We start from the raw sequence: 144,179 nt of genomic DNA on the forward strand, positions 1-144,179 counted from the left end.
GAGCTCTGATCATAGTGTAATGAGACAGGCAGGGAGAGTCGCTCTGGATAAGAGCGTCTGCTAAATGACTAAAATGTAAATGTAAATGTAAAATGAGAGTGAGCTCATCCATGGTGGTGGTCGGCGAACCCTCAACCTTCTGGCCCGTTAGTCCTGCGTGGCATCATCATCTTCATCATTGAGGTTTAACGGCGGTTGTCATCTAATAAATGTTGCATTACCGCCACCTACTAGAATGGAGTACAACTCCCTTATACTTTGCTTGAATTATTATTATTTAATCAAAAAATACCCTACATTCACTAAAAACACACCATCCTACTCTGCTATTTAAATCTATCTAGTCCTACCTCAGGTCAACAGCCTAAAAGGACGGGACACCACCAGTCAATACACACCATAACTCTGACATCAAGTCTCGTACACCCAAATACCTCTCTGCAGCTGCCACCACAACCTCAATTTTCTGCGATTTACGTTCCATCCCTGCAATACAGTTGATAACCATAGCTATAAATACAAAAAAATCTAATTTTACTGAAGCATATATAACTTGTTGGCCTACCCTCTGTACTGTGTGGGGGAATTCTACCTTTAACTAAGAATGAGGAGAGGCAAAGTCAATAATCAATCAAGGTATTACTTTTATTAAAAACATAATAAGGAGGCTGGTCGCACCATCCACGCAGGTGAAATGGAGTGAGAGCCTGCTGTACAAAGAGTACAGGAGCATTTATATAGTCAAGCTACCCCATGCAAGAATCTGCAAAACACGTGACCCTATGCATGTGTATGTGTGTGTGAGGGAGACAGACACCTGGGTGAAAAGGTTGCCTCAATCTGTCGCAAATGAGTGAGGACAATAGGGGCCAGAATGACAGGAAGTCACTCCAGACATACTTCCTCCAACAGTAGCTCAACAATTCCCCCAAATTGGACAAGCAAGCACCTTTGATTGTCAGCCCAGATGATGTATGGTCGTACTGGTCACACACACAAACACACAAAACATGAAACTTTCGCCCAGAAATAGGCTCCAAACAGAACAATAGTTGTATCACTGGTGTGCAGAATATAACACCTTGCCCTGTCTCCAGTTAAGCTAAGAGGAACCAGTTAGTTTCTGTCAGCTCTTGGCTGAGTGGCCAGACATCACGGGGTCATGCTACACACAGAACAGTTGGAAAAGGCCTCTGATTAATGCACGCACACTTTTCTATCTTATACGAGTTCATTTCTTTATCAATCTCAATGCCTAGGCTTAAAGAAGGATATTTTAGTACACAAGCATTAGTAAGGTTTAACAGAAAATGCCCTCACAACTGGTACAGATCTACTACTCACACCACTGCTCTCAGGATCCCTCGCCCTTGACCCATCTTCCTCTACTTTCATCACTGCCTCAGCATACAACAACTTCTGCACTACTCTAACTCTGGAAACAACCTGCCTCTCTCACATCTGACATGACATTTCTGATCTCCAGCCACATGGACACCCCTACAATGAACACATACCACTACTTTCCCCAATGCTACACATTCCTTTGTCTCATGCCCTTTTGCACACTTCTCACACGTAGGACCCTCCCTCCTACACACTGATGTCACATGCCCATAAACTTGACACCTGTATCAATGTAATGCATTCAGCACATAAGTTTGTACGGGATAACGTATATCCTACAATCACCTTGTTCGGTAAAGACTCAACATCAAAACTCAAAAGAACAGACAACGACTCTTCTGTTTTACCACTCACGCCACCCGGTCTGCGTCACACCAAACGACGAGCATCAACAAACACTTTGAATCTTCCCCTTCAGTTGGTCAACTTTCACATTTACCGCTACCCCGGTAATCACTCCTTTCAATGGCGCCCTTTTCTTGAAAGCAAAACAATTCACATATCTTGTCCCCACTCGTTTAAAAAGAAGGTGGGACCAGATCAGGTGGGACCATTCTTGCCAATGATGGCAGATACTCGTGTGAACAACCGATATAAAGTGTCTTTCTCAAAAGTTGCTGGGACGTGTCCTACTTATATCGCTACACCTAAGCATTACGAAACATCTAGTCGATCAAATAAACCACACGTAGCAAATTACATTTGCTGTTAACCAAAGTCGACACTCTCTCATTGACATCCATAAAAAAAAATGCTTGGTGAGCGAAAAAATACCCCCTGCTGAAGAAAACAGATTTTGGGCCCAGTAATCCCTTTGCCTTTTCCTCTGGTAATACTGGGCTTGTTCGACATTGCAGCCGACGGTGCAGGCAACTGCCGATTGACTGATCTATAAATAACCACTCATTATTATTTGTAGTCAGTATTATTTGTAGTCAGTCAGTTACAATGTACCCATTATACATTACGGTTTTTAATTTTTTATCCTCTCGAACACGGGAACTGCTTTGGATTAGTTTTTACATTGATCCGTGCTGTGCGGTATCTTGCGACATCCCTACTCTATTGAGGTTTAAATAAAACATGTATGGATAATATAGGGGAGATCCAAGATAGCATGACCTTTTTACAATGGGGTTTTTACTGACAACAAATCTACAAGTTTGTTCTTCAGTAGCATGGTGATTGCACCCTACACATACAGTATCTGCCTCTTATTCCAGTACCTGGTTCGAATCCAGGCCGTATCACAACCGGCCGTGATTGAGGGTCCCATAGGGCGGCGCACAATTGGCCTAGCGTCGTCCAGGTTTGGCCGGTGTAGGCCGTCTCATTGTAAACAAGAATTTGTTCTTAACCGACTTGCTTAGTTAAATAAAGGTTCAATAAAAAATACCCCTGCACATTGTAAATATGGTTCTTCTTCCTCTGTGGGTTTTATGGCAGACTACAACCCCAAAAGGTGTATTACCGCCACCAACTGGACTCAGTTGAAAAAAACAAGGTAAAAATTTTAAAAACACATACCTGATAGGTAAAAACTAACTTAATCCAGCCCCCCCCCCCCCAAAAAAAAAACTTTACAAAAATAAAACACATTGACAAAACCAAAAACTCCCACTTCTTCCTTCCTTCAAATCTCCATATCTCCCTTCTCAGGCTCTATGACCTGAGAGGGTGGTATGACTTGTGACAATACTCCATGCAACTCCTCCGTGAAGTCTTTCAGTCCCAGGAACCGTTTTGCCGCATCCACAATGATATCTATTTTCCTGGACTTCCTCTCCACCTTGGCAGGGCCATTAATCACCATAGCTATAAAGGCCACAAAGTCCACCTTCTTAACAACCTGTTGGGGCTAGGGGGCAGTATTTGCACGGCCGGATAAAAAATGTACCCGATTTAAACTGGTTACTACTCTTGCCCAGAAACGAGAATATGCATAGAATTAGTAGATTTGGATAGAAAACACTCTAAAGTTTCTAAAACTTTTTGAATGGTGTCTGTGAGTATAACAGAACTCATATGGCAGGCCAAAACCTGAGAAGATTCCATACAGGAAGTGCCCTGTCTGACAATTTGTTGTCCTTCTGTTGCATCTCTATCGAAAATACAGCATCTGTGCTGTAACGTGACACTTTCTAAGGCTCCCATTGGCTCTCTAAAGCCGCCAGAAAGTGGAATGGGGTGTCTGCTGTCTCTGGGCGAAGAACAGCAGGAGAGTTTGTGAGTGGTCAGCCTGGGGACAGTGACACTGGAGATGCGCGTTCACGAGAATTCCAGTTTTTTTTTCTTTCAGCGTTTGAATGAATACAACGTTGCCCGGTTGGAATATTATCGCTATTTTACGAGAAAAATAGCATAAAAATTTATTTTAAACAGTGTTTGACATGCTTCTAAGTATGGTAATGGAATATTTTGAATTTTTTTGTCACGAAATGCACTCGTACGTCACCCTTTTGGATAGTGACCTGAACGCACGAACAAAACGGAGCTATTTGAATATAACTATGGATTATTTGGAACCAAAACGTCCTGGGAATGCATTCTGATGAAGAACAGCAAAGGTAATCCAATTTTTCTAATAGTAATTCTGAGTTTAGTGAGTCCCAAACTTGGTGGGTGTCAAAATAGCTAGCCGTGATGGCCGAGCTATGTAGTCAGAATATTGCAAAATGTGCTTTCGCCGAAAAGCTATTTTAAAATCTGACACCGCGATTGCATAAAGGAGTTCTGTATCTATAATTCTTAAACTAATTGTTATGTTTTTTGTGAACGTTTATCATGAGTAATTTAGTAAATTCACCGGAAGTTTTTGGTGGGTATGCTAGTTCTGAACATCACATGCTAATGTAAAAAGCTGTTTTTTGATATAAATATGAAGTTGATTGAACAAAACATGCATGTATTGTATAACATAATGTCCTAGGAGTGTCATCTGATGAAGATCATCAAAGGTTAGTGCTGCATTTAGCTGTGGTTTTGGTTTTTGTGACATATATGCTTGCTTTGAAAATGGCTGTGTGATTATTTTTGGCAGGGTACTCTCCTGACATAATATAATGTTTTGCTTTCGCTGTAAAGCCTTTTTGAAATCGGACAATGTGGTTAGATTAACGAGAGTCTTGTCTTTAAAATGGTGTAAAATAGTCATATGTTTGAGAAATTGAAGTTATAGCATTTTTTAGGTATTTGTATTTCACGCCATGCGATTCCACTGGCTGGTGACTAGGGTGGGATGCAAGCGTCCCACCTAGCCCAGGGAAGTTAACCTTTAACATATCTGGGTCCTGCTGTTGAACGGCAACCCCTGCAGCCTTCAGTGAAGGCCTATCCACCACCATGGACTCTTCAGGAGCACCATTTGAACCCTGAACCCTTTTAACAGCTGCTGCATATGAAATGCTCTGGACAGCCCTGACTGACCACATTCTGAAGAAATGGCTTCATGGTTCCCACCACAGTTGCGACGTCACATTTTCATCACGTTTAAAACACATATGATCTTTTCCACAAATTGAACATCTCGGCTTCTCCCTTATGCAAACACTTGAAACATGTTCAAAAGCTTTACAATGAACACACTGCATTGTTCTTGGAACAAATGCTCGGACTCTGTAGTTTATAGATCCCAACTGCACTTGAGTAGGGAGAGATAAAGAACAGAGCATAAAAAACACTTTTTCTTCCTTGACAACACAATTCATCCAACGAGCATCAATCACTCCAGGAATATTTTAAATCTCTGCAACATCAACTGGCCACGAACCGCCAGATATTATCCCCTTGAGGGGTGCCCTGTTCCGAAGAGACACGCAGGACACATCAAACTTCTCAAATTGCGTGAGACGCAACACACGCTCCTTCTGATCCTCAGAAGATCAAAAAAATCCTCACTGCCTTCACTTCACCCAGCACTCTCTCCACCAACTTTGAATATATCAAATTCATTTTTCAAAATTGGTAATTCAATCAGCTGCTCCTCATTAAGAAAATGTACTCCTACAAGATAAGAAGGGACATTCTCATTACTGTATGCTACTTTGCTCCATTTTCTATTCTTTTGAACAATATTTCAAATTCTTCTTGATTCCCCTGCCATTTTATTCACACTCCACATCAGCTTCTGCTTCCGCCATCTTTTCACACTGACCCTGTAAATTGCTTCTTACTTTCTCTTATATTCTTGTTATTTCTTATTTTTATTTCTTGTGTGTTTTTGTTCCAACTTAGGTTATTTTTGCTACATTCAGTGGCAACCCGTCATTTGAGCCCCACATGTTTAGCTAAAAATAATACAAATAATACATACATTTTTTTATTATGTTTTGCATGTTATTTTGGCATTAATACGTGTCACATATTGGTTTGCAAACAATCAAAAAAAATGTTATTGAGTTAATAAAGCCACATACAAACATGGTCTCTTTTGTCTTTCTTGAGTAAGGCAGTGTTTCAGCCTTGCTCAGTGCTTTCTGTTGTGGTGGGGCAGCCAGCGGAAAATACGGAGCGTAGAGGTTGGTAATGTTCTCTAGTTGCACCGTGATTGGCTCAGTGTTCTGTCACTCATGGGGACACTACATTACCGCAAAATCGACAAGGACAGCACAAAAAATTCAAGCCCCTTGGCTGCTGCCATAAAGTTACATTAGAAGTGTCCATCCAAGAAGCCTCAAGGTCATTGGCCACAGATGAAAGGACATCAAATCATGTTAAATCTACCGTAGCTTTGACTGAACTGATCATGTCAACGGCATACTTTCAAAATCTTAGCTAGCAAGCTAGACAAGCAGTCATCATCATGAATCACGTCGACAATCTACTGGAAAATCCTTTTCCATCCTTGACATATGAAGAGCAATTATAGATAAAACGTATCGATGCTCATCTGCCATTGGACATAAACATTACACAACAAGTTGTAAATCGTAAATTCAACAATGACTGGTTTGGAAGGAATCAATGGCTAACTGCAAGGATTTCAAATAAATCACTAGGCTGCTATTCAGTGAAGTGAGTGTGTGGTCCAAGTCTGGGTTTAAGGATCTCTTTTTCAAGTTTAAACGGATAAACATTCACATGCCATGAGCCAGAGAAGGTTGAATACATTGGCCACGCTGTCAATCCAGCATGACTTCTGCCGAGTTCAAAACAACTGGAAACTCGTAACTGGGAAACCTCAGACTTCAGTGAGTTCAAGACAATTGGGAACTCTGACTAAAACAGGCTCCGACTGGGAAAATACGTTTTGAACAGTTATCCAACTCGGAATTCCAAGTTGGGAACTTTGACCTCTTTCTAGATTGCCGACCTGAAGATCACTGACGTCATGATTCAACCTTGTTTTTTTTCAGTTCCTAGTGGTCTTGAAAGCACCATTAATCCAGAGAATGCCAGACTTTGATGACAAACTTTGCCCACAAGGCCCGCTGCCCCACCTTCCTGTTCAAGTGAGCACAGCACATCAACGTGAGTCCAAAAATATATTATATGCTGCTGCATAAATGATGTAGTATGTCAGGGAGGTATGTATAATGTAGCTAAGAAAGTAATATTAAGTGTATGTTGTGTAGCAAGCTGTAAGTATCCCATGTAGCCTAAAGCCTGTTTTAGAGAAATGTAATCACTGAATATTATAAGAGCTTTCATTTTCTGCTTGTATGCCCCCTTTATTTATCCTACGGTTCTGACTTGGTGTACAGGGAGAATACTGTAAGAATGGCCCATGTTCTGAATTCTGTCGCTGTACATTTCAAAAGTGCTGAAGAAATAGTTATATTGACTTTGTCTGTCCTAGCTTGCTTATTAATGTCTTAATCGAAATTACAGATTGCCTCTTATTCAGGAAAAAAAATGGCACCACCAACTGACCCTACACCAATATACCACAATTTCATAAAAATAAAAAACACCACCCCTTTCCTCTACTTTGACCCTAACTGATCCTACACCAGCCTGACGGCCTTGGAGGACGGGACTATTTCGTTCAACAAACACACCTTGAAACTCTTCTGCAATAAAACCTCATACACCCAAGTACATCTCGGCAGGTGTCACCACAACATCTGTTTTCTGTGATTTACGATCCATTTCTGAGGTACAGTTGATGACCGTGGCATTGAACGCTAAGAAGCCAACCTTACTGAAGCACAAACTCAAATCTCTGTATTGGCCTAAGGCTCCTAATCACCCTTGACCCAAGCCCAATATTGGACCAAAGGTGCCTAATGTTACTCCTTATTCCAAGGACCTTACATGTTCTGTTTACAGAGCGAATTTGCGCTGGAAGCCAAAACAGCCAACTAACAGTTTTGCTTCCGTCCCTCTCCTCGCCCCTACCTGGGCTCGAACCAGGGACATTCTGCACACATTGACAACAGCCACCCTCTAGGCATCGTTACCCATCGCTCCACAAAAGCCGTGGCCCTTGCAGAGCAAGGGGAACAACTACTTCAAGGTCTCAGAGTGACGTCACCAATTGAAACGCTATTAGCGCGCACACCGCTAACTAGCTAGCCATTTCATATTGGTAACATATACATGCACAAAATCCACGTTTTTCACAAGAAGTGTATCCAAGTCACTTGATTAACGTATAACATTTGCAACTGGTTGTGGTGCATCCACCCCCGTATCTTCTTCAGAATTGTGGCCTCTTCCCCCTTCAACGCTCTTCACCGCCTCCACATATTGTAGGAGATTTGCTGTACAGCCCTGATTCTTGACACCTCAACCTCTTTCATCAAACTTTTTACACTTCTTACATTGCATCAGGTTTTGCACGAACGCTCTTCCGGCGTATCTTGTATATCCCAACTTTCCATAGGGTGGTAAATACTCGTCAAACATCAATAATACAGATACACTTTGCTCCTTTTCCCATTCTCCATACGGGTCAAGTGACGTGCATGAACTACTCCTGTAATTTTTTGCCTAAGATATTGACTATCAATGTCCAGTGGGACACCAGAGATAATACATTTTACCAGTGCCCTGCTCCAAAAATCAAAGCTGTTTACTTCATGCGTCAATCATTTCGTGAGCCACAATGCATGCTCCTTTTGCTCTTTAGATACACACGATGTCAACACCATACCACTCCTTTGTTACTTTGACTGTATCCACTTTTCCTAATGCCTTCTTCACCATCCTCGTGACTTCAGAAGGGTTTCCCAAATAAACATCTTTATCCAAAAAACATACTCCAACAAGCAACGATTCATCAGACTCCTTTTCCACAACAATTTTAGCCCTTTTTGTTCCATTGTTGGACTTCACTGTTGTCCATTCATCTTTCTGGACTTCTGTTGTCCACTCATCCTTCTGGACTTCTGTTGTCCACTCATGTTTCTTGGGCACAGGGTTTTTTCTATAGAGCCAAATACTTGCCAAAAAGTTGAACGTACGTATCATTAGGATCGAAAGAAAATCCATACGTAAATTGTTAGGATCGTAAGAAAAGCCATGCGTGAAACATGAAATGTAAACGTTAGAATAGATGTTATGACTATGAATGAACATTTACATGTTCAATTCTTACTTTACATCACCCTTTACTCGGTAACAGATCTTTTTTATGCGTACAAACATTTGTCAGTAATGTGGCATCTGAAAAGGACATGAACCAAGCATAGCTAGTTGAAGTTAGCTAGTCAATTAAGCAACACTAGCCCAGATGTTAGTGTCACGTCCTGACCAGTATAAGAGTTATTTGTTATTGTAGTTTGGTCAGGATGTGGCAGAGGGTATTTGTTTTATGTTGTTCGGGGTGGTGTTTTTTGTAGAAGGGTATTTGATTTAGGTATTCCGGGGTTTTTGGGCACTGTTCCTTGTTAATGTATTTCTATGTTTAGTCTAGTTAGTTGTATTTCTATGTTTAGGTTAATGGGGGGTTGGACTCTCAATTGGAGGCAGGTGCTTTCTCGTTGCCTCTGATTGAGAGTCCTATATATGGGTATGTGTTTGGTTTAGTGTTTGTGGGAGATTGTTTCTTGTTTTGCATGTGTGAGCATGACAAGACTGTTTTGTTGATCGTTCGTTCTTCTTTTGTTATTTTGGTGTTCACTTTAAGTTCAAATAAATACAAGATGAGCATCCACATTCCTGCTGCGTTTTGGTCCTCCATTCCCGACGACAACCGTGACAGTTAGAGTATACAGCTTCTGGTTTCCTTTCCAAAATGAAAGTCTAGAGCTTGTTTTAGAACTGCATTCAATAACGACGTTATACCAGTAGATGATGTAGTACAGCCTTCAGCCTTCAGCAAATTACTTGTGTGAGAATGAAAAAGACACAGAAAAGCCTTGTCTAGAATAATCGCCTGAGCTGTCAAGAGTTTTAAGTTCTATGGTGTCCACATCATCAACAAATGATCATGGTCCAAACACACCAAGACAGTCGTGAAGAGGGCACGACAACACCTTTCCCCCTCAGGAGACTGAAAAGATTTGTCATGGGTCCCCAGATCCTTAAGTTCTATAGCCGCACCATCGAGGGCATCCTGACCGGTTGAATCACTGCCTGGTGAGGGTAGTGCTTACGGCCTAGTACATCACTGGGGCCAAGCTTCCTGCCATCCAGGACCTATATACTAAGTGATGTCAGAGGAAGACACAAAAAATTGTCAAAGACTCCAGCCACCCAAGTCATAGACTGTTCTCTCTGCTACCGCACGGCAAGCGGTACCGGAGCGCCAAGTCTAGGTCCAAAAGGCTCCTTAACAGCTTCTACCCCCAAGCCATAAGACTGCTAAACAATTAATCAAATGGTCACCCAGACTATTTACATTGACCCCCCCCCCTTTTGCTGCCATTGCTGCCACTCACTGTTTATTATCTATGCATAGGCACTTTACCCCTACCTACATGTATAAATTACCTTGACTGACCTGTACCCCCGCACATTGACTCGGTACCGGTACCCCCTGTATATAGCCTCGTTATTGTTATATTATTTTATATTTTTTAGTTTATTTTTACTTTAGTTTATTTAGTAAATATTTTAACTCTTTCACGGAAAAGTCTACACCTGTTTATGCTAAGCCTATGCAATGCTGTTGTGTGTTATTTAATGGTCATATAATTTCATAATTAATTTTTATATCTGCGTGGGCTATTGTGGTGATCATGTAACCGAATGAATCACACTTTTTCCAGTATTTGGGAGCATGGACTGTAGACCTTGTATTAGGCATTTTGACTAGTGAATTGTATTAGTGAATTCCACTCTGTATGTAGGCTTGTTATAGCCATTTGCGTTGCACAACGTTATCGGCAGAGGCTATATCCATTTCAATAAATGAGACAATATTTTTTTTTATTAAGTCTTGGCTATAACCTGTCCTGAGCGAAATAGAGTCCCATATGCACATGCTTCTTCAACTATTTTGTTGAACACTTATTTAGAGGCTATGTTTAGAGGCTTGTGAGATAGAGTCTCTGTTTAAGGGGAGCCCTATAATAAAAACAGTTATAAAACACAAATAGAATTCTAAAATGATTCTGCAAGACACCAGTACCCAAAATTATAACCTAAATTGCAATGCCTACAAGTTGAAGGCCTATTTTTTTTATTTGGATAGGCCTAAATTTAACATTGAATTATTAAAGTGATAAGCTAAAGAACTTTGGGGAATTTAGATAATTTTGAATACACATGAATTTCAATCAACAAATGGATAAGACTGTTCTATTCTCATTGATTTAGTTCCTATTACCACTGACTGAACTGAATGAAGGATGAATTAAATGTTCTATTATGTTGGAATGACGAGTTGCACGCATCATGCATGCTCTGCACTTTATTTGGCTAGTAGGCAAATAGGCCTATATTATGGTATAATGACTCTATGACTGCATGCCTCCAGAAGGGGTGCTTTTCCGAAGGCGCATGGTGCTGTGGTGCTGCATGGAGGTCACAAACTCTTCAACTGGGCAGCAGTGTCGCGATGGAGGGAATTGCCTATAAAGAGACTACCTAAGACCACTGCAACAGAATTACTGTAAAGTGTGGGAATAAGCTCATGCCAGACTTAGCTGGTGTTTAACCTCTCCCATGTTCATTTCAAAGTCCAAATGTTCATGACCCGATTCATATAAATCATGTCAAATTATTTGAAATTCATATTAACCCCTCCTACAGAATATGATTTGGCAAGAGTGATGAAAGAAATATCAAAATATTTTGAGTGGCAAACATCATTCATAGATTCACCAAACATCTATTATTCTATGTTTCATTATTCCTGGTATATAATACTGGTTATGATTGCAGACAGAGCCCAGAGAATGGGATGGTGCAATATTGAATTAGTCGTGCATGCATGGGGATATCCACGTCACCCAGAGATATGTCCATGCTGTAGAGATACACCTAGCGGACTGAAATTTCACTGTTGTAGGCATAATACAGCTAGTGCTATCTAGACTTGCGCTGGCAAACAAATCCATTATATTAGCTACCTAAATGTGAGGTAAACTCAACAGGAGTAATAGAGAATGGAAACTTTTAACTTGAAAATGTGAAGTAGCACTCCTCACAAACCGTTTGGTACATGTTTTTTTTGTTGGTGAGATGAAACTGCCAAAACTCTGAAAGGTATTATTGTGTATCAGAATTGCAACACAAGATTTGCTCAAGTCTAAAATGTTGTCTGTAATCGTAACATGGTGTTTGTATGTTCACAGATGAAATTTAACGTTTACATTCATGTTTCACGAATGGCTTTTCTTACAATCCTAACAATTTAGGTATGGATGTTCTTATGATCCGTACTGTTTGTATGTTAAATGACGAGACAGAGGCATTGATGCGAGTAACCAGTCTTGTTCAGTATATTGCAATACATCCGGGTATTTCAAGCACACCGGTAAAAACACTGGAGTTGCAGTAATTAACATTTTCCAACAGATGGCATCGCTGTACCATTTTACACCCATAACATCTTCCCTTTTATAAAATAGGACAGGATCTGTCAATTCACTTACAAAACAAACCTAGTAATAATTTCCAACATGAACAGTTTTTTTTTTTTCAGGTAACAACTTAACACATTTTTATACTCTCTTCACTTTTATCTCTGTCTGTCAACAGTCCCTAATGGGAAACCTACAGATTAAGTCTTTTTGGTGGCTGGGACAGACGCCCACAGCGTGAAAAGACAGGGGGCTTGTCTGCGAGGTCTGCGGGTTCCCGCACAGGCGTGTCACCTGACTGTCTAAGGGGAGTATTGATGGGCGAGGGAGCGGCCGACCTGTGATCCCCTGGCTCTTCGCCCAGTGCCTCAGGCCCCATGTGACTTTCTGGGGTTCTGTCTTTTGTCATGCGACCCCTTTGACCATCAGGGTTCTGAGTAGGTGCTGGCTCAGCAATCTGAAGGTCAACCCTGTTACGACGGTACAGCGATCCATTCACTTCGACCAAGTAGGAGCATGGTGCCACTTTCTGTACACAGGATCCGAGTCTCCAGAGGCCCGTCCGGTCCCCTGGTAGTGGCTTCATCCGCACCGTTTCACCCACCCTGAGCTCAGGTAAGTCTTTTTCTGATTTGTCATAGATGAACTTGGAGACCTGTCTTCTGTGACGTAGCTTCACCAGCACGTCTGTCACCACACATGGCTCCAGGAGAGTGCTGGCTACTGGCAGAGCTGCTTTTTAGCGCCGTGCCATGAGGCGCTGGGCCGAGCTGCTATCCATGCCTTCTGTCAGGGTATTGCGCCACTGCACGATTGCTTTCCAGGCATCTTTTCCCTCTCGCCGAGCTTTTTTGCAGAGGTTCTTTGCGATTTTGACTGCGGACTCCGCCTTCCCATTAGCTTTTGGGTGTCGTGGTGATGAAGTGACGTGCTCGAATTCCCATTCTGCAGCAAATTTTCGGAACTCAACTCCGGAGAATTGGGGTCCATTGTCTGAAATTACCCTATCTGGCTGGCCATAGCGGGCAAACTGAGCCTTGCAGCGTTTGATCGTTGTCTCTGCTGAGAGGTCGGGGAGGAGGTCAATCTCCCAGAAGTCTGAGTAATGATCGACTACCAGCAGAAAGTCTTTGCCACTGTGCTGGAAGAGATCTAGACTTACTATCTGCCATGGGCACATCGGTAGCTCGTGGGACATCATCGTCTCTCTCTGTTGCTCAATGGCATATTGCAGATTGTGCATTTACTGACATAGTCTTTGATTTCACTCTGCATTCCTGGCCAATACAGTGTGTCACGTGCTTGTCTGTAACAGGCCTCACCTCCTATGTGACTTGAGTGCACGCGCGCCAACAACTCAAGGCGCAGAGACCGGGGAATAACGACTCTCTGACCCTTGAATATTACTCCATTTTGAACACTGAGCTCCTCTTTGACTGGCCAATAATCTCTGACGGCTAAAGCAGTTTCTTCCTTGCAGTCGGGCCAGCCCATCAGAATCATAGACCTCAATGCCTGGAGTTGCTTGTCCCTGTCTGTGTGCTGTCTGATTTGTATAAGGCGCTGGTCCGTGACATTGAGGTAGTCAGCCTGGTTGATGTGTTCAACATCCACTTGCTCTGTTTGTAAGCTGCACACTGCGTGTCGTTCATGCATGGAGCGTGTGTGAGTGTCTGATGCAGTAGCCCTGCTGAGCGTGTCACTCACATACATCTCTGGCCCTGGCTTATACACCACCTTGAGGTTGTAGTTTTGTAGGGTCAGTAGCATGCTCTGCAGTCGTTTCAGGGCATTCAGGAGAGGCTTGCTGAATATAGCAATAAGGGGCTTGTGATCTGTCTCTGCGGTAATATTGTTGCGCCCGTACAGGTAGTGGTGGAAGCGTTGGCATGCAAACACAATGCTGAGGCACTCCCTCTCTATCTGGGCATAGTTCTGCTCTGTTGGGGTGAGTGCCCTAGAGGCGAATGCCACAGGCTGGTCCTCCTGCATGAGGCAACAGCCAAGTCCATACTGGCTTGAGTCACTCTGAATCGTGACAGATTTTGACACATCGTAGTATCGCAGTACAGGTGTCTGGGTGACCAGTTGTTTTATTTCCCTCACCGCTGTGTCATGTTTTGGGAGCCAATGCCAGATGGTGTCCTTGTCCATGAGCCTCCTTAGTGGCTCACACACTTCAGAAAGCCGCGGTAGGAACTTGGCCAGGTAGGTGACGAATCCGATGAAGCGCTGCACTCCCTTCACGTCAGATGGGTGGGGCATTTCCAAGACAGCCTTCACTTTTTCAGGATCCGCCTTCAATCCGGTGGAGGACAAGATGTGCTCATGAAAGCGGACCTCTGGCACTTTAAACTGAAGCTTTTTTATGCTTAGCCTTAACTTGACCTGTCTACATCTGACCATCAGGGCCAGCAGCTTGGCGTCATGGTCACATTCTGCCTCCTCATCACTGTCCCCACAGCCCACTACGAGGATGTCATCTGCTATGGGTTCCACGCCACTGAGTCCCATCAACAGCTCGTGCTGTTTCCGCTGATACACCTCTGGAGCCACGGAGACACCAAACGGGAGCTTCAACCACCTCTTCCTGCCCCAGGGTGTCCAAAGGGTGGTCATGTAGCTGCTGGGCTCGTCGAGCTTGCACTGCAGGAAGGCATCTCTGGCGTCCACGAGCGTGAAGACTCTGGCCTTTGGGAGCTTGTAAAGAACATCCTCCAACGTGAGCATAATGTAATGTGAACGTCTCAGAGCCCGGTTGAGGTGTTTAGGATCAATGCATATCCGTAGCTTGTCTGGTTTCTTGATGATGACCATATTACTTATCCAGTCTGTAGGCTCGGTGACGGATATGATGTGGCCATCTGCTTCGTATTTGTCAAGCTGAGCCTTTGTAGCTGCTTTCATGGCCACTGGTGCATTGCGGGGTGCACACTGGACAGGCTGGATTGCTGCGTCCAACTCAAAGTGGACTTCGCCGGGAACTGACTCGACTGGTGCGTTGAAGACATCATGGTACTTGCTTAGGAGTGTCTCCTTGCTCAGGGGCCCAGCCTGGACTTTGTCTATAATGTTAAGGTCAGCTGGGATGGTGAAGTTAATAAACCCAAGGCGCTCGCATGTAGATGGCACAGTGATGCCATCTTACACCCATAACACATACGTTCAACCTTTTGGCAGGTATCTGGCTCCATACTTTTCCAGTACGCATCCCTTTTACTAGTTTGGCAAACTGACTTGGAACTAGTTCAGTCAGCTCTGCCAATCAATGAACAAAGGGGCGGAGAATGGACGTTTACGCACACCACGTAAAATACGTCAAATTTTATTGGAAACATGTCGGCATCTGAGAAAACGTCCAAGGTAAAGAAATATTAGCTTTATTTAGCTAACTAGCTAGTTTACAATGGCTATGGACATTGCATATTTGCCAGTTATTCAATACCTTGAAGATGCATACCTGAAATGCAATCTTTACAAGCAATTTGTTTGTTGTTTTGCTTGCAAAGTCTTGTTTCTTGCATTCTGCTAGCATAAAGGCAGCCCTCCTTGAACAATTAGCTAGCTAGCCACATAGCTAGAAAAGGGCTCTGAAAGATTAGGTAAAGGGTTACAATAAAACACTCATAGCAAATATTCCTACATTTTGCAATGCGTTTTGTGGAGATTGAGTGTCCAACGTTTTCAGTGGTCCTAAAATGTTTCACATTCAACTTCAGTAGCCAGCTATTAGGCTCGTACATACAATAGGAATAATTTAAATTCTACGCGTGCCTGCATTTTCCAGTGTCACTCACTACAATGTCAGCACAACCTCTGGAGGATATCGACAACACTTCTAACTATTATTGTTACGGTTGCATTTATTCATTCATTCAGTATATGATTTGGAATGTGATCTGCAACTTTTGCACATCAAATAAATTCAAAATGCTCCTTCATCTGCTTGATATATGTGGCTCTGCTCTGGTATTTGGTTTTCCAAATGTTAGGAGTTGTCTGAAAGTGATGCATTGGAAACTGATCCTGAAGTGAGACTCTCAAGCCAGTTGGATGAAGGTATGGATGTACATTGAGAATGTATAGATTTAGACATATCTGTCTATATTCATACATACAGACAAACAGGGTTTCCATAAAAGCTGTGTATATGCTGTGCATATTGATGCAGAGGCTTTGAATGTTTCCTAGGTGATGCAAGTACCAACACAGCAGTGGTTACCAAGGAGACTGAGCCCATGGGTGGGAGGCTGTCACAGTTGCTATTTCAGGAGATTCAGGGAAATGGTTTGAAAAACGGGGAGGAGAGCGAACAACTATCAACAACATCCTCTTCTGTGTCAGTCAGAACCCTCGCAGGTAAAGATTGATCTGTCTATTATCCGTGGTTACAAAGACATTGATTTCATGTTTCTCTTTGTCAGTTCTCTATTTTTCTCTCTTCCTTAGTTTTCATCAATTGGTTTAATCTATGATTCCTTTGTTTATCCACCCCCACAGGACATGCGGCGAAGAGCCTTCCATCCACATCTTCCTCTTCAATCTCCTCCTCCACTTCCTCTCCTTCTGGCAGAGCAAAGATGAGTGTTTTTGGTCCTGGAAGTAAAGTTCTCCTGCCACCTCCCTCATCGTCCTCTCCGCCTCCTGTCCCCGGCCAGACAGTAAAGATACACCGTGCTCGCAAGACTATGAACAGACCTCCCCCAACACAGGTGAGTCTTCTAAGACGATGGCTGGTAGTAGCACTATATTTTTTAGAATAGCCACTTATGCCCGTTTTTGATTGATATCACTGTATATCTTATGTTTGAGTTAGTTTGTTGAAAATCTGAGTATTTTACCATTCGGAAGTAATTTTATTCCTGTCACATTATCCCCTTCATGACCATCTGATCCGTTGATTCTTTGCCTTTCAGATGAGGTGCATCGAGTCACCAATCGTGCCAGTCAACCCCACAGACCCCACGACCAGCTTCGTGACAGACAGTGATACTGGTCAATGTTGAAATATTGCATGCATTTAGATTGATTTGAATGAAAGATTTACCCATTTTGAATGTTACATCGGATTTGAGCGATGTTCTATTGATTCCCGGGGTCATTTCATATGTATCTGAGCTATTCACCGTTTAAGCAGGCAGAAATATAGCCGGTACGATGTGTTTTTCCCCGAGAATCAGAGATGCACAAATATAATATTACATTTTAAAATGGGTGAATCTTTTTTTTTTGCGTTTGTATGTAAGATTACTTACTGTTGAGTTTGAATCCTGTCCCGTTATTTTTGTCTCTTACTCGGCAGCAGCAAAAAGGAGAAGGTTGGTCCAGGCAGAGAGCGCAATAGGCACAGAGCAGAAGGTAAAGACAGGGCAGGGGTGTGTCAGAGCTTTATTAGAGAATGAAGAGAATAGTTGCTTATAATAGGTCTCATGCTGAGATATTAAGTAGTGACCCTGACCTAACGTTTTGTTTTTGTTACTTGAATTTCAGGCAGATCATGAACTCCGAGAGGCGGCGAGACGCCGTGACAGTTGGCTGGAGGATGCAGATGAGAACGAGTTTCTTCTCTATAACCCCTATGCAAGAGATGACACGGACCCAGCCTACTCCGACTGCAAGGTCAGAGGCTAATTAACCCTTTAACAGGCAGCTCAACCAGGCGAGGTCTTTTTGACAACCAATTTTAAACTAAGTGAAACATATTTATTTTGTTAGGCATATTTTATCATCTCAACCAATGCCATTTAGTAAAATCGTGTGGTTTTCATTATCGGACTGCCATGTTTTTTGAAACCTGCATTCAAAGATGGTTGAAAACCAGGATGTGAACGTGAGCAAAACTGAACCTCATACCATACTTCTTTGTTGTTGTACTAATTGTGTATAAAATGGGAAATTACAACATAAAATGTTATTGACCTCTAAAACATAAGTTAAGGATGATTAAATTACTATGTATTTTTTTACAATTTTAGGAACTCTTGAAAAATATGCTCTATTAGGCAGTTGAGTTGTCTATTTTAAAGGAATGATATTATGTCAAAGCTTGTGACAATGGAAAGTGGAGAAATATTGTTATGGGATTTTTAGGCTGTGCAAATACAAAAACCATTTCAAATCCATATCAGTATTCACTGTCTGCCTGTTATCTTCAATATCTTTCAGAATATCATTCAGTACATGTAATTTTAATGGTATTCTAAGCATATAAACTGTAAATACATACATTTACATGCATTCTAATATTCATATTTTGACACACAAATGTATTATTTTAATATTTGATATCAAGTCCTCATTTAACTAGGCCAATCTTCCATTTATAAGTAAATGAAGCAGATTATTTAAAATTCTCTGCAAATTCCAATACAAAATTAGTATTGGGCAACCGGCTGGTTGAGATGTTTGCGATGCGTTAATTATCGAAGTTTAAGTCATTCAAACACATTTTTCATATATCGTCTATACTGAGGCTAAATACAGATACAGAAGAAAAAAAAATCTGATATTTTTCTCTTGGTGTACCAGTTAAAGGGTTAATGCTGAATAGCCACGGTTTTGAATAGAGACAAGGAAACTAACTGTATGTTGCTCTTTTTCCATATGTGTACCTTCCATTTTTCCTTTTGCAGTCTGAAGATGGTGGACTAGAGGAAAGGCTACATGAAAGAGATGCAGATGCATCTGGTAACATGTCAGATCATGTGAGTAGTTTTACTGGTCCTGTGTCAGAGTTGGAAGCTACAATCATTTACCAGGCCGTCGGGGGCAACATGTGTTTCATAAGATTCACTTGCTGGAACATAATTTTTATTTGGTCAAAGCATTGTTCCTCTGCCGGTCAACCAAACCCTCTTTGTCCTCAGAGCTCAGAGTCGGACCCACAGAGGCAGGGCCAGAGGAACGAAGGGAGCAGTGATTCGCCATGGACTCGCCCAGGGCGAGGCAAAGGGAGAGAGCGAGCCGAAGGAGTAGAGGCAGGAAGAGGTGAGTGACAGGGAGATCTATTCGTTTGTATAAATAGTCTTATCATCGCCACTATCACCACAGTGGCTATTATTTGATTGTAAATTATTAATGTCTGTTGTAACTTCCAGCAGTGTCAGCAGCAGCTACTTTTGGTGGGTCCTGCGAGTACACAGAGGTTGCCTTGGGCTCCCTGGACATCGTGGCAACAGACAACCTAACACTCTCACCACACCACGGTGGGTAGACTGTATTCACACACAATACACAATCTGCATGTCTTTATCCGTGGTCTCTCAGGGTCAAATCCTAGCTTGACGTATGCGTCCTGTAACTTTGACGCAAATCTCCTATTAATGTCTTGTGAACACGTGATTTGCGTACATAACTAAAGCCACAATTTGGTTCTCAGTGAATAGCACTGATTATCTGCTACACTGAATAGTACCATATGACACCGATGAGGGAATGTCATATCTGCGTGTCTGTGTAGAAGGCAGTGACGCTGGGGAGACGGAGCGTCTGGAGGAGCTGCCTCTGTGTAGCTGCAGGATGGAGGCACCACGCGTAGACAGCGCCAGCAGACGGCCCAACAGACTCTGCATGGCCACAGAGAGCGTGAACGGAGAGGTTTGTGTGTGGCTGTGCACGTATAGTCTCTGTGACGCTATGTTTTCCCTAGTTTTCCATATTTTTATCAGCAGTGGTGGCAAAGTTAGTGTGGAGGGGGGCTCCGGCTGCACATACAAAATGTTGCTGTTTTAAAGTTCATTTCCTACAATTCTGAACATTTTACCATGGCTTATGCCATGTTCTTATGCTATCTAAGTGACTCAAACGTTATAACAAAATCAATGTCATGACATTTTTTGGAATTTTAGATTCTCCATGACTGTCTAGTTTTTATTCTGGTGATTGTTAGTTCTCAAAGATGATATTATAAAAAAAATATATAGCTCCATTATCTATTGTACTTATTTTTAAGAATTTTTTTGCATCATATCTTTGGGTGTGGCGGCCATTTTTTGAGAGTCGCTGCTAAATGAATATAGGGGCAACACCGTAAGCTTTTCCATCTCACATATCTCATTTGGAATCAAGATATGACTCACTATTTACTTCCCCTTTCAATTGTTCACTTTCTTCTTGTCTTTCGCAGCTGGTGGGCTGTACTAATATCATTCAGAAGGGGGAGACCATGCGGCCGTCCAGTCGGGTTTCCCTCATTGTGCTGTGCGAAAGCCACCGGTCACATATGGTCAAACATCACTGCTGCCCTGGATGTGGATACTTCTGTATCGCAGTAAGGTTTTGTGCCAACAGACAAGCAGACAAGATTAGTTTATAGTTCCCTGGAATTATATTATTTTATAGTATGAAGAATACAATTGAATAAAGCTGAATTTAAAAAATATATTTTCTCAACGATTTGAGGGAGTGCGCACATGCTGCTATTCTGTGTTGAGCGGCTAACAAAGAAATAGGTACTCCTTTATGCTTAATTTAGAGTTATTCAAATTGTTGTTCTACAAACGTTGGGCTATATGTTTTGATTTTTAATACATTGTAAGGCTGCATGATGAGACGCTAATGATGATTTGAAAAAAGTTGCTTGAAAGGCATGAGCTCTGCTTAGTTTTTTTGCGCAGGCTGTACACACTCCAATAATCTCTCATTCACAATTTGACAAGCAATTGATAATGCCTCGAATTTCACGGCGGCATCCCCTTTTGGGCCTTAATGCACCCTAAAAAAAAATCCATGCCATTTGTGCTGCGTTGTGCCCTTCTCCCTGAGTGTGCTGTGCAATCCGAAGCGCCTCTCACTCTCATGGCTCTCAGTCACTGATCGGGTCTTTCTCACAGGCTACAAGTAAAGACTGACACATCGAGGACGCAACAGCGTGCGTCCTTATCCAATTCCAAAGTGCAAATTGAAGATATTGGAAGAACTGTCCACATTTACTTTTCGTCAGCCAACAAGATGAGTAGGCCTAACGAACAGCAAAAGCACTAGCCTATGTCAATCTACTGTCCCCATAGTACAAAAGTCGACCTATTCTGTGCGAGAAATAAATAGTCCAAACATAGTCTGGGACAGTGGTGGGATGCGATAGATCCCAAATTAATACAACCACTAGCATCAAAAAACCTTTATGCAATGTGGCTTATGCAACAGATCAGAATGTTTAGCTTAAAATGTTGATAAACTATTAGGCTATTTCTTCACATTACAAGCGCAGCGATGCGCACATGGTAGTAGGCTATAAGCGAGAATGTCCCATTAGCGGAAAACGGCATAATCAAAAGTGACTGCAAATGCAATTATGCATGTAATGCTTTCATTATTAGGGTGCATTTTTATGGTGAAAATGATCTTCCCAAACTAGAAACTCACGTGCTACTTATGCATGCCATTTAGGCTCTACACCCTTGGAAAGCGATTAATGTGCTTAATATTAAGAAGTTATTTGGCCACTTTAGTTGTGATACAAATCTTATTAAAAGGTTTAGGCTTATTGGGCTAGGCTAAAATAAATGTAGTAGACCTAGCCTTTAGAAAACTGATGGGATACTCCTCTTTTTAATAGAGGCCATCACTCTGTTTTCTCCTGCAATTGCATAGCCTATAGAAATGTTGCGCAACATGAGCTCATGATTAGATTTTCGATTACATTTGCATTGATGTCAGAGTGATTAGAGGGACAATAGTGCGGAGTACCAGGCAGTAGGCAAGTTTGGTAGGCTACTAATGACCAGCAGCAGCATTAGAGCTTGGAGAAGCCTAATTACTGTGACTAAACGGTCATGTGGAATTTGACTGCCTTCATGACTCGTGACCTTACACCCCTCCCTCTCTCTGATTTCCCAGGGCACCTTCCTAGAGTGCTGTCCGGACCAGCGCATCGCCCACCGCTTCCACCGGGGCTGTGTGACAGTGCTGGGGGCTGGAAGGGGCAGGGGCATGGGCACAGGCATGCTCTTCTGCCCCCACTGTGGCGAGGATGCCTCGGAGGCCCAAGAGGTCACCATCCCCCCCTCAGCATCCGCGGCCACTGTGGTCACCACCTCCGCCTCGTCCACCACCACACCGTCCCTCCCACCCCCCATCCCCTCTGACCTCTCCCTGGCGGCCTCCACGTGGCCGCTGAAGAACGGGAAGAGGCCGGAGGGTCCTATCAGGTGAGGAGAAAGAGGGAGATAAAGATATGTGATATCACTAAGTGTAGGCTGGAGTGCAATAATTGGGTGATTTTGCTCTGCTTGTTGTGTATTTGTGGATAATTGATTGATTTGAGCTTGTGTCTGAGTCTATTGTTTGATAACTATTCGTATGGAAATAATAGCTATTCACACCACCCTAATCATCGCAACCTTTCTTTACTCCCTCTCTCTTTGTCTTCTTGATCTGTCAGTGCGAGGATGCGTGGGGTAGTAAAGAGAGACCAGGATCAGCGGCCCCCCCAAGCCGCTCTGGCAGCAGGGCCTGTCAATGCAGCCCCCCCAGGCGAGGGGGGAGTGGACAGTGTGGGACCCTCCCTCTGTCTGCCCAATGGGAAGCCAGTCTGTCCCAGTGCACTTCCCCCTGGGCCCAGTAGGGCGGCACTGCAGAAGGCCATTCTCACCCAGGACACTGAGAAGTGAGACAAAATAATAAAATAGATGAATAATAGTCTAAGTCTTATAGAATAGAATTATCTGTTGCAAATCAATGATTGATGGGAATTGTTTACAGCTAGACTTGGGTCTAGTTTGAATGCTTTGAAAATACATCCATCTTTCCTCCTTTTGTTGAAATTCTAAATTTGCTGAACTGACTGAATTGTAGAAAGCTATGTAGGGGAAATGTATTTAATGATGTTGGATCCAGTGATTAGTCCAAGGAATAGGAATGTGGGAGAGATGCATTTTACATAGTTCTGATAGGAGCTGTTCTCGCGTGGTGATTCTTGGTTGTGATTGGTCAGGAGGAAGAAGCTGAGATTCCACCCCCGCCAGCTCTATCCAGCTGCCAAGCAGGGCGAGGTGCAGAGAGTTCTGCTCATGCTCAGTAAGTGTCATAAGGAGTCCTTTGTTAGTATTTTACTGTGAGATTAAATAGACATTCCTGATCTGATTGCATATTTTGTCTAAAGTGGCTTGCTCTCATCTCTCCATCTGCTCTGGAAACTCTTGTTGTCCACTGTTCTTTCACATAAGGGCAAGTGAAGGAATGAGATGATATTGACCCCTACTGCTGCTGATAACCCTTCCACTCCACTTACTTTCTCTGTTTGGTTCAGTGGAGGGCATAGACCCAGCCTACCAGGCTGACTCCCAGAACAGACGCTGTGCTCTCCACGTTGCCGCCCAGAGAGGCCTGCTGGAGGTCTGCTACATGCTGGTGCAGGTGAACAACCTTTGCACTTCAATCATTACAACTGGGTAATATTCAGTAGGCTCCAAACTGAAGAAAACCGACTGAATCGGGGAGGGACTACCTGAACTTGTCCAATAAGAAATGCTTGTTTATATTTCTGTTGCGAATGTTTTGCTACGGTGTGCCCAAATGACTACAACCCTGCTCTTTATCTTTATGTTCAATGATAGAAGTGACTCCTTTTACTCTTATTCCCCCCCAAAATGGATCAGAGTGTCACTCAGAGTTATTATTCACCAGAGTGCTCAAATACATTTGTCTATTTACAGGCAGGTGCTAAACTGGACATCCAAGATAAATCCATGAGGACCCCTCTCCTGGAGGCCATCGTCAACAACCATGTGGAGGTGACCAGGTACCTGGTCCAGAGTGGAGCCTGCGTCTATCACACTGTGAGTGCCTGGTAAACAGCCCCTATACCAAAGCTGGCTGGCTAACACTAGTAGCGGCTCTAATAACATGAGCCGTAAAGGATTTAAACCTGAAAGAATTTGATCATCACCTTGAGTCACCTCAGAACCACAGTCAACAGTAGGATCTATTATAGAGTAACTGGAGCTAGGACCTGTAGGTGGCATGTTAATACAATCTTGATTGCAATCAAATTCTCACCTTCTGACAATATTATAATCTTTTTCTTCACCTCTCCTATTGGCTTTTCCTCTCTTCGCTTCCCCCCCAACTATTCTGTTTTTTCCATTTTCTTTCTCTCTTCCTTTCTTCACTCTCTTTTCCCTCTCCTCCCTCTCTTCTCCCCCGCTGCTCTCCAGGAAGAAGATGGCTACACTGGTCTCCACCACGCGGCCAAACTGGGCAGTCTGGACATTGTCACCCTTTTGTTGGAGACGGGACAGGTGGACATCAACGCACAGGTGGGAAAGAGCGAGAGAGGAACACTCTTGGGCTCTAGACAGGGTGGCATCAACCAACAATTCAGTGTGTTTATCAGTCTGTGACACTTTGTCGACTGCATACTTCACACTACATCATGTCCAATGACCACTTTGTTTGTTTTCTGAGAATTGCTTTAATGACATTTTTTTTGCTGCTAACTAAACATCTTTATTTTGATTCAGACTATGCATGCACAGTTGAAGATAATGATTCTCTTTATTTGATATTAAGTTGTAACCTTCTTTTTTTTTTTTACAAATCTATCCCTCTGAATATTACGTGTGTCTCTGCGGTGTAGTACCCCTTCACTCTGCGTAGCACTAACACTCTCCTTTGTAGGTATAGTAATCATTCAATGTACTCAATAACAGACACGGTATCATGTGTCACTTGGCAATGCTAGTTACCTGTAGTTCTTTATTTGTCAATAGAAGGAGTTAACTATTACCACCAGAATAAACAATCATGTTTAATCTATCTTCCAGTCCCATGTACTGTGTTGAACCATAGTACTTGTGTTAGGCTGTATTGGCTTGAGTACCACTGTATAGTCCAGTCCCTTAACCCTCTGAGTCAATGTGTTGTATTCTCCTCTCAGGATAGTGGAGGCTGGACTCCTATCATCTGGGCTGCAGAGCACAAGCACATCAAGGTCATCAGAGCACTGCTTAACAGGGGGGCTGACGTCACCCTCAAAGACAAGGTTAGTCTTTCTGTCCTGGTTATAACAACGTATGGGCATATAATGGCCAAACTGATTTTGAAGGAGGATGTGGCGGCTTTATAGGCACGGCAAGTCACAAATCCTTGAAACAACAGCATTTGCTTCTTGATACTTGATTTATTGAAGGTATAGGTCAATTTGGTTGTAGTACTCCAATCTGTACCTTTTCTTTCTATCCATTAATTTATTGTGATGCAAGTCCCTCTGGGATGATAAAAATAATCTTCTCGCTCTCTCTATTAGGAGATGAACGCGTGTCTCCACTGGGCGTCCTTCGCAGGCTGTGTGACGATAGCAGAGATGGTGCTGAACGCCGGCTGCCCGCTGACTTCTGTCAACATGCACGGGGACACTCCCCTACACATCGCTTCCAGGGAGGGCTTCCTCGATTGTGTAACGTGAGTAGACCAATACCCTGTCAATCGCATCCATCGGTCACTCCTATGGCTGTTACGGTGACTATTACTGCCACGCTGGCGGTCACGAGTCATGATGCCAGTCAAATTCCATGTGACCGTTTAGTGACGGTAACTAGGCTTCTCCAAGCTCTGATGCTACTGATGGTTATTAGTAGCCTACCAAACTTGCTAACTGCCTGGTACTCAGCACTCTATTGTCCCTCTAATCACTCTGACATCAATGCAAATGTGATCTAAAATCTAATCGAACACTTCATGAGAGCCCATGAGTTCATGTTACGCAACATATCAAATCACATTTATTTGTCACATACACATGGTTAGCAGGTGTTAATGCAGGTGTAGCGAAATGCTTGTGCTTCTAGTTCCGACCATGCAGTAATATCTAACAAGTAATCTACCAATTCCACAACAACTACCTTGTACACACAAGTGTAAAGGAATTAATACGAATATGTACATAAAAATATATAAATGGGTGATGGCCGAACGTCATAGGCAAGATGTAGTAGATGGTATTGAGTACAGTATATACATATGAGATGAGTATTGTAGGGTATGAAAACGTATAAAGCAGCGTTGTTTAAGGTGGCTAGTGATACATTACATCAGGATGGCAAGATGCAGTAGATGGTCTAGAGTACAGTATATACATATGAGATGAGTAATGTAGGTTATGAAAACATTATATAAAGTGGCATTGTTTAAAGTGGCTAGTGATGCAGTAGATGGTATGGCGTACAGTATATACATATGAAATGAATAATGTAGGTTATGTAAACATTATCTAATATAAATAATATGAAGTGGCAAGTGATAAATTGACTACATCAATTTTCCCATTATTAAAGTGGCTTGAGTTGAGTCAGTATGTTGGCAGCAGCCACTCAATATTAGTGATGGCTGTTTAACAGTCTGATGGCCTTGAGATAGAAGCTGTTTTTCAGTCTCTCGGTTCCAGCTTTGATGCACCTGTACTGACCTCACCTTCTGGATGTTAGCGGCGTGAACAGGCAGTGGCTCGGGTGGTTGCTGTCCTTGATGATCTTTTTGGCCTTCCTGTGACATCGGGTGGTGTAGGTGTCCTGGAGGGCAGGTAGTTTGCACCAGGTGATGCGTTGTGCAGACCTCACTACCCTCTGGAGAGCCTTCCGGTTGTGGGCGGAGCAGCTGCCGTACCAGGCGGTGATACTCCCGACAGGATGCTCTCGATTGTGCATCTGTAAAAGTTTGAGTGTTTCTGGTGACAAGCCAAATTTCTTCAGCCTCCTGAGGTCTGCTGCGCCTTCTTCACCATGCTGTCTGTGTGGGTGGACCATTTCAGTTTGTCCGTGATGTGTACGCTGAGGAACTTAAAACTCTCCACCCTCTCCACTACCGTCCCGTCAATGTAGATAGGGGGCTGCTCCCTCTGCTGTTTCCTGAAGTCCACGATCATCTCCTTTGTTTTGTTGACATTGTGTGTGAGGTTATTTTCATGACACCACACTCCGAGGGCCCTCACCACCTCCCTGTAGTCCGTCTCGTCGTTGTTGGTAATCAAGCCTACCACTGTAGTGTCGTCTGCAAACTTGATGATTGAGTTGGAGGCGTGCATGGCCACGCAGTCGTGGATGAACAGGGAGTACAGAAGAGGGCTGAGAACGCACCCTTGTGGGGACCCAGTGTTGAGGATCAGCGGGGTGGAGATGTTACCTACCCTCACCACCTGGGGGCGGCCCGTCAGGAAGTCCAGGACCCAGTTGCACAGGGCGGGGTCGAGACCCAGGGTCTCGAGCTTAATGACGAGTTTGGAGGGTACTATGGTGTTAAATGCTGAGCTGTAATCGATGAACAGCATTCTTACATAGGTATTCCTCTTGTCCAGATGGGTTAGGGCAGTGTGATGGCGATTGCGTTGTCTGTGGACCTATTGGGGCGGTAAGCAAATTGGAGTGGGTCTAGGGTGTCAGGTAGGGTGGAGGTGATATGGTCCTTGACTAGTCTCTCAAAGCACTTCATGATGACGGAAGTGAGTGCTACAGGGCGGTAGTCATTTAGCTCAGTTACCTTAGCTTTCTTGGGACAGGAACAATGGTGGCCCTCTTGAAGCATGTGGGGACAGCAGACTGGGATAAGGATTGATTGAATATGTCTGTAAACACTCCAGCCAGCTGGTCTGCGCATGCTCTGAGTACGCGGCCGGGGATGCCGTCTGGGCCTGCTGCCTTGCGAGGGTTAACACGTTTAAATGTTTTACTCACGTTGGCTGCAGTGAAGGAGAGCCCACAGGTTTTGGTAGCGGGCCGTGTTAGTGGCACTGTATTGTCCTCAAAGCGAGCAAAAAACTTGTTTAGTCTATAGGCTATGCAATTGCTTAAGAAAACAGTGATGGCCTCTACTAAAAAGAGGATCCCATCAGCTTTCTATAGGCTAGACCTACTATATTTATTTATTTATTTATTTATTTATTTATTTATCAACCTTCCTAATATTAAGCACATTGCTTGACTTTAAAACACAAGTATAGCCTACCTGGCTGGCATGAAAATGAACCACAGGAAAAGTGTCCTCCATTTGCTATTTAAGTGCATAGATGTATTTTTTTCCCGCTGTCCCTGTTTTGAGACAGGTGCATGATAATGGTCCATTCTAAATAAAATAACATGTCACATTATTTAGTATATGTAAAGACAAAATTAAATCAAGAATAGTGTGATGGGTGACAATATTAGTCTATCAGTTGTGAATGATATAGTGCATTCGGAAATTATTCAGACCCCTTGACTTTTTCCATATTTTGTTACGTTACAGCCTGATTCTAAAATGGATTAAAGTTTTTTCCCTCATCAATCTACACACAATAACCAATGATGACAAAGTATTAAAGATAAACACTGAAATATTACATTTACATAAGTATTCAGACACTTTACTCAGTACTTTGTTGAAGCACCTTTGGCAGCAATTACAGCTTTGAGTCTTCTTGGCACACCTGTATTTGGGGAGATTCTACCATTCTTCTCTGCAGATCCTCTCAAACTCATTCAGGTTGGATGGGGAGCGTTACTGCACAGCTATTTTCAATTCTCTCCAGAGTTGTTCGATCGAGTTCAAGTCCGTGCTCTGGCTGGGCCACTCAAGGACTTTCAGAGACTTGTACTGAAGCCACTCCTGCGTTGTCTTGGCTGTGTGCTTAGGGTCATTGTCCTGTTGGAAGGTGAACCTTCGCCCCAAGTCCTGAGCACTCTGGAGCAGGTTTTCATCAAGGATCTCTCTGTACTTTGCTCTGTTCATCTTTCCCTCGATCCTGACTAGTCTCCCAGTCCCTGCTGCTGAAAACATCCCAACAGCATGATGCTGCCAACCCCATGCTTCACCGTAGGGATGGTTCCAGGTTTCTCCAGATGGGACACTTGGCATTCAGGCCAAAGAGTTCAATCTTGGTTTCATCAGACCAGAGAATCTTGTTTCACATAGTTTGAGAGTCCTTTAGTTGCCTTTTGGCGAACTCCAAGCGGGCTGTCATGTGCCTTTTACTGAGGAGTGGCTTCTGTCTGGCCACTCTACCATAAAGGCCTTATTGGTGGAGTGCTGCAGAGATGGTTGTCCTCCTGGAAGGTTCTCCCATCTCCACAGAGGAACTCTGGGGCTCTGTCAGAGTGACCATCAGGTTCTTGGTCATCTCCTTGACCAAGGCCCTTCTCCCCCGATTGCACAGTTTGGCCGGGCGGCCTGCTCTATGATGGGTCTTGGTGGTTCCAAACTTCTTTTATTTAAGAATGATGGAGGCCACTGTGGAGGCCACCCGGGAGGCTGCTATCAACATTTTAAGATAAACGTTCTCATCTGTTGAGTCAGGCTCAATGCTTAAAACAGTTTTATTGATGCTAGTGGTTGTATTCATTTGGGATCTATCGCATCCCACAACTGACCCGGACTATGTTTCGAATATTTATTTATTGCACTGTATAGAATAGGTCAACTTTTGTACTATGGGTGATATTAGGTTGACAGGCTAGTGCTTTTGCTGTTTGTTAGGCCTACTCATCTTGTTGACTGACAAAAAGTACATGTGGACAGTTGTTCCGATATCTTCAATATGCGCCTCGGAATTGGATAAGGACTTGCGCAGTTACGTCCCCAAAAAGCAAGGCAGAGCTCATGCCTTTCATGCAACTTTTTTCAAATCATCATTAGTTACATCATGCAGCCTTGGAATGTATTAAACATCAAAACCTATAGGCCAACATTTGTATCACAACTAAAGTTACATATTTAACTCGAAATGAAGCATATAGGAGTACCTACCTGTTTCTTTGTTAACCGCTCAACACAGAATAGCTGCATGTGTGCACTCCCTCAAAATGTTTGGAGAAAATATCCTTTCTATTTTATTCAGCTATATTCAAATGAATTCTTCATACTATTAAATAATATAAACTATTGCCATGGAATTCTAAGCAAATCTTGTCTGCTCAATGAACTAGTGTAGCCCACAGCCATATGGCATAGCCAGATCAGGGCCTAACATAAGGACAACACAGTGTATGCTATTCTGTTCTTCTGAAATAACTACATTTTCTTCATATCATGTTTCTTTAGACCTGCCTAAAATAATGTATTTTTTTTATTTGACCTTTTAGGAAAGTTAGAATATGGGCTAGGTGGGACGTTAGCGTCCCACTCTATTCAACAGCCAGTGGAATCGCATGGCGCGAAATGCAAATACCTCAAATGCAATAATTTCAATATTTCAAACATACGACTATTTTACACCATTTGAAAGATAACTCTCGTTAATCTAACCACATTGTCCGATTTCAAAAAAGCTTTACAGCGAAAGCAAAACATTAGATTATGTTAGGAGAGTACATGGACACAAATAACCACACAGCCATTTTTCAAGCAAGCATATGTCACAAAAACCCAAAACACAGCTAAATGCAGCACTAACCTTTTGATCTTCATCAGATTACACTCCTAGGACATTATGTTATACAATACGTGCATGTTTTGTTCAATCAAGTTCATATTTATATCATAAAACAGCTTTTTACATTGGCGTGTGATGTTCAGAAATTGTATTCCCACCGAAAACTTCCGGTGAACTTACTAAATTACTCACGATAAACGTTGACAAAATGCATAACAATTATTTTAAGAATTATAGATACAGAACTCCTTTATGCAATCGCTATGTCAGATTTTAAAATAGCTTTTCGGCGAAAGCACATTTTGCAATATTCTGAGTACATAGCTCAGCCATCACGGCTAGCTAATTTGACACCTGCCAAGTTCGGGGCAACCTAAACTCAGAATTACTATTAGAAAAATTGGATTACCTTTGCTGTCCTTCGTCAGAATGCACTCCCAGGACTGCTACTTCCACAACAAATGTTGTTTTTGTTCCAAATAATCCATAGTTATGTGCAAATATCCCCGTTTTGTTCGTGCGTTCAGGTCACATTCCAAAGGGTAACGCGCGAGCGCATTGAGACAAAAAATTCAAAATGTTCCTTTACCGTACTTAGAAGCATGTCAAACGCTGTTTAAAATAAATGTTTATGCTATTTTTCTTGTAAAATAGCGATAATATTCCAACCGGACAATGCTGTATTCATTCAAAAAGGAAGAGAAAAAATGGCGAGGTCTTGTGAATGCGCATCTCCAGTCTCTCTGTCACCAGGCAGTCCACTGACAAACTGTGCTGCTGTTATCTGCCCAGAGACAGGAGACGTGTCAATCCGGTTTCTGAACGCTTTAGAGAGCCAATGGAAGCCTTAGAAAGTGCTACATAACCCCACGGGCACTGTAGTTTCGATAGAGAAGCAAAGGGAGAACTACAAAATCGCAGACAGGCCACTTCCAGCTTGGAATCTTCTCAGGTTTTTGCTTGCCATACGAGTTCTGTTGTACTCACAGACACCATTCAAACAGTTTTAGAAACTTTAGAGTGCTTTCTATCCAAATCTACTAATAATATGCATATTCTCGTTTCTGGGAAAGAATAGTAACCAGTTTAAATCGGGTACGTTTTTTATCCGGCCGTGAAAATACTGCCCCCTAGCCCAGACAAGTTAAGAATAAATTCTTATTTACAATGACGACCTAGGAACAGTGTGTTACCTGCCTTGTTCAGGGGCAGAACGACAGATTTTTACCATGTCAGCTCGGGGATTCGAACTAGAAACGTTTTGGTTACTGGCCCAACGCTCTAACCACTAGGCTACCTGCCGATTTAATTGTGATGGTGTGGGCTATATTACATGGATTTATTAGACTTTTTAAAATGTAGATGTTCCAAAGGTCTGCATCAGTGGCTTGTAGGCTGTGTGTAGAAGCCAGGAGATGCTAAATGTGTTTTATTAATTAACGGTCAATTACTGTGAGACCAGCAGTTATTTGCTTGACAATCACCGGCTGACAATTTCATGACCACTACAGCCCTAGTCACTCCTATAGTCTGGTAATTTCGAATAGAAGGAATTTGTCCATAGATATTGATCTGAAGGGGTTTGAGCATTTTGTGCCCATAATGGTTGTAAGGATATGGGAAGGGTAATCTGTGCCTAGATCTGTGCCTAACGGCAACTTTAACACCTTTGTTTGCTTAATCCCTCTCTACAGGCTCTTCCTCTCTAGGGGGGCAGACATCGACATCATGAACAGGGAAGGGGACACCCCTCTTTCTCTGGCGCGTTCCGATTCGCCCGTCTGGGTGTCACTCCAGATAAACAGGAAGCTGCGGAGGGGGATAGCCAATCGTATGCTTCGTACAGAGAAGATCATCAGCAGTGATGTAGCCCAGGGGTATGAGAACGTGCCTATCCCCTGTGTGAACGCAGTGGATGATGAGGGATGTCCCTCAGACTACAAGTACGTTTCCGAGAACTGTGAGACTTCAGCCATGAACATCGACCGCAACATCACGCACTTACAGGTACATGCAGTAACACCACACACCTTTTAGATGATACATATGATAATTATCATTGATCATACATACATCTTGCCTTTCTATAAATCTGTCTCTGTCCCTCAGCACTGCAGCTGTACAGAGGACTGCTCCTCCAGCAACTGTCTGTGTGGACAGCTCAGTATCCGCTGCTGGTACGACAAGGTTAGTGACAAATTATTTATTTTATATCCCACTTTATTTGGATGTAAAAGTATTCAGCCATTCTAGCTGTGAACTTTGGTGTTGAAGGTTATATTTGATTAAGGAAACTGACAAGAACTAGAACCTTGTAAATATCCTGGGTTTTCAGAGAGAGTTTGCTCTCATTCTTCAAATTTGACATATTATTGAACTGTGGATAGTTTGTTAAACTGTGGATCTGTCTCCGTCTGTACGCTCGTACGTTAGTCACGCGATATCTCAGACAGCACTGGCCTGATTTTGACACAACTTTGAATGATGCGTCTTGACATAGAGATCTGGCATTTACTAAATTAATCTGATTGGCCAGATGGTGGCGCTATAACAAGAGATTGAAAATGCTAACTTTTAAAGGTCATACCCTTATTCTGTTTGAACTAAAGTCATGAAATTCAGTATATAGGTCCCTCTCCTCACAAGGAGCAAATTTGCCTCAGAGACCCATAAGTTCCGCCATGATAGATCTTCAGCCATTTTGAATTTTGTGAAAATTCTTAAAACGCTTCTCTTCTGGCACTGAATGACCGATCTGCACGAAACTTGATACACTACACGACCAAAAGTATGTGGACACATGCTCGTCGAAAATCTCATTCCAAAATCATGGGCGTTCATATAGAGTTGGTCCCCCTTTGCTGCTGTAACAGCCTCCACTCTTCTGGGAAGGCTTTCCACTAGATGTTGCAACATTGCTACGGGGACTTATTCAGCCACGAGCATTAGTGAGGTCGGGCATTAGTGAGGTCGGGCACTGATGTTGGGCAATTAGGCCTGGCTTGCAGTCGGCGTTCCAATTCATCCTAAAAGTGTTCGATGGGGTTGAGGTCAGGGCTCTGTGCAAGCCAGTCAAGTTCTTCCACATCGATCTCGACAAACCATTTCAGTATGGACCTCGCTTCGTGCACTGGGGCATTGTCATGCTGAAACAGGAAAGGGCCTTCCCCAAACGTTTGCCACAAAGTTGGAAGCACAGATTCATCTGGAATGTCATTGTAGGCTGTAGCGTTAAGATTTCCCTTCAATGGAACCAAGGGCCCTAGCCCGAACCATGAAAAACAGCCTCAGACCATTATTCCTCCTCCACCAAACTTTACAGTTGGCACTATGTATTGGAGCAGGTAACGTTCTTCTGGCATCCGCCAAACCCAGATTCGTCCGTCAGACTTCCAAATGGTGAAGCGTGATTCATCCACGTTTCCACTGCTTCAGCTTCAGAGTCCAATGGTGGCGAGCTTTACACCACTCTAGCCGACGATTGGCATTGTGCATGATCTTAGGCTCGTGTGCGGTTGCTCGGCCATGGAAACCCATTTCATGAAGCTCCCGACTAATAGTTATTGTGCAGACGTTACTTCCGAGGCAGCTTGGAACTTTCTAGTGAGTGTAGTAACCGAGGACAGATTACTTTTACACCCTACGCACTTCAGAACTCGGCGGTCCCGTTCTGGCTTGTGTGGCCTAGCACTTTGCGGCTGAGCCATTGTTGGTCCTAGGCGTTTCCACTTCACAATAACAGCACTTACAGTTGACCGGGACAGCTCTAGCAGGGCAGAAATTTGACAAACTCACTTGTTGGAAAGGTGGCATCCTATGACAGTGCCATGTTGAAAGTCACTGAGCTCTTCAGTAAGGCCGTTCTACTGCCAACGGTTGTCTATGGAGATTGCATGGCTGTGTGCTCGATTTTATACACCTGTCAACAACAGATGTGGCTGAAATAGCTGAATCCACTAATTGGAAGGGGTGTCCACATACACTATATATACAAAAGTATGTGGCCTCCATTGACAAAGGTCTCTCAATGCAATGTTTTTTAGAGTACCTAAAACAACATGGCTGCTATGGACCAATAAACATTCACATGAGTGTGGCCTGGCACATAAATGCATATAAATCACTCAGGATATTCGTATTGTAACACAATTTAGAACAAGTTGCGAACACTGTCAAGACTCAACATGTGCATGAGCATTCATATTGACCACACGGTGGCGCTTTAAGGACACATGTTTATCTCTTGATCTGTTTGACTCAGAGTGCTGAAATTTGTCACACATGCTCAGGGTTATGAGTCTAGCTAACCCCCGTGATGTCTCAGACACCACTTTATTTTTTCACTTGGGTGAATGATGTGTCTTGCCATAGACATCTGGCATTTACAAAACTACACGGATTGACCCAAGGGTTTGCCCAGTGCATCATTTGTGGGGGACTACATGCTTACTGTTTACTGTTGCCTTTTTTGATCATGGTTAGGGATACACCCAGCAGTCATACGAGACAGAATTTACTTTCCAAGCTGTCACCAAGCCATCTCTCTCGAAAGACTGGCGAGGTCATTTGGAGGGCTCTGTCCTTTTTAGTTTATTTCTAATTTCACGGTGGAAGGCTAAAACATCATTATTGTCCCCTACAATGAAATCGTTGGGGGGACTATGGATCTGTCTCCGTACGTACGTTAGTCACACACCAATATCTGACACCACTGGCCTGATTTTGACAAACATGGGTGAATGATGTGTCTCGCCATAGAGATCTGGCATTTGTAAAATTGCACTGAGATGCCCAAGTGGGGCTCTATAGTGAGCTTCGTTTGTTTTCACTAATTGTCCCGAGGGGCGACACTGCATAATTTGTGGGGGACATGTTTATAGTTGTTTTTAATTATCGAGTTAGTCAGTATCTTATGTTTATCTTTCACCCATGTGTTTTATGTGTTTACCAGGACCACCGGTTGCTCCAGGAGTTCAATAAGATCGAACCGCCTCTCATATTTGAATGTAACCTGGCTTGCTCCTGCTACCGCACCTGCAAGAACAGAGTGGTGCAGGCCGGCATCAAGTAAGAGCTGTTACTACATCACTGTACGCTTTGAAATCAAATTAGAACTATTTTAGATACAGTGCCTTCAGAAATTATTCATACCTCATGACTTATTCCAAATTTTGTTGTTACAGCCGGGATTCAAAATGGTTGAAATACTTCTTTTTTTTTTCTCACCCATGTACACACAATACCCCATCATTGAAAATGAAATACAGATATCTAATTTACATAAGTATTCACACCCCTGAGTGATTACAGCTGTGAGTATTTCTTCGTAAGTAAGAGCTTTCCACACCTGGATTGTACATTTGCCCATTTATTATTTTCAAAATTCTTCAAGCTCAGGTGATTACAGCTTTGAATCGTCTTGGGTATGTCTGTATCAGCTTGGCACGTCTGGATTTTGAGATTTTCTTCCATTCTTCCTTGCAGAATTTCTCAAGCTCTGTTAAATTAGATGGGGAGTGGCCTCCCGAGTGGCGCAGCGGTCTAAGGCACTGCAATGCAGTGAATGGTGTTTCCTCTGACACATTGGTGCGGCTGGCTTCCGGGTTAAGGTGGCGGGTGTTAAGGAGCGTGGTTAGGCGGGTCATATTTCGGAGAACACATGACTCCACCTTCACCTCTGCCGAGCCTGTTGGGGAGTTGCAGAGGTCAGACGAAATATAATAAATAAAATAAAAATATTTTTAAAAAAAACATTTGACGGGGAGTGGCGGTGAACAGCAATCTTCAAGTCTTTCCACAGATTTTCAAAGGGATTAAAGTCTGGGCTTTGGCAGGGCAACTCAAGGACTTTCTTGTTCTGATGCAATTGCAGTGTTTCTTTGGCTTTATGGCTGGGGTCATTGTCCTGTTGGAATGTAGATCTTTGCTCAAGTCGAATGTCATTTGCACTCTGAAGCAGGTTCTCGTCAAGGATTTGGCACCATGCATTGTTCTCTGTATCCTTACCAGTCTCCCAGTCCCTTCTGCTGAAAAGCATCCCCATAGCATGATAATGCCACCACCATGCTTCACAGTAGGGATGGTGTTAGATGGGTGATGAGCTGTGCCTGGTTTTCTACAGACATAGCGCTTTGCGACAAAAGTTACATTTGTCTCATCAGATCACAGAATCTTTTGCCTTATGATCTGAATCTTTCATGTGCCTTTTTGCAAACTCCAGGTGTGCTGTCATGTGCCTTTTTCTCAGGAGTGACTTCCGTTTGGTCACTATCCCATAAAGCCCAGATTGGTGAAGTGCTGTTGAGACGGTTGTCCTTCTGGCAGGTTCTCCCATCTCAGCCAAGGAACTCTGTAGTTCTGTCAGTGGTCATTGGGTTCTTGGTCACCTCTCTGACCAAGGTACTTCTTGCCCGGTTGCTCAGTTTGATCGGACGGCCAGCTCTAGGCAGATCCTGGGTAGTACCATATTTTTTTTATATTTCCCAATGATGGAGACCTCTGTGCTCTTGGAAACTTTCAACTCTCTAGAAAGGGTTATATGTCTCATCACAATTCTATCTTGGAGATCTACGGACAGTCCCTTGGATTTCATGGTATAGTTTTTTGTATAGACAGGTATGTTTCTAAATCAGGTCCAAAAAATTCAATTGGCCACAGATGGACTCCAATCAAGTTGTAGTGACATCTCAAGGATGATATAAGAAAATTGGATGCACCGGAGCTCAGTTTGTAGTTTCATGGCAAAGGGGTGTGTGAATACTTTTGTAAATGAGATATTTCTGTAATTTCATTTTCAAAAAAACTCTAAAAACATGTTTTCACTTTGTCATTATAGGGTATTGTGTTCAGATGGGCGAGGGGGAATAAAACATTTTATCCATTTTGAATTCAGGCTGTAACAACATGTGGAATAAGTCAAGGAGTCTGAATAATTTCTTGAAGGCACTATCTATGACTGTACCCTCATCTCTTACTCAAACACACTTTCTTTGGTTTATCTCTGCAGACCTTATGAAAGGGTTTCCCAAACGCTGCCCTGGGGACCCCAAGGGGGCAAGTTTCGTTTTTTGCCCTAGCACTATACAGCTGATTTTGAAATAACCAACTAATCATCAAGCTTTGATTTATTTGAATCAGCGGTGTAATGCTAGGGCAAAAAGCTAAACGTGCACCCCTTCGGGTCCCCAGGACTGAGTTTGGGTAATGCTGCTTCATGACATTGTCTGCTGTTGTGTTCGACATTTACGTTGTCCCGTGTGGCTCAATTTGTAGGGCATGGCGCTTTCAATGCCTGGGTTGTGAGTTCGATTCCCACAGGGGTCCAGTGTGAAAATGTATGCACTCTCTCCTGTAAGTCACTCTGGTATGAAAAATGTAAGCACTCTCTACTGTAAGTCACTCTGGATAAGAGCGTCTGCTAAAGGACTAAAATGTTAATCTTACTGTCTGGGTCCTGGTACAATCTCACTTGTATACTTTATCTTGGTTTTAGGGTGCGTCTCCAGTTGTACCGAACAGAGAAGATGGGATGGGGAGTTCGGGCTCTACAGGACATTCCCCAAGGCAGCTTCATCTGCGAGTAAGTGTGTGAATGGTTATTTAAAGGAAATTAGTATGATTAGCCAATCTAATGTGTCTTGCCAGTTCTATCAATTAGTTAATTGTCTTGTTGGAAGTAACATTTCTTTCCGCACAGATACGTAGGAGAACTAATCTCTGATGCAGAGGCAGATGTAAGGGAAGATGACTCCTACCTCTTTGACCTGGACAACAAGGTACCTCATCTGTTTTTCCTCTCATAGGGATTACACGTGAAAAAAATAGAATACATGAAATTGTATTTGTCACATGCACTGAATACAACAGGTTTTGATTTACTGTCATTTAGACACAGAGGTTTAAACAGACCACTGATCTACCAATGCAAGTAAGTACATCACCATCCCTCTCTCCTTCCCTCTAAAGGACGGAGAGGTGTACTGCATCGATGCCCGTTACTACGGTAACATCAGCCGCTTCATCAACCACCTGTGCGACCCCAACATCATCCCGGTGCGGGTGTTCATGCTGCACCAGGACCTGCGCTTCCCCCGCATCGCCTTCTTCAGCTCCCGAGACATACTGACAGGACAGGAGCTTGGGTGAGAGGCTGCACCCCCCACACACTTTGGATCTGAGCCACAGACACAAAATGGACGCCCAGTGGAGTGGTTTTGATGCTGCCTTAGGAAAGCAGAGTGGAACATGATTTGGCACCACTTTTTCTGTAACAGTAGCATCTATTCCATGTATCACTTCTCTTGCACCAGAAATAAAATGGCCTGAGTATATTGTTTATTCCACTGATTTATGATATTGACATGCATTGTAATTCTAGGCTGAGAATTTGATCAATGTTCTGTTTGCACAGGTTTGATTATGGAGACCGCTTCTGGGACATCAAGAGTAAATACTTCACCTGCCAGTGTGGATCAGAGAAATGCAAACATTCAGCGGAGGCCATCGCTTTGGAGCAGAGCAGGCTCGCTCGACTGGAGACCTGCCCAGAATTGGATACTGACCCTGGGCTTGCCATGCTAGGAAACTTCTAGGCTTCCCCTGCAGCCTGGTGCATGTATTTCTCAGTTTCTACACTCACTCTTACATTTCGTATGAATTTGTGCAGTTATTGTTTGTGTGGTAGACGAGCCTTAACTTTTTCCACGTATCTGATATAAATGACTGAAAAAGGTGTCTTCTGTGTAAGACCCATACATACAGTACAGTATTTCTTTTTTACTATAATATTGCTATGCCTCTTTGCCATGAGACATCAGTGGCACTACAGCATGCTATGAAATGCCAGTTATGCTCACCACATGCTGTGCCAAATACATACTGAACAATTCATTTTACAGTACTCTACCATGATACTGTCTACTTGTTAAGTAATTGAAAAAGTTACCGACAGCTGACTTCCGAGTAGTATTGAAGTCATATTGAAGTCTGTTTTTATACAAAATGTACTTTGTTTTGTCATTTAATACATTTTGATTAAAATTTTACAAATGGATCCACTGTCATTTGTTTCAGCAGTGTTGCTTTCCCTACAACTCAATGAATATCAAGCAGCCCAGACACACCAGAGAATTTGTGGTTCTAATTTTGGCATAGATTCCTAAAAAGTTTTAGCGATTAATGTAACATTCCATCTGTGTCTTTATTTGAGTTTCAACCTTAATCTGGTCTTTGATAAGAGTTCTTACCTATTCAACACGCTTTCCTTCCCCAGGCCCGATTCATGGTTATTGCTGTCTTCTACAACTCATGATGGGAAAGGGAGCATGAACTCTGCTTTTATAACATTCAGTAATACTGACGGAAAAAGAAGACTGTCACATTGACTTATGTTAATCACTATCTGGTTGGGTTGTGCCAGGTTTCATGTTGTGGTGAACTGAAGAACATGGGTGAGACATTTAACATTTCCAAAGCAATAAGGAAGGGCTCTTAGTGTGATGGTAGGAAAAGTCACTCCCTCAAAAATCAAAATAAAATGTTTGTATTTGTCTATGTACAGTGGCAAGAAATGTGAACCCTTTGGAATTGGTTGGACTTTCTCAAATTGTCTGTTGTGACTTAGATTAAGATCAGATCAAATTTTATGACCAAACACAGTCTGCTTCAGCTAATAACAACCAATATGTTTTCATGTCTTTATTGAACACACCTTGTAAACATTCACAGTGCAGGGTGGGAAAAGTATGTGAACCATGGGTTTTAATAACTGGTTGACCCTACTTTGGCAGCAATAACCTCAACCAAACGTTTTCTGTAGTTGTGGATCAGACCTGCACAACGGTCAGGAGGAATTTTGGACCATTCCTCTTTGCAAAACTGTTTCAGTTCAAAAATATTCTTGGGCTGTCTGGTGTGAATCGCTCTCTTGAGGTCATGCCACAGCATCTCAATCGGGTTGAAGTCAGTACTCTGACTGGGCCACTCCAGAAGAACGTATTTTCCATTCTGTTGATTTACTTCTGTGTTGTGAGTTGTTGTCCTGTTGCGTCACCCAACTTCTGTTGAGCTTCAATTGGTGGACAGATAGCCTTACATTCTCCTGCAAAATGTCTTGATAAACTTGGGAATTCATTTTTCCGTCCGAGAGCAAGCTGTCCTGTTCCTGAGGCAGCAAAGAAGCTCCAAACCATGATGTTCCCTTCACCATACTTTACAGTTGGGATGAGGTTTTGATGTTGGTGTGCTGTGCCTTTTTATTCTCCACACATGGTGTATTGTGTTCCTTCCAAACAACTTAACATAGTTTAATCTTTCCACAGAATATTTTGCCAGTAGCGCTGTGGAACATCCAGATGCTCTTTTGCGAACTTCAGACGTGCAGCAATGGTTTTTTTGGACAGCAGTGGCTTCTTCCATGGTGTCCTCCCATGAACACCATTCTCGTTAAGTGTTTTACATATCGCAGACTCATCAACAGAGATGTTGGCATGTTCCAGAAATTTCTTCAAGTCTTTAGCTGACACTAAGATTCTTCTTAACCTCACTGAGCATTCTGCGCTGTGCTTTTGCAGTCATCTTTGCAGATGACTGCAAAGATGAGTAGCAACAGTACTCTACTTTCTCCATTTATAGACAATTTGTCTTACCGTGGACTGATGAACATCAAGGCTTTTAGAGATACCTTTGTAACCCTTTCCAGCTTTATGCATGTCAACAATTCTTAATCTTGGGTCTTCTGAGACCCAGGCAATGCTTCTTGTGAATAGCAAACTCAAACTTTGTGTGTTTTTTATAGGGCAGGGCAGTTCTAACCAACATCTCTAATCTTGTCTCATTGATTGTACTCCAGGTTAGCTGACTCCTGACTCCAAATAGCTTTTAGAGAAGTCATTAGCCATGGGGTTTCACATACTTTTTCCAACCTACACTGTGTATGTTTAAATGATGTATTCAATATAGACAAGAAACATACAATTTGTGTGTTATTAGTTGAGGCAGACTGTGTTTGTTGTTGTGACATAGATGAAGATCAGATCTAATTTTACGACCAATTTATACAGAAATCCAATTAAAGAACAGCTACTACTTGGCTGTTAAAGGGCTCACATACTTTTTCTTGCCACTGTATGTCTCAAACATTATCATACACAATTTGATCATTTTCAACTGAAATGTCATCAGAGTGTTTGTTCAGGTATTTTAAATATAAATATATTATTTAGGCATACAGCCAAATAATCAGAAAAAAAAGTAATTTAATTTACTACATGCAGGCCCATCAAATAGCCGAGGGCATTTAGTAAAGGGAGGTCAAAGAGGCGGAAATGCTACACCGCGCGTGCCTACAGGTGCGCGTCACACAACAGGTGCGTTCGTGATGTCACAACCCTAGTGACTGGAGCTCGAGGGAGAAAGATTTTTCAACGCAAGTTTGCTTTTTATGTGCATTAAGTGTAGGTAACACCTCTTTAAAACGTTGTTTTATACTTTTGTTTTTATTATTTAACTTCGACTTGATTTACCTGGCCTTTTAGACGATTATAAACTAGTAGAGGTGGAGGAAAGGATAGAAAATGGGTAAAAACCAGAAGGAAGAGAACTCGGAGTCGTCGGAATATGGTGAGTTCATTTCACATCGCCCGTTACATTAGCTGGATTAGTATTTTTCTAACCTCACAGAATAGTGTCATATTCTGTGTCATATTTTTGTTCAATTATTTTTTGTTTGTTTATTTGTCACTAGCCTAGCCTATTTGCGTTTTTCCAGTTCCTTATGAGTGGTGACCCCTATTAGGCTTACCTCTCCAGAGGTGTGACATTTGGGTCTTTAGCCGATGTCCGCATATCTGAGTAACGTTAGCCTAATAACAATTTGTGACATTGTCGATTGCTTAATATTCAAGATGTACATATATACAGTATGTAGTTAGAGGCAAAGTTAATAATTGTTTTAGTGACATTCAAAATGCAAATATATTGATTTATTTTACAAAAATACTACATCAATCATATGTATTTGGTTATTTAATATTTTAAACGAAATATATTATTTATAAATAAATGCAGCAAAAAAATCACTTCGAATTTTACATTTCAATCTGTGATATAAAATCAATTTTCAGTAAACATTACAGGCTACATCACGTCAACTTTCAAACTCAGCTGAATACAACGGAAGGGCACTGATATTCTATGGCATGCCAATGCTTTCATGTAGGTTTTTGCATTAAATGGGGAAATATAGAGGAAGTTTGAATATTTATTGTATGAAAAATCTGTTTTGTTGTGAGGCATTCATTCTCTGTCAGTCTTCTGTGAGTTGTGTTCCTACAGAACCATGTTTTACATATGTCCATCTCTGGGTGTGCCTGTGTATAAAGGCTCACTGCCTTCTTGTGTCTTATTACCTGTCCACCTTACTCAAGGGGTTGTATCCCAAATTGCACCCTTTTCCCTTTATAGTGTACTGCTTTTGACCAGGACCCATAGGGCCATTTGGGACATAATCCAGTTGTTTGTACGAGATGAATGGACTCTATTGACAGTCTGGGAGTTTTGATACAGTACAGGGATGCTTGTGTAAACAAATTAAGTTTGTGTAGAGAGCAAGAGCAGAAGAGGAGACAGGAAAATACAAGTCATGGGTAAATGAACAGCAGGTAAACCAAAGTAAAGGCCAGGGCCCATATCCACAAAATGTCTCAGAGGCAAAATGTATCTTAGACCCTGGTATTCAAAAAGCCACTCCATGTAAATTCAGCTGCCTCTTGGATAAGTAAAGGTCCCAGTGTCCAGTCTGTCCATCCTGTTTGCTATGTTTGACACCCCTGCTTTAGACTGTGTGGTTAATACTGAAAAGCCTACAATAATGGCCTGCTAATCATTGACCAGTCATTAGTGTGAGGTGAGCCAGGCCTAAGAGCAAAGAACATTGGAGAACCAAGTTTGAAAGGAAATGATTCAACTACACAAAGACCACACTAGTTTGAACACTTCTGCTGCTTTTAGCAATGTAGTGGGGCAAAAAAGTATTTAGTCAGCCACCAATTGTGCAAGTTCTCCCACTTAAAAAGATGAGAGAGGCCTGTAATTTTCATCATAAGTACACTTCAACTATGACAGACAAAATTATTTAAAAAAATTCTCCAGAAAATCACATTGTAGGGATTTTTAATGAATTTATTTGCAAATTATGGTGGAAAATAAGTATTTGGTGAATAACAAAAGTTTATCTCAATACTTTTATATACCCTTTGTTGGCAATGACACAGGTCAAAATGTTTTCTGTAAGTCTTCACAAGGTTTTCACACACTGTTGCTGGTATTTTGGCCCATTCCTCCATGCAGATCTCCTCTAGAGCAGTGATGTTTTGGGGCTATCACTGGGCAACACGGAGTTTCAACTCCCTCCAAAGATTTTCTATGGGGTTGAGATCTGGAGACTGGCTAGGCCACTCCAGGACCTTGAAATGCTTCTTACGAAGCCACTCCTTCGTTGCCCGGGTGGTGTGTTTGGGATCATTGTCATGCTGAAAGACCCAGCCACATTTCATCTTCAATGCCCTTGCTGATGGAAGGAGGTTTTCACTCAAAATCTCACGATACATGGCCCCATTCATTCTTTCCTTTACACGGATCAGTCGTCCTGGTCCCTTTGCAGAAAAACAGCCCCAAAGCATGATGTTTCCACCCCCATGCTTACATTTACATTACATTTACATTTAAGTCATTTAGCAGACGCTCTTATCCAGAGCGACTTACAAATTGGTGCATTCACCTTATGATATCCAGTGGAACAACCACTTTACAATAGTGCATCTAAATCTTTTAAGGGGGGGGGTTAGAAGGATTACTTTATCCTATCCTAGGTATTCCTTAAAGAGGTGGGGTTTCAGGTGTCTCCGGAAGGTGGTGATTGACTCCGCTGTCCTGGCGTCGTGAGGGAGCTTGTTCCACCATTGGGGTGCCAGAGCAGCGAACAGTTTTGACTGGGCTGAGCGGGAACTGTGCTTCCTCAGAGCTAGGGGGGCCAGCAGGCCAGAGGTGGATGAACGCAGTGGGTGTAGGGCCTGATCAGAGCCTGAAGGTATGGAGGTGCCGTTCCCTTCACGGCTCCGTAGGCAATCACCATGGTCTTGTAGCGGATGCGAGCTTCAACTGGAAGCCAGTGGAGAGAGCGGAGGAGCGGGGTGATGTGAGAGAACTTGGGAAGGTTGAACACCAGACGGGCTGCGGCGTTCTGGATGAGTTGTAGGGGTTTAATGGCACAGGCAGGGAGCCCAGCCAACAGCGAGTTGCAGTAATCCAGACGGGAGATGACAAGTGCCTGGATTCACAGTAGGTATGGTGTTCTTTGGATGCAACTCAGCATTCTTTGTCCTCCAAACACGACGAGTTGAGTTTTTACCAAAAAGTTATATTTTGGTTTCATCTGACCATATGACATTCTCCCAATCCTCTTCTGGATCATCCAAATGCTCTCTAGCAAACTTCAGACGGGCCTGGACATGTACTGGCTTAAGCAGGGTGACACGTCTGGCACTGCAGGATTTGAGTCCCTGGCGGCGTAGTGTGTTACTGATGGTAGGCTTTGTTACTTTGGTCCCAGCTCTCTGCAGGTCATTCACTAGGTCTCCCTGTGTGCTTCTGGGATTTTTGCTCACCATTCTTGTGATCATTTTGACCCCACGGGGTGAGATCTTGCGTGGAGCCCCAGATCGAGGGAGATGATCAGTGGTCTTGTATGTCTTCCATTTCCTAATAATTGCTCCCACAGTTGATTTCTTCAAACCAAGCTGCTTACCTATTGCAGATTCAGTCTTCCCAGCCTGGTGCAGGTCTACAATTTTGTTTCTGGTGTCCTTTGACAGCTCTTTGGTCTTGGCCATAGTGGAGTTTGGAGTGTGACTGTTTGAGGTTGTGGACAGGTGTCTTTTTATACTGATAACAAGTTCAAACAGGTGCCATTAATACAGGTAATGAGTGGAGGACAGAGGAGCCTCTTAAAGAAGAAGTTACAGGTCTGTGAGAGCCAGAAATCTTGCTTGTTTGTAGGTGACCAAATACTTATTTTTCCACCATAATTTGCAAATAAATTCATTAAAAAATCCTACACTGTGATTTTCTGGATTTTATTTCTCATTTTGTCTGTCATAGTTGACGTGTACCTATGATGAAAATTACAGGCCTCTCATCTTTTTAAGTGGGAGATCTTGCACAATTGGTGGCTGACTAAATACTTTTTTGCCCCACTGTAGTTACAAATGCTGTCGCCAAGGTGCTGGACCTAGTCTGGTTTTTGTTCATGTGAGATACTGTTAGAACAACAACATGTCTCTGAGGTCACCTGTGTCATCTATTTTTTTAGAGGCGCCATCAGGTTATAATTATTTATTAGTAAGCTAATATTTATCTACATCTCCACAAAGTAGTGAACTGAGAGAAGGAATGGGTGATGGAAGATGAGGCTAGCTACTGTATATCCTTGTAGTGGGATACATATTTGATATGTATGCATATTATATAGACCTCACATGCGATCTAAGCAATTAGCCCATTAAATGAATTATCTGACTCCAAAAGATAATACAGCAATATGCCAGATCCTATGGTTAATCAAATATTATGTGTTTAGCTGATCAGGGTTATGAGATTTTTCCATATCAAAGGCAGATATTTAATTTCATTGTAAAATGAAGGAATTCACATAGAAGGCATAAAGCTTAATTTACAAGGAAATACTGACATTAAACAAGCATTATTTTATGCATATACAGTACAAGTCAAGTTTGGACACCTACTCATTCCTGGGTTTTTCTTTATTTTTACTATTTTCTACGTTGTAGTATAATAGTGAGACATCAAAACTAAACTCAGCAAAAAAGAAACGTCCTCGCACTGTCAACTGGGTTTATTTTCAGCAAACTTAACATGTGTAAATATTTGTATGAACATAACAAGATTCAACAACTGAGACATAAACTGAACAAGTTCCACAGACATGTGACTAACAGAAATGGAATAATGTGTCCCTGAACAAAGGGGGGGGGGTCAAAATCAAAAGTAACAGTCACTATCTGGTGTGTCAACCAGCTGCATTAAGTACTGCAGTGCATCTCCTCATGGACTACACCAGATTTGCCAGTTCTTGCTGTGAGATGTTACCCCACTCTTCCACCAAGGCACGTGCAAGTTCCCAGACATTTCTGGGGAAAATGGCCCTTGCCCTCACCCTCCGATCCAACAGGTCCCAGACGTGATTAATGGGATTGGGATCCCGGCTCTTCGCTGGCCATGGCAGAACACTGACATTCCTGTCTTGCAGGAAATCACGCACAGAATGAAGAGTATGGCTGGTGGCACTGTCATGCTGGAGGGTCATGTCAGGATGAGCCTGCAGGAAGGGTACCATGTGAGGGAGGAGGATGTCTTCCCTGTAACATACAGCGTTGAGATTGCCTGCAATGACAATAAGCTCAGTCCGATGATGCTGTGACACACCGCCCCAGACCATGGTGGACCCTCCACCTCCAAATCGATCCCGCTCCAGAGTACAGGCCTCGGTGTAATGCTCATTCCTTCGACGATAAACGCGAATCCGACATTCACCCCTGGTGAGACAAAACCGCGGCTCGTCACTGAAGAGCACTTTTTGCCAATCCTGTCTGGTCCAGCGACGGTAGTTTTGTGTCCATAGGCGATGTTGTTGCCGGTGATGTCTGGTGAGGACCTGCCTTACCACAGGCCTACAAGCCCTCAGTCCAGCCTCTCAGCATATTGTGGACAGTCTGAGCACTAATGGAGGGATTGTGCGTTCCTGGTGTAACTCGGGCAGTTGTTGTTGCCATCCTGTACCTGTCCCGCAGGTGTGATGTACGGATCCTGTGCAGGTGTTGTTACACGTGGTCTGCCACTGCGAGGACGATCAGCTGTCCGCCCTGTCTCACTGTAGCGCTGTCTTAGGCGTCTCACAGTATGGACATTAAAATGTATTGCCCTGGCCACATCTGCAGTCCTCATGCCTCCTTGCAGCATGCCTAAGGCACGTTCACACAAATGAGCAGGGACCCTGAGCATTTTTCTTTTGTTGTTTTTCAGAGTCCGTAGAAAGGCCTCTAGTGTCCTAAGTTTTCATAACTGTGACCTTAATTGCCTACCGTCTGTAAGCTGTTAGTGTCTAAACGATCGTTCCACAGGTGCATGTTCATTAGTTGTTCATGGCTCATTTGAACAAGCATGGCAAACAGTGTTTAAACCCTTTACAATGAAGATCTGTGAAGTTATTTGGATTTTTACGAATGATCTTTGCAAGACAGGGTCCTGAAAAAGGGACGTTTCTTTTTTTGCTGAGTTTATATTAGGGCTGTCCCCGACCCAAAAAAATCTTGGTCCACAAAGAGTCCTCAGTTATTTAGACCAATTCTACCTATAGGACGGGAGGAGCAAAATGGAGTCGTGGTCAGATTTGCCGAAGGGAGGGTCTTATACACATCGCGGAAGTTAGTGATCCAGTGTATTGCCCGCACAAGTGCTACAATCAATATATTTATTTCTTTTTATTTAACCTTTATTTAACTAGGCAAGTCTGACACAATATTGACATCCTCTGTGTTTTAATCAAATGAACTATATTCACTGAGCTTGTCTGAGGCTTTAAGCACATAGTTTGACTGAATAATTAAGACCCACAAATGACTAGAGGGAGTCACACCAGCAATTTATTTGACTGTGCTAGGCCAGGCTCAGACTTGCTGCGCATGTGTTAAAAACAAAAAAAGACAGCGAGTGTCTGACAAGCACCCGTGGTCTCTCTCTCCTCCCTGCTGCAGCGATCACCACAGAACATCAGTGTTTATCAAAGTGTTTGTCGCGCTGTCCATGTTGCTGAAGCTGCAACATAATTACATCAATTTCTGACTGGCTATTACCGAAATCCCTCATTTGTTTAGGAAGAAATTTCCCTTTTCCCTCAACCCTTGCTCTCTTTACGTGACACATGTATGCATCGCATGCATATACAGTTGAAGTCAGAAGTTTACATACACCTTAGCCAAATACATTTAAACTCAGTTTTTCACAATTCCTGACATTTAATCCTAGTAAAAATTCCTTGTCTTAGGTCAGTTAGAATCACCACTTTATTTTAATAATGTGATATGTCAGAATAATAATAGAGAAAATGATTTATTTCAGCTTTTATTTATTTTATCACATTCCCAGTGGGTCAGATGTTTACATGCACTCAATTAGTATTTGGTAGCGTTGCCTTTAAATTGTTTAATTTGGGTCAAATGTTTCGGGTAGCCTTCCACAAGCTTCCCACAATAAGTTGGGTGAAATTTGGCCCCTTCCTCCTGACAGAGCTAGTGTTACTGGGTCAGGTTTGTAGGCCTCCTTGCTTGCACACGCTTTTTCAGTCCTGCCCACAAATTTCCATGGAATTGAGGTCAGGGCTTTGTGATGGCCACTCCAATACCTTGACTTTGTTGTCCTTAAGCCATTTTGCCACAACTTTGGAAGTATGCTTGGGGTCATTGTCCATTTGGAAGACCCATTTGCGACCAAGCTTTAACTTCCTGACTAATGTCTTGAGATGTTGCTTCAATATATCCACATAATTTTCCTGCCTCATGATGCCATCTATTTTGTGAAGTGCACCAGTCCCTCCTGCAGCAAAGCATCCCCACAACATGATGCTGCCACCCCGTGCTTCACGGTTGGGATGGTGTTCTTCAGCTTGCAAGCCTCCCCCTTTTTCCTCCAAACATAACAATGGTCATTATGGCCAAACAGTTCAATTTGTTTCATCAGACCGGAGGACATTTCTACAAAAAGTACGATCTTTGTCCCCATGTGCAGTTGCAAACCGTAGTCTGGCTTTTTTATGGCGGTTTTGGAGCAGTGGCTGCTTCCTTGCTGAGCAGCCTTTCAGGTTCTGTCGATTTATAGGACTCGTTTTACTGTAGATATAGATTATTCTGTACCTGTTTCCTCCAGCATCTTCACAAGGTCCTTTGCTGTTGTTCTGGGATTGATTTGCACTTTTCTCACCAAAGTACGCTCATCTCTAGGAGACAGAACGTGTCTCCTTCCTAAGCGGTATGACAGCTGCGTGGTCCCATGGTGTTTATACTTGCGTACTATTGTTTATACAGATGAACGTGGTACCTTCAGGCGTTTGGAAATTGCTCCCAAGGATGAACCAGACTTATGGAGGTCTACCATTTTGTTTTCTGAGGTCTTGGCTGATTTTCTTTTGATTTTCTCATGATGTCAAGCAAAGAGACACTGAGTTTGAAGGTAGGCCTTGAAATACATCCACAGGTACACCTCCAATTGACTCAAATGATGTCAATTAGCCTATCAGAAGCTTCTAAAGCCATGACATCATTTTCTGGAATTTTCCAAGCTGTTTAAAGGCACAATCAACTTAGTATATGCCAACTTCTGACCCACTGGGATTGTGGTACAGTGAAATAATCTGTCTGTAAACAATTGTTGGAAAAATTACTTGTGTCATGCACAAAGTAGATGTCCTAACCGACTTGCCAAAACTATAGTTTGTTAACAAGAAATTTGTGGAGTGGTTGAAAAACGAGTTTTAATGTCTCCAACCTAAGTGTATGTAAACTTCCGACTTCAACTGTATAGCTTATGCACAGGAGTTTGTTACATTTATTGAATCAGTTATTGTTTTCTTGCGCAAAGTGCAAGCTACACATGTCAAACTCAAAACACAGGGGTGTCAATTCGCACGGGACTAGTATTATCAGAGGACCTTGGAGTTCACCAAAAAACAATAGGTTATTCTGGATGGAATTGTTACTCTCCTGCCATGTAAACATTACTGACATGGCAGATTCGGACGGGACAAAACTAGAATGGGCCCAGTAAGCAAAATTATGTTGAAAAGACATCTAAAATACTTATTTAAAAGGAAGTTGAAGTTCTATTTTTTTTTTAAATATTTTATTTTATTTAACTAGGCAAGTCAGTTGAGAACAAATTCTTATTTACAATGACGGCCTACCATGGCCAAACCCTAACCCAGACGACGCTGGGCCAATTGTGCCCCACCCTATGGGACTCCGAATCACGGCCGGTTGTGATACAGCCTGGAATCGAACCAGGGTCTGTAGTGACACCTCTAGCACTGAGATGCAGTGCCTTAGACCGATGCACCACTCGGACGCAGTGGTCCAAAGCATAAATAAAGGTTCCGAATGAAAGGTGAAAATGTATTTTCCGTATATTTAAAATATATTTTCCAGATTTTGAAATCAGGTTCATTTTCGGTTCTGAATGGAAGTTGAAAATACTTTTTTTCCTGATGTTAAAAATTCAGATTTGGTTCTGATTGAAAGTTGAAAAGAAGTCATTTAAAGACATCTATGTTAGGACCAATCAAGGCTACTCTAGAATGGACAAAATCTGAACCAAACAAAGATATCTATGAGTGGTTCAGATTTGCACCAAAAAAACACATCCAAAAAGTGTCGGCGTTGTTCCATGCTTATAGAGGTGTAGCCTACAAGTGTTGCCTGAAATTGAATTTTATGAATGCCCATCTAAAATGAAATCAAAGCACAAATTCTGAGCACGCACCTTTGTGGGGCCCCAGTGTTGAGGATCAGCGAAGTGGAGATGTGGTTCACGCTTTCAGTTTTGCGCGAATGCCGCCATCTATTCACGGTTTCTGGTTAGGGTAGGTTTTAATAGTCACAGTGGGTACAACATCTCCAATGCGCTTCCTTGTAAACTCACTCACCGAATCAGCGTATAAATAAATATTATTCTCTGAGGCTGCCTGGGACATTTCCCAGTCTGCGTGATCAAAACAGTTTTGAAGCGTGGATTCCGATTGGTCAGACCAGCGTTGAATAGTTCTCGTCACTGGTACATCCTGTTTGAGTTTCTACCTATAGGACAGGAGGAGAAAAATGGAGTCCTGGTCAGATTTGCCGAAGAGAGGGAGGGGGAGGGCCTTGTATGCATTGCGGAAGTTAGAGTAGCAGTGATCCAGTGTATTGCCCGCACGAGTGCTACAATCAATATGCTGATAGAATTTAGGTAGCCTTGTTCTCAAATTTGCTTTGTTAAAATCCCTAGCGACAATAAATGCAGCCTCAGGATATATGGTTTCCAGTTTACATAGAGTCCAGTGAAGTTTCTTGAGGGCCGTCATGGTATCGGCTTGAGGGGGGATATACATGGCTGTGACAATAACTGACGAGAATTCTCTTGGGAGATAATATGGTCGGCATTTGATTGTGAGGAATTCTAGATCAGGTGAACAAAAGTACTTGAGTTTCTGTATGTTACGATCACACCATGAGTCTATAATCATGAAGCATACACCCCCGCCCTTCTTCTTCCCAGAGTAATGTTTATTTCTGTAGGCACGACGCAAAGAATCCAGGTGGCTGTACCAACTCTGACAGCATATCCCGAGAGAGCCATGTTTCCGTGAAACAGAGTATGTTACAATCCCTGATGTCTCTCTGGAAAGCAATCCTTGCCCTAGTTTCGTCTACCTTGTTTTCTAGAGACTGGACATTGACGAGTAATATACTTGGACGTGGTGGGTAGTGTGCACGCCTCCAAAGTCTGACCAGGAGGCCGCTCCGTCTACCTCTTCTGTGGCGACGTTGTTTTGGGTCAGCCTCTAGGATCAGATCAAATGCCCTGGGTGGTGGTGCGAACAAAGGATCTGCTTCGGGAAAGTTGTATTCCTGGTCGTAATGTTGATAAGTTGACGTCGCTCTGATATCTAATAGTTCTTCCCCGCTGTATGTAATAACACTTAAGATTTTCTGGGCTAACAATGTAAGAAATAATACATAAAAAAACGAAATACTGGAAGCGAGGCGACCCTCTCTGTCGGCGCCATCTTACCGAACGGTAGGCTTATGTGGTAAGCCTACCGTTCGTAAAACACAAAAAAATTACATCCGGACAGGACCAAAAAAAGACGTCCAAAAGAAGTCTGCTCGTACTTACAGTTAATGTCACAGCCATGTATATCCCCCCTCAAGCCGATACCATGTTAGCCCACAATGGAATTTTATGAATGCCCATCCATGTGGTAGGCCCACCGTTTGTAAAACAGGCTATTGCATTGGCTTTATTAGTCCTGATTCCAATGACTAATCAATTTGGCTATTTAAGCCTTGAATATCAGCTATCCAACTTTATCAGGAGTTATCGCGAGCCTATTTGCAATGTGTTTAAACAGCAGGAAATGCTGAAGTATTTTATTTTTCACTATGATCAGCTTGTCAAAAATGTACAGATACAAATGTGAAACCACTGATTATGACAATGGGGTGAAACTCCTGGACAGCAGTTGTGATTGTCCATTCCGTAATGTCCATTTTACTTTGACCTGTCCTGTTTTTAGGATATGTTGCTTTGCTAACATGACGGCAAATTTTTTTATTTGATTGAGCGCCATTTAGGTTAGGCTATTTGATCGGAGAAACCTGCATGATGTAAAAATCTATCATACATTTTATCTCCAGCCTGTAGTCTTCAGAAAAGTCTACATACTCTACCGTATCCTATATCTGCTACATGATTTATGTACATTTTTTGACTGAACGTTGGTGGAGCAGTGCAGAGATGCATCTCTCCAACAGCACCCTGGAGAGGCGCGTTGGGAATGGACAAGCAAAATATTTTGTGGGCCTGCCTTTGACAAAGTGGGAAATGCTTATCAAAGGCCAGCATCAGCCCCAATATGCCACTGATTGAAATAAATTGTAATTGTTTTTGAGCAGAATTATGTGAGGATTTATGTGTTGTTGGAAGTGCGTCTTGGTCAGTTTAGCTCAGAAAATGCCGCCCTGGTCAATCTGCCGCTATAGGCGGCTGCCTAATGAGCTGGCAGGCTGTTCCTATAGCATATCATAATCACATCAATAACTTGGTTATAACAAACTCAACACCGTAACAGCAAAATAGATGCAGAGGACGTGACAAACTTGAAACGGGGCAATGTTTACACATTGCTCAGGAGGTAAAGGGAAAGTCAGATGTGTGAAATAAATGTGACTAGTTGTGGAAAATACTGGAGATCAAGAAAAAGGTAAGGAGCAAGCACTGCATGCATATTATGTGTGCCAAACAGTTGCTATATAGATTAAAATAGAATGTTCCAATGGTCAGAGAAAATGTTATTTTGTGTTTCTTCCATTTGTGAATAATCGCACCAACTCACCTTCTCACCAAGCTGCTTGGCGATGGTCTTATAGCCCATTCCAGCCTTGTGTAGGTCTACAATCTTGTCCCTGACACCCTTAGAGAGCTCTTTGGATCTTGGCCATGGTGGAGAGTTTGGAATCTGATTTATTGCTTCTGTGGACAGGTGTCTTTTATACAGGTAACAAACTGAGATTAGGAGCACTCCCTTTAAGAGTGTGCTCCTAATCTCAGCTCGTTACCTGTATAAAAGACACCTGGGAGCCAGAAATCTTTCTGAGAGGGGGTCAAATACTTATTTCCTTCATTAAAATGCTAATCATTTTATGACATGCGTTTTTCTGGATTTTTTTGTTGTTATTCTGTCTCTCACTGTTCAAATAAACCTACCATTAAAATTATAGACTGATAATTTCCTTGTCAGTGGGCAAATGTACAAAATCAGCAGGGGATCAAATACTTTTTTCCCTCACTGTATGTGTACATTTATTTTTCAATGCTCGCACACACACAACGTGTCCGGTTTGGGCATGGTGTTAGGCATACAGCTCGATGGTGGTTATGCAAGGCTGCTATACTAAGCCTACTAATGTTGTTGTTGTTGTTGTTCACCACAATTTGGAACAGTGTAAACACTAAATAAATAATAATAAATCTGGTTGTTATAATGAACAAAAGTGTAAAGCCTTTATTACAGCAAAGCAAAAATTAAATTCAGCCGGATTTGTTGAAATCGTTTACTTGACATGTTGTGTGAGGCTTGGTGCTCACGAAATCAGTTGGCTATTAAACAAACCCTCAAACAGGCAACAGAAGCAGGATCTGTCTTATTTCTGTAGCTGTATTGATGATTTATAAAGCCAGGCACATTTAACAGTTAGGCTATTGATTATAGACCTAATTAAGTACGGGTTTCCTCACTTTTCTTAGACAATAAGGCAAGGGCTGTTTTCTCATCTCATTCTGCTGCTTCCTCCACACATTGTTCTCAACACCAATATGCTAGTTAACTTTGCTATTATGCACATAGCAACATGGTCTAGGAAAAGGCGCCAATTCAACAGCACACTGATTTGTTTCAGAACCATGGACCGCGACCGCTATCCAACGCGGGAGAAAACACATTTGTTATAAAATATATAATTTTTGTTATTGTTGCACCATTGTTTACAATGTTGCACCATTGTCTAACCATATATAATTTCAGTAGCACATGTCTTAATCTGATGGACTGTGCCATCCCCACGGCCTCCACAATGGATCAGTCCACTCAGCGCAAATCAGACAGGTGTCTTGTACACTATGAGATATATATATTTTTTGCAACTGCTCGACTAAATAAATCTCGGTCAACCAACAGCTTATTGACCCAGTCAACTGAATGGGGTTAGCCCTAATATGTATGCATATTTTATATGCCTCGCATGTGATAAGATTAAGCAATTAGCCCATCAAATGAATTATCTGACTCCATAAAATAATACAGCAATATGCCAGAGACTACGGTTAAACCACGTGCAATCGAGTATTATGCCTTTAGCTGACTGAGATCAAGGAATGGTCATGAGAATTGTCTATATTAAAGGCAGATATTTAATTGCATTGTAAAATGAATGAACCCAGAGCTGTGACAATGAGGGTTGGTGAGATCAACACAGAGAATGTTGAATTCCTAAGACGACACAGAGGAATCCTTGCAAACAGTTGATAAGAGTCACTTCGGGGGCTGGGCCGCCCTACATCCTTTCCTCAAGCCTCCATTTCTGCATTAGAAGAGGGTGGGGTGCGTGTAGGCCTACCTTAAATCTCACAGTAAAACATCATCACTTAATTGGTTGACTTATGCTGGCCTTGACAGCCCAATGCACTGTTTCCTCATAGGCACTGGTATGCGCGCACGTGCACACACACACGCACATACATGCACACAACTAACTAACTATGCGGTCTAATATACCCTCCCAAAAAATAATCACAACGCCACATCATAACCCATACATCAGTATCTCTAATTGGACTAGAGTCCGTCCAATATGTTTTTTTGGGGGTCCGACACTGATTCCGTTTCTTGGGGGGGACACAACTTACTTTTGGTCATATAGTGTTTATCGGTATGTGGACACCTGCCAGAATCATGGGCATTAATATGGAGTTGGTCCTCCCTTTGCTGCTATAACAGCCTTCACTCTTCTGGGAAGGCTTTTCACTAGATGTTGGAACATTGCTGCGGGGATTTGCTTCCATTCAGCCACGAGCATTAGTGAAGTTGGGCGATTAGGCCTGGCTCGCAGTCGGCGTTCCAATTCATCCCAAAGGTGTTTGATGGGGTTGAGGTCAGGGCTCTGTGTAGGCCAGTCAAGTTCTTCCACACCAATCTCGACAAACCATTTCTGTATGGACCTCGCTTTGTGCGCTGGGGCATTGTCATGCTGAGACAGGAAAATGTTTGGAAGTTGGAAGCACAGAATCATCTAGAATGTCATTGTATGCTGTAGCATTAAGATTTCCTGTCACTCGAACGAAGGGGCCTATCCCGAACCATGAATAACAGCCCCAGCGCTATGTATTGGGGCAGGTAGCGTTCTCCTGGCATCCGCCAAACCCAGATTTGTCCGTCAGACTTCCAAATGGGGAAGCGTGATTCATCACTCCAGAGAACACGCTTCCACTGCTTCAGAGTTCGATGGTGGCGAGCTTTACACCACTCCAGCCGACGATTGGCATTGTGCATGATCTTAGGGTTGTGTGCGGCTGCTCGGCCATGGAAACCCATTTCATGAAGCTCCTGACGAACAGTTATTGTGCTGACGTTGCTTCCAGAGGTAGTTTGGAACTCGGTAGTGAGTGTTGCAACCGAGGACAGCCGATTTCGCGCTATGCGCTTCAGCACTAGGCGGCCCTGTTCTGTGAGCTTGTGTGGACTACCACTTAGCGGCTGAGCCATTGTTGCTCCTAGACGTTTCCACATGGCAATTACAGCACTTACATTTGACCAGGGCAGCTCTAGCAGGGCAGACATTTTACAACCTGACTTGTTGGAAAGATGGCATCCTATGACGGTGCCACGTAGAAAGTCACTGAGCTCTTCAGAAAGGCTATTCTACTGCCAATGTTTGTCTATGGAGATTGCATGGCGGTGTGCTCAATTTTCATACACCTGTCAGCAACGGGTGTGGCTTAAATAGCTGAATCCACTAATGTGAAAGGGTGTCCACATACACTATATATACAAAAGTATCTGCCAATATACTGTTTTACAGAGGGGAAATTAAAGTGTAATTTTTCCACAGAGTTCTCATAAATTGTCATCCCAAAGAGCAACTGTCCAAGAAATATGCTTCAGATGTTGATTTCTTACATTGTGACAATAATGCCATCATGAAAATGCCCGCAAATGTTCAGATAAGCATGAGATTCCCTTTTTTCATCCTATTTATTGAATATTGGTTCTGTGGAATTATCTGCCGATACTGAGTATAATGGTGAAAGGCCAATATCTGACTATAATATTAGTGAACCGATATACCTGTCAGGCTCTAAATTGGACCCCAAAAAATGTATCCTTCTTTTACGTCACCACTATCCAAAGTCAAGCCAAATGAATTGAAATCACCTACAGACACACGCATTGTTTGAGCCTTTAGTACTAGTAAAAATGCCCTTACGTCTGAGGTTCAAGTTTTGTAGGCTCCAGACATTTCTATTCTTTATGTGATCAGACGGTGGTAAAAAGCAGGGAGTATAAACACGACATCAGGAAAGGGTCACTGCCAGTCAGTTTCCAGGTTGTGATTTGCCCTAAACAGACAGCCTTATATTCTACTGTAATCTGATATTCATTTACAGCCGGCAATGAGGCAGAGGAACAGGTTTCTTTGTTTGGGGGCAAGCAAATCGAGTTTCTCTGACTTTCACTCCGTGTACAAGGCTTAGCTGAAAATGCAGTGGATGCTATATTGAATATTCTATTAGATGTTTATGGTTATGTGTATTCTGTCAGTTGGAAGCCAACTGCATGCCTCAGTCTAAATCTTTCATACAGTAGGCCTTGTACTTAGTAGCCGCAAAACAAACAGTATGATTGTCAATATCCTATACCTTTTATTGTATACTCACTACAAAGCTTCAGTTTTCACTAATCTCTGGGAAGTTGTTACTAAAACATTGAGCTCCCATAAAACAGGATTAGTAGGTATATAGGATGTAAAGGTTTCGTCCGATAATAGTTGATAGAGAATTTATTAAAAGTAAATTAAGCATGATTCATTTATTTGATATTTAGGGATTTTTAGATTTTACCGCAGTGTGAGACATTGTAGGCCATGGACCTAATGAACAGGCCTACATTGTAATGCAAATTCACTAACTCTAAGCCATAGATGCTGACTTCATTGTTGACATGAGTGCTTTGCTTGCTTCCAATCAGTGAAGAGTGTAATGTCCAACTAGACTTGGCCTGATACTTTATCCTATAGTAGCCTAATTGAAATGAAGAAAAAAAACGGCATGCTCAACTGCATATTCCATGGACAGAAGTGCAAGATTCAACAGGTGCTGTATCTTTAATTTGTCATTTTATGAAGGCATTTTATTCTGGGATTTTGATTGGTTTATTGTGAGGAGCCCATGAGACCAAGCAAAACATCTCTTAGAAATGTTTGGCTTGCTAAGTAGAATATAAACCAAACAAAGCTAATTGCTTACTGTGATAAGGGGAATGTTGTCAATTTTTTGAGTAGGGCTTTGACGATATCAGTATCGTAATAATAATTTTTCCATTGCAAAAATGAAAACATGAACATAAATACCTGCTGAATGTGCAATATTGTGTGCTATAGCTTGGAAAATAAATATTTTAAAATAAAACATTTAACTAGGCAAGTCAGTTAAGAACAAATTCTTATTTACAATGACGGCCTACCCCGGCCAAACCATAACCCGGACGACGCTGGGCCAATTGTGCACCGCCCTATGGGACTCCCAATCGCGGCCGGTTGTGATACAGCCTGGATTCGAACCAGGGTCTGTAGTGACGCCTCTAGCACTGAGATGCAGTGCTTTAGACCGCTGCGCCACTCGGGAGCCCTATAAATAAATGTGACTCTGGATGACAACGTAATGATCTTTGTTACCAACATTAGGGCTGTTTCGTGTTTTAGTTCCTTGCCACGATACTAACGTGCAAAGCAATACTGGTTTTGTCCCGGCCCTAGTTGTTTCAGTGGAAAATGTCTGATGGAATATTTTTGGGAGATCCCTTTCAAAAGTCACTGCTCTGCTTTGAGCCTAGTCCCTCCATCTTTGAATTCAAATTCAATTCAAATCTCCCTTATCACATACTGCCCCTTCTTTTTAGTTTAAGGCTACCTTACTTTTCAGGGTGCGTAAACTGTCAAATTTGCCATAAACACATTGACTTACGCAATGTAGAGATTAAAAGAGAGGAATGATGAAAGATGCATATCTTAATAGTTCTCTTTCACCATATCTTGCTCTCTATTTTTCTCCATTGGCCAACTCTTAAGAGTTGCCCTAGTGTTCCAGAAAGTGACTCTTAGCAATGTAATTCCCGTAACCCAATCATCATCATCAACCCAGTCATCACCACCAAAACTCTCCAGTGTATGTACAGATTGTTTGACCTATAAAGATGTGTCAAGGTCTTATTGTTTTTGCTACATTTCCTCCTTCTCAAGCTGAAGACTGTTGCTCATCAACTCAATGAGTTGCATACTAACAAAGGCCACTCTCGCTGCATAGCAAACCCCCCCCCCCAACAAACCCTCAAACTCACAGGCACGTAATTCTCTCCATAGACTCTTACGCACAGTGGAGCTCTTTTGAATATCAATGCAAATTGCCATTACCGAGAGATGTTTTCCCTATGTATTCGATCTGTGTAATGTGTAAACAATGAACTAACATCACACACTGCTATCAGGTGTTTGTGTTAAGTCATTGTAAATACCTTCAGAAAAGATATTTCAATTCTGTTATTGACCCATTATCTCACTGCCTTTTCTTTTCAGGGGAACCTGCTCAGTATGACCCCACCTTCAATGGACCCATTCATAAAAGGTAGCCTTTTCCACTAAGTATCTCTTTCAATTCAATTTAATTTAAGGGGCTTTATTGGCATGGGAAACATATGTTTACATTGCCAAAGCAAGTGAAATAAATCAAATCAAATTTTATTAGTCACAAATGCACTTACGAGCCCCTAACCAACAATGCAGTTTAAAAAAATATGGATAAGAAATAAAATTAACAAGTAATTAAAGAGTAGCAGTAAAATAACAATAGCGAGACTATATACAGGGGGGTACCGGTACAGATTCAATGTGCGGGGGGCACCGGTTAGTTGAGGAAATATGTACATGTAGGTAGAGTTATTGAAGGGAGATGATAACAACAGAGAGTAGTAGTGGTGTAAAAGGGGGGGGGTCTGTCAATGCAAATTGTCTGGGTAGCCATTTGATTAGGTGTTCAGGAGTCTTATGGCTTGGGGGGTAGAAGCTATTTAAAAGCCTCTTGGACCTAGATTTGGCGCTCTGGTACCGCTTTCTGTATGGTAGCAGAGAGAACTGTCTATGACTTGGGTGGCTGGAGTCTTTGACAATTTGTAGGGCCTTCCTCTCACACCGCCTGGTATAGCGGTCCTGGATGGCAGGAAGCTTGGCCCCAGTGATGTACTGGGCTGTTCACACTACGCTCTGTAGTGCCTTGCGGTCGGAGGCCGAGCAGTTGTCATACCAGGCAGTGATGCAACCAATCAGGATGCTCTCGATGGTGCAGCTGTAGAACCTTTTGAGGATCTGAGGATCCATGCCAAATCTTTTCAGTCACTTGAGGGGGAATAGGTTTTGTCGTGCCCTCTTCACAACTGTCTTGGTGTGCATGGACCATGTTAGTTTGTTGGTGATGTGGACACCAGGGAACTTGAAGCTCTCAACCTGCTCCACTACAGCCCCGTCGATGAGAATGGGGGTGTGCTCGGTCCTCTTTTTCCTGTAGTCCACAATCATCTCCTTTGTCTTCATGACGTTGAGGGAGAGGTTTTTGTCCTGGCACCACATGGCCAGGTCTCTGCCCTCCTCCCTACAGGCTGTCTCATTGTTGTCGGTGATCAGGCCTACCGTTGGTGTCATTGGAAAACTTAATGATGGTGTTGGAGCTGTGCCTGGCCGTGCAGTCCTGAGTGAACAGGGAGTACAGGAGGAGACTGAGCACGCACCCCTGAGGGGCCCCTGTGTTGAGGATCAGCGTGTTGGATGTGTTGTTACCTACCCTTACCACCTGGGGCGGCCTGTCAGGAAGTCCAGGATCCAGCTGCAGAGGGAGGTGTTTAATCTCAGGGTCCTTAGCTTATTGATGAGCTTTGAGGGCACTATTTACAATGGTGTTTGTTCTTCATTGGTTGCCCTTTTCTTGTGGCAACAGGTCACAAATCTTGTTGCTGTGATTGCACACTGTGGTGTTTCACCCAATAGATATGGGAGTTTATCAAAATTGGATTTGTTTTCGAATTCTTTGTGTGTCTGTGTAATCTGAGGGAAATATGTGACTCTAATATGGTCATACATTTGGCAGGAGGTCAGGAAGTGCAGCTCAGTTTCCACCTAATTGTGTGGGCAGTAAGCATATAGCCTGTCTTCTCTTGAGAGCCAGGTCTGCCTTCGGCTGCCATTCTCAATAGCAAGGCTATGCTCACCGAGTCTATACATAGTCAAAGATTTCCTTAATTTTGGGTCAGTCACAGTGGTCAGGTATTCTGCCACTGTGTACTCTCTGTTCAGGGCCAAATGGTATTCTAGTTTGCTCTGTTTTTTTGTAAAATCTTTCCAATGTGTCAAATAATTATCTTTTTGTTTTCTCATGATTTGGTTGGGTCTAATTCTGTTGCTGTCCTTGTGTTGTTGCTGGCACTGTGGGGTATTTTTGTGTTTGTGAACAAAGCCCCAGGACCAGCTTGCTCAGGGGTTCTTCACCAGGTTAATTTCTCTGTAGGTGATGGCTTTGTTATGGAATGTTTGGAAATCGCTTCCTTTTAGGTGGTTGTAGAATTTAACGGCGCTTTTCTGGATTTTGATCGTTAGCGGGTGATCGGCCTAATTCTTCTCTGAATGCATTATTTGCTGTTTTATGTTGTACACAGAGGATATTTTTGCAGAATTCTGCATGCAGTCTCAATTTGGTGTTTGTCCCATTTTGTGAATTCTTGGTTGGTGATCGGACCCCAGACCTCAACCATAATGCGCAATGGGTTCTATAACTTATTCAAGTATTTTTAGCAAGATTGGTATATCGAATTTTATGTTCCTTTTGATGGCATAGAAGGCACTTCTTGCCTTGTCTCTCAGATTGTTCACAGCTTTGTGGAAGTTACCTGTGGCGCTGATGTTTAGGCCGAGCTATGTATCGTTTTTTGTGTGCTCTAGGGCAACGGTGTCTAGATGGAATTTGTATTCACGGTCCTGGCAACTGGACCTTTTTTGGAACACCATTATTTTTTATCTTACTGAGATTTACTGTCAGGACCCAGGTCTGACAGAATCTGTGCAGAAGATCTAGGTGCTGCTGTAGGCCCTCCTTGGTTGGGGACAGAAGCACCAGATCATCAGCAAACAGTAGACACCAGATTCTAGTAAGGTGAGGCCAGGTGCTGCACTGTTCTAGTGCCCTCGCCAATTCGTTGATATGTTGTTGGGCTTAAGCTGAATCCCTGTCTCACCCCCCGGCCATGTGGAAAGAAATGTGTTTTTGCCAATTTTAACCGCACACTTGTTGTTTGTGTACATGACTTTTATATTGTTGTATGTTTTTCACCCAACACCACTTTCCATCAATTTGTATAGCAGACCCTCATGCCAAATTGAAATAAACAAAGCATGAGACTTTGCCTTTGTTTTGGTTTGTTTGTTTGTCAAGTAGGGTGTGCAGGGTGACTACGTGGTCTGTCGTACGGTAATTTGGTAAAAAGCCAATTTGACATTTGCTCAGTACATTGTTTTCGCTGAGGAAATGTATGAGTCTGCTGTTAATGATAATGCAGAGGATTTTCCCAAGGTTGCTGTTGATGCATATCCCACGGTAGTTATTGGGGTCAAATTTGTCTCCACTTTTGTGGATTGGGGTGATCAGTCCTTGGTTCCAAATATTGGAGGAGATGCCAGAGCTGAGGATGATGTTAAATAGTTTAAGTATAGCCCATTGGAATTTGTAGTCTGTATATTCTATCATTTAATCTATGATGCCATCAACCCCACAGGCCTTTTTGGGTTGGAGGGTTTGTATTTTGTCCTGTAGTTCATTCAATGTCATTGAAGAATCCAGTGGGTTCTGGTAGTCTTTAATAGTTGATTCTAAGATTTGTATTTGATCATGTATATGTTTTTGCTGTTTGTTCTTTGTTATAGATACAAAATGATCGGAGAAGTGGTTTATCCATACATCTCAGTTTTGGATAGATAACTTTGTTGTTTGTTTAGAGGTTTCCAATTTTCCCAGAAGTGGTTCAATTCTATGGATTCTTCAATTACATTGAGCTGATTTCTGACGTGCTGTTCCTTCTTTTTCCGTAGTGTATTTCTGTATTGTTTTAGTGATTCACCATAGTGAAGGCGTAGGCTCAGGTTTTCTTGGTCTGTATGTTTTTGGTTGGATAGGTTTCTCAATTTCTTTCTTAGGTTTTATATTCTTCGTCAAACCATTTGTTATTGTTTTTCATTTTCTTAGGTTGTCTACTTGACATTTTTAGATTTGATAGAGAAGCTGAGAGGTCAAAACCTGTTTAGGTTTTCTACTGCCAAATGAATACCTTCACTATTACAGTGAAACATTTTGTCTAGGAAATTGTCTAGAAGGGATTGAATTTGTTGTTGCCTAATAGTTTTTTGGTAGATTTCCACACTACTTTCCTTCCATCTATAGCATTTCTTAATAGTATTAATTTCCATTTGCTTTGATCAAGCATAGCTTTGTTCAAGTAGAGTGTGATTTTTCTGTGATCTGAGACTCTGGGTTGAGGTCAGTGATAAAGTAGTCTACGGTACTACTGCGAAGAGATGAGCTATAGGTGTACCTACCATAGGAGTCCCCTTGAAGCCTACCGTTGACTATGTAGATACCCAGCGTCTGACAGAGCTGCAGGAGTTGTGACCCGTTTTTGTTGGTTATGTTGTCGTAGTTGTGTTGAGGGAGGTATATGGGGGAGGGAATGCTGTCACCTCCAGGTAGGTGTTTGTCCCGCTGTGTGCCAAGGGTGTCAGGTTCTTGTCCAGTTCTGGCATTTAGGTCGCCACAGACTAGTACATTGTTGATCTCCCCCTCTAGGATAGAGAAGCTGTCATCGTTAAAGTATGGGGATTCTATTAGGGGGATATAGGTAGCACACAAGGACATTTTTCTCTGTTGTGATCATTTCTAGCCAGATGTAAAATATTCCTGTTTTGACTATTTTAATTTGAGTGGGTTAGGTCTGCTCTATACCAAATGACCATGCCCCATGAGTCTCTTCCCTGTTTCACGCCTGGTAGTTTGGTGGATGGGATGCTGTGGTCTGGGTGTAGGTCCTCTTGGCGTCGGTTCTCTCGGAGCAGGTCCTTCGGGAGGGAGTCTTGCAGGTCTAGGAGGGTGTCTCATTGGTCTGGACAGGGTGTCCGTTGCTCCTGTGTGTGGTGCTGGGGCTACGGTTCGAGGGTGACGTCCTTCAGGGTCCTGGCAAAAGTTGGGATTGCTGCCTTGTAGAGGTGGACCTGGTTGTAAAGGCTGGGGTGGTGTGGTGGGCCAGGTAGACATTAGGTTTTGAGGAACAGTCTCGCAAAATGCTTGCATTCACTCACTGTATGGTGGCAGGGTGGAGATTACCACTTGTGTGTTGGGGTGGAAGAAGCTTTTTCAACCCTAGTTTGTCCTCTGACAACAGCTCCAGGGCATGCCTAGTGTTTGGGCACCAGAGTTTAGCCACTTTGTGTTTGGGAAAAGTTTATCCTCTTGAATGTATTTGCCATTTGCGTCAATGAGGAGCACAATCTCTAGCTTTGTGTTCTTAGTGTATGTGTGGGGTTTGTCAAGAGTGCTATCAGGGGAGCTGACAGAGGGGCTGTTAGGAGGGGGTGGGGTGTCCGTTGGGTTGTCTGTCCCGTTGTGGTCCGTGTCTGAGGTGGGCTGTTCTGCTGGCTTCTCTGGGGGAGTGTCCTGGGCTGTGAAACTCCTGCCATTGTTTGGCTGAAGAGTTTTCACACATCTGACTTCACACTTCAGTGCTAATTGAAGTTGCAGCCAGGTCTATTCTGTCCTAGCAGCTTGGTAGCTTAGTATACATATTTACTTAGTTTTATCTAACAAAATTACCTACGGTATTTCCAGGTTCCGCTGTGTTTCTTCTGCAGGTTTTGGTTTGTTAGAATTTTTTTTTCTTGATAGTCCTTGGTAGTAATAGTCCATTCAGGTAATTTTGTCCAAAATCAAGGTTTTATGTATGGAATTTCGATTTGGATTGAAGGTTTTGATGTTGAGGTTAGTCCTTGCGAGGGAAAAAAAAATGCAAGTTTATCTATATTTATCCAACTCTAATGCTATCTTTTAGCAGAACTCAGGAGCCCATGAGTTCACTACCTCTCTCAATAATTTTGTCTCTTGCACTCTACAAGGCCTACAGAGCCTACCAAGCTACAAAGCCCTAACTACCACTATCTCTGTGTGCAAATTGTCCATTGTATGTCTCAAGTGCCTTTCGTGGGCACACTTTCTGTCACATATTTTTCAGCCTGGGGGCATCTATGCCACAGCAATGCTCAAAATCACTATGTGGGTCATTGTATTTCCATTCTCCCTCAGAGGCTGCACTGACATCATCTGCTGTGTTCTCTTCATTGTCGTCATCCTTGGATACATGGCGGTGGGGATTTTGGGTAAGATGGGCCTTCTACGCACCTCCCACCTCTCTCTCAGCCCCTCTCACATTTTCTCTCACACACACTTACTCATTCTGTATGTGTTGCTGTATTTTTTTTTCTCTCTCTCGCTCAGTCTCTTTCGCTCTTTCTTTCTCTCTCACTATTAGATGACGTCTGATTCCTGCCGTTCTCTCTGGCTGTCAATCTCTCTATATGACTCTTACATCCCTTTTGAAACTCAGGTGTCCTCGCCATAATGCCTTTATGTAAATGTAGTATTAGCAGGCAGAACGCACAGTCAGGCCATGCTGGCTAAACAAAACAACAGTGACGTAATCGCCCTGGTCCCTTCCTCAATTCCAACAGCTCGTCAAATCGCCACTCAAAAGTGAGAACAGCACCTCTATTATCGAGAGTGCACTGGAAACATAAGCTTGTCATTGGTTCTATGATTTTCTGACTTTTCCCCTCTTCAAAGTCCATACCCTCACCTTTCTATATAATTATAAGGTATCTCTATGGCCTTGATATTCTCCTCCTTTTTGTTTTTCGGTCGAAAGGCGTCCCTCTCCTCTGACTCCCACCCAGAGTGGTTCCAAAGAGCAGTTCCAAAGCAGAAGCTCACCCTTACCCACGACATCCATGACCTGTCATCAAACACATTCCAGCAGGCACACTCACTCTGCTTTTTCTTGAGTCAATAGAGCTGCCTGATAAGGTCATATGAATATATTGCCAATGTCAATAGCATAGTATCTGATTGATGGGATAGGATATTGTGCATATACAGTAGGCCTTTTATTGAAAGGAGGGGAGTAGTGGTTTAGTATATAAAACCAAATGAAGTAGTGAATGTCAATGAGCTTTGTACATTACCTTTCAAAAGTTTGGGGTCACTTATAAATGTCCTTGTTTTCCATGAAAATATACATGAAATGAGTTGCAAAATGGATAGGAAATATACGTTGACAAGGTTATAAATAATGATTTTTAATTGAAATAATAATTGTGTCCTTCAAACTTTGCTTTCGTCAAAGAATCTTCCATTTGCAGCAATTACAGCCTTGCAGACCTTTGGCATTCTAGTTGTCAATTTGTTGAGGTAATCTGAAGAGATTTTACCCAGTGCTTCCTGAAGCATCTCCCACAAGTTGGATTGGCTTGATGGGCACTTCTTTACGTACCATACAGTCAAGCTGCTTCCACAACAGCTCAAAAGGGTTGAGATCCGGTGACTGTGCTGGCCACTCCATTATAGACAGAATACCAGCTGACTGCTTCTTCCCTAAATAGTTATTGCATAGTTTGGAGCTGTGCTTTGGGTCATTGTTCTGTTGTAGGAGGAAATTGACTCCAATTAAGTGCCGTCCACAGGGTATGGCATGGCGTTGCAAAATGGACTGATAGCCTTCCTCCTTCAAGATCCCTTTTACCCTTTACAAATCTCCCACTTTACCACCATCAAAGCATGCCCAGACCATCACATTGCATCCCGGAGTCGCCTCTTACATTTACATTTAAGTCATTTAGCAGACGCTCTTATCCAGAGCGACTTACAAATTGGTGGATTCACCTTATGATATCCAGTGGAACAACCACTTTACAATAGTGCACCTAAATATTTTAAGGGGGGGGGGTTAGAAGGATTACTTTATCCTATCCTAGGTATTCCTTAAAGAGGTGGGGTTTCAGGTGTCTCCGGAAGGTGGTGATTGACTCCGCTGTCCTGGCGTCGTGAGGGAGCTTGTTCCACCATTGGGGTGCCAGAGCAGCGAACAGTTTTGACTGGGCTGAGCGGGAACTGTGCTTCCTCAGAGGTAGGGAGGCGAGCAGGCCAGAGGTGGATGAACGCAGTGCCCTTGTTTGGGTGTAGGGCCTGATCAGAGCCTGAAGGTACGGAGGTGCCGTTCCCCTCACAGCTCCATAGGCAAGCACCATGGTCTTGTAGCGGATGCGAGCTTCAACAGGAAGCCAGTGGAGAGAGCGGAGGAGCGGTGTGACGTGAGAGAACTTGGCAAGGTTGAACACCAGACGGGCTGCGGCGTTCTGGATGAGTTGTAGGGGTTTAATGGCACAGGCAGGGAGCCCAGCCAACAGCGAGTTGCAGTAATCCAGACGGGAGATGACAAGTGCCTGGATTAGGACCTGCGCCGCTTCCTGTGTGAGGCAGGGTCGTACTCTGCGAATGTTGTAGAGCATGAACCTACAGGATGGGGTCACCGCCTTGATGTTAGTAGAGAACGACAGGGTGTTGTCCAGGGTCACGCCAAGGTTCTTAGCACTCTGGGAGGAGGACACAATGGAGTTGTCAACCGTGATGGCGAGATCATGGAACGGGCAGTCCTTCCCCAGGAGGAAGAGCAGCTCCGTCTTGCCGAGGTTCAGCTTGAGACTGGTGTTTTGCGGGTACTATTTAATGAAGCTGCCAGTTGAGGACTTGTGAGGTGTATGTTTCTCAAACTAGACACTCTAATGTACTTGTCCTCTTGCTCAGTTGTGCACTGGGGCCTCCCTCTTTCTATTCTGGTTAGAGCCAGTTTGCGCTGTTCTGTGAAGGGAGTAGTACACAGCATTGTATGAGATCTTCAGTTTCTTGGCAATTTTTCGCATGGAATAGCCTTAATTTCTCAGAACAAGAATAGACTGATGAGTTTCAGAAAAAGGCCTTTTGTTTCTGGCCATTTTGAGCCTGTAATCAAACCCACAAATGCTAATGCTCCAGATACTCAACTAGTCCAAATAAGGCCAGTTTTGTTTCTTCTTTAATCAGAACAACAGTTTTCAGCTGTGCTAACATAATTGCAAAGGGTGTTTCTAATGATCAATTAGCCTTTTAAAATGATAAACTTGGATTAGCTAACAAAACGTGCCATTGGAACTCAGGAGTGATGGTTGCTGTTAATGGGCCTCTGTACGCCTATGTAGATATTCCATTAAAAATTAGCCGTTTGCAGCTACAATAGTCATTTACAACATTAACAATGTCTACACTGTATTTCTGATCAATTTGATGTTATTTTAATGGACAAAAAAAAATGCTTTTCTTTCAAAAACAAGGACATTTCTAAGTGACCCCAAACTTTTGAATGGTAATGTATGTTAATTTGGTTGCCTTTGACAAATGTATGAGTAATTTGCTCTTGTATTCTTTGACTGTGGTAAACGTATAGGGGTCCCCACCTCTCTGTTTAGATATTGATGTGTTTTGTTTTTATATTTCCACCAGCCTGGCTTTATGGTGATCCCCGACATGTCCTCTACCCACGGAACTCTACCGGAATGTTCTGTGGCATCGGGCTCAATAAGTAAGGACTTCTCTGGGGTCCGTGATGTGTTTGAACTTGAAATCCTTTATGAACCAAGTATAATTTTATTCAGAAGTTTAGAAGACTTGAGGCTATGTTATGTGAATTTACTAATCATGCATTTTTGCCATAAATGCAACAGATAAAAGTGGGAAATATGGCCAATCCAGTCAGCTATGTCATCTGGGTTAATAGTTCAATCTTGGCATGCCTCACGATACAGTATATTGAACTGTCATATTATATATTTCATTCACAATGCATAGTTAGGATTCTGTGAGTACAATACAAACTGTTACATTTTCCTTTCCCAGAGCTCAACCCAGTGTGTTCTACTTTGACATACTGAAATGTGTCACATCAATCAACATCATGGCTGCCACCCTTAATGGGTTACAGTGCCCCACCACACAGGTACAGTAACATCACACCATAATGTCCTAGTTTCTAAGGCTAATGTCAGGCGTAATAAGTAACTCTGTGCACATCTACAATGTCCCATTGTGTGTGTTCCTGGGTCAAATTGTATTCATATGTAATGTCTTCACCAACCCGTTCATACAAGTTCTCTTCTATTTAATTTTTATTTGTGTGAGGCCTTTTTGTTATGGTCTCTACATCCCAAAATGTCATGTGTATCTGCATATCTGGGAGAGGCATCAGGTTTCAGTCACAATGTGAATACCTCTTCATTCCTCACCCTGTAGGTGTGTGTGGAAAAGTGCCCAGATGTGTTCTGGGCTCTCAATCCTATTGCCTACTTACCAAATGCCAAGCCACAAAACTACTTCAACCAATCACTCTGCGTGCCATCCTTTGATCTAGCAAGAACTACACTGGTAAGTATCATCTATTTGCTTGAAGCTAACTCTGCTAATTACACTGCTGGGTGATTTTCAAAAAGTTATAGTCAATTGATTAATAATACTCTTAGCATTTTTTTTTTTTTTTTTTTACAATTTACAATATGTAGAATCTATGAGAATCGAAAGGTTCAGAACTTTTGTGAAACATCACAGCACAGTTGAAAAATATATTTCAAATATAAATCAGGGTTAGGGCAAAATATTAAAGGAAAATATATTTGAGAATATATTTTTTATTTAGATATAGAGTACAAGTCAAGTTTGGACACACCTACTCATTCAAGGGCTTTTCTTTATTTTTACTATTTTCTACATTGTAGAATAATAGTGAAGAAATCACAACTATGAGATAACACGTGTGGAATCATGTAGTAACCAAAAAAGTGTTAAACAAATCAAAATATATTTAACATTTGTGATTCTTCAAAGTAGCCACCCTTTGCCTTGATGACAGCTTTGCACACTCTTGGCATTCTCTCAACCAGCCTCATGAGGTAGTCACCTGGAATGCATTTCAATTAACAGGTGTGCCTTGTTAATTTGTGGAATTTCTTTCCTTCTTAATGCATTTGAGCCAATCAGTTGTGTTGTGACAAGGTAGGGGTGGTATACAGAAGATAGCCCAATTTGGTAGAAGACCAAGTCCATATTATGGCAAGAACAGCTCAAATGAGTGAAGAGAAACAACAGTCCATCATTACTTTAAGACAGAAGGTCAGTCAATCTGTCAAATTTCAAGAACTTTGAACGTTTCTTCAAGTGTAGTCACAAAAACCATCAAGCGCTATGATGAAACTGGCTCTCATGAGGACCGCCACTGGAAAGGAAGACCCAGAGTTACCTCTGCTGCAGAGGATAAGTGCATTAGAGTTAACTGCACCTCAGATTGCAGCCCAAATCAATTCTTCAGAGTTCAAGTAACAGACACATCTCAACATCAACTGTTCAGAGGAGACTGTGTGAGGCCTTCATGGTTGAATTGCTGCAAAGAAACCACTACTAAAGGACACCAATAAGAAGAAGAGACTTGCTTGGGCCAAGAAACATGAGCAATGGACATGAGACTGGTGGAAATCCGTCCTTTGGTCTGATGAGTCCAAATTTGAGAATTTTGGTTCCAACCACTGTCTTTGTGAGACGCAGAGTAGGTGAATGGATGATCTCCGCATGTGTGGTTCCCACCGTGAAGCATGGAGGAGGAGGTGTGGGGGTGCTTTGCTGGTGACACTGTCAGTGATTTATTTAGAATTCAAGGCGCACTTAACCAGCATGGCTACCACAGCATTTTGCAGTAATACTCCATCCCATCTGGTTTGCGCTTAGTGGGACTATCATTTGTTTTTCAACAGGACAATGACCCAAAACACACCTCAAAACTGGGTAAGTGCTATTTGACCAAGAAGGAGAGTGATGGTGCTGCATCAGATGACCTGGCCTCCACAATCACCCGACCTCAACCCAATTGAGATGGTTTGGGATGAGTTGGACCGCAGAGTGAAGGAAAAGCAGCCAACAAGTGCTCAGCATATGTGGGAACTCCTTCAAGACTGAGTGAATGCAATGCTGAGAATGCAATGCTGAGAGTGTGCAATGCTGTCATCAAGGCAAAGGGTGGCTACTTTGAACAATATAAATTATAAAATATATTTGATTTAACACTTTTTTTGTTGTTGGTTACTACATGATTCCATATGTGTTATTTCATAGTTTTGATGTCTATACTATTATTCTACAATGTCAAAAATAAGAAAAAATTAATAAAAACCCTTGATGAGTAGGTGTGTCCAAACTTTTGACTCGTACTGTATGTACGTACGTACGTACATACATACATACATACATACATATCGGAGGTGGGAAATTATGCGGACAATTACAATGATGGAAACAACAATCTATCTGCAATATTAAAGCTGATCTGCCTCATTTGTTTTATTAATACATTTTAAAAAGTTCCATCCTATTACTACGGAGGTTTGTAAATTCACATTTTCTTCAAATAGGCTTTCATTGATCATGGTTTTCAGTGACTCATCAAAGCCTTTGGATTGTCTTTTGGAAATCGATTTAACTGGAGGGTTTTTCTAGTTTTTTTACTCTGAATAGCCAAAGTTAGTAGTTTAACCTTTTTTTCTTTACCTCAGAAAGTTAAGGAAATTGTGGATCAAGAGCTGTGTCCGTTCTTCTACACTCCTACAATCTCTGGTGAGTGTGCCTTGCTTTTTTTCATATTCACTTTCATAATTACATTTGGTGCATTCGGAAAGTTTTCAGACCCATTGACTTTTTCCACATTTTGTTACGTTACAGCCTTATTCTAAAATGGATTAAATAAAAAAATAAAAATCCGTATCAATCTACACACAATAACCCATGATGACAAAGTAAAAACAGGTTTTTAGAAATGTTTGCAAATGTATTAAAAATATAAAACAGATACCTTATTTACATAAGTATTCTGACCCTTTGCTATGACACTCGAAATTGAGCTCAGGTGCATCCTGTTCCCAATGATCATCCTTGAGATGTTTCTACAACTTGATTAGAGTACACCTGTGGTAAATTCAATTGATAGGACATGATTTGGAAAGGCACACACCTGTCTATATAAGGTCCCACAGTTGACAGTGCATGTCAGAGCATATATCAAGCCATGAGGTTGAAGGAATTGTCCTTAGACCCCCGAGACAGGATTGTGTCAAGGCAAAGATCTGGGGAAGGGTACCAAAACATTTCTGCAGCATTGTAGGTCCCCAAGGACACAATGGCCTCCATCATTTTTAAATGGAAGAAGTTTGGAACCACCAAGACTCTTCCTAGAGCTTGCTGCCCAGCCAAACTAAGCAGTTGGGGGAGAAGGGCCTTGGTAGTCACTCTGAAAGGGCGACAGAGTTCCTTTGTGGAGATGGGAGAACCTTCCAGAAGGACAACCATCTCTGCAGCCCTTCACCAATAAGGCCTTTATGGTAGAGTGGCCAGATGGAATCCACTCCTCAGTAAAAGGCACATGACACCCCGCTTGGAGTTTGACAAAAGCCACCTAAAGGACTCAGACTATTAGAAACAAGATTCTCTGGTCTGATGAAACCAAAATTGAACTCTTTGGCCTGAATGCCAAGCGTCCCATGTGGAGGAAACCTGGAACCATCCCTACGGTGAAGCATGGTGGTGGCAGCATCATCCTGTGGGGATGTTTTTCAGCGGCAGGGACTGGGAGACTAGTCAGGCTCGAGGGAAAGATGAACAGAGCAAAGTACAGAGAGATCCTTGATGAAAACCTGCTCCAGAGTGCTCAGGCCTAAGCCTGTGGCGAAGGTTCACCTTCCAACAGGACAACGACCCTAAGCACACAGCCAAGACAAGGCAGGAGTGGCATCGGGACAAGTCTCTGAATGTCCTTGGGTGGCCAGCTAGAGCCCAGATTTAAACCCTGATCAAACACCTCTGGAGAGACGTGAAAATAGCTGTGCAGCGACGCTCCCCATCTGACCTGACAGAGCTTGAGGATCTGCAGAGAAGAATGGGAGAAACTCCCAAAATACAGGTGTGCCAAGCGTGTAGCATCATACCCAAGAAGACTTGAGGCTGTCTTGGGTATGATGCTACACGCTTGGCACACCTGTATTTTGGGAGTTTCTCCCATTCTTCTCTGCAGATCCTCAAGCTCTGTCAGGTCAGATGGGGAGCGTCGCTGCACAGCTATTTTCACGTCTCTCCAGAGATGTTTGATCAGGGTTTAAGTCCGGGCTCTAGCCTCGCTGCCAAAGGTGCTTTAACAAAGTAAAGGGTCTGAATACTTATGTAAATGTGATATTTCAGTTTTAGATTATTTTATGAATTTGCTAACATTCCTAAAAAACGTATTTAAAAAAAAAAAATTATATATATTTTTTTTCCATTATGGGGTATTGTGTAGATTGAGGGGGGGCAAAAACGATTTAATCCATTTTAGAATAAGGCTGTAACGTAACAGAATGTGGAAAAAGTCAACGTGTCTGAATATTTTCCGAGTGCACTGAAACTAGATGCTTTTAAGTCGTTAAATATAAACATTTCAATTGAATTCTGTTTTCTTTTTATATTTTCCTTTAGTGCTGGGAAGATGCGTACCTGATGTTACCGCTCTGAAAAATATTCCTAATGACTTTGCCAATACGTGGGGCTTGCCATCAAGCATCAATGATACAGTCAATGGCATCAGGAACGCAAAAGGGTAGGTGTGTGTGTCTGTGTGTGAAAAGTTTAGATACACCTACTCATTCAAAGATATATATTTTTTTTAATTATTATTAAAACATTTTTTAACATCACAGCACAGTTGAAAAATAAATGGCAAATATAAATCAGGGTTAGGGAAAAATAATAAAGGAAAATATATTTTATTTATATTTACAGTACCAGTCAAGTTTGGACACAGCTACTCATTCAATGTTTTTTCTTTATTTTTACTATTTTCTACATTGTAGAATAATAGTGAAGACATCAAAACTATGAAATAACACATATGGAATCATGTAGTAATCAAAAAAGTGTTAAACAAATCAAATATATTTAACATTTGAGATTCTTCAAAGTAGCCACTCTTTGCCTTGATAACAGCATTGCACACTCTTGGCATTCTCTCAACCAGCTTCATGAGGAATGCTTTTCGAACAGTCTTGAAAGAGATCCCACATATGCTGAGCACTTGTTGGCTGCTTTTCCTTCACTCTGCGGTCCATCTCATCCCAAATCATCTCAATTAAGTTTAGGTTGGGAGATTGTGGTGGCCAGGTCATCTGATGCAGCACTCCATCACTCTCCTTGGTCAAATAGTCCTTACACAGCTTGGCGGTGTGTTGGGTTATTGTCCTGTTGAAAAACAAATGATAGTACCACTAAGCGCAAACCAGATGGGATGGTGTATCGCTGCAGAATGCTGTGGTAGCCATGCTGGTTAAGTGTGCCTTAAATTCTAAGTGAATCAGACAGTGTCACCAGCAAAGCACCATCACACCACCTCCTCCATGCTTCACGGTGGGAACCACACATGCGGAGATCATCCGGTCACCTACTCTGCGTCTCACAAAGACACGGCGGTTGGAACCAAACATCTTCAATTTGGACTCCAGACCAAGGACAGATTTCCACCAGTCTAGTGTCCATTGCTCGTGTTTCTTGTCTCAATCAAGTCTCTTCTTCTTATTGGTGTCCTTTAGTAATGGTTTCTTTGCAGCAATTCAACCATGAAGGCCTCACACAGTCTCCTCTGAACAGTTGATGTTGAGATGTGTCTGTTACTTGAACTCTGAAGAATTGATTTGGGCTGCAATCTGAGGTGCAGTTAACTCTAATGCACTTATCCTCTGCAGCAGAGGTAACTCTGGGTCTTCCTTTCCAGTGGCGGTCCTCATGAGAGCCAGTTTCATCATAGCGCTTGATGGTTTTTGTGACTGAACTTGAAGAAACATTCAAAGTTCTTGAAATTTGACAGATTGACTGACCTTCATGTCTTAAAGTAATGGTGGACCATCATTTCTCTTTACTTATTTGAGCTGTTCTTGCCATAATTTGGACTTGGTCTTCTACCAAATAGGGCTATCTTCTGTATACCACCCCTACCTTGTCACAACACAACTGATTGGCTCAAATGCATTAAGAAGGAAAGAAATTCCACAAATTAACAAGGCACACCTGTTAATTGAAATGCATTCCAGGTGACTACCTCATGAGGCTGGTTGAGAGAATGCCAAGAGTGTGCAAAGCTGTCATCAAGGCAAAGGGTGGCTACTTTTGAGATTCTTCAACGTTAAATATGTTGATTTATTTAACACTTTTTTTTTTGGTTACTACATGATTCCATGTGTGTTATTTCATAGTTTTGATGTCTTCACTATTATTCTACAATGTAGAAAATAGTAAAAATAAAAAAAAACTTTGAATGAGTAGTTGTGTCCAGACTTTTGACTGGTACTGTATATACTGTGCCTTCAGAAAGTATTCAGACCATTTAACTTTTTCCACATGTTATGTTACAGCCTTAATCGAAAATGGACAAAAAAAACAACATTCCCAGCAACCTACACACAATACCCCATAATGACAAAGCGAAAAGCATTATTTTTTTTTTTTTACATTTTCCAAATTTATAAAAATACAGAACAGATACCTTATTTACTGCACTTGAAGAAACTTAGCTCATGTGCATCCTATTTCCATTGATCATGTTTCTAGAACTTGATTGGAGTCCACCTGTGGTAAATTCAATTGATTGAACACGATTTGGAAAGGCACACACCTGTCAATATGAGGTTCCACAGTTGACTGCATGTCAGAGCAAAAACCAAGCCATGAGGTTGAAGGAATTGTCCGTAGAACTCCGAGACAGGATTGTGTCGAGGCAAAGATCTGGGGAAGGGTACTAAAAAATGTCTGCAGTATTGAAGGTCCTCAAGAACACAGTCGCCTCCATCATTCTTAAGTGTGAGAAGTTAGGAACCACCAACACTCTTCCTAAAGCTGGCCGTCCTGGCAAACTGAGCAGTCGGGGGAGAAGGGCCTTGGTCAGGGAGGTGACCAAGAGCCCGATGTTACTCTGACAGAGCTCTAGAGTTCCTCTGTGGAGATGGGAGAACCTTCCAGAAGGACAACAATCTCTGCAGCACTCCACCAATCAGGCCTTTATGGTAGAGTGGCCAGATGGAATCCACTCTTCAGTAAAAGGCACATGACCGCCCGCTTGGAGTTTTCCAAAAGGCACCTAAAGACTCTCAGACCATGAGAAACAAGATTCTCTTGTCTGATGTAACCAAGATTGAACTTTTTAGCCTGAATGCCAAGCATCACATCTAGAGGAAACCTGGCACCATCCCTACAGTGAAGCATGGTGGTGGCAACATCATGCTTTGGGGATGTTTTTCAGTGGCAGGGAGACTAGTCAGGATCGAGGTAAAGATGAACGGAGCAAAGTACAGAGATCCTTGATGAAAACCTGCTCCAGAGCGCTCAGGACCTCAGACTGGGGCGACGGTTCACCTTCCAACATAACAACAACCCTAAGCACACAGCCAAGACAACGCAGGAGTGGCTTCGGGACAAGTACTCAACGAAGTACTGAGTAAAGGGTCTGAATACTTATGTAAATGTGATATTTCAGTTTTTGTATATATAAATGAGTAAAAAATTATAAAAACCTGTTTGCTTTGTAATTACGGGTATGTCCAGACCTGAGTGGTCTTATTCCTAGTTTATTACATTTAAAAAATGACAACTAGATAACTAGGCTATTAGACTTTTATGTTCATCCTTTGACACATAAACAGGTGTAAGAGTGGGCATTTGTTAGTATTTTATACACAAACAACCCAAGGAACTGTCAGTGGGCTGTTGTACAACCTCCCAAATTATCCCTCAATGGGCTGTAGTAATCAATACACCTACTGCTACTGAATACCAGCAGTCAAAGAAAGCTTCTTTTTCTATTGAGCTCTATAAATGCCACCAATTCATGAATGTACTATTACAAAGCAAACTCTTCACATTTCTTTCTTTGTTCCTTTTATCTCCTTCTCTATTTCTAAATCGTCTCTGCTTTTATCTTCATTTATCCTGTAGTACTCTTCATCATGCTGTTTTGTGTCAAAGACATTGTCAGTAATTACTAGCATTAACATGTCTTTTCCCTGTGTGTCTTGTAGTGACATAGTAAACAGCTTCAAAGCCAAGGAGATTGGAGTGAGAATCTTTGAGGACTTTGCGTCGTCATGGCAGTGGATCATCGCGTGAGTCTCTCTCGGGTTCATTTTCACCTCTCATCAGACCACTCCCTACTTGTCAATGCACAATTTCCAGTGTGCTGTCGTATTAGAACAGGAGAAACCAGAGAAGTTTGCATGGCTGTGCTATCTTTCACGTTAAACTTAATACATTTAACTTATTAAATATGAGAGCTTCTTTCTGCAGCAAACATTGATAAGAGATGGCATGCTTATTAGGGCCGGGACGATACCAGTATTACGGCAAGGAAATAAAACACGAAGTGGATTTCACTTCTTTAGGAAAACGGCCCTAATGTTGGAAACAAACATTATGTTGTCATCCAGTCACATTTATATATTTCTCAAGCTACAGCACACAATATTTTACATACAGACGGTTTTTAAAGGACCAACGAGTTTGGTCTGCTTCGTGTTTTCATTTTTGCCAAGAAAAAAATATTGCGATACTGGTATCATCACAGCCCTAATGCTTATGACGCTAAGTGCTTATAAAACTGGACAAACCTGTAGGTGTCAAAGTATGTGTTTTACCTGTATCAGACTCCTATCTTTAGATAATGGCTCTGACATGTATATCCGATGGCTTAATACATATTTACAAATCACTTAAGTCAATTATGTAATAATCCTTAATCTGTGACACCGGCCTTATATTTTAATAATGACCAGAAATGTCTCTTCTTTCGAATTTGTGGTCTCCTCCACCTCCTTTTAACTGTATCCTCTCTCCGCTCTTCCAATCCACTCTCTTACCCTGCTGTGTTCCTCTCTCCTCTCCTCCCTCAGTGCACTGGTCATAGCCATGGTGGTCAGCTTTCTGTTCCTCCTTCTGTTGCGGTTTATCGCCCCTGTTATGGTCTGGGTCCTTATATTTGGAGTGTTGGCAGTAGGTGCCTATGGTAAGTCATTGATAATATCTGGTGTGGTAATAATATGTCACCTAGCATGTATGTAGTGTACTCTCTCTAGGAGGTCTAAACACACATGACCAAAAGTATGTGGACACCTGCTCGTTGAACATCTCATTCCAAAATCATGGGCATTAATGTGGAGTTGGTCCACTCTCCTCCACTCTTCTGGGAAGGCTTTCCACTAGAAGTTGGAACATTTCTGCAGGGACTTGCTTCCATTCAGCCACAACAGAATTAGTGAGGTCGGGCACTGATGTTGGACGAGTAGGCCTGGCTCGCAATCGGCGTTCTGATTCATCCCAAAGGTGTTCGATGGGGTTGAGGTCATGGCTCTGTGCAGGCCAGTCAAGTTCTTCCATACCGATCTCGACAAACCATTTCTGTATGGACCTTGCTTTGTGCACAGGGGCGTTGTCATGCTGAAAAAGGAAAAGACCTTCCCCAAACTGTTGCCACAAAGTTGGAAGAACAGAATTGACTAGAATGTCATTGTATGCTGTAGCGTTAAGATTAACCTTCACTGGAACTAAGGGGCCTAGCCCGAACCAACTTTTTAGCCTGAATGCCAAGCATCACATCTAGAGGAAACCTGGCACCATCCCTACAGTGAAGCATGGTGGTAGCCCGAACCATGAAAAACAGCCCCAGACCATTATTCCTCGTCCACTGAACTTTACAGTTGGCACTATGTATTGGGGCAGGTAGCGTTCTCCAGGCATCTGCCAAACCCAGGTTCGTCCGTCGGACTGCCAGATGGTATAGTGTGATCCATCACTCCAGAGTCCAATGGCGGCAAGCTTTACACCACTCCAGCCTACGCTTGGCATTGCACATGGTGATCTTAGGCTTGTGCGGCTGCTCGGCTGTGGAAACCCATTTCATAAATCTATCGACAAACAGTTATTGTGCTGACGTTGCTTCCAGAGGCCTCCCTGTGGCTCAGTTGGTAGAGCATGGTGTTTGCAATGGTGTTTGCAACGCCAGGGTTGTGGGTTCGATTCCCACGGGGGGCCAGTACGAGAAAAAAGAAATGTATGAAATGAATTGAAATGTATGCATTTACTACTGTAAGTCGCTCTGGATAAGAGCGTCTGCTAAATGACTAAAATGTAATGTAATGAGTTTGGAACTCGGCAGTGAGTGTTACAACTGAGGACAGACGATTTTTGCGTGCTACACGCTTCAGCACTCGGCGTTCTCGTTCTGTGAGCTTGTGTGGACTACCACTTCGCGGCTGAGCCGTTATTGGGCCTAGAAATTTCCACTTCACAATAACAGCAGTTACAGTTGACTGGGGCAGCTATAGCAGGGCAGAAATTTGACGAACTGACTTGTTGGAAATGTGGCATCCTATGACGGTGCCACGTTGAAAGTCACTGAGCTCTTCAGTAAGGCCAATGTTTGTCTATGGAGACTGCATGGCTGTGTGCTCAATTTTATGCACCCGTCAGCAATGAGTGAGGCTGAAAAACCGAATCCACTAATTTGAAGCTGTGTCCACATACTTTTGTATATATAGTGTATGTAGTTCACATTGGTTTAAGAACATGGACTTTTCAGGGTGGTTAAAGCATTTTTTTTCTCTCTCTCTCCCTCTACCTGCCTGTCTGTCTGTCTGTAGGCATATATCACTGCTGGTGGGAGTACGACAACTACAGAAAGTCGACTGTCTCCATCACTGACATAGGCTTCACCACCGACTTCAAGGTCTATCTTCAGGTCAAGGAGACCTGGCTGGCCTTCTGTGAGTCTGATATTACACATGCTCATTTTATGTCTGTTTTCTTCTGTACACAGACTGACAGACATTCCTTTCTGATGACAACTTTGTACCATTGTGTTGACCTATCTACTTCCTCCCTCCATCTTTCTCTCTCTCTTTATTGCTCAGTGATAATCCTGTCTGTGGTAGAAGGCATTCTTCTCCTGACCTTGATCTTTCTGCGGACCAGAATCCTCATCGCCATCGCTCTCATCCAGGAGTCCAGCAAGTGAGTCATGTTAGATATATGAGCCAGGATTACACATACTGGCCCATACTTACACACACACACACAACCATGTATTGTGACAAATATTCTACCAATATTGCGATACAACCTAACTTTTCAGCACACGTCCTGTAACTATGTCGCTCTCTTTCACAGGGCTGTCAGTCACATGATGTCTACGCTGTTCTACCCTCTCATCACATTTGTTCTCCTGGTGGTGTGTGTGGCCTATTGGGGCATCACTGCTCTGTATCCTCTCATTCATTCAAATATTTGTGGGTATTTACACTGCCTATTATATAGTTTTATGACAAAAGGTCTGTTTTGTATCTGTGTTCTACTGAGCGCAGTCTTCAAACTCCACGGTATCGTTAACCCACTTAACAGAGGTTGTTAGGTATCTGGCCACTTCAGGTATTCCAGTGTACAAAGTGGTGGCTCTCAACTCTACTCAGGATAACTGTGGCCAAATCAGCAGCAATGAGACCTGTGACCCACAGGTAAGTGTCCCTGATTTAACTTTGACTCCATAGAGATACATGCAGAAAGCCCAACTCAGAAATACACAGAAAATGTGTCTACTTACTTCAGCCGTCTACTTAAAAAACAAAAAAAACAGTTTGAACCCTTTCCATCTCTCCATTCATATCTCATCCCTTCCTCTTTCATCTCTCCCCCCTCCTGTCTTTCCCTCAGACATTCTACAACTCTACAGACTACTTGTGGTGCCGATCGGCGCGCTGCATCTTCATCAAGTACAACAACGAGGGCCTGCTGCAGAGGAACCTGTTCAACCTGCAGATCTATAACGGGGTGGCCTTCCTGTGGTGCGTCAACTTTGTCATCGCCATGGGCCAGTGCAGCCTGGCCGGGGCCTTCGCCTCCTACTACTGGGCCTTAAACAAGCCCTCGGACATCCCCACCTTCCCCCTGTCCCAGGCCTTCATCCGCACAATACGGTAAGGGAGTAGACAAACGCTTCAACAGTAGGGCTGTGGTGGTGCCTTTCCTTGCCTGGCCACTAGAGGGTCCACAGACCATATACTGAGTGTACAAACACCTTCATAATATTGAGTTGCACCCCTTTTGCCCTCAGAACAGCCTCACTTTGTCAGTGCATGGACTCTACAACGTGTCAAAGTGTTCCACAGGGATGCTGGCCCATGTTAACTCCAATGCTCTAAGTTGGCTGGATGTCCTTTGGGTGGTTTTTGATGCACATGGGAAACTGTTGATTGTTGCAGTTCTTTTTATTTTTTATTTAACCTTCATTTAACTAGGCAAGTCAGTTAAGAACAAATTCTTATTTACAATGATGGCCTACCAGGGAACAATGGGTTAACTGCCTTGTTCAGGGGCAGAACGACAGATTTTTACCTTGTCAGCTAGGGGATTCGATCCAGCAACCTTTCGGTTACTGGCCCAATGCTCTAACCACTTTTTGACACACTCAAACCGGTGTGCCTGTGCCTGCGGTACTACCGTACCACGTTCAAAGGCATTTAAATATTTTGTCTTCCCCATTCACACTCTGAATGGCAGACAATCCATGTCTCAAGGCTTACAAATGCTTATTTAACCTGTCTCCTCCTCTTCATCTACACTGATTGAAGTGGATTTAACAAGTGACATCAATAAGGGATCATAGCTTTTACCTGGATTCACCTAGTCAGTCTGTCATGGAAATAGCAGGTGTTCCTTATATTTTGTACACTCTGTAATTTGAGCCAGAATCAAATGTTGTATTTTGTTAGCTTTCCATTCAATTAACTCCCTCTCTCCCCCTATGTCTGTTTCTCTTAGATACCATGTTGGCTCCCTGGCGTTTGGTGCTCTGATCCTCACCCTCATCCAGATAATCCGGATCATCCTGGAGTACCTGGACCACAAGACCAGAGGTAAGGCTGGAGGCCGCCTTGGACTTCCCTTAACCTGTTATTATTATCCGATTCAAACATGTAATCGCTCTATTATATATGTGTATGTATATGTGTCTCTTTTTCTCTAGCGGCTCAAAACCCCTGTTCTCGGTTCCTCATGTGCTGTCTGAAGTGTTGCTTCTGGTGTCTGGAGAAGTTCATCAAGTTCCTCAATAGAAACGCCTACATCATGGTCAGTCTCCACTACGTCACCATAACATCATCACAAGTCCCTGTCAGTCAATCTCGCTCCCTCAGTTCCCCCAGTGTAGAATATTTCTGGTAGGCTAAGGCTATGTGTCTAATACACACTCCTCTTTTTCCTAGATTGCCGTATATGGAAAAAACTTCTGTGTCTCCGCTAAAAACGCATTCATGCTTCTAATGAGGAACATTGTCAGGTACAGTATGTGCTCTAGTAATGTTTGTTATGCCTGTGGGAAGGTGTAGACTTGTTTTTTCCCTCTTACACAAGAACATTTTGCATGGATTTGATTGACTGCTGTGGAACCAAAGCTGAGTGGTGGGGACATGTTTTCCTGACTGTGCCTCTCCACTCAGGGTGGTGGTGCTAGATAAAGTGACGGACCTGCTGCTGTTCTTTGGGAAGATGCTAGTGGTGGGAGGAGTAGGTAAGAGGACAACATAATTATTATGGTAGTTCTGAATGGGAGCTCCTTTGGTGCATTTTACAGGCCAGAAGTGTGATTGGATAACCGGTCTAAATGAATGTAATCTTTAACCAATCCTCCTCTACTCTTCTCTTCTCAGGTGTCCTGGCCTTCTTTTTCTTCTCTGGCAGAATAAGACTACCAAGCAGCAATTTCCGTACTGAAACGCTCAACTATTACTGGATGCCCATTATTGTAAGTGACAGTCATATATATGTAATTAAATGTGTGTTAGAGAAAGAAATTGACAGTGGTGTGTATGTCTTTGGGGTAACAGGTGGTTGTGGTGGGAGCATACCTCATTGCTCATGGATTCTTCAGTGTGTACAGCATGTGTGTGGACACACTTTTCCTCTGCTTCTGTGAGTAGAGCACCTCCAGCAACAAATATTACTGTATAAAATACTGAACACTCATGCATTACATTGTTACATATCTTGCTTCATTGCACAACATTTTTCTTTCAACATGCCTGTTGATTTTCTCTCTCCCTTTCTCACAGTGGAGGACTTGGAGCGACATGACGGAACGATGCAGAAGCCATATTACATGTCCAAGAACCTGATGACAATCCTCAATAAAAAGAACAGGGGACCTAAAAATGGCAAAGGAAAGGATTGATGAAATAGTGCCTTTTAGACGAATTAGAACCACAGTTACTTTCAATATCCTAGAAACATCACAACATCCTAGAAATATGACCTTTTTTTCTTTCAGATCTTTCAGCCTTCTCACTCTTTCTGTTTTCCCCCTTCTGACATGTCAAAGTTGACCCATAATGGATAACTTTTTTGCACTTTCAACTTGAGATTACATGTATGTGTCCAGGCTTGAGTGTGATTAGATATGAGATATTTTCTTAAATTCGAGCTACTCCTCCTAACAATTTTAATTTACCAAAACTAGAGCTTTTTATTACTCTAACCAAAACCAAATGTTTATTCTCTCCCAGTGCTTATTTGTTTTCTGAAAATATACCTTTTTCTCAAGTGAGCAAATTATTTATTAGATACAGAAATCGTCACCATAACTGTTTTAAATGATCCTCAGTGCTCTGTATATTGTTTCAGTTTAAGGTCTCTTAGTTTATTTGTTAAAGTAACACTCAGTTTTATTATGATATGTAATATTGTAGATATTTTTTTAATTTTTTATTGTGATTTGGATTATCTAACACTTATTACAAAAAATTCCCATGCTGACATCACTCCTGTATATTGCCTTGCGCAGTGATGGATTGCTCTACAGGAATACACCTCTGGTTTATTTCACACATCAGCTTGAATCAGTGGTGCATGTGACCTGAAATGTTCTGAAAATCTTGACACTTGCAGGCTGCAACCCCTTGTACATGGGAGCTGAAGACAAAGCTCTCTTTAGCAGAACTAATAGCAAGTCAGAGGTATCTCAACGTGATCTGAGCATTTCCTATTATTCTGTACATAAATCCAAGACACTCCATTTAGTATGACATGTTATGTTTCGAATGGTATGTGTTTATTTGTGGCTCGCTTACATCCAATTTAATATATGTTGCAAAATCTACAATGTTATGAATTTGCAAAATGTACAATATGTTACGAATTCCAATTTGTTGTTGCTAATGTTAACGTCAGCTATCTCTAGGGGATAAGGTTAAGGTTAGGTTAAAGGGTTAGCTAACATGCTAAATAGTTGCAAAGTAGCAAGTAGTTGCTAATTAGCTAAAATGTTACTTGTCCGTGATGAGATTCGAACACGCAACCTTTGGTTTGCTAGACGTTCACGTTATACGCCCACCCACCCTATTTTCGTTTTTTCCTTAAGTAACCTTCTGTCTTATGTAACCATACTAAACGTAATATATCATACTAATTTAAGTGTCCCGGATGTAAGTTTACTATATTATGTCTGGTCCCCTATTTCTATTCTTATTAAGTATGGACCCTGGAACAAATCAAATTCAGTCTAGAGTGAGCACATCCATCCATTTGGCTGCACGCACTCAACACAACTACAGTACTTTCAGTTGTCAAGTATCAATGTTAATTTACCACATACTGTACTACCCAATATGTCATAATCTCACTACATTCCTCAACCTCTTGTCTCCTGAGACCCAGAGAGGGAATGCATGTGGGAGTCTGCAGTCATGTGTTGTGATCATTCAACAGTCCAGTACAAGAGCAAGTGCCTCTACTGTTGAGCCAAATTCTAGTAGCATTACATTGCTGTAATGCTACTAGAACAGTTGAGGGGGTAAACAACCTGTGCAACCAGTTCTGTTAATCATATTACAAGCGTAGTTAGTAATAGATGGTATACACCTGATCCAGCTAATTTAGGTTACAATGAAGCGGAGTAATTATTTTATTCTTGACATGGATCTAGTGTGTTCTTTGTGGTTGAATGAATCCCATCTGCCTCACCCATTGCCTTTCACAATTCAGCATATTTGGACATTTCATAAACTGAGACAACACCGGCCACATTAAATGTATTCAACAACTATTTATTCAGACAGCAGGAAAACAATTTCCAAAGCTCTGACGAATTTGGTTTTGCACAATGTCTCACTGTTGTCTTGCACAAGACTCAATACAAATGTAATTTCCATTTTTTTTTTGTCAAAATAAACTAATAGAAATGCTTAACTTGATCAGACAGTGATATGCAAGAAAATACATAACCTGTACCCCCCCCCCCCCCACCCATCATCTACCACTTTGTGCCCTTCCTTTCCTCAACCCCTTGCATGGATGTTACTCGGCTGGTGTTGTTTAGTAAGGTGCTATAGAGTTCTTGGACACTTGATCTTGAGCCCATTTCATATACTTCACAGGACTTGTATCATAATTAAATGGGTAGGGTGAAATGAGAGTTTCCTTTTCATACACTGCTCACTTGCCTCTGGTTGGCTCATATGTGCATCATATGCATTAGATTGTACCATTCAGTGAGCATTGTACGAGTACAGAAGAGTAACTTGTCTTTCACTAGTGGAAGAGGGGGACTCGGCCACATGTCAGGTTGCCTAGTTAAACCCGAGGTCTCTCACATCTTGTCTCAATCCCATGGCTGGTCGTTCAGAAAAAGGTAAAAACAGCATTTACAATATTCATATATACAAATGTATACACACAATCAGGAGAAACACATTGCAATAGATATGATAGTAGTTCATGTTTCTCACCGCATGTTATTTTCTTGGCTGCAGATGATAATGACAAATACTCATTCTGACTTGAGTCAAAAAGGCTCTGGCAAACACTGTATTAACTTTTGCACCTGGGCCGTGTTCAGTAGGCACAAAGCGGAAGAAAACGGTGAACTGAAACAGTCAATTTGTCCAATCAACACTTATGTTGCAAAATGTTTTTTTTTTTTTTATGAACATGACCTTACTGTCATCTTTTCCTGTGCAGCACTGTGCCCAGCAACAAAACCCCCAGGGACAGTTTTTCAGAACATTTAATCCAGATCGAATGATCCTGTGTTGTGTTCAATTCAATTCCAGATTACTTTACAGATTTAAAATGTTCCAAAAACTGTCCCCAGACTATTTGTTCATATGTGGCCAATTCTCCACAAAGCACAACTGTACACAATACAATACTGCCCACTCCAGCCTTCCCATACACTATCCTCATGACTCTTTACAATACAGTGTTAGTCTGTTAACCTATATGATAAAGAACTCTTAAATTGTGTGATTATATCCACTATACAGTGCATTTGGAAAATATTCAGACCCCTTCCCTTTTTCCACATTTTGTTACAGCCTTATTCTAAAATGGATCATTTATTTCTTTCCTCATCTACACACAATAACCCATGACAAAGCAAAAACAGGTTTAGAAATTTTAGCAACCTTATTTACACAAGTATTCAAACCCTTTGCTATGAGACTCGAACTTGAGCTCAGGTGCTTCCCATTTCCATTGATCATCCTTAATGTTTCTACAACTTGATTGGAGTCCACCTGTGGTAAATTCAATTGATTGGACATAATTTGGAAAGGCACACATCTGTCTATATAAAAAGGTCCCACAGTTGACAGTACATGTCAGAGCAAAAACCAAGTCAGGAGGTCGAAGGAATTGTCCGTAGAGTGCCAAAACAGGATTGTGTCAAGGCACAGATCTGGTGAAGGGTACCAAAACATGTCTACAACATTGAAGGTCCTCAAGAACAGGGTGGCCTTCATCATTCTTAAATGGAAGAAGTTTGGAACCACCAAGACTCTTCCTGGCTTGTCGCCCAGCCAAACTAAGCAATCGGGGGAGAAGGGCCTTGGTCAGGGAGGAGACCAAGAACCCGATGGTCACCGACAGAGCTCCCGAGTTCCTCTGTGGAGATGGTTGTCCTTCTGAAAGGTTCTCCCATCTCTGCAGCACTCAACCACTCAGGCCTTTATGGTAGAGTGGCCAGACTGAAGCCGCCACTCAGGAAAAGGCACAGGACAGCCCGCTTAGAGTTTGCCAAAAGGCACCTAAACGACTCTCAGAAACAAGATTCTCTGGTCTGATGAAACCAAGATTGAACTCTTTGGCCTGAATGCCAAGCGCCTCGTCTGGAGGAAACCTGGCACCATCCCTACGGTGACGCATGGTGGTGGCAGCATCATGCTGTGGCAATATTTTTCAGCATCAGGGACTGGGATACTAGTCAGGCTCGAGGGAAAGATGAACAGGGCAAAGTACAGAGATCCTTGAAGAAAACCTGCTCCAGAGCGCTCAGGACCTCGGAAGGTGAACCTTCGCCCCACTCTAACAGGACAACAACCCTAAGCACAAAGCCTAGATAATGCAGGACTGGCTTCGGGACAAGTCTCTGAATGTCCTTGAGTGGCCGAGCCAGAGCCCTGACTTGAGCCTGATCGAGCAATTCTGGAGACCTGAAAATAGCTGTGCAGCGATGCTCCCCATCCAACCTGGATCTTGAGAGGATCTGCAGAGAAGAATGGGGAAAAACTCCCCAAATACAGGTGTGCCAAGCTTGTAGCATCATACCCAAGAACACTCGAAGTATCCCTTTAATATGATGGAAAAAACACCAGAGGTGTCATATTCCATTGTGCTTCAACAAAGTACTGAGTAAAGGGTCTGAATACTTATGTAAATGTGATACTTTTTTTCCTTTAATAAATTTGCAAACATTTCTAAAATGTTTTTGCTTTGTCATTATGGGGTATTGTGTGTACAGTCGTGGCCAAAGGTTTTGAGAATGACAAATATTAATTTTCACAAAGTCTGCATGATGGGAATTTGCATATGCTCCAGAATGTTATGAAGAGTGATCAGATGAATTGCAAAGTCCCTCTTTGCCATGCAAATGAACTGAATCCCCACTGCATTTCAACCCTGCCACAAAAGGACCAGCTGACATAATGTCAGTGATTCTCTCGTTAACACTGGTGTGAGTGTTGACGAGGACAAGGCTGGAGATCACTCTGTCATGCTGATTGAGTTCAAATAACAGACTGGAAGCTTCAAAAGGAGGGTGGTGCTTGGAATAATTTGTTCTTCCTCTGTCAATCATGGTTACCTGCAAGGAAACACGTGCCGTCATCATTGCTTTGCACAAAAGGGGCTTCACAGGCAAGGATATTGCACCTAAATCAACCGTTTATCAGATCATCAAGAACTTCAAGGAGAGTGGTTCAATTGTTGTGAAGAAGGCTTCAGGGCGCCCAAGAAAGTCCAGCAAGCGCTAGAACCGTCTCCTAAAGTTGATTCAGCTGCAGGATCGGGGCACTACCAGTACAGAGCTTGCTAAGAACACACCCATGAATAAAGCATGGTACCAACACATCCTCTGAGAGCAACTTCTCCCAACCATCCAGGAACAGTTTGGTGACAAACAATGCCTTTTCCAGCATGATGGAGCACCTTGTCATAAGGCAAAAGTGATAACTAAGTGGCTCGCGTAACAAAACATCGATATTTTGGGTCCATGGCCAGGAAACTCCCCAGACCTTAATCTCATTGAGAACTTGTGGTCAATCCTCGAGGCGGGTGGACAAACAAAACCCCACAAACTCCAAGCATTGATTATGCAAGAATGGGCTGCCATCAGTCAGGATGTGGCCGAGAAGTTAATTGACAGCATGCCAGGGCGGATTTCATGGGTTTTGAAAAAGAAGGGTCAACACTGCAAATATTGACTCTTTGCATCAACTTCATGTAATTGTCAATAAAAGCCTTTGACACTTATGAAATGCTTGTAATTATACTTCAGTATTCCATAGTAACATCTGACAAAAATATCTAAAGACACTGAAGCAGAACACTTTGGAAATTAATAATTGTGTCATTCTCAAAACTTTTGGCCACGACTGTAGATTGAGAAGAATAATTGAATCCATTTTAGAATAAGGCTGTAACAAATTGTGGAAAAAGTGAAGGGGTCTGAATACTTTTTGAATACACTGTAGCTCCAATCCACATTTAGGTCTGTCTTCTCTATATGACTTCACAGTGTAATGGCAGTTTGTAAGATTATATATAAAGTTGTTAGTGTACCCATCTGTACACTAGTCTAAAGAATATTCAGAAATTGGGTTCGTAAATCTACGGACAAATTATTTCATCAGTTAAATTGTAAACAGTAATATCCAAATACATTTTCCCCAAATTGTACTTGACGGCGATACGTTACTCTTTGGCCTGGAAAAAAAAGTGGCTATAGTGATTTAAAAAAAACATTATGTTATCAGGTAAATCCACTTCTCACCCTCCCTTAAAACTCAAACAAGCTCTAATATTTGGGGAATTAAAGCTGAAATTCATTCAAGGGGCAAAAACAAGTAATTCTATTTTGTCTAAATATTCCTACGTTAACCACATATTACATATGTTTTGTGGTACAGTACAATTACTTAGATCATCCCCTAATTTACTATTAAATCATTCCAATCATTTAATATTGACTCCACCAGTCCCATCCCTAAAAGTCAGCCAACCCACCCCTGTGTGTGTGCGCGCGCATTTATGTACAAGTACGCAGAAAGAGGGCGATAGTGTCTTCGCTTTACTCACCCTCACGCTTGGGTATCATCCACCACCAGAGTGGTGTCTCAGTGTACTCTCCCTATCCAAGTGAGTCTCGTAAATCATTTGGGGGATACACAAATCTTTTGACTGGTTTGTGTTTCCTGCACAAGATATCTCTTGCTAAGAGTGAAATGCCAGTCATCCCACCACCACCCATCTATAGTCTAAAGCAGAGGTGTCAAATATTCCATGGAGGGCCTGGTGTCTTCGGGTTTTAGTTTTTTCCTTTAAATAAAGACCTAGACAGCAGGTGAGGAGTTATTTCCTAATTAGTGACCTTAATCCGTCAATCAAGTACAAAGGAAGAGCAAAAACCCACACTCAGCCACTCCCTCTCCCTTACACGCTCAGCAGCCAGAAGAAGAAGAAGATGGCCACGAACAGGAAGAGAGAGTCCTGCCAATTGTTGCCGTTGCCTTGGTGATCGGCTGCATATGCGTCTGGGGGAACAGTGATAACATTGCAATGACTAGCCAACAGCTATCGCATCAAGGAATAAATAGATGGTTGTGTGTGTGTGTGTGTGTGTTACCTGCTCTGTGGTAGGGGTCATTGGTGTTGAAGACTGTGGTGAAGAAGCCGAAAGGGAAAGCACCGATCCCAAAGGACATGTGGAAGCCATTGTCCCCAAACCCCTGGAAGGGCTGCAAGAAGAGGAAAGAAGGGAATAGTGGTCTCTCATTACAAATAGAGTGAACACACAAAATAACCAAGTAATAAACATCAGAGGAAGACTCACCCCTCTGCTCTCTGGCTCTGTTCTCTGTCCCGGAGGACGAGGCGGGGTTTTCAACCTGGAGGACGAAACACCAGTTAACCAATGCAGTTTCTCAGTGTCACACGTTCACAAATACGCACGCTCAGACTCAAAAAAAACACACGCAGTGTACCTGGGGTCCTCTTGGCTGGAGCTCCCTCTGCCGTAGAGGGGGATGACTTTCTCTCTGCTGATGCCCGCTTTACACACAGGACACTGCTGTTGGCTGGGCCGTGTCTCCAACCACTGACACCGACCGAGGAGGGAGAGAAAGAGGGATCATATGACAGGTGAGACAGAAGCCATACCGCACCGTCCGTTCAATACCGTCAGTCTATTGGCATGCACTGACTTACTGCAACGTTCCACACACACAGGGTAGATCTATGTGCTGTTCTGTGTTATGTAGAAGGATGAGTCAATATACTGTAGTAGAATGACTTATTTTAAAAAAAAAGTAAATTGGGGGAGAAAATAAAACTCCACATTATACCATGCACTTTCTGTGTCGGTAATATAAGACAGTTGTGCAATATAGCACAAAACAGTGTCAAATACAAACAGCTAGGTACACAAGGCACTGAAGGCAGTAGTGTTGACACTATTCTATCAACAGAGTTAGCGCAGTAACTAATGAAAGAAAAACATTGACTGATTCTCAAAGGAGAAGGATATGCAATACTATGCATGGTGCAATGTACGTTACAGCTAGTGCTATAATCTAAAGCACCGCAAAGACAAAAAGGGGGTTCACATAAAACACTGGTAATGAATGGGAGCTTGAGAACATTATCAACTTTAAGCTGCACTGAGTCAACTGGCTGACCAAGGTGGTCTCAGGTCATGTCATCGGACTGGGAGCTGGTTTCAACCAGTAGAAAAAGTGTAGCCTAATATTTACCACCACTGTGAAACTAAAGACAACACCTTTAAAATGGCATACTTACTTGATGAAGGCAGGGCCAGCTGTGAAAGAGAGAAGGAGAAAGATTAGAGTGGGTATTATGAATAACGTCACCTAGAAACATGGTGACATTTGGAGCAACCTCCTAGTGGCCTACTTCATCGAGTCTGAATTGATACAGAGATTTTCAATTGCATACTCCTCGCATCCTCGCCGCCTCCTCAAAACGCATTGGATGAGAAAGCTGAGGTCCCGCCCCTCTGACCTTCTCCTCCAATGGGTTTTGAGGTGGCGAGGAGAGAAGACGCAAGCAGTATGCAATTGAAACTCTCCCATAGGCCTAGTTAGTGTGCTAGATTTTGGAATCCATATTCACCTTATTTTCCAGTAGGCCCCCCCACCTACAGGGCGCATCTGGTTACCCTGTTCTGACCTTAACGATGTGAGTGATTAAAATCATCCGGGCTCCCCATCGCTAATGTTAATTAGCTCCATTGGTCATCGCTCATTAGCACAGTCTCACCTCGCTGCTGGCCAGATTAATGCGTTGTGGGAGAGAAGGATGGTACATGTACAGTAACACGGCACAGGTGTGGCATATCAAGAAGCTGCTTAAAAAAGCATGATCATTACACATGTGCACCTTGTGCTGGGGACAATAAAAGGCCACTAAAATGTGCAGTTCTCACACAACGCCACAGATGTCTCAAGTTGAGGGAGCGTGCAATTGGCCTGCAGGACTGTCCACCAGAGTTGTTGTCAGAGAATCAAATGTTCATTTCTCTACCATAAGTTGCCTCCAACGTTATTTTAAAGAATTTGGAAGTACGTCCAACCGGCCTCACAACCGCAGACCACATGTAACCACGCCAGCCCAGGACCTCCGCATCCGGCTTCTTCACCTGCAGGATCATCTGAGACTAGTCAACCCGACAGCTGATGAAACTGAGGAGTATTTCTGTCTGGAATAAAGCCCTTTTGTGGGGAAAAACAAATTCTGATTGGCTGGGCTAGGCTCCCCAGTTGGTGGGCCTATGCCCTCCCAGACACACTCACGACTGCACCCCTGCCCAGTCATTTGAAATCCATAGATTAGAGCCTAATGAATTTATTTAAATTGACTGATTTCCTTATATAAACAGTAACTCAGTAAAATCATTGAAATTGTTGCGTTTATATTTTTGTTCAGTATACATAAAATATCTAGTTATATTTTTCAGTTCAGTAATATGTGTTCCATCAAGTCTCATTGATCAACTGGACTGGAGAGTTTTTTTTTCCTGTCGAGGACAGTCTATTCTTACTCCTCTATAGCGACAGTGCCTCTGACACCAATCCCACTCTTAACCCCGGAGATGTGACTGAACTCCACATGAATGAGTCAATGCATGCATGTTTACATTACAAACAATGCAAGTGTAGCCAACAACTTTGCAGAAACTTGAAGGTCAACGCCTGCTGTTTGTAATACATGATTCAGGTGGCAATATTGGGAAAATCTAAACCAGTGATGACATGTGCTTAGTAAAAATCAGTGATTGTTTAGTGTGAGTCACCCAAGTTATCCATTGTGCAGTGTCTACTAGTTATTAATACACCCAATGCAGAAACTCAACCACTGACTGAGTTCCATACAGCAACCAGGTGTGTACCAGAGAGGCATTCACTGTTACATTGTTGCTGTAGCTGGTGCACAGGTGAAGCTGGAATGGGACATGAGTCAAGTTCCAAAAGAATGATTTTGGCAAGATGCTGATGGCTAGGCAACTAGGCTACTTCCAATAATGGACTAAAGAAGCCTAACGTTAGTCCTTATAGACCAATGATATTCTGTTTAACGCCGAATTGGTAGCCTGGGTACCAGTCTCTTTAACTAATCCACTCCGGGTACATGTGCCCATGGCAAGGAGTGGAACGTAAGATAAAGAGACTGGCCCTCAGAAAAGCGTATCGTTTCTGGAAGCCAAAACAGCTAAATACTCCATCTAAACGTGAATCGATTCTCAATTGCGGTACTAGTCTAGAAACATAAATCACTCTACTTTCATATCACACAAAAAAAAACATCAAATGTAACAAACTGTAAATTGAATGAATGTAAATAAAAATGTGCGAACATTGTTGTAAAGGCATGAGGTGATGAGCATACGCCATTGTCAAATCCACTTTATTTCGATAGGTTGGCTAATGTATGAAGCTCAACCAACAACACTCATTCATGATTAACGTTCGCTATTAACTAGACCTCCAAGTTAGCCATCTTGCTTTCTAGCCATGTAACTAGCTAACATTTAACTATATAAAAATAAGCCTTGTGCATGCATTTGTCATCGACATATGGGTGTGAACCAACAAACAACCCGCTTGTTATCGTAGAGAAACTAGCTAGCTGGAATGTGTTAGAAAGACCAAACAACGCTATGTCAGATGACTAGTTGTGTAAGCAAGCTGCTATCAGCCTACAACATTCCCTACTCGACGACTGATCGAAAGTATCCCCGCCTCGTACCAGAACAAGTGCCCGCACAAACTGATGACAGCGTCCCTTGCTGTGTCCAAACAAATGTTGCATTCGAATGTGGCCCGATCTGGCTTGCGTTCTGCCTCTCCGCGGCTTCCTCCCGGTCCATCGCGCTCGTTGCTGTTCTCACCATCCGGGAACCCTCCTCTGCTTGCGGGCCCGCTGTCACTCGAGGACCAGGGATCCGCGGCCGCCATAATTGTTTACTGAAAAAGTAATAACTCCGCCAGACGAGAGCTAGCTTCGAGGTTTCACCGTACCTGTGCACCACCCCGCCCGTTTCCGTAAAAAAAAGAAACAACTAGGAGGAGTTTAAAGGACCTGATCAGTCATTCTGATTCCCATGTAAAATAGACGTTTGTGACTGAAATATCACCTAATAATATTGTGGGGGGATAGAAATGCTAAAAATATAAGAAAACTAGCTTTACTGGCAGCTCTATGAAACGCCTATGTGAAGGTTGCAGTGATACACAAAGCAACTCACACAACATTGAAATTGCAAATCTCCCATTTGGCATGTCTCTTGTGATGCGATTCACAGAAGTGCTGACTGATGTGTTGACATACCAACTGCATCAGAGTTTTAAACGAACCCCTTCCCCTTTTGGTCAAGGCTGGTTGAAGACCTAGCTAGCCAGACAATTTTTATTTATTTAACTAGGCAAGTCAGTTAAGAACAAATTCTTATTTACAATGACGGCCTACACAAGCCAAACCCGGACGACGCTGGGCCAATTGTGCCGCCTTATTGGCAGCTCTATGAAACATAGGCCTTTCATAGAGCTGCCAATCACGGCCGGATGTGATGCAGCCTGGATTCGAACCAGGTACTGCAGTGACGGCTCTTGGGAGCCCTTAGAAAGGAGAAATACACAAGTATCTTTGCCATAGATGAATAGTGTAAACGTTTTATTATATTTGCCGACACCCTACATCCAGTTTTTTTGCAAACACACCTCAAATGTTTCAAGGCAGTACTTATTAAAATTAGGTAAGATAATATCATGTTACCATTGGTGTATTAAAATGAGAGTTAGGGTGATGTCACCCTTTCCTCTTAAAAATGTATCCAAATGTTTGACATGGAGAGGACCAGTAACTTTATGATCAAACTTTACAGATGTCGAAGCAACAGTATTTTTCATACTTTGGTCATCATACTTTAATCTGGTTTCATCCAAATATCATCAAATTTCATGAAAAACATGATTTTCACTGTTCATGACCTTTAAAGGTTGTGACTAGATGGAATAGCCTACAGCTACAGACGAGATATACAGTTTAACTACCGCTAGAGTTGGACTTAAAGTTTTGAAGCCAGAGGACGAGTCCGAGTCTTGGGCATCTTTCCAGAGCTTCGACTTTTCGGCCTGAAAATCACTGACGTCATGATTTGACCTCGTTTTTTTCGAGTTCCCAGTTGTCTTGAAAGCACCAACTAGCCCAGCTATTTCCCACACAATTGCGGGACCTCAGTGCTTGAGAAGCGGGAGAAAGACACTGGCGTGTTTGAGTGGTAAGGCAAAAGTAGCCGACTGTAGACGAAAGTCGACGACTAAAGTTGGGGGAGGTAGCCTACATATGCACCGACAGCAAGTCGGACAACTTCATTTGTTTTGTTTTGGTACAGTCCATATGTCACTTGTTTTTGGTCACAGGTACAGGAATGGCTGAAGAATTGCAATATTTACCTGGAGCTAACCCTGCAGATAGCACTACTGGGCGATCTGAAAAGTCATAGTCAATCGATCAATAATATGATAATACTTTTAGCAAAAAATAACATTTTCAATTTACAATCTGCAAAAATAATGAGAATAGAAAGGTTCAGAACTTTTGTGAAATATCACAGCACAGTTGAACAATATATGGCAAATAGAAATCCAATATTGATGGTGTTAACAGCTGAAGGTTGGGACTAATAACAACAAGATAACTCATATAAAACATGCTGTGCCCGTAAAACGTATATAGGTTAAGAACTTTTTTTGTATAAATGTATATAGCATGTATAAGCTGGAAATACAGGCCTAAGTGTTGTTGTTCACTAGTTTGCTCTAATTGGGGGTAGGGGTGGTAGGGCAATAAAGGAAATATATATTTTTAAAGATATATGTAAATGTGTATATATTATATTTGAAAAAATATATATGGGGGATTGGAAGTGATGCAGACAATTACATTGATGGAAGCTACAATCTATCTGCAATATTAAAGCTATGGGTGTTTTCTGTTAAGAGAATGTGTTTCTTGTTAAAAGGCTAAATAGCACTAAACTAGTAAGCAAAGGCACTATGTGTAATCCTGGGATTAAGTGTATTTATTGGTATAATTCTATATTGTCCTATAGTTATCTGTACTTAATCCTATAATGGCCTGTAGTAATATTATAATACGATAATGGCATGTAGCAATCTTATAATTGCCTATAGTAATCTGTACTTATTCTTTTCTGGAAATAATGTATAGGCGCGTCACCAATATAATTTCTCCAAGGAACTAGAGGGGAGGGGTAAACCCCGCCTAGAGGAAATAACTTAGATTTGGAAACAATGGTGGAGTAAAGCCGAGGGGATATGGTTATTAGCATAAAGTGGAGGGACTATGAAACTTGTATAAGCATGAAACTGTATAAAAAGAGTGGACTGAGACTGAGTCCGGCAGTTGGTCCATTGGCCAGCTCGACTTGTTACTTTATATAAAGTATATTTGAATTCACATGTTTCGGTATCTGAGAAATATGATTGAGCGAACATTTCTACGACAAAGCTGGTCTACCCCATAAATGTAATAAAGAAAAAATAAATAAAGAATATAATATAAAAAGTCGGACAACTTCTGCTGTTTCTACGAAATGCGACAATGGCAGACATGGCATTCACCTTTGTTATTGCCGACGAAGTAGATGCTATCTAAATTCCACTTCTCCTACACCAGTGGTTCCCAAACTTTTTATAGTCCCGTAACCTTTCAAACATTCAACCTCCAGCTGCGTACCCCCTCTAGCACCAGGGTCAGCGTACTCTCAAATGTTGTTTTTTGCCATCATTGTAAGCACACACACTATACGATAATTTATGTATTAAACATAAGAATGAGTGAGTTTTTGTCACAACCCGGCTCGTGGGAAGTGACAAAGAGCTTTTATAGGTCAAGGGCACAAATAATAATATATTAATAATCAATAATTTTGCTCTTTATTTAACCATCTTACATATAAAACCTTACTTGTTCATCGACAATTGTGAATAACTCACCACAGGTTAATGAGAAGGGTGTGCTTGAAAAGATGCACATGACTCTGCAATGTTGGGTGAGAGAGTCTCAGTCTTAAATCATTTTCCACACACAGTCTGTGCCTGTATGTAGTTTTCATGCTAGTGAGGGCCGAGAATCGACTCTCACATAGGAACGTGATTTGAAAAGGCATCAGTGTCTTAACAGCTCGATTTGCCAAGGCAGGATACTTTGAGCGCAGCCCAATCCAGAAATCTGGCAGTGGCTCAGGAAAGTACCTACGTAATTGCGCACCCAACTCACTCAGGTGCTTCGCTATATCACATTTGACCTTGTCCAGAAACTTCAGTTCATTTGCACACAAAAAAATCATACAATGATGGAAAGACCTGTGTGTTGTTCTTGTTAATGCAGACAGAGAAGAGCTCCAACTTTTTAATCATAGCCTCAATTTTGTCCCGCACATTGAATATAGTTGCGGAGAGTCCCTGTAATCCTAGATTCAGATCATTCAGGCGAGAAAAAACATCACCCAGATAGGCCAGTTGTGTGAGAAACTCGTTACCATGCAAGCGGTCACACAAGTGAAAATGATGGTCAGTAAAGAAAACTTTAAACTCATCTCTCATTTTTTTTAAATGTGTCAATATTTTGCGCCTTGATCAAGGCATTACATGGTCGCTGCCCATATCATTGCATAATGCGGGAAATACACGAGAGTTCAGGGGCCTTGCTATAACAAAGTTAACTATTTTCACTGTAGTTTCCAAAACATCTTTCAAGCTGTCAGGCATTCCCTTGGCAGCAAGAGCCTCTCGGTGGATGCTACAGTATACCCAAGTGGGTGGATGCTGCAGTATACCCAAGTGGGTGGATGCTGCAGTATACCCAAGTGGTGTCGGGAGCAACTGCTTGCACACGTGTTACCACTCCACTATGTCTCCCTGTCATGGCTTTTGCGCCATCAGTACATATACCATATACGTTTGGCTACATACGGACCGTTAGTGGAATTTCCGCGAGAGCGTAACGGTTAATGTGATTGGATGTTAATTATTTGACTAGGCTACATGTATTGTGTTGTTATTTCGCTGAACACTAGATGGTTAAATTGTATTTTTGGCAGTGAAACGAGGCCACTCAGGTGAGAAAAAATACTCACCCAAATGTATAGCCCCGTTGGAAAATATAAATGAACCGTTTGAAAATGTGAAGGGCAAAAAATATATACTTGCAATTTTATTTTATTTTATTTGGCGTTCCCCGGACGGCATTGCACCCCCGTTTGGGAATACCTTCCCTAAACAGTGCTTAAAACAACTATTTACTGTTAGCAATCCAGTACTATTACATCATTAAGCCAACTACTGACTGAGACAGGCAATGCTACTGACATGGATGTTTGTGAAAATAAAGGGTGGTACAGGACTGGTCTATGCATCAAAGGGATGGATGTACAGAGCCATATCCAGCTCTGACAAAGTCACTGATAGCCCACATGGCTGCCAGGCTGCCATCTACCTTTGCACATAATAATTTGCCGACACAATGGGTTGAATGGTTAGACATGATTACAAAGGGCAGAGGTATTTTCATACAGTATTTATTTATGTTATTTACAAAGTTGGATGAAGGGTCTTTTCACACCCATGTAGCTCAGTGAGATAATACTGTATTAATTGTGTAAAATATGTTATTCTTCACAGATTAGATTTTAAAAAGTTACGTTTCACAAAATAATGTTTTTACTTCATATAGGCATATTTAATCATCAGTACTAGATGCCGCGTTCACGTACTAGTCGAAACTCGGAAATGTCCAACTTGCTAACTGGTTGAACGCGGCACGTGTATAACTACACCAGTTAGAAAATCGGAAATGTCAAGAGTTTTCTTGTTCTGACTAGTTCGTGAACGCGGTATCCTAGCACATAACGGAAATGGCTTGAGACGTCAACGAAAGTCTTGCTTCTGACGGACATATTTAGCTGTTACTCAACGGAGCAAACGTGTGTTTATATTTTCCATGCTGCTTGATTTGTTATGAATCCGCGAATAGTGTGTACTAGTAAACCGCTACTGACGAACCTTTACAGAATATAGATAATGCTCTCCGATATGCAATTGCGTTAATTTGATTGGGATTTTTTCAGCAAGTAACGTTATCCTGTCAGACAAGCTCGCTAGCTAACGTTAGCTCATTTTAGTACATTATTGGGCTAGCAAGCTACGTTAGTTACAATGAAGATCAAAAGACAAAAGCAAGCCAAAAAAAACATCAATTTCTACAAACACAACTTCAGTTTTAGAGAGCCCTTTCAAATTCTGATCGACGGGACGTTTTGCCAGGCGGCACTGAAGAATAAGATCCAAATCAAAGAACAGATGCCGAAATACCTAATGGGAGAGGTGCAACTTTGTACTACAAAGTGAGTGGGGGTTGCTGTTGTGTTAGTCAATATCACACTGTCATGAGTTTTACCCAATGACTTTTTTTTTTTTTTTTACTATTCAGTTTAAATATGTGTTTTTATGTCATACAGTTGTGCGCTGAAGGAACTTGAATCAATGAAGGACCTCTATGGTGCCAAACTCATCCTGCAGCGGTATCAGGTTAGGAACTGCAAGCATTTCAAGAACCCCGTCTCTGTGTCAGAGTGTCTGCTGTCCATGCTGGAAGGGACTAATCCTCACCACTACTTTGTTGCCACACAGGTATGTGTTATATCTATCTTTATGTACCTGGGTCAATCAATGATCGAGTTTCCCTGCTTAGATGTTGCATGCATCAACCAATGGTTGCGTGCTACCTCAATTGACTGTGCAGTTGGGCACCAGATTGCTATAACACAGGGTTGTGTTCCTCTGCTCAGATGTTGCTGACACATGCCAGATCTTACAACCCTGGATGGGTATCAGCTAACCACATATGTTATAGCAATCTGGTGCCCAATAGCACAAGTGATGACGTGGCAACCAACCATTGGTTGATGCAGGGGAACACGACCATGTGGTTAGCTGCTACGTGAAATACCTATCCAGGCATTGTAAGACCTGCTATGCGCCAGCAACGCTTGAGCAGAGGAACACGGCCAATGTGCTAGACCAGGGTTCCCCAACTTGCGGGCTGAATTTGGCCCCCCAGGTTTTGAGCAAATAATTTAGATTTTTCATTGTTGGACATAAGACTAAACACCAAGTCATTTTAATTTTGAAAATCTGTTCCAACGCATAAGAGAGACTCATGTAAGCAAGGATTTAAATGATTGTTTTAGTCAAATGTTCTATGTTGGGGCTTTTTGCGGTCAATTTGCAGTCTATAAATTATGTAATTATGTTCCATCCCCCGACCAACCGCTCAAGAAAAATCGTCCCGCTGCTGAATCTAGTTGATGATCCTTGTGCTAGGCACTTGTCTTGTCAGCGTCAACAACCAATAGTGCCCCCTATCTAGCTGCATGCATCCAGTTTATACCAGATGCATTGATTCACCTCTTCCTGTCTGATGTTTAAATTTCAGGACAAAGAGGTGACATCAGGCCTGAAGAAGATCCTAGGCGTGCCACTCCTATATATTATCCTCAACACCATAGTGTTGGACAAGCCCAGCCTATGCTCTGTGAACCATGTGCAGGCTGTGGCTCTGAGAGAGATGGTCACCCCAGCCCAGCAGCAGAGCATCAACAGCCTGAAGGAGGTGCAGGGGATTGGGCAGGATGGAGAGCGCCAGGGCAAGAAGCGTAAGAGGAAAATCTCCAACCCCAACCCGCTCAGCTGTCTGAAGAAGAAGAAAAAACAGCCACAGCTGCTTAAGACTGAGGGCAAAAAGAAGAAACGAAGCCGGCAAAGGAAACGCCGCAAGCCAGAGGGAGGGGAGGGTCCATCCCTAAAACCAACCCCAAACCCCTAGTGGTGGGAAGAGACTTATGTTTTGAGGGCAGGATATAACCAATGTCCCCCCCCCCACCACTATTCCCAAAGGTTGAACAACTGAATATAAGAAAGACTGTACATCTTTTTTTTTTTTATACATAGATAATGACCGTTTTATATCTTTACTAAACCAATTTGCTCCTCTGTATTTGCCAGTTTAAAGGTATCCCAATTCAATGTCTGGAGAACATATTTTGAAGAAGCACACAGCCATGATGTCAGCATGCTTCTAAAAATGTATCCTTAAACAGTTCATTCTTGTTTTTTGAACATCAAGGTATTGATCTAAGTCATTATAGTAAGTCCATAGCCATTATACCCAATTCACTCACTCAATGAACCAGCTATGAAAAGGATTCATTGACACAAACTGTTGAAACGGTATTCATTTTATTAGAAAAGTAACACGTTGCTGGGCCTCAGGACTACAGGCATGGCATCATAATACACTTCAGCAACAGTATCTACAAGGTGTCATTTTGGGTTTTATACAAAAAGAATGTACGTTTACCGGCGCAGAGTTTAAAAGGGATGAGCTGAAACATTACATGATATACAATTTCAGAAGCTTGTGGATTTCAAAACAATGCATTTGTAAAGGACAGACTGGTAAAGGATGGTCAGAATGATTATAAATTGTGCTCTGCAGCTATGAACCATAAGATGAGCAATATTGTATTCAAGCTATCGAAGAATGACTGTCACAACACCTAAGCACATAAAGACTTGCCATGATGTTTCCCAGTAGTTATCATTGCATCAAAACTGTCTTAGATTGTTGATATGCCAGAGATTACTTGACATTCAGCTGCATCAAAGAGTTGAATGAAATGTAATTTCCAGACACCCACAGTTGACTTGAAGTGTAGAGATTGTTAAATAGCTTATGTGAAAAATGCAGCCTCAACTAAGTCTCATTCTGGCCAAACCATTAACATAGATAATTGATACAAGTATTTTCATTGTCACAGTATGTGACTTAAAGGGAATTATTGAAGTAATACCATAAAAATGCAATTCAGGAGCAATTACTTGGAATAAAATATATTTTAAACTGGAGCAGGCAATGAGGGTAGACAGTTTATTTATTTTTTAAATCTACATGATTTTAACCTTTAATTAGGCAAGTACGTTAAGAACAAATTCTTCTTTAGAATGACGGCCTACCCTGGGCCAATTGTGTGCCGCCCTATGGGACTCCCAATCGCAGCCGGATGTGATACAGCCTGGATTCGAACCAGGGACTGTAGTGACGCCTCTTGCACTGAGATGCAGTGCCTTAGACCGCTGCGCCACTCAGGAGCCCATTCTCAAATTCCACAATGGAGACCTAAATGTATGCCGATATAAAAAAAATAAATTACAGTCAGGGACTGTAAACGCAGAATTAGGAACAAACCTATTGGAATGCTTGCAGCAACTAAAATACTATTGGTCTTCAAACTAAGATTGGTGGTGGATGCAATTCAGTTGAGTGTTTCAGAAACTTGCTCAATACTACATGGTCCTTTTGGTTAAAGGGTATTCAGTTGAGTGTTTCAGAAACCCTTTAACCAAAAGGAGCATGTATTGAGCAAGTTTCTGAAACACTCAACTGCATCCACCAGCAATCTTAGTTTGAAGACCAATAGTATTTTAGTAACTATTTTTAAATGGGAGAGAAATAGAACCTTGGAATGCAACATGATTGGATTATCACTCTCACATTCTAGCAAAACACAAAGTGCTTTCATTGGATAACAAAAACCCAAAATACACAGAATTACAATAATCCCACCAATCATGTCTTTCAGAGACTTCATCCCCACACTTGACCTTAATGTTTTTTTAATCTCAAGACAAAAGCACATAGGTAAGAGAAGAAAAAAACTGTTTTTGAGTAAAAGCAGCCAGTGTTGAGTCTAGATGAGGTGGAAGCGGGCTCCAGGGGTGGCGATGATGTCGCTGTATGGCTCGGTCTGGTTGAGCTCCACCGCCTGCTGCTTTTTCAGAACCAGGAAACTGTAGAACTTGGCGGCGGCCTGCTTCTTGTTGTTGTTCCTGCACAAATCCAGCAGGCTAATTTGCTGGGCTCCTGTCTTGGCCATCACCCTCTGAAGGGAGGGAGAGAACTGTTAGGTCACAGCTAACATGCTTATTACTACACCGGTCACGTGCGCAGGCGTTGCAAAAATAAATTGACACATGTTTTTCAATCATTGCGAGCGTTTGCGTTGCTAGGTGCTAAAATGGAAGTTGATTCTATTTGTGACGCAGAAAACGCTGCAAGTGCAGCCTTTCCCATCTCCTCATTGGTTTTTTTAGAAGCATATACCCACGTGCCATCTTCTCATTGGTTTTTAGGAACATATACCCACGTGGGTGATTGAAAGATGAACTGAGGTCGGTTGTAGTAATGCACCTTATTATGAAAGTTAGCTGCCAATCGCCATATAAAGTCCAAAGAAGAAAAAGAAGCCTGGAAGGAGGAGAGATGACTAGGAACGATTCATTTGACCGTTTTATGTGTGGATTAATTGTCGGAGGACCTTGTGCATTTCAGGTAAAATAACACCTCAATGTTTATATCCCAGGTCAAATTAGCTAGCAACAGCAAGCTAGCTAAATAGGACAAATTAGCTAGGAACTGCAAGCTAGCTAGCTAAATTGCCATTAATATAATAATGCTTTTCAACCTGTTCCCAAATTAATATAATTGGTTCAGAGTTTGTTTTGATATTTTAACATGCGTGTTGTGATCGCGTTTGGTGTGGGGGGACAAAATCAATTTGCGCACGATGGCGTCCGGTTTCGGCATGGCGTAAGACCCGGTTCTGGTTAGTAATGTAGGGGTTGTTCACTTGGTGGGTCAACGTTTAGTCAAGTTCTCTCGTAAAAGCTCTCCAATGACATACCTGCAGGCCATGGAGCATCTGCTGGGTTCTCTTGTTCCACCTCCTCTCCTCTCGGTCCTGGTCACCGGCCTGACCCTCCTCATCCTGTCATTGAACACACATAACATTAACTCTACATACATACTACACATTAGCCAATGTACAAGCAACACAAGACCGGTAGTAGGCCTACATGTTCCTTTGGAAGCTAAATAAGCCAGAATAGATCAGTGGTCACCAGCCATGGTCCCAAGAAAGCCAGTTTCCAGGCTATTCCTCCAGCCCTATACTAACGCACAAAGTCCCATCAGCTGTTTAGTGCTTGGAACACGAGCTTGCACACCCTGTAGCTCTCCAGGGCTAGGGTTGGCGGTGACCTCTGGAACATCTTCGTGTCTATCTCACCTCATCTGAGCCGTCCACTCCGTCCTTGTCCTTCTTCTCCTCTATCAGGTCGAGCTCGGGAAACTGGCTGAGGTTGGTGCTGTCCTCGGGGGGCAGCAACACTGTCATGTCCAACTGCTGGGACACGCCTGAATGGTTGGTGGCCTGTTCCAGAGTACCCATCTGGATGGAGAGAGGAAGAATGTTTGAGAGAGTGATTGAGTAGGGGCTTGAGTATGGGCAAAAAGGTAAAAGCATGTCAAACTTCTATCAAAAAACACTAATGAGATCTCTCAGTGCATACAATATCAAACCCCCAAAATCCTTGTATGCTTGACAAACTGTCTTTAAAGTTTCCCTAGCCATGGTTAAACAGGGCCTGAGCAAAGAGAGGAGCAACGAGGCATTTACGGGCAAGCCTGGCTCTGTGTCCTGTGCCTTGCGTTTCTGGCCGTGCGTGGAGGAGGGTGGGGGCATGACTGACTCGTCCAGGGTGGTCCTGCTGCCCTCCATGGCTGATGCCTGCAGCACACTGAGCTCCTCCAGGATGGTCTGGTCTGGAGCACACAGAAAGAACATTAAAAACTATACCAAACAAGGGCAATTGAGTACAAGTACATGACTGTTATGGATGAGGTGCTTGTGTCAGATTTGGGTAGAGACCGACGCCCAGTGTACAACTTTGAATGTGTCTACTACTGACGCCAGGACAGCGGAGTCAATCACCACCTTCCGGAGACACCTGAAACCCCACCTCTTTAAGGAATACCTAGGATAGGATAAAGTAATCCTTCTAACCCCCCCTTAAAAGATTTAGATGCACTATTGTAAGTGGTTGTTCCACTGGATATCATAAGGTGAATGCACCAATTTGTAAGTCGCTCTGGATAAGAGCGTCTGCTAAATGACTTAAATGTAAATGTACTTTGAATTTATCCATGTGTCTACTTTGAATAGTAGCCTATATCTTGATATTATATCCATGCTGAGAGTTGGCCCTCTAGCCTATAATGGCATCCAATGTAGAGGGTGGACTGTTGCCATTCAGTAGTGCGTTAACTGAATGGAGTATCTCACCGATGATGTCCCTCTGCATGGCCTCCTCTCTGGGCACCTCAGGGTTCTCCAAGTCCTTCAGGAACTCATCCAGGCTGTCTGCCTCACCCCCCTTCCTCCTCTTCCTCATTTCGTCTGGCACCAGGGGGGTCAGGGTGCGGGTGAACATCTACAGAAAGAAAGGGACAGAGTGAGAGGGGAAGAAAGAGAGGGAGAGAGGATAGAGTCAGTGCTGAAAAAATGAAGAGGCTAGGTGGCAACAACACGCACAAGCCCCTAAAAGTAGTGGCTACATTGGCCTCAAACTAATTGTCGAGAATAGAAATATATCTAGAAAAGCTCTAATGAAAGAGGTTCAGGAACTGACAAGCACAAATCTGGGGCGAAAACAGAAAGCCATTGCCAGGTGCTGGATTGAGAACAATAACACAGTAAACAGCCCTTGTTTGTCTAACTACCAGACCAGTTGCTGGGTTACCTTGAGAAGCCTGCTGTTCCAGAGGGGCTGTGCTGGCAGGGAGAAGAGCTTCTCCACGCCTCCCGTCTCTTTCCACATCATCAGCTTCTTGGTGGGCGGCGCAAGGTCCAGCGTGGTGACGATGTCGGAGTAGTCGCTGAGCTGGGCACGGATGGTCTTGCTGTCCAGCTCCTTCAGGTTGTCCACAATTAGCTTCCTCTTCCTCTTGGCTTTGGTTTCCTTCACTGTGAGTTGTAAAGAGAAAAATAACTTATAAGTGAATAGTGACATTTGGTGGCAGAAGGATCCAGGGTGGAAGGGATGCCTTGATTGACAAGCAGAGCTCAAAGTGTTGAAGATTTCTTGAGTGCTGCTAAACTCAAAGAGCAGTGGTGCTACTAATTGAATATGTTATCGCACAGGCCTACCTGATGCAGTGACAGACATAACAGTACAGGTTTGTTATAATATAACATGAATATCAATATTTATTGAGGTTGTGGGCGGACCTGTGATGTCAATGGGCTCCAGGGCGAAGGCCTCCTCCTCGTTGTGTACCAGCGTGGTCTGCTCTGTCTGGTCCTGCATGGCGGGCAGGGGCTCCGCCGGGCCTGAGTCTGGGCTGTCTGGACCTCCCGCTACACACACACACAGTGTACAAAACATAAGAAACGTAGATGAAGGGGAGGAGACTGTTTATATGAGTGAGTTCATGTTTAAGTTTTACTCAGCACTGTCAACACTTATAAGCCATAAAAAAAGCCACATTCTACCTACAACCAGCACTGTAGCGGTAATGAATGCGTAGGAAAGTGTATTGATAGGCTTGTGTTATTATTAGCGCAGTGGGTCTTTTTTTTTTATATGTACACTACCGTTCAAAAGTTTGGGGTCACTTACAAATGTCCTTGTTTTTGAAAGAAAAGCAATTTTTTTGTATATCTATACACACACACGAACATTTCACTTTCTCTGGTCATAGGAGTAACATCATCAATTTGAGCATGAGGCAGAAATAACGCGGTGCAACTCGAGTTTCGCCATCAGCTGGAAGACGGTGTCCCTTTTCAGTCAGTGTCAGTGGAGGAAAGAGAGTGGAGGGACGCTGAGAGGCGGATCCTGTCTGCTCCCCTCTCCCTCTGCTGAGACAGACCATCTGATGCAGGCTCCATCAGCTCAGTAAAATAAAAAAGCTAATTATAAAAAATGTATGCACACTCAGCTGTGCATCACAAGTAATACAACAACTGATCATATAGCCTATCTCAAATGTTGAATTATAAAAATTATTCTGAGAACAATGCATTGGCAAGACAAGTAAAGACAATATGCAATGATGTTTTGGGCCTATAGCCTACTGCACAAACCTCATTACTACAGTACTGTTTTTAATAGGTTAATGTTGCATAGGCTCACGTTTTTTAAAGTCATGTTAAAAAAAAAATCTGAACAGTAGATCTCAGCTTGCATTTTGACACAGAAAGTTATCTTGACTCAAAAAAGGTTGGTGACCTTTTTGTACCATCTCAAAATCACTGTGAAATATTTTCCATAACCACAAATAGTGTTTTTAGCTGGTGTACAAAACTTAAGTACAGAAAGCATAGAAATAGCGCACATAGAATATATCCACCACTTCTTAGACTTGCTTTCAATGAGAACGACAGCAATAACACACATTTCTATGTCCATTTGATTGGGTCGCCCAAAACGTTACATATTGCAGCTTGAAAATTTAAAGTAACTTTTGGGAACAGCATATGGTAAGTGTTGCATCTCACGTGAGAAGGCATCAAAGTCGTCTTCGTCATCGTGGTCCTGCAGTCTCAGCACGCTCTCGGTGATGACGGGAGGGTCGTCGAAAATGCCACCCCCATCCTCGTTACTGAGGAGCTTGTCAACTAGAGACAGACAGGAGTGGCAATGCTCAGCAGGAGTTAAAACCTTAGCAAACAGGGTTTTTACACTAGATACATTCATTAATGTAAACAATTAATTGGCCACAGTAATGGACAAGGCAAGGGCTGTGTCCCAATTACATCTTCTTCCTCCCACACCTGTGCACACTTCAGGAGGAAGGAGATATTATTGGGACACACACAAGGAGACAAGGAAAGAAAAGCTTTTAACAGAATTTTGGCATATCACAACCCAGGATATCGTTCCTTCTTACCCAGCATGCCTCCCTCGCTCTCAGCCATGGGGTCCTCTCCGAAGTCATCTTTGTACTGGTCGTCGTATTCCAGGTGGTTGGAGTTGTCTGGGATCTGGGCAACCGAGGTCTCTGGGTCTAGGAGCAGGTTAGAGGCTGACGGCCCGTGGATGATGTCCACCTCGAAGGCACTCTCCGCACGCATCATCTCCCGGTCGTCCATTCCAAAGTCAGCTGGAGGGGGAGAACATTGAGTATGTTAGAATGCATTTTTGCAAGTGTACATACAGCAGTAATGAGTGGCGGTGTTTGTCGCACTAGGAAGGGAGGAGATGCAGCCAAGGTTAGTTTGAGGAGTGAGGTGGTGAAAGGATTGGACTAGGAGGCCTGGCTATGTACCGAAGTCATTCTCCTGCAGCAGGCTCAGGTTGCCCACCTCCTCCCTCATGGTGATCTCTTCCACTCGACTCTGGTTCAATGTGAACTGCTTAGTGACGTCAATGTCGCTGCAAAGACAACATAAATCACTAACACTGAACGAAGGAACATCTAATGCACTTGATACAAGCAAATCAATACTCGTAAGAGCATACAGAACATATACATCAATGGCGACAGAGCACTCGTCGATGCTACATGAAAAATCTCAAAAAACACATTTCAACTTGTTGGGCTCTGATGACATGCAGGACTCACTCTAGGTCTGGTAGTGGCTGGTCGAAGTCGTGGAACTCTTCTGGCATGGTGATGGCGTTGTAGGCAGCTTCTCTGTTCTCCTCTGGCAGATCCACCACACCTGAGAGGGCAGGGATGGAGGCAGGGGTCAGGCTAGCACAGACCCACACAATACACAACCATAACATCTTCCTACAATGTCAGTACAGCCTAGCAGCCCAGTGTGCCTCTTACAAGTTTCATATTGGGACTCTTTCAGGAGACCCCAATTTCAGTTCATTCAACAGTATATGAAAATGCCAAAAATCAACAGTAAAATGAAGATTCAAATGAGATGGAGGTTGAGCCAAACTGTAACTCTGAGTCTTGAATGTAAAAAACCCCGAAGAATATGTTGGACCAGTCCAGCCCCGTAGACAATACATTACCTGGTCTGAAGGCCATCTTGATCTTGATGAACGCCTCATTACAGTCAGCCAACAAGTACTTGGCTTTCCTGTTGTAGATCCTCACCACCCCCAGGAGCAGATGACCTGACGTACGCAGGGCCATTTTCACCTGGACAATTAAAGAATAAGAAAGAACACCGTGTTCAGAAATACACACTCCCCCCCCCATGGCGAGATAATTCACTTCAAATCAGCATCTACAACTCTAGTATGCTCATCCTCCATGTCTTGACTAGAGGTCGACCGATTACGATTTTTAACGCCGGTACCGATTATTGGAGGACCAAAAAAAATCTATACCGATTAATCGGACGAGATATATACTGCTCAAAAAAATAAAGGGAACACTTAAACAACACAATGTAACTCCAAGTCAATCACACTTCTGTGAAATCAAACTGTCCACTTAGGAAGCAACACTGATTGACAATAAATTTCACATGCTGTTGTGCAAATGGAATAGACAACAGGTGGAAATTATAGGCAATAAGCAAGACACCCCCAATAAAGGAGTGATTCTGCAGGTGGAGACCACAGACCACTTCTCAGTTCCTATGCTTCCTGGCTGATGTTTTGGTCACTTTTGAATGCTGGCGGTGCTTTCACTCTAGTGGTAGCATGAGACAGAGTCTACAACCCACACAAGTGGCTCAGGTAGTGCAGCTCATCCAGGATGGCACATCAATGCGAGCTGTGGCAAGAAGGTTTGCTGTGTCTGTCAGCGTAGTGTCCAGAGCATGGAGGTGCTACCAGGTGCTACAGCCCTCCATGTGCTCACCAGAGGTAGCCTGACTGCCATTAGGTACCGAGATGAGATCCTCAGACCCCTTGTGAGACCATATGCTGGTGCGGTTGGCCCTGGGTTCCTCCTAATGCAAGACAATGCTAGACCTCATGTGGCTGGAGTGTGTTCGCAGTTCCTGCAAGTGGAAGGCATTGATGCTATGGACTGGCCCGCCCGTTCCCCAGACCTGAATCCAATTGAGCACATCTGGGACATCATGTCTTGCTCCATCCACCAACGCCACGTTGCACAACAGACTGTCCAGGAGTTGGCGGATGCTTTAGTCCAGGTCTGGGAGGAGATCCCTCAGGAGACCATCCGCCACCTCATCAGGAGCATGCCCAGGCGTTGTAGGGAGGTCATACAGGCACGTGGAGGCCACACACACTACTGAGTCTCATTTTGACTTGTTTTAAGGACATTACATCAAAGTTGGATCAGCCTGTAGAGTGGTTTTCCACTTTAATTTTGAGTGTGACTCCAAATCCAGACCTCCATGGGTTGATGAATTGGATTTCCATTGATTATTTTTGTGTGATTTTGTTGTCAGCACATTTAACCATGTAAAGAAAAAAGTATTTAATAAGATTATTTCTTTCATTCAGATCTAGGATGTGTTGTTTAAGTGTTCCCTTTATTTTTTTGAGCAGTATAGATATAGATATATATATATATCTATATATATATATCTATAGAGATAGATAGATAGATAGATAGAATAATGACAATCACAACAATACTGAATGAACACTTATTTTAACTTAATATAATACATCAATAAAATCTATTTAGTCTCAAATAAATAATGAAACATGTTCAATTTGGTTTAAATAATGCAAAAACAAAGTGTTGGAGAAGAAAGTAACAGCTTTCTTACATGGCACATATTGCACTAACGTTTAGGTTCCTTGCTCAGAACATTTGAAAGCTGGTGGGTCCTTTTAACATGAGTCTTCAATATTCCCAGTTAAGAAGTTTTAGGTTGTACTTATTATAGGACTATTTCTCTCTATACCATTTGTATTTCATATACCTTTGACTATTGGATGTTCTAATAGGTACTTTAGTATTGCCAGCCTAATCTCAGGAGTTGATAGGCTTGAAGTCATAAACAAACTTGAAGCATTGCGAAGAGCTGCTGGCAAACGCAGTAAAGTGCTGTTTGAATGAATGCTTTCGAGCCTGCAGCTGCCTACCACCGCTCAGTCAGACTGCTCTATCAAATCATAGACTTAATTATAATAACACACAGAAATTCGAGCCTTAGGTCAGTAATATGGTCAAATCCGGAAACTATCATTTCGAAAACAAAACGTTTATTCTTTCAGTGAAATACGGAACCGTTCAGTATTTTATCTAACGGGTGGCATCCATAAGTCTAAATATTGCTGTTACATTGCACAACCTTCAATGTTATGTCATAATTATGGAAAATTCCGGCAAATTAGTTCCAGGTGGCCCAAACTATTGCATATACCCTGACTCTGCGTGCAATGAACGCAAGTGAAGTGACACAATTTCCCTAGTTTAATATTGCCTGCTAGCATGAATTTCTTTTAACTAAATATGCAGGTTTAAAAATATATACTTCTGTGTATTGATTTTAAGAAAAGCATTGATGTTTATGGTTAGGTACATTCCTGCAACAATTGTATTTTTTTCGCAAATGCGCTTTTGTTAAATCATCCCGTTTGGCAAAGTTGGCTGTCTTTGTCAAGAAGAAATGGTCTTCACACAGTTCGCAACGAGCCAGGCGGACAAAACTGCTGCATATATCCCTGACTCTGTTGCACAGAACGCAAGAGAAGTGATACAATTTCCCCAGTTAAAAGAAATTCATGTTAGCAGGCAATATTAACTAAATATGCAGGTTTAAAAATATATACTTGTGTATCGATTTTAAGAAAGGCGTTGATGTTTATGGTTAGGTACACATTGGTGCAACGACAGGGCTTTTTTCGCGAATGTGATTGTTAAATCACCTGTTTGGCAAAGTAGGCTGTGATTCAATGATATATTAACAGGCACCGCATCGATTATATGCAACGCAGGACAAGCTAGATAAACTAGTAATATCATCAACCATGTGTAGTTAACTTGTGATTATGTTAAGATTGATTGTTTTTTATAAGATACGTTTAATGCTAGCTAGCACCTTACCTTGGCTCCTTGCTGCACTCGCATAACAGGTAGTCAGCCTGCCACGCAGTCTCCTCGTGGAGTGCAATGTAATCGGCCATGATCGGTGTCCAAAAATGCTGATTACCGATTGTTATGAAAACTTGAAATCGGCCCTAATTAAATCGGCCATTCCGATTAATCGGTCAACCTCTAGTCTTGACCCACAGCCAGTGAGTTGAAAATTGACCCTCTTCTACTGGTCTACACAACACTAGTCTGTCAAAGTACCCTTACAGCAGCATTACTTCAATGGAGACTAGACACATGATTGAAACACATAATAGAAGCACTGTAGTAATGATCGCTTGTTTACCTTGGGGCAGATGATGCTCTCCACACTGCTCTCCAGGTTGCATTCAAACACATGAGCCTTGGTGAGCTTCTTATCCCAGTGGGCCGCTAGCCAGATCTTGGCCAGCGGCCCACGTTTGCTGAGGACAAAGTGAGCATAAAACATTGTCCCAGCACCTTCTCACCTAAGGGTGAGGGGGGGGGACACCAACCTGCAGGGACAAAGGTTAGAAAAAACATCCAATCACAAGAAGTGATACACTTTGATGGTCATATTGAATAAGGAAAGATTGGACTTTGAGAAATACATTTTATTTATTTACACTTTGCATTACTCAATTTGACTGTGTTATCAGTCCTCTCTGCTGGCTGACCCAAAAAAAATATGCTAATAAAATAAATGCTAATAAAATGAACAAATAAGAATGATTGAATACTAAGAAATTAAGTTAAGTCATTAAATCAATAACAATTGGGTAATTTTGTGATTTGTTTACTTATCCGAAGAATGTGCCGCTATATCGGTCAAGCTAACTAGTTAGCGACTGAGGCCCAATATGAGCGCTGTCCTGATCTTGACTCTCGGTACTGTTTGTTTTAATCAGACACTCATGATGCACCTGTTTATATATCCTAAATAGGTGCTCCACTGGCGCTATCTCTGGGTCGGCATTATGCCTATTATCTTAACATCTTCCTTTTCATATAGAATTAGCTTGAGCACTTCATACCATTTTAATACCACAGTGAACATAATTGTCCATCTCTTACATTTACATTACATTTACATTTAAGTCATTTCGCAGACGCTCTTATCCAGAGCGACTTACAAATTGGTGCATTCACCTTATGATATCCAGTGGAACAACCACTTTACAATAGTGCATCTAAATCTTTTAAGGGGGGGGGTTAGAAGGATTACTTTATCCTATCCTAGGTATTCCTTAAAGAGGTGGGGTTTCAGGTGTCTCCGGAAGGTGGTGATTGACTCCGCTGTCCTGGCGTCGTGAGGGAGCTTGTTCCACCATTGGGGTGCCAGAGCAGCGAACAGTTTTGACTGGGCTGAGCGGGAACTGTGCTTCCTCAGAGGTAGGGGGGCCAGCAGGCCAGAGGTGGATGAACGCAGTGCCCTTGTTTGGGTGTAGGGCCTGATCAGAGCCTGAAGGTATGGAGGTGCCGTTCCCTTCACAGCTCCGTAGGCAATCACCATGGTCTTGTAGCGGATGCAAGCTTCAACTGGAAGCCAGTGGAGAGAGGGGACACAGTCCCCATACCGCAGGGGCGGTCTTATGTTAGCCCTTGTCCTAGTGTCGAACTGGTAGCATATTGTTTTTATGTGTATGTGAATAACTCACGTCGGAGAGTTTGGTAAAGTTCAAGCATAATCCTTTACTCAGGAATAACATGTTACACAGGTCACAACATCCTAATCAGACACTCATAATGCACCTGTTTATATATCCTAAATAGGTGCCCCACTAGCGCCATCTCTGGGTTGGCATTATGCCCATTATCTTAACACCGTCCATGTGGAGGGGGGCGTAGGTTGGCACAGAGTTGGTTTTCGTAAATTGAACCACATACTGTATTTAAACACATCGGAACATTTATTAACAATGGACAACTAGCTCAGTTGTCAAAAATGATACATAGAAAACTCGATTACCTACTTAAATTAGTTAGGAAGGCAATAGTTTGAATTGTAAAGAAAAATAAGAGATCCGGGACCTCGGCGCGAACCCAACTAGCTAACGGTAGCCAGCTATCTTTTGAGGTTTTGCAGGAAACGCGCACGCCACAGTGATCCAAATTCATTTCGATACATATTGGTACAATATAGCGTTCCAGTTTAATAAACCGATGTGAAGGTACTGTAGCTAAATACCCACAGTATAACAGGTAGGTAGTAAGCGTAATATGCTAACTAATGTTACCGACCAGTGACACTGTGTGCAACGTACAGTAATCAACAACCTCCTGTCATTTCCAAAACAGAGCGCGTATTCTGATATGATTTTGTTGGTTCGTGTCTACAAAATCGAAATCTAACTTGCAAAATGTTTCCTTAATTCCAGTACAGTACATGAAAGTATATTTAAAATGTAAACAACTCACCAATTACACTCCAATTGTAGTTTTTTTTGGCGGCCGTAGTTTACTTTTTTCCACTCCTCCCACTAAAAACAAACATAATGGCGCTGACTTTTTAGTTTCTTCCGCCCGCCCAAAGATTATTTTCAAATCCACAGGATGTTTACAAAGACCATCAGCGGTTTCTACTAATTACCGCCACGAAGTCAAAATTGTATATCTGGTAAAAATGTATGAAAACAAAAATGGGCTTTTAGGTCTTAATATGTGGTTAGGTTTAAAATTACATTTTAATCAGATACATTTTTGAAATAGGCGGGGTTTATGACTTTGTGGCTGTGGTTACTAGTACTGACTAAAGTAAGCGGGTGGGGTCAAGCAACAGCGAATATTTTTTTAGAACTAAACCAAGATCAAACAAACCCTGTCGTTTCCAACGTGAACAAATGTCGCATGGTAGGCAGAGCCAAACACGAGCTAACGAGATCCCATTTGCCTGTTCTAAGCATACATCTGCATATTTCCATTAGGGAACGCCTACTCTGAAACGTGCAATAGCAAAATTCGCCTTTGAAGTCCTTCTAAACAACGCGATATTTAAAAACTTTGGCAAAGAATTAAGTCTACAAAACTTAGTCCACTCTGTTCAAAACATATTCTAGTTTTGGGAACAGAAAACCGTATTGAGATAAAATGTTTAATCGATGAGAACATTTGCAGAATGTCAGCCAAAGTCCATCTCCTGGCCACTGGACTTCCTCTCACTACCATATTTGATAGGTAGTGGAAACTCCAAGCAGTTGCTTCACATGTATACATCCGGTGAAATATCTGTTTCATTGGTCTATCTGTGGCCAGTGGCGATTTTAGCATGTATATCTTGGTGGGGCAAACTGAAAATATTAGTTTTATTTAGATGCATGCCAGCAAAGCCACTGAACAATACATTAATTGCACTACAACGGTGACCAAATGTTAGGCCCTACATAAAGCTGTTCGAACAGCAGAGCTTTCTTTTCAGCACCTTGGAGTGAATCCTTACCACTGCTACACCTGGCTATCAGCAGAGCAAGACAGCAAGCTAGGACGGATGTAGTCAATATAACTATACTGCTCAAAAAAAATAAAGGGAACACTTAAACAACACATTCTAGATCTGAATGAAAGAAATAATCTTATTAAAAACTTTTTTCTTTACATAGTTGAATGTGCTGACAACAAAACCATAGCATCAATGCCTTCCTCTTGCAGGAACTGCTGACACACTCCAGCCACATAAGGTCTAGCTTTGTCTTGCATTAGGAGGAACCCAGGGCCAACCGCACCAGCATATGGTCTCACAAGGGGTCTGAGGGTCTCATCTCTGTACCTAATGGCAGTCAGGCTACCTCTGGCGAGCACATGGAGGGCTGTGCGGCACCCCAAAGAAATGCCACCCCACACCATGACTGACCCACCACCAAACCGGTCATGCTGGAGGATGTTGCAGGCAGCAGAACGTTCTCCACGGCGTCTCCAGACGCTGTCACGTCTGTCACGTGCTCAGTGTGAACCTGCTTTCATCTGTGAAGAGCACAGGGCGCCAGTGGCGAATTTGCCAATCTTGGTGTTCTCTGGCAAATGCCAAACGTCCTGCACGGTGTTGGGCTGTAAGCACAACCCCCACCTGTGGACGTCGGGCCCTCATACCACCCTCATGGAGTCTGTTTCTGACCGTTTGAGCAGACACATGCACATTTGTGGCCTGCTGGAGGTCATTTTGCAGGGCTCTGGCAGTGCTACTCCTGCTCCTCCTTGCACAAAGGCGGAGGTAGCGGTCCTGCTGCTGGGTTGTTGCCCCCCTACGGCCTCCTCCACGTCTCCTGATGTACTGGCCTGTCTCCTGGTAGCGCCTCCATGCTCTGGACACTACGCTGACAGACACAGCAAACCTTCTTGCCACAGCTCGCATTGATGTGCCATCCTGGATGAGCTGCACTACCTGAGCCACTTGTGTGGGTTGTAGACTCCGTCTCATGCTACCACTTGAGTGAAAGCACCGCCATCATTCAAAAGTGACCAAAACATCAGCCAGGAAGCATAGGAACTGAGAAGTGGTCTGTGGTCCCCACCTGCAGAACCACTCCTTTATTGGGGGTGTCTTGTTAATTGCCTATAATTTCCACCTGCTGTCTATTCCATTTGCACAACAGCATGTGAAATGTATTGTCAATCAGTGTTGCTTCCTAAGTGGACAGTTTGATTTCACAGAAGTGTGCTTGACTTGGAGTTACATTGTGTTGTTTAAGTGTTCCCTTTATTTTTTTGAGCAGTGTATTTGTTCAGCACTTTTGAAATGTACAGCGACACAATTCAGAACATGGGCCTTTCTTACAGTATTCTCCCTGTACACCAAGTCAGAAGTGAAGGATAAATAAAGGGAGCATATTTTTGTTTAACCTTTATTTAATTAGGCAAGTCAGTTAAGAACAATTTCTTATTTACAATGATGGCCTACCCCATCCAAACCCTAACGACACTGGGCCAATTGTACGCCACCCTATGGGACTCAGAATCACAGCCAGTTGTGATACAGCCTGGAATTGAACAAGGGTCTGTAGTGGCACCTCTAGCACTGAGATGCAGTGTCTTAGACCGCTGCGCCAATCAGGAGCCCAAATATATAAGCAGACAATGAAAGCTCGTTACAATATGAGCCTGTGTAGGGATGTGATTTGAATGTGACTGGAGGAGTGGGATGGTTGATTGATTTATTTTTGTAATATCTCGGATTGACCCACCTTCCTGCAATGGAATATATTATTTTTGTTTTGTTTCAATACCCCGTACAGTAGGTGGTGGCAATACACCAATAGGTGTAGTCTGCCTTAAAACTTTAAAGAAGAAGAAGAAGAAGAAGAAGAAGAAGAAAGAGCGAGCACGAGACAGAGCAATGACATAGTACACATACTCAAATCAAATTGGTCACATACAGATGGTTAGCAGATGTCATTGCGAGTGAAGCGAAACGCTTGTGCTTCTAGTTCCGACAGGGCAGCAATATCTAACAAGTAACCTAACAATTCCAAAACAACTACCTAACACACACAAATCTAAGTAAAGGAATGGAATAAGAATATATACATATAAACATATGGATGAGCAATGACCGAGCGGCATAGGCAAGATTCAATAGATTGTATAAAATACAGTATATACATATTAGATGAGTAATGCAAGATATGTAAACATTATTAAAGTGGCATTATTAAAGTGACTAGTGATCCATTTCTTAAAGTGGCCAATGATTTCAAGTCTGTATGTAGGCAGCAGGCTCACTGAGTTAGTGATGGCTGTTTTACAGTCTGATGGCCTTGAGATAGAAGCAATTTTTCTGTCTCGGTCCCAGCTTTGATGCATCTGTACTGACCTCGCCTTCTGGATGGTAGCCGGGTGAACAGGCAGTGGCTTGGGTGATTGTTGTCCTTGATGATCTTTTTGGCCTTCCTGTGACATCGGGTGCTGTAGGTGTCCTGGAGGACAGGTAGTTTGCCCCCGGTGGTGCGTTGTGCAGACCACACCACCCTCGAGAGAGCCCTGCAGTTATGGAAAATGCAGTTGCCGTACCAGGCAGTGATGCAGCCCGACAGGATGCTCTCAATTGTGCATCTGTAAAAGTTTGTGAGGGTTTTAGGTGGCTACTTTGAAAAATATTAAATATATTTTGATTTGTTTAACACTCTTTTGGTTTCTACATTACTATTTCATAGTTTTGATGTCTTCTCTATTATTCTACAATGTAGAAAATAGCTACAAAAATAAGAAAAACCCTTCAATGTGTAGGTGTGTCCAAACTTTTGACTGGAACCGTATATACATTTTTAAGAGAAATGCCATGGCGACCGTGGTACAATTTAGTAGTAGCCCAAAAACCCGACACCGGCCAATACATTTTTACCGGCGACATCGTTTTCAAAGTAGTCCAATTTGGTGAGAAAACTGCGAACTAGTCATCCCTGAAGAGGTGGAAGTCTGCCTCTTCTTCGGTGGAGGTTAACCCTATCTGTTCCTAACCCAGGCGAACAGCCTGATAGGACTGGACACTACCACTCAACACACGCTGTAATTCTTCTGAAGTCAAATCTCATACCCCCAAGTACTTCTCTGCAGCTGCCACCACAAAATCAATTTTCTGTGACTGATGTTCCATCTCTGTGGTACAGTTGACAACCATTGCTATGAATCCTAAGAAGCCAAGCTTACGGAAGCATGTATTATTCATTGGCCTATCCTAGTGCTCTTGCACAGATCTACTACTCACAGGGATCCTCTCAGAATCCCTCACCTTTGATCCACCCTACTCTACTTTCTTCACTACCTCAGCATACGACACCTTCGACACTACTCTGACCTGGCCACCTCAACCTGCCTCACGCACCGGACACTTCCGATCCCCAGCAACATGAGCACCCCTACAGCTGACACACACAACTTTTCCCACCAAAACTAGGAGGTGGAAGTAGGGCAGCGGCAGCTATTTAAGGGGGTCAGCCGCAGCATCAGCACTATAATGTACACGGGACTAATCTGAAATCCTTCTCGGAATGTATCCTGCTCGGAATGCCATGTATCCTTCTCGGAATGCCATGTTAGAGTGATCCAAAATAGTGCTACATAATGGTAGCACATTTTGGACACAGTCTCAGTGGTCCTTCACCCCTGAAGACTCCGATAATACTTGTATTTCTTTTTTGACCAAAATTTTAAAGAGATTCTCGGTACTTTGTTATACTTTTTAGAAAGTATCACTCACAAGCCAAAAGTGCCCGCCTGAAAATTACATACTACATACATCACATAGCCACAGATACATCTTTGCACGTTCTTGGCATTCTCTCAACCAGCTTCACCTGGAATGCTTTTCCAACAGTGCTGAAGGAGTTCCCACATTTGCTGAGCATTTACTGCTTTTCCTTCACTCTGTGGTCCAACACATCTCAAACCATCTCAATTAGGTTGATGTCAGGTGATTGTGGAGGACAGGTCATCTGATGCAGCACTCCATTTAATTTTTGAACTAGGCAAGTCAGTTAAGAACAAATTCTTATTTTCAATGACAGCCTAGGAACAATGGGTTAACTGCCTTGTTTAGGGGCAGAACAACAGATTTTTACCTTGTCAGCTCAGGGATTCGATCTTGCAAACTTTCGGTTACTAGTCCAACGCTCTAACCACTAGGCTACCTGCCCGCCCCATCACTCTCCTTCTTGGTCAAATAGTCCTTACACAGCCTGGAGGTGTGTTGGGTCATTGTCCTGTTGAAAGCGCAAACCAGATGGGATGGCGTATCGCTGCAGAATGCTGTGGTAGCCATGCTGGTTAAGTGTGCCTTGAATTCTAAATAAATCACTGACAATGTCACCAGCAAAGCACCCCCAAACCATCACACCTCCTCCATGCTTCACGGTGGGAACCACACATGCAGAGATCATCCGTTCAACTACTCTGCGTCTCACAAAGACACGACGGTTGGAACCGATAATCTCATCAGACCAAAGGACAGATTTCCACCGGTCTTATGTCCATTGCTCGTGTTTCTTAGCCCAAACAAGTCTCTTCTTCTTATTGGTGTCCTTTAGTAGTGGTTTCTTTGCAGCAATTTGAACACGAAGGCCTAATTTATGTAGTCTCCTCTGAACAGTTGATGTTAAGATGTGTCTGTTAATTGAACTCTGTGAAGCATTTATTTGGGCAGCTATTTCTGAGGCTGGTAACTCTAATGAACTTATCCTCTGCAGGAGAGGTAACTCTGGGTCTTCCTTTCCTGTGGCGGTCCTCATGAGAGCCAGTTTCATCATAGCGCTTGATGGTTTTTGCAACTGCACTTGAAGAAACTTTCAAAGTTCTTGACATTTTCTGTATTGACTGACCTTCATGTCTTAATATGAATGATGGACTGTCGTTTCTCTTTGCTTATTTGAGTTGTTCTTGCCATATGGACTTGGTCTTTTACCAAATATCTTCTGTATACCACCCCTACCTTGTCACAACACAACTGATTGGCTCAAACGCATCAAGAGGGAAAGAAATTCCACAAATACATTTTTAACAAGGTTCAGCTGTTAATTGAAATGCATTCCAGGTGACTACCTCATGAAGCTGGTTGGGAGAATGCCAAGAGTGTGCAAAGCTGTCATCAAGGCAAAGGGTGGCTACTTTGAAGAATCTCAAATATAAAATATATTTTGAGATGTTTAACACTTTTTTGGTTACTACATGGTTCCATATGTGTTATTTCATAGCTTTGATGTCTTCACTATTATTAAACAATGTAAAAAATAGTAAAAATAAAGAAAAACCCTTGAATGAGTAAGTATGTCCGAACTTTTGACTGGTACTGTATATCAGTGGCGGTCAGTGCTGTTAATAATGACGGAGGACACATTTTTTTCATGAGCATGGCCTTATTTATATTACAGCATGTCGGATGACTGTCATTCATATTCCATTCACCGAGTTCAATGTAACATCGATAGGTTTAGGCTACTATATGATACTCAGATTTGCCCTATACCCATCATGAGGTTGCTACAACCTAGCCTATGAATGAAAGTTTACAACGTAGGTGCACACAGGTCGAGAGACAAATTCGAGTTGACAGACAGTGACACATGGACAGACAGTGACATTCAATACCACCTTGCACACTCTTGCCTGCATCTAGCTGATATAGGGTGTAATCATTATTCCAACAGTTGCAAACGAGAGTTTCTATTTGACAAATTCCGGTATGTTTATCCCCGTTTTGTTCCATTGGCTTACGTTTAAGAAATGTTTTTCAACAGAATCTGTGAAATGAATACACCCCTGATCACTCACTAAGCACAGTTCACTTTCATAGAAACCACTCTGTAGTCATTCTTGCATCTTTGCACCCTCTCACGTCTTCCCTTCACGTGGGGACTTCAATGCACAACACATCAGCTGTATGTGACCAGGCGAAAAAACCTTTCCAAGCCAAACAGCTACACACAGCTTACAACGTTGTCACCATATTAGCTAAAGTAATGTCATAGTCAGCAGAGTCCAGTGTTGTGCTTGAAATTCATAGCAAGGTAGCTAACATAGCATCCCTCTGTTGTGTTCCAATAGGCTAAATTAGCTAGCTGCGTTTGCTAGCTAAGTAACAAGTGAAAAAATGACGAAATCATTCTCTATTTCTCTCTTGCTTCACTTTCATTTTGGAATAAAATAATTTGTTAGAAACTGGTCAACTACTGTCTTTCTCTCTCTTTGAGTCAACTATTCACCACATTTTATGCACTGCAGTACTAGCTAGCTGTAGCTTATGCTTTCAGTACTAGATTCATTCTCTGATCCTTTGATTGGGTGGACAACATGTCAGTTCATGCTACAGGATAGGTTGGAGGACATCCTCCGGAAGTTGTCATAATTACTGTGTAAGTCTATGGAAGGGGGTGAGAACCATGAGCCTCCTAGGTTTTGTATTGAAGGCAATGTACCAAGAGGAGGATGGAAGCTACCCTACAGAGTGCTGTTACTGTAGACTACTGTAGATCTTCTTTGCAAAATAATGTTTTGTCATGACTGTCACCCACAGAGGGGGGAGGAGGGAACTGCTGGGGGTTAACACCTCACACCCTGTTGTAAATCAAGGAGAGAACACTCAGAAATCCCTCTACAAATTCACACATGTGCTTTGTTTTAAGAATACTTTTACCGCTGAAACTCTAACACGTTTAAAAATAACTACTGGAACAATATTTATTGGGGAATGGTCAGAGATGACCTAAAAGAACAATAATGTCATTTTGGGTGTTATTTTGTGAGGTCATTAAAAATGTTATTAAGGAAATACTGTAACTTGAAGTATACACACTACATGTACGAAGTTTCCATTCTCTGGTATGTGCATGCTATATGAAAAATGATGAAAGTATTTTTGTTGAGAGAGGGATGTGATTTTAGAAACTATAAGAGGAAATTGTTTATATAACTGTGCACAGTAAGTAATTATCGCCCCCTTGTGTAACGATGTGCGCTGAGAGTCGGGAAGCAAGTTCAGGGAATAAGTGTTTTAGTAAAATAAACGGAACATAATACAAAACAAGAAACACTAACAGTACAGTGAAACAGAAACAATAATGCATGGGGAAGGAACCAAAGGGAGTGACATATAGGGAAGGTAATCAGGGAAGTGATGGAGTCCAGGTGAGTCTGATGACGCGCAGGTGCGCGTAACGATGGTGACAGGTGTGCGCCATAACGAGCAGCCTGGTGACCTAGAGGCTGGAGAGGGAGCATACATGACAGAACCTCCTTCCCGACACGCGGCTCCTGCCGCAGGACACCGACCAAAATGACAATCCCGGGGATCAGGAGTGGACCAGTCACCTCTGCTGAGGCGCGAGAAACCTGTCAGTCCGGGTGAGACGTGGGAGCATGGCGACCTAGAGCGCCGGAGAGAGAGTATACGTGACGGTACCCCCTCCCCAGCATGTTCGGCTCCAGCCACAAGGCGCCAACCAAAGGGACGATCCCGGGGTTCAGGAGCAGACCAGTCACCCCTGCTGATACTCGGGAACCTGTCGCCGGCTGGAGTGCGGGAACCTGACAGACCGGCTGAGGCAGGGGAACCTGGCGATCCGGCTGAGGCATGAGAGCCTGATGAGCCGGCGGAGGCAGGGGAGCCTGGCGATCTGTCTGAGGCATGAGAGCCTGGAGCGGCTCCTGGACCCAACAACGTTCCATAAAACAAAAAAACCGCTCCCTGATGCTTCCCTTAGGTGAGGTGCCATTCTGTAACGATGTGCGCTGAGAGTCGGGAAGCAAGTTCAGGAAGTGAGTGTTTTAGTAAAATAAACGGAACATAATACAAAACAAAAAACACTAACAGCACACAGACATGAAACTGAAACAGAAACAATAACGCCTGGGGAAGGAACCAAAGGGAGTGACATATAGGGAAGGTAATCAGGGAAGTGACGGAGTCCAGATGAGTCTGATGGTGCGTATAACGATGGTGACAGGTGTGCACTATAACGAGCAGCCTGGTGACCTAGAGGCCGGAGAGGGAGCACACGTGACACTTTGAGTGAGGTCAGAGAGCGTAGCATGCCAGCCTGATGGAACCACCCCTTTTGAACAAACTGTATAAAATTATGGGTTAAGAATTAACATATTAGACCAGAGAGACGTAGAGTTGCAGCTCAAGTTTAAAGTAGTTTGAACTCTGAATCTCAACACGAGGTAGAGACGATAAAGTCACCTGGACAATCACTGGTACGGCTGATTAGCTGTCCTAAGTAAAGTATCTAGGAAAGTGAGTTTAAGTGGGACCATTCTATTTCTCTTTTCAAACTATTGTATTACACTACTCTGCTGGCTAGCCTATCTTCAAAGAAGTAATTCAATTAATTTATTTTTATTTCATGGAAGTAGAATAAACTCTGTAGTTCGGTTCAGGACTACACAAGTCACCAGATACCGGACGACTGCAGAGGAGAACAAAGAGGAACCCCTTTTGGACAATTAGAGCCTTTGTGTAGTACTGAATCATAAGTAAGGCTCGGGTTTTTGCAGATGCAAGGAGGTTACGACTGTTCAGAAGGATGATATGATACGAGGTTATGATTAATAAGTTGACTGTTTATGGATGTGATAGGTAAAGACCTTATGAGTTTAATTCAGAAGATGGTAACTCTTTAAAGAACCTCTCTCGTGGTGCCCCAGATCTCAATTAGTTAATTGTTACATGATTCATTTAATTGGGTAACAATTAAACATTTAGGTTGAATAGATAATTAACAGTCTTCAAATGAATGTTAGCCTGTTAGGGCTAGGGGGCAGTATTTACACCGCCGGATAAAAAACGTACCCGATTTAATCTGGTTACCACTCCTACCCAGTAACTAGAATATGCATATACTTATTACATATGGATAGAAAACACCCTAAAGTTTCTAAAACTGTTTGAATGGTGTCTGTGAGTATAACAGAACTCATTTGGCAGGCAAAAAACTGAGAAGGTTTCATGCAGGAAGTGGCCTGTCTGACAAGGTGTCGTTCTTCTTGTCTCTGTTTATTGAAGAGTGAGGATCTTAGCTGTCCCGTGACACTTCCTATGGCTGCCATAGGGTCTCAGAAGGCGGTAAAAAGCTGAATCATGGCTTTGCAGGCTCTGGCTGAAAAAAAGTAGCGCGTTTGGGTAGTGGCTGGTTACAGTACTGTGAGACTCAGGCTCGTGCCCGCGTCGACCGAAAGCTTTGTTTACTTTCCTCTGTTTAGCTAAAGGGACATTCCCGGTCGGAATATTATCGCTTTTTTTACGAGAAAAATGGCATAAAAATGGATTTTAAACAGCGGTTGACATGCTTCGAAGTACGGTAATGGAATATTTAGATTTTTTTTGTCACGAATTGCGCCATGCGCGCGACACTGATTTACCATTTCAGATAGTGTCTGGGACGCACGAACAAAACGCCGCTATTCGGATATAACGATGGATTATTTTGGACCAAACCAACATTTGTTATTGAAGTAGCAGTCCTGGGAGTGCATTCTGATGAAGACAACAAAAAGGTAATCGAAATATTTTAATATAAGTAAATGTGATATTGGTGAGTGCTAAACTTGCCGGGTGTCTAAATAGCTAGCCCGTGATGCCTGGGCAATGTACTTAGAATATTGCAAAATGTGCTTTCACCAAAAAGCTATTTTAAAATCGGACATATCGAGTGCATAGAGGAGTTCTGTATCTATAATTCTTAAAATAATTGTTATGCTTTTTGTGAACGTTTATCGTGAGTAATTTAGTAAATTGTTAGCGAATTCCCCGGAAGTTTGCGGGGAATTTGCTAGTTCTGAACGTCACATGCTAATGTAAAAAGCTGTTTTTTGATATAAATATGAACTTGATTGAACAAAACATGCATGTATTGTATAACATAATGTCCTAGGGTTGTCATCTGATGAAGATCATCAAAGGTTAGTGCTGCATTTAGCTGTCTTCTGGGGTTTTGTGACATTATATGCTAGCTTGAAAAATGGGTGTCTGATTATTTCTGGCTTGGTACTCTGCTGACATAATCTAATGTTTTGCTTTCGTTGTAAAGCCTTTTTGAAATCGGACAGTGTGGTTAGATTAACGAGAGTCTTGTCTTTAAATAGCTGTAAAATAGTCATATGTTTGAGAAATTGAAGTAATAGCATTTCAAAGGTTTTGAAAATCGCGCCACAGGATTCAACTGGCTGTTACGTAGGTGGGACGAATTCGTCCCGCCGGTCCCATAGAGGTTAGAAGTCAAGTCACGACAATGTTTTATCAATTATTTGGTGACTTGATTATATTTAGTGTCGTTTTAGCTAAAAAGCATACATTTTTAAATGTTTACCATTTTTACTTTTATGGAATTCACTGAGGAGGATGTCCTCTCCTTCCTCCTCTGAGGAGCCTCCACTGATATATATATATTAACTGTAACCTGCTGCTTCTGACTATCAGGCAGTGAGCAGGTTGTTACTGAGTGAGTGAGTGAGTGAGTGAGTGAGTGAGTGAGTGAGTGAGTGAGTGAGTGAGTGAGTGAGTGGGTGAATGAATGGTGGGGAGGGCCAGAGGTGTGTGTATGCGTTGGGAGCACTGGTTGAGAGAGTGCTGCAGCAGAGGCAACTGTGTCAACGAGACAGAGCAGCATGCACGCACATCGTGACAACTTTTTACCAGTTGTAGGGTGGCTATTTAGATTGGTCATTATGGAGACACCTGTTTCCATAAAACATATTAATGCGCTAGAACTGATAGAACAGCGACAAAGAATTGTAAAAGGTCTTTATGTCACATCCTGACCAGTGAAAGAGGTCATTTGCTGTAGTAGAGTGGTCAGGGCGTGGCAGGGGGGGTTTGTTTTGTAGGTATTTTGGGTTTTCTGTTTCTTTGTGGGTTTGTTCTAGTTATCATTTTCTATGTGTTGGTTTTCATGTTCGGCCGGGTATGGTTTCCAATCAGAGGCAGGTGTCTTTCGTTGTCTCTGATTGGAAGCCATACTTAGGCAGCCTGTTTTTCCTTTGGGGTTGTGGGTAGTTGTTTTCCGTTTTAGTCTTTGTACCTGACGGGACTGTGTTGGTCGTTTTTGTTATTTTGTCAAGTATCATCATTAAAAAGTTTGAAAATGAGCACTATCCACGCTGCGTCTTGGTCTCCATTTTACGACCTCTGTGACACTTTAGGCGAACAATAGCTCTTTAGATAAATTCGCTCAGAGGTGGTTTAAAGTAAACTGCATTCAAATGTCGACTTTCCTTATGGAGAACCCTGTCACGCGAAGGGTTTTACTCAATGCTCAGTTCTAGGGTCTGTAGTGCTGCCCGAGTGTAAATAGAAATGGAAGTTATGGAACTCCATCACATGCTTCTGTTAAGGGAAATAAATCCACATTTAAAATTATATTAAATGTGGAGAATGATAGGCAAAATTTGCATCTGTTGGCCATCAAGTAAGCTATTCATTTGTTATTCATTTTCAATTTGTGCCAGCCTTCCTGGAGCTGGCAAATGGATTTAATAAATATCTTTTAACTCCGTTTGTTGTTGTAGCCTTGTGTTATTAGGAAATTGTTAATGGCCATGTTTAGTTAATTAAATTGGAAGTTATCAATTATGATCATGGTCACAGCTCTATCGTGAATGTATCATTGGCCACATTTAATGTCAGTTTCATTATGGAGTCATTTTTAGTCGTCAGGAGAGCACAGCGCATGGAAGAAAGCAGTGAGATATACAACATTGGGTTATGTTTCTGCAAAATGTTCATTGCTAGCTTGCAAGGCCAAGAGTGGGGGTTGCTTAATTTCGGTCGCGCAGGGATCAAATCACCCCTGAGTCAGCCCCAGGTCTTCAGGGGGTGAGCGTCGGATGTTCTGAATGTCTAATCACACGTTTATCTCGCAAATAGGCCATTTATAACGGTTTGTAGTCTTAACATCTGGCACATAATGAAGGCACAATTGCCAGAAAATAACCTAACATTCGTTTTTTTAAGTTCATCCAAGTATTTCTTGCACAGAGATTGAGATCCTCTTTCCAACTTTCATCACTCAAACTCTGTCTGATTTATCTATAGTAATGTACACGCACAAACAGGATTTATTTACAATTCTAAACTGGGTGGTTTGAGCCCTGAATGCTGATTGGTTGAAAGCCATGGTATATCAGACTGTACCATGGGAATGACAAAAAAAAAAGTTTTACTGGTTACTAATTTATAATAGCAATAAGGCTCCTCAGGGGTTTGTGGTATATGGCCAATATACCACTGCTAAGGGCTATGTCCACAGAGCAGCCCTTAGCCGTCGTATAATGGCCATATACCATACCTCCTAGGGCCTTATTGTTTAATCATAGCAGTCAAAACAAGTTAAATCAACATCCATTGATAGAAAATGATCTGAGGAAGGCCCCAAAAATTGTCAAAGACTCCAGTCACCCTAGACTGTTCTCTCTGCTACCACACGGCAAGTGTTACTGGGGCACCAAGTCTAGGACCAAAATGCTCCTTATCAGCTTCTACCCCCAAACCATAAGACTGCTGAACAATTAATCAAATTGCCACCCGGACTATTTACACTGCCCCCTTTGTTTTTACACTACTGCTACTCCCTGTTTATTATCAATGCATAGTCACTTTACCCCTACCTACATGTACAAATTACCTCGACTAACCTGTACCCCTTTACTCGGTAGCGGTACCCCCTTTATATAGCCTCGTTATTGTTATTTTACTGTGTTACTTTTTTATTTTATTTTTTAACTTTAGTTTATTTAGTAAATATTTTCTTAAGTCTATTTTTTTAAATGCATGGTTGGTAAAGGGCTTGTAACTAAGCATTTCACGGTAAAGTCTACACCTGTTGTAATCGGCGCATGTGACGAATAACATATGATTTGATTTGAAAGTTTAATAAGGGTGTCACGTTCGTCGTAATGAGCGGACCAAGGCGCAGCGTGAGTTGAGTTCCACATACTTTATTTCACAGTGAAACTACAAAAAAAACTATAAACATAACCCGAACGTGAAAGCCGTAGTGCAACAAAACACTAACACAAACAATATCCCACAAACACAGGTGGGAAAAAGGGCTACCTAAATATGATCCCCAATTAGAGGTAACGATTACCAGCTGCCTCTAATTGGGAACCATACAAACCACCAACATAGAAATACAAACACTAGAAACCCCCCTAGTCACGCTCTGACCTATACACCATAGAGAACCCAGAGGGCCCTCTATGGTTAGGGCGTGACAAAGGGACATTTAACTTTTCTCTTGCGACATATTTTTAAACTTGCAAGAATTATTATTTGATGGAAAACTGAATTTAGCTTAGTTAAAAATGACGTAGATATTCCTTCTTAATTCGCTTGATAATGTTATGGAAAAAGAGTTTCATGGATAAATGTGGCAACTCTTCTCTTGCTGCGAACATTTTTGGGGGGCTAGTTTTCAGGCCTTCAGAGGTCATTGGGCTAGAAATTTTAAGCACAGAAGTATACCCGCACCTATTCAATATCCTCGAGCAGCTAGCTAGATAGCCTGTCCATCTGGGTGCCTTGCTGTCTCCCCACTTGGTTTGGCTTGTGCCATCTCATTTGGGTTTTGTCCTTGTTTTTATTATTTGTGACAGTGTACTTACCTGGGCGATACTCAGTTTGTTTGAAGGTTTGTATTCGTTTTGTGTGACTTGTCTGTCTACCGGAACCTTCCCTGTTTTAGCCTTCGGGTTCGGGAACCGCGCCTACACCACAAGATCGGGAGACTGTGTATGTTTCACTCCTGCGGACTTGCAGTTCTCCCCTGAGCTGAGAGTGAGCTAGGTGTCGCGAGGCGCACCACATTTACATTTCTCACAGGGTACAGCCATCTTGCCTAGACTCTTGTGTGTTCCACGGTGAACAACTTATGCAAAGTAGCTATCTTAACGAGAGGTAAACATCACAGGATTGAGCACAGGTATAAACCCACTTTCCCTTACGTCCTGACAACCTTAACCCCCACCAGTGGAGGGTCCTCAGAGGAAGAAGGGGAGGACCATCCTCCTCAGTGAATTTCATAAAAATGAAAATTGTAAAACATTGAAAAAGTTATCCTTTTTAGATAAAACTATACTAAATATATTCACATCACCAAATCATTGATTAAAATACACTGTTTTGCAATGAAGGTCTACAGTAGCTTCAACAGCACTCTGTAGGGTAGCACAATGGTGTAGCCGGAGGACAGCTTGCTTCCGTCCTCCTCTTGGTATATTGACTTCAATACAAAACCTAGGAGGCCCTTGGATCTCACCCCCTTCCATAGACTTACACAGTAATTATGGCAACTTCCGTAGGACATCCTCCAACCTATCAGCTCTCTTGCAACATGAACTGACATGTTGTCCACCCAATCAAAGGATCTAGTACTGAAAGCATAAGCTGAAGCTAGCTAGCAGTGCAATGCATAAAATGTGGTGAGTAGTTGACTCAGAGAGAGAAAGACATTAGTTGAAAAGTTTTAAACAAATTAATTTATTAAAAAATGAAGGAGAAGCAAGAGAGAGAGAAAGATTTTATCATTTGTTTTCACTTTCAGTTTCACTTACTTAGCTAGCAAATACAGCTGGCAAGTTTAGTTACTCAAACACCCGGCTCAAACAGAGGGATGCTATGTTAACTAGCTGACTATGACTATCCAACACAACACTGAAACTCTTCCAAGTCAAGGTAAGCTTTTGGTTTTATAAAATGCACCGGTGTTGAGGTAATTGAGGTAATATGTATATGTAGGAAGAGTTATTAAAGTGACTATGCAGAGATAATAACAGAGAGTAGCAGCAGCGTAGAAAATGGAGGAAGGGGGGGGGCAATACAAATAGTCTGGATAGCCATTTGATTAGATGTTCAGGAGTCTTATGGCTTGAGGGTTGAAGCTGTTTAGAAGCCTCTTGGACCTGGACTTGGCGTTCCGTTACCGCTTGCAGTAGCAAAGAGAACAGTCTATGACTAGGGTGGCTGGTGTCTTTGACCATTTTTACAGCCTTCCTCTGACACCGCCTGGTATAGAGGTCCTGAATGGCAGAAAGCTTGGCCCCAGTGATGTACTAGGCCGAACGCACCACCCTCTGTAATGCCTTGCGGTCGGAAGCCGAGCAGTTGCCATACCAGGCTGTGATGCAACCCGTCAGGATGCTCTCGATGGTGCAGCTGTAAAATCTTTTGAGGATCTGAGGACCTGTGCCAAATCTTTTCAGTCTCCTGAGGGGGAATAGGTTTTGTCTTTAAGACTGTCTTGGTGTGCTTGGACCATGTCAGTTTGTTGGTGATGTGGACGACAAGGAACTTGAAGCTCTCAACCTGCTCCACTACAGCCCCGTCGATGAGAATGAGGGCGTGCTCGGTCCTCCTCCCTATAGGCTGTCTCATCGTTGTCGTGATCAGGCCTGCCATTGTTGTGTCATCTGCAAATTAATGATGGTATTGGAGTCGTGCCTGAACATGCAGTCATGAGTGAACAGGGAGTACAGGAGGGGACTGAGCACGAACCCTTGAGGGGCCCCCGTGTTGAGGATCAGCGTGGCAGATGTGTTGTTACCTACCCTTACCACCTGGAGGCGGCCGTCAGGAAGTCCAGGATCCAGTTGCAGAGGGAGGTGTTTAGTCCCAGGGTCCTTAGCTTAGTGATGAGCTTTGAGGGCACTATGGTGTTGAACACTGAGCTGTAGTCAATGAATAGCATTCTTACATAGGTGTTCCTTTTGTCCAGGTGGGAAAGGGCAATGTGGAGTGCAATAGAGATTGCATCATCTGCAGATCTGTTGGGGCGGTATGCAAATTGGAGTGGGTCTAGTCCAGGTGGGAAAGGGCAATGTGGAGTGCAATAGAGATTGCATCATCTGCAGATCTGTTGGGGCGGTATGCAAATTGGAGTGGGTCTAGGGTTTCTGGGATAATGATGTTCATTTGAGCCATGACCAGCCTTTCAAAGCAATTCATGGCTGGAGACGTTAGGCAGGTTACCTTAGTGTGCTTGGGCACAGGGACTATGGTGGTCTGCTTGAAACATGTTGGTATTACAGACTCAGACAGGGAGAGGTTGAAAATGTCAGTGAAGACACTTGCCAGTTGGTCAGCGCATGCTCAGAGTACACGTCCTGGTAATCCGTCTGGCCTTGTGAATGTTGACCTGTTTAAAGGTCTTACTCACATTGGCTGCGGAGAGCGTGATCACACAGTTGTCCAGAACAGCTGATGCTCTCATGCATGTTTCAGTGTTACTTGCCTCAAAGCAAGCATATAAGTTATTTACCTCATCTGGTAGGCTCGTGTCACTGGGCAGCTCTTGGCTGTGCTTCCCTTTGTAGTCTGTAATAGTTTGCAGGCCCTGCCACATCTGACGAGCGTCAGAGCCGGTGTAGTACGATTCGATCTTAGTCCTGTATTGATGCTTTGCCTGTTTGATGGTTCGTCGGAGGGCATAGCAGGATTTCTTATAAGCTTCCGAGTAAGAGTCCCTCTCCTTGAAAGCGACAGCTCTACCCTTTAGCTCAGTGCGAATGTTGCCTGTAGTCCATGGCATCTGGTTGGGGTATGTACGTACAGTCACTGTGGGGACGACGTCATCGATGCACTTATTGATGAAGCCAGTGTACTCCTCAATGCCATCGGAAGAATCCAGGAACATATTCCAGTCTGTGCTAGCAAAACAGTCCTGTAGTTTAGCATCTGCTTCATCTGATCACTTTTTTATAGACCGAGTCACTGGTGCTTCCTGCTTTAATTTTAGCTTGAAAGCAGGAATCAGGAGGATAGAATCATGGTCAGATTTGCCAAATGGAGGGTGAGGGAGAGCTTTGTACGCGTCTCTGTGTGTGGAGTAAAGGTGATCTAGAGTTTTTTCCCCTCTGGTTGCACATTTAACATGTTGATAGAAATTAGGTAAAACTGATTTAAGTTTCCCTGTATTAAAGTCCCCGGCCACAAGGAGCGCCGCCTCCGGATGAGTGTTTTCCTGTTTGCTTATGGCGGTATACAGCTGATTGAGTGCGGTCTGTGGTGGCATGTAGACAGCTATGAAAAATACAGATGAAAACTCTCTAGGTAGATAGTGGGGTCTACAGCTTATCATGAGATACTCTACCTCAGGCGAGCAAAACCTTGAGACTTCCTTACATTTACATTTAAGTCATTTAGCAGACGCTCTTATCCAGAGCGACTTACAAATTGGTGCATTCACCTTATGATATCCAGTGGAACAACCACTTTACAATAGTGCATCTAAATCTTTTAAGGGGGGGGGTTAGAAGGATTACTTTATCCTATCCTAGGTATTCCTTAAAGAGGTGGGGTTTCAGGTGTCTCCGGAAGGTGGTGATTGACTCCGCTGTCCTGGCGTCGTGAGGGAGCTTGTTCCACCATTGGGGTGCCAGAGCAGCGAACAGTTTTGACTGGGCTGAGCGGGAACTGTGCTTCCTCAGAGGTAGGGGGGCCAGCAGGCCAGAGGTGAATGAACGCAGTGCCCTTGTTTGGGTGTAGGGCCTGATCAGAGCCTGAAGGTATGGAGGTGCCGTTCCCTTCACAGCTCCGTAGGCAATCACCATGGTCTTGTAGCGGATGCGAGCTTCAACTGGAAGCCAGTGGAGAGAGCGGAGGAGCGGGGTGACGTGAGAGAACTTGGGAAGGTTGAACACCAGACGGGCTGCGGCATTCTGGATGAGTTGTAGGGGTTTAATGGCACAGGCAGGGAGCCCAGCCAACAGCGAGTTGCAGTAATCCAGACGGGAGATGACAAGTGCCTGGATTAGGACCTGCGCCGCTTCCTGTGTGAGGCAGGGTCGTACTCTGCGAATGTTGTAGAGCATGAACCTACAGGATCGGGTCACCGCCTTGATGTTAGTGGAGAACGACAGGGTGTTGTCCAGGATCACGCCAAGGTTCTTAGCACTCTGGGAGGAGGACACAAGGGAGTTGTCAACCGTGATGGCGAGATCATGGAACGGGCAGTCCTTCCCCGGGAGGAAGAGCAGCTCCGTCTTGCCGAGGTTCAGCTTGAGGTGGTGATCCGTCATCCACACTGATATGTCTGACAGACATGCAGAGATGCGATTCGCCGCCTGGTTATCAGAAGGGGGAAAGGAGAAGATTAATTGTGTGTCGTCTGCATAGCAATGATAGGAGAGACCATGTGAGGATATGACAGAGCCAAGTGACTTGGTCTATAGCGAGAATAGGAGAGGGCCTAGAACAGAGCCCTGGGGGACACCAGTGGTGAGAGCGCATGGTGCGGAGACAGATTCTCGCCACGCCACCTGGTAGGAGCGACCTGTCAGGTAGGACGCAATCCAAGCGTGGGCCGCGCCGGAGATGCCCAACTCGGAGAGGGTGGAGAGGAGGATCTGATGGTTCACAGTATCAAAGGCAGCAGATAGGTCTAGAAGGATGAGAGCAGAGGAGAGTGAGTTAGCTTTAGCAGTGCGGAGAGCCTCCGTGACACAGAGAAGAGCAGTCTCAGTTGAATGCCCAGTCTTGAAACCTGACTGATTAGGATCAAGAAGGTCATTCTGAGAGAGATAGCAGGAGAGCTGGCCAAGGACGGCACGTTCAAGAGTTTTGGAGAGAAAAGAAAGAAGGGATACTGGTCTGTAGTTGTTGACATCGGAGGGATCGAGTGTAGGTTTTTTTCAGAAGGGGTGCAACTCTCGCTCTCTTGAAGACGGAAGGGACGTAGCCAGCGGTCAAGGATGAGTTGATGAGCGAGGTGAGGTAGGGGAGAAGGTCTCCGGAAATGGTCTGGAGAAGAGAGGAGGGGATAGGGTCAAGTGGGCAGGTTGTTGGGCGGCCGGCCGTCACAAGACGCGAGATTTCATCTGGAGAGAGAGGGGAGAAAGAGGTCAAAGCATAGGGTAGGGCAGTGTGAGCAGGACCAGCGGTGTCGTTTGACTTAGCAAACGAGGATCGGATATCGTCAACCTTCTTTTCAAAATGGTTGACGAAGTCATCCGCAGAGAGGGAGGAGAGGGGGGGAGGGGGAGGAGGATTCAGGAGGGAGGAGAAGGTAGCAAAGAGCTTCCTAGGGTTAGAGGCAGATGCTTGGAATTTAGAGTGGTAGAAAGTGGCTTTAGCAGCAGAGACAGAAGAGGAGAATGTAGAGAGGAGGGAGTGAAAGGATGCCAGGTCCGCAGGGAGGCGAGTTTTCCTCCATTTCCGCTCGGCTGCCCGGAGCCCTGTTCTGTGAGCTCGTAGTGAGTCGTCGAGCCACGGAGCAGGAGGGGAGGACCGAGCCGGCCTGGAGGATAGGGGACAGAGAAAATCAAAGGATGCAGAAAGGGAGGAGAGGAGGGTTGAGGAGGCAGAATCAGGAGATAGGTTGGAGAAGGTTTGAGCAGAGGGAAGAGATGATAGGATGGAAGAGGAGAGAGGAGAGAGTAGCGGGAGAGAGAGAGCGAAGGTTGGCACGGCGCAATACCATCCGAGTAGGGGCAGAGTGAGAAGTGTTGGATGAGAGCAAGAGGGAAAAGGATACAAGGTAGTGGTCGGAGATTTGGAGGGGAGTTGCAATGAGATTAGTGGAAGAACAGCATCTAGTAAAGATGAGGTCAAGCGTATTGCCTGCCTTGTGAGTAGGGGGGGAAGGTGAGAGGGTGAGGTCAAAAGAGGAGAGGAGTGGAAAGAAGGAGGCAGAGAGGAATGAGTCAAAGGTAGACGTGGGGAGGTTAAAGTCACCCAGAACTGTGAGAGGTGAGCCATCTTCAGGAAAGGAACTTATCAAGGCGTCAAGCTCATTGATGAACTCTCCAAGGGAACCTGGAGGGCGATAAATGATAAGGATGTTAAGCTTGAAAGGGCTGGTAACTGTGACAGCATGGAATTCAAATGAGGAGATAGACAGATGGGTCAGGGGAGAAAGAGAGAATGTCCACTTGGGAGAGATGAGGATTCCAGTGCCACCACCCCGCTGGCTCGATGCTCTAGGGGTATGCGAGAACACTTGGGCAGACGAAGAGAGAGCAGTAGGAGTAGCAGTGTTATCTGTGGCAATCCATGTTTCCGTCAGCGCCAGGAAGTCTAGGGACTGGAGGGTAGCATAGGCTGAGATGAACTCAGCCTTGTTGGCTGCAGACCGGCAGTTCCAGAGGCTGCCGGAGACCTGGAACTCCACGTGGGTTGTGCGCGCTGGGACCACCAGGTTAGAGTGGCAGCGGCCACGCGGTGTGAAGCGTTTGTATGGCCTGTGCAGAGGGGAGAGAACAGGGATAGACAGACACATAGTTGACAAGCTACAGAAGTGTTGTTTCTTGTATTATTGTCTCTTGTGTCTTTAGAGAACTGTTTCACTTTGATATCCTTTTTCTTCTGTCCTGATTTTCTCTTTCTTTTCTTTTAACTAGATATTCTTTGTTGTTCTTCGTTAGCTAGCTAGCTTCTTCCAAAAGAGTCCCTAGCAACTGCTTAGCAACTGGTAAACAATTCAGCTAGCTAAGATAACTACAATTTTATGAAAAATAGTTATTTTTCAAAAGCCTATCTTCTTTGTTTGTTGCTTGTTTTTTCTCCTCTTCAGTCTTGCAGTTTTCTTTTGCTTTTTTCCGATGTACTTCACCCTAAAAACCATGTAAATTTCAATATTTGTAGGAGCTCATTTTTCAGCTGCTGCTGCTCAAATTGGAGTTCCGGAACATCCTTAGATATCGTGCACCAGCTGTTGTTTACATAGGCCGCCGCCCCGTGTCTTACCAGAGGCTGCTGTTCTACCATGCCGATAGAGTGTATAACCCGCCAGCTATATGTTATTAATGTCGTTGTTCAGCCACGACTTGGTGAAACAGAAGATATTACAGTTTTTAATGTCCTGTTGGTAGGATATACGCGCTTTCAGTTCGTCCCATTTATTTTCCAGCGATTGAACGTTGGCTAACAGTACGGATGGCCAAGACAGATTAGCCACTCGTCGCCAGATCCTCACAAGGCACCCCAATCTCTTTACCAAAATCTCAGTTTCTTTCTCCTGCGGATGACGGGGATGAGGGCCTGTTCGGGTGTTTGGAGTATATCCTTCCCGTCTGACTCATTAAAGAAAAATTATTCGTCCAATTTGAGGTGAGTAATCGCTGTTCTGATGTCTAGAAGCTCTTTTCGGTCATAAGAGACGGTAGAAGCAACATTATGTAGAAAATAAGTTACAAACAATGCGAAAAAACAAACAAAATAACACGGTTGGTTAAGAGCCAGTAAAATGGCAGCCATCCTCTCCGGCGCCATTCTTTACGAATGGCGCTTCACATAGTGTATGAGGCTGATACTGTAGGTCCATATTGATTTATATTATTATACAGTATTGCACAGTGTTTACTATAGACCAGTAGTAGTGTGTGGGTAAAATCACTGGGGGAGCCAAAAAAAAGCCATATTACAACCTATGTATTGTGATAATTGCGTTGTTTGCTCTATAACCTGTTAGTTCATATGCCTTGCGACCATGATATACAGTATTGGCCTAAAGGTCAAGACGATAAGAAGACATAGTGGCAGAATAAATTCAACCACACCTTTGTTTCATCACAAAACCAGAGAGCAAACTCTGTCAGTCCATAAAGCAGTCCACAAAGCATTTATTGAATGTAACAAACAGTTACATAACCTACAGCATGGTCCAGCAAGTTTCAGACATTTTCGAACCACTAACATATTGATTTAGAACCACAGAAAGTTAATGCAAGTCGCAAATAAAACAGGAGCTGCCTTCACTATTCCAGCACCATTTCATCTTCAACATTTCAACATCCTCAAATCACCTATGCTTGTGACAACTAAAAGATACAAAAGAACAATTTAGTCCAATCAACGTAAGCTAAATACGTATGATGTGGCCCTCCATGATTCTGATTTCTTTGTGCTTGTGTATGCGTGCGCGTTCGTGCAAGTAGAAAAACATGTTGACTCACCCTACTTTTAGAGAAACGCCAATGCAATCCTTCTCTCTTTCATGTTGACGAAATGGTCTATCACTCTGTCATACAGTACACGCTTTTATTTTTTGTTGTCTTAGGCTACCTGGCTAAAATGCTTGCTCACTAGCCTAACTTTATTTCAAGGGCAACGTTAGCTAGTTAACATTAGCCTTCTACATCTAGCTACATATTGAAATGCCGTCCTCTCAGACCAGGGACACAATGTATGAATTAATGGTTGGATCAGAATTGCCGTTATAATCATTGTCCAGTACAGAGAATTAAGTAAAACCACAAGTCCAATTCCCTATCTCTATCCATGGCTAATTTAGGAAAGGGCCAATTTTAGCTAGCTAGCTAGCCACCGGAGGACAACCACACAATGAAATGCAGCAATTCAAGTTGTTTCTGTCAATGACGTATGCTCTTGATGCGATTTGATAGGAGTGACGCCAAATCCAAACTGTCTTCCCTTGACACTTTTTTTTGGTGCACCAGGACCATTCTTAGTTGAGCTCACTCAGTTTAGCTCAATGCTGATTGGCTATTATTTTTTTACATTTTTTTTTATCAAGGGAGGCCAAATGCTCGCTGGCTTCCCTTGCATTCAATGCTACGGGTGGCAACTATTTCATACTCTTTTGGACCAGATAGTATCAGCTAGACGGACTACACATACAGAGACAGAGGAGCGCTGTTTCGCTCGCTCTGATGTTTTCTCCGGTGAGATACATTCAGGAAAATTATGAAATACAGAGGAACGAAAGATACATTATTTTTTGGAGGAAGCCTGGCTTCCCTTGGCATCCATGAATACACACCACTGCCATAGACATAGTATATTACACTGTTGGCTTAATTCATTAATGAAAAGCTACAGCCATTCATATCTCCTCTCCTTCATTCAGATAGTGTATGAGACAAAGGCTGATAGTGTAACTCCATAGTAATCTTTACTATTATATAGTATTGTGCAGTGTTTACTACAGACATAGACTTAATTATTTTTCCACAAGGAAAAGCTACAGCCATTCATGTCTCCTCTCTTTCAGATAGTGTAAGAGACAAAGGCTGATAATGGGTCCGTAGTAATCTTTACTATCATACAGTATTGCGAAGTGTTTACTATAGGCACAGTAATATTACGCTGTTGGTTTCATTTTCCACTATTGGGCTGAGTTTATGCTAGCCTCACCATAGTGAGATTACACCTTTTTTTTTTTTTCACACAGTTGCTGGGTGGTGATAGTTCTGTTACTATTTTACAGTACAGACAATAACTATCAAAGTTTCCCATGGAAACTCAAATCTCAGCTCTATAACACTGAGGGTTTCAGTGTGTAGCTGGGTTCACTATAGTTCTGTTGCACTACTTTACAGTACAGACAGTAACTATCCCTTAATTGGAAACTGACAGCTCTGTTACTACTGTTATTTTTCGCACAGTGCGTAGTTGGGTTTACTAGTTTTTGTGTGTAGCTGGGTTTACTAGTTTTTGTGTGTAGCTGGTGTCACAAAATCCTTCGTTGTGTTGCAGGGAAGACCAAAATGCAGCGGAGTTGTGGAGACTCGTATTTTAATTAACAAAAAAAGAGTAACGCATCCACTTGACAAAACAATAAATGATACCCACAACACTAAACAGTTTTGCAGGCTCACCAACGCAGTGCAAAAACAACTACCCACAAAACCAAGTGACAAACATACTCCTACATATATGACTCCCAATCAGGAACAACGATCCCCAGCTGTTCCTGATCATAGAAACAAGACCAACACAGAACAATCACACACACACACACACACACGACTGCCACGTCCTGACCCCAAAACTACTACAACAGCTCCATCTGCTGGTCAGGACGTGACAGTACCCCCCCCTCAAGGTGCAGACCCCGGAATGCACCTAACACAAAACACCAACAAACAAAATCCCCAACAAAACCCATAAACAATAACCCCTAAACAATAAGGGAGGGAAGGGAGGGTGGCTGCCGTCAACGACGGCACTGTGCTACACCCTCCCTCCCCAACCCACCTATCCTGGAGGTGGCTCCGGTGCAGGACGTGGACCTTGCTCCACCCTCGGCGTCGCCCACTTCGGTGGCGCCGATAGCTGCGCCAGGCAGACGGGCCCCTCGGGCTGGGCCGGAGGACAGGAGGGCCCCTCGGGCTGGGCCGGAGGACAGGAGGGCCCCTCCGGCTGGGCCGGAGGACAGGAGGGCCACTCCGGCAGTTCAGCGCAGTCTGGCCACTCCGGCAGTTCAGCGCAGTCTGGCCACTCCGGCAGCTCCGACGACTGTTGACTGGCGGGCAGCTCCGACGACTGTTGACTGGCGGGCAGCTCCGACGACTGTTGACTGGCGGGCAGCTCCGACGACTGTTGACTGGCGGGCAGCTCCGACGACTGTTGACTGCCGGGCAGCTCTGGTGACGTACGACTGGCGGTCAGCTCTGGTGACGTACGACTGGCGGTCAGCTCTGGCGACGTACGACTGGCGGTCAGCTCTGGCGACTGTTGACTGGCGGTCAGCTCTGGCGACTGTTGACTGGCGAGGCTGGGCTGACGCACTAGACTCCTGATGCGTGGGGCTGGTACTGGACGTGCCAGCCTGGAGACACGCACCTCCATGCTAGTGCGTCTAGCGGGAAACACCGGACCGAAAAGGCGCACTGGCGGTCTTGAGCGCAGGGTTGGCATCACCCCTTCCGGCTCGATGCCTACTTCGCCCTGGCACATGCGGGGCGCTGGTACCTTGCCTACCGGCCTGAAAATCCCAGGCCTCACCACAGCCCCAACCCCAAAGCACGCGACCTGTCCAGTCTGCCCTACAAGGGTACGGGGAGCTGGCCTGGGGCTGTAATCTCGCACCGCCAAATAGCCCCTGTGCCCCCCCCTAAAAAATTATTGGGGCTGCCTCTCGGGTTCTACCTGCCTCCCAGGCAGGTTGTCACAGTGGACCCGCAACTGCTCCCATGTCCAGTCAATCCTCTCCGTCAACACCTCCAGCGACCAGGAATCCATCACCTCCCGAGCACACTGCTTCCAACATTCCTCCCTCACTTGCCTCTGTCCTTTTCTCCGCTGCTTGGTCCTTTGGTGGTGGGTAGTTCTGTCACAAAATCCTTCGTTGTGTTGCAGGGAAGACCAAAATGCAGCAGAGTTGTGGATACTCATATTTTAATTAACAAAAAAAGAGTAACGCATCCACTTGACAAAACAATAAATGATACCCACAACACTAAACAGTTTTGCAGGCTCACCAACGCAGTGCAAAAACAACTACCCACAAAACCAAGTGACAAACATACTCCTACATATATGACTCCCAATCAGGAACAACGATCCCCAGCTGTTCCTGATCAGGAGTCACAAGACCAACACAGAACAATCACACACACACACAAGACTGCCACGTCCTGACCCCAAAACTACTACAACAGCTCCATCTGCTGGTCAGGACGTGACAGCTGGGTTTACTAGTTTTTGTGTGTAGCTGGGTTTACTAGTTTTTCTGTTGCACTACTTAAGGTAGGCTACATATGATAACTATGCTAGTTTTCAGTGACTATCCTAGTTTTCCCTTTGAAACTCACTTTTCAGTTATTACACTGTGGTCTTGCACAGTGTGTAGCTGGGGCTACTAGTTTTCTGTTGTACATACAGTAAAACAGAAACTATCTTAGTTTCCCTTGGAAACTCACATCTCAGCTCTATTACACTGAGAGTTTCAGTGTGTAGCTATGTTTACTATAGTTCTGTTGCACTAGTTTACAGTACAGACAGTAACTATCCTAGTTTCCAGTAACTATCCTGGTTTTCCTTGGAAACATACTTTTCTGCAATATTACACTGCAGTATTGCACTGTGTGTAGCTGGGTTTACTATAGTTTTTTTTTCTTCACTACTTTACTAGTACAGACAGTAACTATACTAGTTTCCATTGGAAAGTCACATTACAGGTCTATTATACTGCTGTTGTTCACACAGTGCGTAGCTGAGTTGGTGTTCAACAGTTTTTCTGTTACACTACTTTACAGTAACTATACTAGCTAGTTTCCTTTGTAAACTCACAACTCAGCTCTATTACACTGTATAGCTGGGTTTACTATATATATGTTTCTGTTACACTGCAGGATATACACTACTTTTCTCTTCTTCCCACAGAGAGACACTACCATTTCCGGTATAGCATTTCCCACAGGCAGCAGACTGCGTCTAAGAAGGGTGGCACTCGGCAGTAATCCTGAGGTGCTTGCTACCGGCATTGGCAGCTTCTCACAGGCCCAAAGGCCAAACTGAGAGAGGTAAGTGGTCCCCATGTGTACTGAATAAGGGGATGGAAGGCAATGAACTCCAATTCCGATGCTGGCCACTGCTATAGTTCTGGCGCCTCTAATGTCTCAGGGTATTCTAGTATTGACGCCCTGATTGACGGAATGTTTCCGAATGAATTCAGATGAAAGGAGTGTCAACCTACATTCTAACCCCTCATTCTGGCCAAGGGTTCTGTCTGATAGACACGTTAACCTGCCATTACAGGGGGGTGGGGGGGGGGGGCGGCTATGTCAGTGTTAGTGTGCCAATAGTTACTCGGCCTACTGACAGTGGCCTCACTGTTGGTTCCACTGGGGATACTTCATCATGGCTCGCCAGCGATGGTTCAACACCGTCAATTGTTGGTGATGAGTGCATGTTTGAGGACCCTATCGAAGTGGCTATCACACTTCTTCCTGTTAAAGGGGGTGAGCCTGATCAGATTCCACTGCAGAGAGCTGGTGTGTGCGGTGACGCCTCTCTGATGACTTGGGGTGCCGTGTTCAGAGGCATGGCAGCCAGCGGCCGCTAGAGCCCCCCATGGAGTGGTCAACACATCAAGGTGCCGGAGCTCAGGGTGGTTCACCTAGCTCTCCAAGAGATCCAGCCCTACCTGGAATGACAGCATTTCCTGGTCCAATGCCATGGGAACTGTTGCCTTGGGCCCAGACCCGCTTGGCATCGCTGTGAGCAGCACATATCCCCGGGGTCCTGAACAATGCAGCGGACATGCTCTTGAGAGATGGAAGGGGGCTAGAGTCAACACCCTCAGGTGGTGCTACAGCTTTGGGACAGGTTTAGGAGAGCACAGGTGGACCTGTTTGCATTTCAGGAGAACACTCATTGCCACAGCTGGTTCTTGATGTTGGACCCTACAGGCCCTCTTGGTCTGGACGCCCTTGCTCACGACTGGCCGGCAACAATGCTTTACGCGTTCCCACCGTTTTCCCTGATTTACTGCTACGCTAAACAGGGTCCTCTTGATGGACCACCAGCTGCTCTTGATAGTTCCATGCTGGCCGAGACCACCATGGTTCAGCCTCCTGTTGTCTCTCCTCACAGGGACCACATGACAGCTGCCCCTGAGGCCCGGCCTCTGCAAGGCATTAGTGGACCATTTGATGCCTTCAGTACAATGTGGTGAACACATTGCAGAGCGCTATGGCTTCTTCCACCAATGCATCATGTAAAATGTGGTGGGGCATATTCTGTACCTGGTGTGAGAGTCATATGTGCAAACTGTTTTACAGGCCGAGCAGCATCCTCATTGATAGTGTATTTAGCCACTATCTCGGCATGCCATGACGGCAGCCAAGAGGGTTCCATGGCTGTCTACCCACTGCTCTCCAAATTTATGAAGGTAGTTCGATGATTATCATCCAAAGGTGGCTCTCCTTGTGGCTGGGGACTTTAATGCAGGAAACTTAAATCCATTTTACCTCATTTCTACCAGCATGTCACATTACATTTACATTTTAGTCATTTAGCAGATGCTCTTATCCAGAGCAACTTACAGTAGTGAATGCATACATTTCATACATTTAAAAAAAAAAATTCCATACTAGTCCCCTGTGGGAATTGAACCCACAACCCTGGCATTGCAAACACCATGCTCTACCAACTGTGCCACACGGGACAACAATGTATGACCAGAGGAAAAACAACTCTAGACCCCTTTACTCCACACACAGAAATGCGTACAAAGCTCTCGCTCGCCCTCCTTTTGGCAAATCTGACCATCATTTTATCCTCCTGATTCCGGCTTACAAGCAAAAATGAAAGCAGAAAGTACCAGTGACTCGCTCAATACGGAAGTGGTCAGATGACATAGATGCTAAGCTACTGTACTGTTTATCAAATGGCATTGTGGAGTACGCCACAACAGTCACCGGCTTCATCAATAAGTGCATCAATGAAATCATCCCCACAG

At 43.0% G+C, this 144,179-nt stretch overlaps 5 protein-coding genes across 8 annotated transcripts; 3 read left to right on the forward strand and 2 right to left on the reverse strand.

Annotated features, from left to right (window-relative positions):
* Nucleotides 1-15,475: 15,475 nt before the first annotated feature.
* LOC106588513 (histone-lysine N-methyltransferase EHMT2) lies at nt 15,476-39,719 on the forward strand. Of its 4 annotated transcripts, none has more exons than XM_045709568.1 (27): nt 15,476-15,683; nt 16,313-16,379; nt 16,512-16,679; nt 16,821-17,032; nt 17,237-17,315; nt 17,623-17,678; nt 17,811-17,939; nt 18,953-19,024; nt 19,187-19,307; nt 19,418-19,525; nt 19,783-19,916; nt 20,446-20,589; nt 22,158-22,468; nt 22,702-22,926; nt 23,254-23,336; nt 23,569-23,675; nt 23,975-24,097; nt 24,476-24,577; nt 25,198-25,302; nt 25,567-25,721; nt 32,352-32,664; nt 32,767-32,844; nt 35,609-35,724; nt 38,150-38,236; nt 38,354-38,432; nt 38,623-38,798; nt 39,068-39,719. In XM_045709568.1, exons 1-27 carry the CDS (start codon nt 15,657-15,659, stop codon nt 39,246-39,248), a joined length of 3,558 nt encoding a protein of 1,185 aa, XP_045565524.1. In that variant the 5' UTR covers nt 15,476-15,656; the 3' UTR covers nt 39,249-39,719. The 4 variants fall into 4 exon arrangements, with proteins under 4 accessions (XP_045565524.1, XP_014033098.2, XP_014033096.2 ...); XM_014177623.2 differs by having other exon boundaries at nt 19,421-19,525; nt 19,780-19,916; XM_014177621.2 differs by having other exon boundaries at nt 17,626-17,678; nt 19,780-19,916.
* Nucleotides 39,720-41,997: 2,278 nt separating this feature from the next.
* Nucleotides 41,998-85,806, forward strand: LOC106588512 (choline transporter-like protein 4). The gene is made up of 22 exons (XM_045709587.1): nt 41,998-42,276; nt 59,886-59,934; nt 65,695-65,768; nt 68,980-69,058; nt 69,373-69,472; nt 69,766-69,897; nt 72,069-72,129; nt 74,017-74,137; nt 77,601-77,684; nt 78,468-78,580; nt 80,214-80,336; nt 80,484-80,583; nt 80,740-80,832; nt 80,981-81,083; nt 81,280-81,542; nt 82,387-82,481; nt 82,592-82,695; nt 82,830-82,903; nt 83,064-83,134; nt 83,274-83,368; nt 83,451-83,535; nt 83,676-85,806. Exons 1-22 carry the CDS (start codon nt 42,231-42,233, stop codon nt 83,792-83,794), a joined length of 2,184 nt encoding a protein of 727 aa, XP_045565543.1. The 5' UTR covers nt 41,998-42,230; the 3' UTR covers nt 83,795-85,806.
* A 3,810-nt stretch (nt 85,807-89,616) lies between these two features.
* On the reverse strand, nt 89,617-94,976 carry LOC106588511 (E3 ubiquitin-protein ligase RNF5-like). The gene is made up of 6 exons (XM_014177616.2): nt 94,378-94,976; nt 91,912-91,930; nt 91,098-91,210; nt 90,947-91,001; nt 90,740-90,851; nt 89,617-90,647 (listed from the first exon to the last, which is right to left on the reverse strand). The coding sequence occupies exons 1-6, from the start codon at nt 94,584-94,586 to the stop codon at nt 90,547-90,549; spliced, it is 609 nt and encodes a 202-aa protein (XP_014033091.1). The 5' UTR covers nt 94,587-94,976; the 3' UTR covers nt 89,617-90,546.
* A 4,613-nt stretch (nt 94,977-99,589) lies between these two features.
* On the forward strand, nt 99,590-102,301 carry LOC106588510 (rRNA-processing protein UTP23 homolog). Its single transcript, XM_014177615.2, has 3 exons — nt 99,590-100,057; nt 100,172-100,343; nt 101,149-102,301. Exons 1-3 carry the CDS (start codon nt 99,870-99,872, stop codon nt 101,536-101,538), a joined length of 750 nt encoding a protein of 249 aa, XP_014033090.1. The 5' UTR covers nt 99,590-99,869; the 3' UTR covers nt 101,539-102,301.
* On the reverse strand, nt 101,933-115,272 carry LOC106588509 (double-strand-break repair protein rad21 homolog A). The gene is made up of 14 exons (XM_014177614.2): nt 114,979-115,272; nt 112,886-113,075; nt 109,587-109,716; nt 109,180-109,279; nt 108,883-108,989; nt 108,505-108,717; nt 108,113-108,232; nt 106,841-106,969; nt 106,353-106,576; nt 105,896-106,043; nt 105,230-105,375; nt 104,840-105,001; nt 104,456-104,539; nt 101,933-103,654 (listed from the first exon to the last, which is right to left on the reverse strand). The coding sequence occupies exons 2-14, from the start codon at nt 113,027-113,029 to the stop codon at nt 103,463-103,465; spliced, it is 1,899 nt and encodes a 632-aa protein (XP_014033089.1). The 5' UTR covers nt 113,030-113,075; nt 114,979-115,272; the 3' UTR covers nt 101,933-103,462.
* Nucleotides 115,273-144,179: the final 28,907 nt, after the last annotated feature.

This window comes from Salmo salar, chromosome ssa27, assembly GCF_905237065.1.
Source record: "Salmo salar chromosome ssa27, Ssal_v3.1, whole genome shotgun sequence".
NCBI lineage: Eukaryota > Metazoa > Chordata > Actinopteri > Salmoniformes > Salmonidae > Salmo > Salmo salar.

Bases quoted from the DNA above. Each gene is read 5' to 3' on its own strand.
- LOC106588513 (XM_014177620.2), top strand. From the start codon at position 15,657: ATGTCGGCATCTGAGAAAACGTCCAAG. The intron at 17,033-17,236 runs GTGAGTCTTCTA...TTTGCCTTTCAG, and splicing joins ACAGACCTCCCCCAACACAG to ATGAGGTGCATCGAGTCACC. The intron at 17,316-17,622 runs GTCAATGTTGAA...CTTACTCGGCAG, and splicing joins CGTGACAGACAGTGATACTG to CAGCAAAAAGGAGAAGGTTG.
- LOC106588512 (XM_045709587.1), top strand. From the start codon at position 42,231: ATGGGTAAAAACCAGAAGGAAGAGAACTCGGAGTCGTCGGAATATG. The intron at 82,482-82,591 runs GTAAGGCTGGAG...CTTTTTCTCTAG, and splicing joins CCTGGACCACAAGACCAGAG to CGGCTCAAAACCCCTGTTCT. The intron at 83,369-83,450 runs GTAAGTGACAGT...TTGGGGTAACAG, and splicing joins ATTACTGGATGCCCATTATT to GTGGTTGTGGTGGGAGCATA.
- LOC106588511 (XM_014177616.2), bottom strand. From the start codon at position 94,586: ATGGCGGCCGCGGATCCCTGGTCCTCGAGTGACAGCGGGCCCGCAAGC. The intron at 91,002-91,097 runs GTACACTGCGTG...TTCGTCCTCCAG, and splicing joins TCCAGCCAAGAGGACCCCAG to GTTGAAAACCCCGCCTCGTC. The intron at 90,648-90,739 runs GTAACACACACA...CTGTTCCCCCAG, and splicing joins TGACCCCTACCACAGAGCAG to ACGCATATGCAGCCGATCAC.
- LOC106588510 (XM_014177615.2), top strand. From the start codon at position 99,870: ATGAAGATCAAAAGACAAAAGCAAGCCAAAAAAAACATCAATTTCTAC. The intron at 100,058-100,171 runs GTGAGTGGGGGT...TATGTCATACAG, and splicing joins GTGCAACTTTGTACTACAAA to TTGTGCGCTGAAGGAACTTG. The intron at 100,344-101,148 runs GTATGTGTTATA...TTTAAATTTCAG, and splicing joins ACTACTTTGTTGCCACACAG to GACAAAGAGGTGACATCAGG.
- LOC106588509 (XM_014177614.2), bottom strand. From the start codon at position 113,029: ATGTTTTATGCTCACTTTGTCCTCAGCAAACGTGGGCCGCTGGCCAAG. The intron at 108,233-108,504 runs GTAAGAAGGAAC...GTCTGTCTCTAG, and splicing joins GAGCGAGGGAGGCATGCTGG to TTGACAAGCTCCTCAGTAAC. The intron at 106,577-106,840 runs GTCCGCCCACAA...TACAACTCACAG, and splicing joins GGAGCCCATTGACATCACAG to TGAAGGAAACCAAAGCCAAG.